The sequence below is a fragment of the Callorhinchus milii genome, unplaced genomic scaffold, assembly GCF_018977255.1.
Source record: "Callorhinchus milii isolate IMCB2004 unplaced genomic scaffold, IMCB_Cmil_1.0 Scaffold6, whole genome shotgun sequence".
NCBI classification, from domain to species: Eukaryota; Metazoa; Chordata; class Chondrichthyes; order Chimaeriformes; family Callorhinchidae; genus Callorhinchus; species Callorhinchus milii.
Genome location: NW_024704747.1, coordinates 212,603 through 334,498, shown reverse-complemented (window position 1 = coordinate 334,498; position 121,896 = coordinate 212,603). Strand labels below are relative to the sequence as shown.

At 56.3% G+C, this 121,896-nt stretch overlaps 9 protein-coding genes across 19 annotated transcripts; 5 read left to right on the top strand and 4 right to left on the bottom strand.

The window, feature by feature from the left end:
* Positions 1–1,229: 1,229 nt before the first annotated feature.
* Positions 1,230–6,063, top strand: LOC103189801 (carboxy-terminal domain RNA polymerase II polypeptide A small phosphatase 1; the record flags this gene model as incomplete). Its single annotated transcript, XM_042336172.1, has 7 exons — positions 1,230–1,311; positions 3,014–3,105; positions 3,447–3,545; positions 4,088–4,144; positions 4,732–4,824; positions 4,930–5,115; positions 5,348–6,063. Coding segments are annotated over 7 exons (735 nt in total), but the record flags the coding sequence as incomplete, so codon positions are not given.
* Positions 6,064–7,360: 1,297 nt separating this feature from the next.
* LOC103173679 (villin-1-like) lies at positions 7,361–21,512 on the top strand. 2 transcript variants are annotated; one of them, XR_006085210.1, is made up of 21 exons: positions 7,361–7,474; positions 8,970–9,050; positions 9,829–9,903; positions 10,345–10,541; positions 10,994–11,102; positions 11,288–11,398; positions 11,809–12,011; positions 12,573–12,651; positions 13,186–13,284; positions 13,548–13,701; positions 15,347–15,447; positions 15,760–15,897; positions 16,095–16,253; positions 16,699–16,878; positions 18,017–18,162; positions 18,554–18,698; positions 19,000–19,188; positions 19,550–19,618; positions 20,024–20,158; positions 20,790–21,058; positions 21,099–21,512. XR_006085210.1 is itself a non-coding variant. In XM_042336355.1 (20 exons), the coding sequence occupies exons 2-20, from the start codon at positions 8,979–8,981 to the stop codon at positions 20,859–20,861; spliced, it is 2,433 nt and encodes an 810-aa protein (XP_042192289.1). In that variant the 5' UTR covers positions 7,361–7,474; positions 8,970–8,978; the 3' UTR covers positions 20,862–21,512. The 2 variants fall into 2 exon arrangements, 1 of the variants encoding a protein (XP_042192289.1); XM_042336355.1 differs by having other exon boundaries at positions 20,790–21,512.
* Positions 21,513–24,030: 2,518 nt separating this feature from the next.
* znf142 (zinc finger protein 142) lies at positions 24,031–31,644 on the top strand. The gene is made up of 6 exons (XM_007910310.2): positions 24,031–24,625; positions 25,176–25,988; positions 26,261–26,438; positions 26,772–30,201; positions 30,504–30,609; positions 30,898–31,644. The coding sequence occupies exons 1-6, from the start codon at positions 24,151–24,153 to the stop codon at positions 31,395–31,397; spliced, it is 5,502 nt and encodes a 1,833-aa protein (XP_007908501.2). The 5' UTR covers positions 24,031–24,150; the 3' UTR covers positions 31,398–31,644.
* An 848-nt stretch (positions 31,645–32,492) lies between these two features.
* Positions 32,493–50,859, bottom strand: obsl1a (obscurin like cytoskeletal adaptor 1a). 4 transcript variants are annotated; one of them, XM_042336494.1, is made up of 26 exons: positions 50,782–50,859; positions 49,580–50,629; positions 48,744–49,019; positions 47,383–47,643; positions 46,706–47,011; positions 45,768–46,034; positions 45,054–45,326; positions 44,204–44,473; positions 43,765–44,034; positions 43,362–43,631; positions 42,927–43,196; positions 42,335–42,604; positions 41,899–42,168; positions 41,528–41,803; positions 41,095–41,370; positions 40,421–40,687; positions 39,443–39,715; positions 38,637–38,903; positions 38,251–38,517; positions 37,682–37,794; positions 37,403–37,556; positions 36,917–37,078; positions 36,673–36,777; positions 35,767–36,033; positions 34,124–34,393; positions 32,493–33,101 (listed from the first exon to the last, which is right to left on the bottom strand). In XM_042336494.1, exons 2-26 carry the CDS (start codon positions 50,613–50,615, stop codon positions 33,094–33,096), a joined length of 6,744 nt encoding a protein of 2,247 aa, XP_042192428.1. In that variant the 5' UTR covers positions 50,616–50,629; positions 50,782–50,859; the 3' UTR covers positions 32,493–33,093. The 4 variants fall into 4 exon arrangements, with proteins under 4 accessions (XP_042192428.1, XP_042192429.1, XP_042192430.1 ...); XM_042336495.1 differs by lacking the exon at positions 42,335–42,604 and having other exon boundaries at positions 49,580–50,859; XM_042336496.1 differs by lacking the exon at positions 43,362–43,631 and having other exon boundaries at positions 49,580–50,859.
* A 3,108-nt stretch (positions 50,860–53,967) lies between these two features.
* Positions 53,968–56,115, top strand: inha (inhibin subunit alpha). Its single transcript, XM_042336171.1, has 3 exons — positions 53,968–54,256; positions 55,033–55,160; positions 55,259–56,115. The coding sequence occupies exons 1-3, from the start codon at positions 53,968–53,970 to the stop codon at positions 55,844–55,846; spliced, it is 1,005 nt and encodes a 334-aa protein (XP_042192105.1). The 3' UTR covers positions 55,847–56,115.
* An 864-nt stretch (positions 56,116–56,979) lies between these two features.
* On the bottom strand, positions 56,980–62,598 carry LOC103189796 (gap junction gamma-1 protein-like). 2 transcript variants are annotated; one of them, XM_042336552.1, is made up of 4 exons: positions 62,471–62,598; positions 59,278–59,321; positions 57,890–59,011; positions 56,980–57,663 (listed from the first exon to the last, which is right to left on the bottom strand). In XM_042336552.1, exons 3-4 carry the CDS (start codon positions 59,001–59,003, stop codon positions 57,650–57,652), a joined length of 1,128 nt encoding a protein of 375 aa, XP_042192486.1. In that variant the 5' UTR covers positions 59,004–59,011; positions 59,278–59,321; positions 62,471–62,598; the 3' UTR covers positions 56,980–57,649. The 2 variants fall into 2 exon arrangements, with proteins under 2 accessions (XP_042192486.1, XP_042192487.1); XM_042336553.1 differs by having other exon boundaries at positions 62,531–62,598.
* Positions 62,599–63,524: 926 nt separating this feature from the next.
* Positions 63,525–88,999, bottom strand: LOC103189797 (serine/threonine kinase 11 interacting protein). Of its 6 annotated transcripts, XR_006085212.1 has the most exons (27): positions 86,647–86,779; positions 85,118–85,184; positions 82,546–82,748; positions 82,193–82,267; positions 81,951–82,046; positions 81,494–81,601; positions 81,216–81,287; positions 80,876–81,005; positions 80,192–80,295; positions 79,757–79,846; positions 79,241–79,282; positions 78,844–78,987; positions 78,265–78,346; positions 77,424–77,801; positions 76,896–77,077; positions 75,974–76,084; positions 75,719–75,884; positions 73,794–73,951; positions 72,814–73,189; positions 72,435–72,550; positions 71,840–71,937; positions 71,375–71,562; positions 70,898–70,982; positions 70,397–70,482; positions 68,043–68,257; positions 67,572–67,872; positions 63,525–63,585 (listed from the first exon to the last, which is right to left on the bottom strand). XR_006085212.1 is itself a non-coding variant. In XM_042336398.1 (26 exons), exons 2-26 carry the CDS (start codon positions 85,179–85,181, stop codon positions 67,720–67,722), a joined length of 3,522 nt encoding a protein of 1,173 aa, XP_042192332.1. In that variant the 5' UTR covers positions 85,182–85,184; positions 88,878–88,999; the 3' UTR covers positions 67,496–67,719. The 6 variants fall into 6 exon arrangements, 5 of the variants coding, with proteins under 5 accessions (XP_042192332.1, XP_042192331.1, XP_042192333.1 ...); XM_042336398.1 differs by lacking the exons at positions 63,525–63,585; positions 86,647–86,779 and adding an exon at positions 88,878–88,999 and having other exon boundaries at positions 67,496–67,872; XM_042336397.1 differs by lacking the exons at positions 63,525–63,585; positions 86,647–86,779 and adding an exon at positions 87,300–87,522 and having other exon boundaries at positions 67,496–67,872.
* slc4a3 (solute carrier family 4 member 3) lies at positions 88,946–107,923 on the top strand. Its single transcript, XM_042336170.1, has 22 exons — positions 88,946–89,092; positions 92,397–92,520; positions 92,861–93,126; positions 93,567–93,679; positions 93,974–94,215; positions 96,843–96,979; positions 97,364–97,544; positions 97,656–97,791; positions 98,156–98,339; positions 99,053–99,161; positions 99,298–99,482; positions 99,869–100,085; positions 100,975–101,181; positions 101,916–102,064; positions 102,300–102,494; positions 102,756–102,965; positions 103,473–103,562; positions 104,187–104,353; positions 104,562–104,815; positions 105,477–105,646; positions 105,881–106,054; positions 106,533–107,923. The coding sequence occupies exons 1-22, from the start codon at positions 88,946–88,948 to the stop codon at positions 106,608–106,610; spliced, it is 3,735 nt and encodes a 1,244-aa protein (XP_042192104.1). The 3' UTR covers positions 106,611–107,923.
* Positions 107,924–111,184: 3,261 nt separating this feature from the next.
* Positions 111,185–121,141, bottom strand: LOC103189795 (ciliogenesis associated TTC17 interacting protein). The gene is made up of 11 exons (XM_042336569.1): positions 121,107–121,141; positions 118,496–118,940; positions 117,977–118,162; positions 117,053–117,108; positions 116,641–116,727; positions 116,263–116,430; positions 115,923–116,047; positions 115,279–115,355; positions 114,750–114,838; positions 114,354–114,560; positions 111,185–111,577 (listed from the first exon to the last, which is right to left on the bottom strand). The coding sequence occupies exons 2-11, from the start codon at positions 118,920–118,922 to the stop codon at positions 111,539–111,541; spliced, it is 1,461 nt and encodes a 486-aa protein (XP_042192503.1). The 5' UTR covers positions 118,923–118,940; positions 121,107–121,141; the 3' UTR covers positions 111,185–111,538.
* Positions 121,142–121,896: the final 755 nt, after the last annotated feature.

Genomic DNA, 121,896 nt, shown 5'->3' with positions numbered 1-121,896 from the left:
GGATGCATCCCAGAGTGTTGCACAGAACCCCCTTAAACACAGTGATGCACCCAATCCTCCATGACAGACAGTGACACATGACAACACACACCATTTACTCAATCCTGCGTGAACCATCACACCTGTGGGAGTGATGCCAGGACATTAATCAGCTCTATTTAGGAGTTAGACATCCTGCACCCCCGCATCTTCTCCGCAGCCCCCACCAGACCGTGTCACACCTTTCACTTCTCTGCTGCCACCCCCCAAAACCGTGACCCACCTTCCAGGTCCAGGACAGCCAGCACAGCCGAGCTGCGGGCTTCCCCCAGTCGGTTGCGGGCGATGCAGGTATAGACTCCGGCATCAGCAGGCTTGCAATCCCGGATCCACAGCGCTCCGTACTCTTCACACTCCTGCCCCACCGGCCACTTGTTCTTGAACCAGCTGAGGGCTGGCGTGGGGCTGCCAGTCACCGCCACCTTCAGCCTGATGTCACAGCCTGTGCCAATGGCTGCGTTCTTCATCTTCCTCAGGAAGGTTGGTGGCTGGAAGAGTTCTGCCATCGCCTGCCCCCTGGGCCTCTCCGGAGGGGGTTTGGGCATTGCCAGGCTGCCAGGCCCTCTGCCCACCTCCTCACTGCCCTTCCTGAGGGTCACTCGTGCCTCTGCTCTGTGCATGGCGCCCGGATCTCCACACTCAGCCCTCAGGGAACAGGACTAAACAAGCAGCTGATCAAAGTTTGGAGAAGGTTTGAAACTTTGATCTGGCGGCGGGGAGGGCAGAGGAGGAGAGATAACATAAACCTCAATAATCCGCTAAGGGAACAGACTGGAAAAGCGTAAAAGGATTCGAAACGCAAAAGCCAACGTTTTGCAGCAGAGGACAGGAGTGAGTGACTGGGGCCAGGAATAGCGGTGACAGAGCTGAGGACAGATTCCCGGGGAGGGATTACACAGCGGCTCAGCTCTCCAGCCTGCGGGGGCTGACGGCAACTCTCCACCGCCGGTTTCTTTTCTTATTATTCAGCGTTTCTGTAACTTATTGGATTTGTTCCCCATATGCTGTTTGCGGCGGCTGGAGGCTGAGCCATTGCTGTCCCCGTGTCGCTCCGTCCCTGTCCCTGTCCCAGCCTCCAATCCACCAGAGCTCAGCCCCCAACCCACAGAGCCCCGCCCCCAACCCACGGAGCCCAACCCGCTATAGACTGGGCTTGACCCTGGGGTTGGCAACTTTTATGTGTGCTTTGATACTGGGGCCGATCGTGGAGCTGGGGCTATGGCTCTGGGGCTATTGGCTACGGAGCTACACTTGGTTGCTGGGACTATGGGGGTAAGAGGTTGACTCTGGGGCTGGACTGGCAGCTTCATCTGTGTCCTGGTACTGAGGTTGGGGCTATTGGCTACCGGACCAGTTTTGGTGCTGGGGCTGACGTTGGGGCTATAGGGTTGAGGTTGGCTAATGTTGGTACCTTTACCTGCGCTCTGGTGCTGAGGTTGGGACTGTGGGGCTGATGTTGGGGCTAAGGTTGGTGTTGAGGGTCAGGCTGCCTGGCGTTGGCAGCTTTCTCTGTGCTCTGGTGCTGAGGTTGGGACGGGGCTGATGAGGTTTACTCTGGGGCAGTGTTAGCAGCTTTATCTGCTGCTGTTTGTGAGAGCGTCACAATGGATGAAGCTGAGCCGCTCCCTCACCATCGCGGCTCTTCAGCTTCAGCAGCGCATGAACTGAGCGCAAGTGCAGGTCGCCACCGGCTCAGAGCTGCCCCGGGCCCGACCCACAGCGCAGCGGGAGGGAGGGAGGGAGGGAGGGAGGGAGGGAGGGAGAGGCCCGGCCCGGAGCCCTCCCGGAGCTGGGGGGGGGGGCGTGGGCTGAGCGCTTCCCGGGGCCGGACCTTGAGCAAGAGTCGAGTCCATGCGGTGAGCTAACCGCGCCCCAGCCGCTCAGCCCGGGACAGCGACCGCCTCATGGACATCTCGTCCATCTCCACCCAGGTCACTAAAGAGGGGGAGGCGTTGCGCCTGGAGCAAGGTAACTAGTGTAACTAGGCATGGGATCACAGGATATCCAATGTAACCAGTAATAGAACCACAGAAAACGTGTATAACTCGCAATGAAACAACGCGGTAACTAGTTGAACTAATAAGATATCCACAGGATAACTGGTGCAACTAGTAATGGAACCACTGGAAAACAGTGTAACTAGAAATGGGAACACATGTAATTTGTAACTAGTAATGGAACCACAGGTAAAAGTATAACCAGTAATAATGTAACTAATAACCTTAAAACCACAGAAGTTTACACACAGAAGCCCAATTGGCCAAACCACCGATTCCCCGGATCATCTCAGTACATCTCCTCTGCGCCCCCCTATAGCCTTCAGGTTTTTCCTAAAGTGGGGTGACCAATACTGGACATGATATACCAGCTGTGGTCTAACTAGTGATTTATATAGGTTTAGCATTGCCTCTTTGCTTTTATATTCTTTACCCGTATTTATAGTCCAGGATCCCATTAGTTTTTTTGACAGCTTTGTTCACCCGCCTTCCCACCATTAAGGATTTATGTACATTAATTACCGGGTCCCTTTGCTTTTCCACTCGCACATTTGTCTGCATTAAATTTAATTTGCCATCTCTCCGCCCAATCAGCTCATGTATCCCTAAAGTTGCTTACAATCATCATTTTGTTAGCTACACTTGCTTCATTTGCATTGTTAGCTGCACTCCCTTTTATGTCATCTGCTAACTTATAAATGGTGCCCTTAATACCAGAATCCAGATCATTTATATAGAGAAAAGCAGTAGTTGACCACAACTTACTCCATCCCGAAAGTGCAACTGGGACCAATGCAAATATAACCGGAACAACAGGGGAAAGTGTGTGAAACGTCTTCTGTGCAGGAAGTGGGCTCCAGGACTTGGGAGGAATCTCCTGGTCTGAGGCTCAATCAGTGCAGCAACTGTGCCAAACGGCACTCTTGGCAATAGCTGCGACCACAGATCACTCTCAGCCCTCTCTCTCTCTTCATCAGGTGCTCAGTTCCAGTACAGCCCAAACCTGCCGCGTCGTGGAATCCTTTATAATCTACTCTGTTGTTTCTACTGTAAAGATGCTGATAAGTTGGTTAGTATCAATGCTACGCTTCCATTGGGCCAGGCAGGGTCCAGCGGACCTGGGGGACGGGGTTGTCTGTGTGTCTCTGTGTTTATCAGTAATTTCCACGTGAACTCTGGACCTGACTTTCTGTCTCCGGTGATTTCCTACAGTACCGCCCTCTGTCAGCAGGTGGCGGAGCTGCACTGTGTGGAGCACCTTTCACGTCTCAAAGCACTTCACAGGATACACTGTAAAGGGTCTGGTTCCTGCTGTTTGCCCCCGGGGGGGGGGGGGCGCTCAATTCAGGTGTTTACTGGGGGTGAGGAGCTGATTCCTGTGTACCTGATGCAGGTTTTCCCTCTCTGCAGCCAGTCAGAAAGCTACTCCCAAACAAGAAGTTTCAAGATCGTGAAAAGAAATGTCTGGTGATAGATTTAGATGAGACTTTAGTACATAGTTCATTTATGGTAAGCATTTGCAAGTCAGCAACAGAGAAAAGCTCCCTCTGCACTGTCCGTCCACACTCCCGGGTCAGGGTTAGAGACACAGTAAAGCTCCTCTGCACTGTCCGTCCACACTCCCGGGTCAGGGTTAGAGACACAATAAAGCTCCTCTGCACTGTCCGTCCACACTCCCAGGTCAGGGTTAGAGACACAATAAAGCTCCTCTGCACTGTCCGTCCACACTCCCAGGTCAGGGTTAGAGACACAGTAAAGCTCCTCTACACTGTGTGTCCACACTCCCAGGTCAGGGTTAGAGACACAATAAAGCTCCTCTACACTGTGTGTCCACACTCCCAGGTCAGGGTTAGAGACACAGTAAAGCTCCTCTACACTGTGTGTCCACACTCCCAGGTCAGGGTTAGAGACACAGTAAAGCTCCTCTACACTGTGTGTCCACACTCCCAGGTCAGGGTTAGAGACACAGTAACGCTCCCTCTACACTGTGCGTCCACACTCCCAGGTCAGGGTTAGAGTTTGTTGACTGCTTTGTTCTTTCTGTCCTGCAGCCTTTGAGCAATGCAGATTTCATTGTTCCCATAAAGATCAACAACACTATACACTTGGTAAGAGACGATCAATCTCAGCTCCACAGCCGCAGCCTCCCTTTCCCTCCAGCACATACAAATATGCCTGATGTCCTGCAGCCGTAGCCCTGTAGTGGAGCTTGTTCCATTGTGCCCCCAGTCCCAGCAAGGGTACAGTTTCTGAGCGAGTGCTGGTGTGAGTCTGAGCCCAGTGTCCTAACAACTAGGACCACCCTACCTATTAGGGCTTTGGCTTGCACAGTTAACAAGAGCTAAGTAGGATAATGATGACTCCCTGCCCGCAGTGACTGGTCTGTCCTTCCAGATCCTGCCTATGAGTCAGGCTGGGTTGTCATCAACAGTCCTGCGGACCCATCTTACTCAGAAACCAGACACAGAGGACTGGCTCGATTCCAACATTCCGTTGCCAAACATGTCACCTTGGAGCCAATTGAACCCAGAGGAGATCTCGCTGCCCCCCTCCTCCTCCCCCACCCCCACCGAGGATAGTCCCAATGAACCCAGCCTCCTCACTCCCCTTTACTTAATCTCAATGGACAGAACCCTTTCCGTGCACTGGTGTGTTACAGGTGATGAGTGTGTCACAGCACTGTCATGTGTTACAGGTGTATGTGCTGAAGCGGCCGCACGTGGATGAGTTCTTAAAACGAGTGGGGCAGCTGTTTGAGTGTATCCTGTTCACTGCTAGCCTCGCCAAGGTACGTTCCCATACACCCCACCCCTGACACTCACCTACACTTCCACATTCCCACCTTAGCCTCATCGCTCACCCTCAGACTAACCTGTTTGCCATTGCTCTGCAGTACGGTGACCCTGTGGTGGATGTGCTGGACAAATGGAACACTTTCCGCAGCCGGCTGTTCCGGGAGGCCTGTGTGTATCACCAGGGCAGCTACGTAAAGGACCTGAGCCTGCTGGGCCGCAATCTAAACCGTGTCATCATTATCGACAATTCCCCATTGTCCTATATCTTCCACCCGAACAACGCTGTACGTTACTGCGCTTCGCCACGTGTAACCGCACGTCACAAATGTAAACACGTCCCTGCGCTTTACCACATTTAACCACACGTCACTACATACAACTGTCGTGTCCCGACCTCACCAACCTCCAACTCTCCATTGGGTGGGGAGGGCCACAGTGGGAGCAGCACGGTGGGGGGGGATTGTTCATATATGGGTGTGGACATCTCTGCTGCTCTTATACTTTCTCCTTCTCCAGATTCCCGTCACTTCCTGGTTTGATGACATGTATGACACTGAGCTCCTGGACATTCTCCCTTTGCTCGAGAAACTCGCCGTCACTGACGACATTTACCAAGTCCTGCAACAACACCAGGACAGCTAGTGCCTCACCGGGGCCCTGCCCTTGCCACCGCTGGCCCTTGCTAGGACACAGCATGATGTTTATAAATTATCTACAGTTGTTGCCGTGCCAGGCTGCAGTGACACTTTGCTATGTGTGATTGTGGGGGGACGGGGTGGTGGTTGAGGAGGTGTGGATGCATCTCACTGTGTTGCTGAACTGCGGCTGCAGTTACCAATATCATACAGAAAGACACTCCACGTCGCCTTTTCTTCTGAAGCTAGTGATTCACACATACACACGCTCACATGCTCAGTCGCACTCACTCATACACTTTCTCATGCTTTCTCCCACACGCTTGCTCACTTCCTCACACTCGCTAACTCAGGAGCAGGGTTGGATAAGGAGGTGGCAGGTTGAAGGGTGAGATCTGCTGGGAGCCACTGAGGACTGAGATGATGGGCGGGTGGGGTTTGGTGTGGGGGAGGATGTGAACAGCAGTTTAGGATGTTTAAAGTGTAAAAATGGTCCATGAGGCCCATGTCTCTTGTCACCACGGTAACTGCTGTATTGTCAAACTGCCCTCCCTGACACGTTTCCCCCCCACACACTGCCCCGCAGGGGGCACTCTCCCCCACACACATGTACACATACTTCCTCCCCCCCCACACACACAGAACTTTCTCTGTCACAAGAGAATGTGAGGGGAATTAAGGGGGTCATGAGGGGGCAAAGGACAGGAAAAAGGGACTTAAAGGATTGCTCTAGATGGAGTGGCACAGACATGATGGGCTAAATGGCCGCCTTCTGTGCCATAAATTTCTGTTTCTTTCTGCCTCTCTCCTTTGTCTATCCTCCACCCAGCTCTTCTCTCAGCCGTTCCAAGGTCTATTTTCTTATTCTACTGTAATCACTTCCTCGGGTAAAGTGCGAGTGTTGAGTTGTATGTTTTGGACTGGAGCCAGGAACTAATTGAAGCAAGTTTTAAAAAAAACTTCTACTCAGCGCATTGCGAGGGCATCAAATGACTTCCTGATTCCAAGCTCGACAGAGTCTGATCAATATCAGAGAGAGAAAATAAGGGAAGATGGATGGATAGAGAATGAGCAGAAGGAGAGAGAAAATCGGGGGGGCGGGGGGTAGGGGGAATGGATGGAAAGTGAAGCTTCTGCTTTATGAACTGTGCAGGACAATAAAAACTGGGTTTATTTTAATGAAAGATTTGATGGTTTAACATTTTGGGGAAATTCAGGTGAAGCCCGGCTCAGTTGGTAGCACTTTAACGTCGGAGATGCTGTCCTGATGAGACATTACACCTCACTCCCAGCCAGAGCCCTGTTCAGGCAGATGTCAGGGAAAGAGACTCTCACTTGGTCTCCTGCTGATATTACCCCGATAAAATCACTCACTCCTTCATGGCTGTTTGTGGACGTTGCTGTGCGCAAACTGGTGGCTGCGTCACCCCCAAAACAGTCACTAGACCAGCACTGGTAGAGCCCGAGCTGCTGCTTCTGAGCCTCTGCAAGTCTGCAAAGGCGTTTCTTGTTCAAAGGTTCTGCTGTTTCATTGTGATGAGACACTGCTCACCCTTCCACCCTGACCCTCACTCCTCAAACCCCCCACACATACACCCTGACCCTCACTTCTCACCCTTCCCCACCACACACACCCTGACCCTCACACATCGCCCAGGCCCCAGGATTCATGTGCCATAGGAGACGTGTCAGATAGAAAGATGGGATTACACATGGTTACATGGTGTGAGTGTGTTTGGGAGGGGGCGATGTTGGTGGGTGCTTGGAGTTGGTGAGGAAGGAAGATGCAATATGATGGTGGGGGAGGGGGTGACGTGCCAGATGACTCTGGGTGCGCTGCCAGCTGATTAGCCGTGCTGGTAATTTGTGAATCTTTACACAAAGTCCAAGGGCGAAGTTCACGTATTTGCAGCGTCAGGAATCAACTCGATCTCTCGCAGGGAGTTGCAGAGCGAGCGAGGGAAGAGAGCTCCCGGGAGCACATCAGACTAACACAGCGAGCGTGACGGTGAGTGTGAGACTGACACACTGAGAGTGACAGTGAGTGCGAGACTGACACACTGAGCGTGACGGTGAGTGTGAGACTGACACACTGAGCGTGACGGTGAGTGCGAGACTGACACACTGAGCGTGACGGTGAGTGTGAGACTGACACACTGAGCGTGACGATGAGTGAGAGACTGACACACTAAGCGTGACGGTGAGTGTGAGACTGACACACTGAGCGTGACGGTGAGTGAGACTGACAAACTGAGCGTGACGGTGAGTGTGAGACTGACACACTAAGCGTGACGGTGAGTGTGAGACTGACACACTGAGCGTGACGGTGAGTGTGAGACTGACAAACTGAGCGTGACAGTGAGTGTGAGACTGACACACTGAGCGTGAGTGTGAGACTGACACACTGAGTGTGACAGTGAGTGTGAGGCTGACACAGAGCGTGATAGTTAGTGAGGCTGACACAAGAGTGTTACAGTGGGTGTGAAACTGACACACTGAGTGTGACGGTGAGTGTGAAGCTGACACACTGAGCGTGACAGTGAGTGTGAGGCTGACACACTGAGCGTGACAGTGAGTGTGAGGCTGACACACTGAGCGTAACGGTGAGTGAGAGACTGACACACTAAGCGTAATGGTGAGTGAGAGACTGACACACTAAGCGTGACAGTGAGTGTAAGGCTGACAAGATTACATTTGTATAGCATGTCAGTGAGTGTGGGACTGACACACCGAGTGTGACAGTGAGTGTGATGGTGCGTGTGAGACTGACACAGCGAGTGCGATACTGAGCGTCTTAATGTGACAGTAAGACAGTGTGACAGTGATTGTGAGACTGACACACTGAGTGTGATGGTGAGACACAGAAATCTAATCAAATGGAGAAATTTATAATAATCCCTGCATTTGATATAGTGCTTTTCACGTCTTCGAGACGTCTCAAAGCGCTTCACAGAATATACTGTAAAGTGAATTGACCATATATTTGTGGGCGAAATTTTTGATGTGTCAAATTTTCAGTTTATTGACAGTGAAGTGTTTCAAATTTAATTGTATTCATGTCCCTGGGGCTGTACATGTGTGTGTCTGGGGCTGTGTGTGTGTACCTTTGTGTGTCTGTGCGTGTAGGTGTTCCTGGGATGCTGTGTGTGTGTGTGTCTGGGCTTGTGTTACAGTGTGTGTGTGTTTCTGGGGCTGTGTGTGGTATGTAGTGTGTGGTGTCGGTGTTTAAGTTTGGGTGTGGCTCCAGCCTGTGTTTAACCTTTGCACTCATTGAGCTCAAAAAACACACCTTGGGCTTCGCTGCACTTAGCCTCTTCTACTGCCCTGTCCAACCCTCTCTCTCTCATTCTCTCCCCTTCCCTCTTCCCCCACCCACCCACACAATATGGATCTGCGTTTCTTACACTGTGTGTGGTGGGGCCAGAGGTCAAGGGGCTCTCTCTCACACCTTCCCACAATCTGTCTCTCATGCACACTTTTTCTCTCGCACTCTCTCCTGGCAGGTGACGAGGATGCCCTGCCTGAGTCCAGTAATTGCCAGGAGCCTGCAATCATCAGCCGGTGTCCGGATATGGAGAATCGAGGCAAGGAGGCGGGAGGGGTCACCACCACCCCGGGGGGGGGGGGGGGGGGGGAGGGAGATGCTCTCATTTAAAACCTCAGCCCTTTATATAAACTGTAATTATATAAACTATATATATATGAAATTATATATATATGAAATTATATAAACTGGGGAATATTTGTCCTGCATAGAATGATAGAATCATTCAGCACAGAGAGAGGCCATTTGGCCTATCTTGACGGCTCTATGAAAAGCTACCGACCCATCTCACTCCGCCGCTCTTGCCCCAAATGCTTCCTTTTCAAGTATTTACCAACGCCCTTCTGAAAGTTATTGTTGAATATGCTTCCACCAGCCTTTCAGCCAATGCCGCTGTCTACCCAGGGTAGCAGACAGGGCGGGGGAGTGGGGATGTTGTCAGCCTGGGGCGCACACAGAAGCCCCTCTGCGCTGCCTCTCATTCCCCTGCCCCGAGCTGAGCCCCAGCTCGAACCACACCTCCCCATCCGGGGGGGGGGGTGGAGGGGCAGTGTTCTTCACCGTAACAGTCACTACACTACAGTGATGGGTGGAATTTAACCACGACTAGCCACAAAAACAAATTACATTTGTCTTGCGCCTTTCCCATTGGGAGGACGTCCCACTGACCGGACGGGGGAATGTACTGCCCAGTCTTGGGGACTGCACTGAGTTACGGGAGGGGTGGGATTGTGGGGTCCTGTGCAGGATGTCCGCCCCCCGATCCCGGAGGTGACACTCGTTTACATTAGGATTTATCGATCTATTTTTCTCCCCAGAAAATGGAGATGGAACCGGTGCCCCAAGCGTCGTACGGCAACTTCTACGAAGGCGACTGCTACATCGTCTTAGCGGTGAGTGGGTGTCTGACACGTAGCAAAGTGTACCCCTGTGATCAGCCAATGTCTGTCACACACGGAGAACACATGTGAAGGTCTGGAGAGCCACTGAGCACCAGGTATTGCTCATCAGGGCTACCGGTGTCCTGACTGCAGGGCTCCAGGGCACCACCGCCTGCATCGCGGAGCCACTCCAACACACACACACACACACACACACACGCACAGCCCCGGGGACAGCGCCGGTCCCGCCCGCGAGGCCGCGGCCTCTCACCTGAGCGCGAAACCACCTTTCCCGCCTTTTGCCTCCGCCATCCCAGCAGCCCCCGCGCCGAGCATGCGCGTCCGGAGCCCCCGCGCGAGCGTCGCCAACTGTCACCGTCACCGGTGAGGGCGCCGCCCCCCCCCCCCGGGCTGTGTGTGTGACTAACCCTCTCCCCTCTCCCTCACGCACAGACACGGAAGATTGCGCGCTCCCTGTGCCATGACGTGTATTTCTGGTTGGGGAGGCAGTCCTCGCAGGACGAGCAGGGCGCCGCCGCCATCTACACCACACAGATAGATGACGCACTGCAGGGCGCCGCCGTGCAGCACCGCGAGGTCCAGAGGCACGAGTCCGAGAGCTTCCGCAGCCTCTTCAAGAAAGGCCTGATGTGAGAGTGTGTGGCTGTGGGGGAGGGGCTGTGGGGTTGGGATAATAATAATAATAATAATCCTCGCATTTGATATAGCGCTTTTCACGGCGGGAGGACGTCCCAAAGCGCTTCACAGAACACACTGTAAAGTGAATGGATGGTGCTATGGGGGAGGGGCTGTGGGGTTGAGGTGGTGCTATGGGGGAGGGGCTGTGGGGTTGGGGTGGTGCTATGGGGGAGGGGCTGTGGGGTTGGGATGGTGCTATGGGGGAGCGATTGAGGTGGTGCTATGGGGGAGCGGTTGAGGTGGTGCTATGGGGGAGCGGTTGAGGTGGTGCTATGGGGGAGGGGCTGTGGGGTTGGGGTGGTGCTATGGGGGAGGGGCTGTGGGGTTGGGGTGGTGCTGTGGGGGAGGGGCTGTGGGGTTGAGGTGGGGTGGGCACTGCAGTGACCCATCCCTGTTGTCACAGTTACAAGCGTGGGGGCGTGGCCTCTGGTCTCAAACATGTGGAAACCAACACGTATGATGTGCAGCGACTGCTACACGTGAAGGGAAGGAAACATGTTTACGCTGGAGAGGTGAGTGGGGGGGGTACTGACCTCCGCGGTGGGTGGTGGTAGCGCAGGCGTCTGTGTGGTGATGGCCCGAGGAGTGTCTGTGGCGTGTGTTGGTGGGTGGGCCATGTGTGTGGCGCATGCGTATGGCGTGTGTGGGGCGGTGGCGTGGTTCTTGTGGCCAGACATGTGTAACATTTGTGTCACAGGTGGAAATGGCCTGGACGAGCTTCAATAAAGGAGACGTCTTCCTGCTGGATCTTGGCAAACTGATCGTCCAATGGAACGGCCCCCTCAGCAACCGCATGGAGCGGCTCAAGGTGGGGGAGGGGCCAGGGGGTGGGCTGCGCTGATATGGGGCGGGACTAGTGGGGTCCATGGGGTTGGGCGAGGGCCAGTGTGGGGGCGGAGGACAGGGGCTGGTGTGGGTGGCAGGATGCTGGCTCTGTATGAGGGAGGGTTTTTTGTGAGGTGGGGGAACGGTGCGGGGGTAGAGGTCTGTGGGGGAGGGGTCGGTGTGTGGGGGAGGATCTTGTGTGGGGTGGTTCCTGTGTGAGGGTGGGGGTTGGGCATGGGTGGGGGGCCAGTGCAGAGTCGGGGCTGGTGTGGGGGTTGGCCAGTGTGAGGGAGGGGTCTGTGTGAGGGCGGGGCCAGTGGGGTAGAGGTCTGTACATGGGGAGGGGCTGGGGGGGTTCTGTGCGAGTGCTGAGGGACAGTGCTGTGGTTGCAGGGGATGCAGTTGGCGAAGGATATCCGTGACCGTGAGCGCGGTGGGCGGACTCAGATCGCCATTGTGGAGGGAGACAACGAAACGGCGTCACCACAGCTGATGAGGCTGATGTATCAGCTCCTTGGTGAACGGCGTGAGATCAAACTGCCGATCCCCGACGAGTTGGTGGATTGTAACCAGAGAACCGCCGTCAAGCTTTACCAGTGAGCATCGTCGGCGGGAGGGGAAGGAGGGCAGAGTGGGAATCAATCACTCAATCTTGGGCACGTCATCGCTTGTGGTCCCATGTTGGGGAGCAATCACTGAGGGAGGGAGATCCGGGGGGGTGGTGGCCGTGGACGGCAAGAGTGGCAGGGCAGCGCGCTATCACCTTGGGGACTCTTAAACTCACAATCCAAGCTGATGCTCCAACGCAGTGATGGGGGAGTGCGCGATGTTGGAGATGCCCCTTTAAATGGGACGTTAACCAACCTCTTGTCTGTGCCCTGTTCAGGAGAGCATTAAATATCACACAGCGCAGTTAGAGAGAAAAGCAGGAGTTTCTCTCTCCTGGTGTCCTGGCCACAATCCCCAGATTAATGGTTCGTTCATCTCACCACTGAGTGCAGTAGCATTGCTGTGTGAAAGCTGGCTGCTGTCTCCTACAAAACACATAGTCTCTACAGTGGACAGCGAGGTGCTATATCAGATTGAGTGACCACCCTAGTGACTGCCTGATGACTGGCTGTGTGTGCGCTGCTCCTCTAACATGTTGCTGTCTGCAGTGTCTCCGACGCAGATGGTAACCTGATGGTGCATGAAGTGGCCGCTCGACCTCTGACCCAGAATCTTCTGAACAGCAATGTAAGATCTCGGCCATTCCCTGACCCCACTGTCCCCGCTGCACTCCCGCCCTTGGACCCGTGCCCCACTCGCACCCCCCTTGCATCCTCACGCACTACCCCACTCCCTGTCCCCCGTGACCTGGTGGCAGGGTGGGAGGGGGCGGTTTGAGGAGTCCTGTAGCTCAGTGGTTAGAGCACTCGCTTTGCAAGTGAGAGACCTGAGTTCAATTCCAGGCAGGGCGAAACCTTGGGCAAGTTTCCTTACTCCACACGCCTAATAATAATCCCTCCAAAAAACCCAAAACAATAATAAATTGGTCATTTTCAATCTACGACTGTTTGTGGGACATTGCTGTGCGCAATTGGCTGCCGCGTTCGCCCACAAATATACAGTCAATTCACTTTACAGTATATTCTGTGAAGCGCTTTGGGACGTCCTCCCGACGTGAAAAGCGCTATATCAAATGCAAGGATTATTATTATTATTATTATTATTTGATGTGCTGCCGGAGGAATCGCTGCAGATATTAACATAATTAACTCTTTGTGACAGGATTGTTACATTCTGGACCAGGGAGGCATTAAAATCTTCGTGTGGAAAGGGAAGCTGGCGTCTAAGGAGGAACGGCAGCTGGCAATCACCAGGGCGCTGGTATGTGTGGGTGTGATCAATTACCAGAGCGCTGGGCAGTGAGGCTGCGGGCAATGTGGGCAGTGAGGCTGCGGGCAATGTGGGCAGTGAGGCTGCGGGCAGTGTGGGCAATGAGGCTGCGGGTAGTGTGGGCAGTGAGGCTGCGGGCAGTGTGGGCAATGAGGCTGCGGGTAGTGTGGGCAATGAGGCTGTGGGCAGAGCTGGTCAGTGCGGATTAGGTGTCTCAGAGGCACTATCCTTGTCACCTGTTTGTCTTGTTTCAGGGCTTCATTCGGGCCAAGGGATATCCGCTGTCCACCAACGTAGAGACGCAGAATGAGGGCGCGGAATCCGCTATCTTTAAACAGCTGTTCCAGAAGTGGATGGTCAAATACCAGACGGTCGGATTGGGCAAAACCCACACCGTGGGCAAAATAGGTTTGTACCGGAACCTGAGGCTGAGGGAGCAGGGGGAGAGGAGCAGGAGGGGTGGATAATATATAATAATTCTTGCATTTGATATAGCGCTTTTCACGTCTTCTAGGCGTCTCCCCTCTCTTCCTGAACCGTCTCCTGTTGACGTAAGTCCCCATGGTATACCAGCCACCTTCGCTCTCTTAAAGCACAGATGTGTGACACTGAATGCACTTGGCTTAAATCAAACTTAATGGTCCATCGGCAGATCTGGCTGGACCTTATCAAATCTTACCGCTTCACCCTCGCCTCCACTAAATCGTCGTTCTACTCCAAGACAATCTTGGAGGCCAAGAACAACCCCAGGCTGCTCCATCACAAACTGGCTCCTCCGTCCACCCTCTCATGCCTCGCCAATCCTCACCTCAAATGCCAACTGCGAGGCGATGCTGGATGTCCTCGAATTCAAAGTCAAGGGGATCCGCTCAGCTGCTTCTGCCACTTCCGTCTACTAGACCCTTCGCATCTCCCCCTCCCACCTCGGCCCCTACCCATCCCTCCTACCATACCTTCGAACCTGTCTCACTCTCTCAAAGCATGAAACCTACCACCTGCTCCCTCAACCCCATCCCTACCCCTCTCCTTACCTCCCAGCTCCATCTGCCTGCCCCTCTACTCACAGACAGCATAAACCTCTCCCTGTTCTATGGTACTGTTCCCACCGCAGTAAAATCAGTCGTCATCACTCCTATCCTTAAAAAACCCTCCCTGGACCCATCTCTACTCCCAAAATACTGCCCCATCTCCAACCTCGCTTTCCTCTCCAAGGTCTTGGAACGTGTTGTTGCTTCCCAGGTTCACTCCTTCCTCTCCCGCCACTCCCTTCACGAACCCCTCCAATCGGGTTTCCGTGCCGCCCACAGCACAGAAACAGCCCTGGTCAAAGTGACAAATGACATTCCTGATCCTGACCCCCAGCTCGGGACCAAAACTGGGACCAAAAATTGTCTCCTCTTTCTCTCTCTCTCTCTTTCTCTTATCTCTTTCTCTACTCTTCCCGCCGCTCTCTCTCCCCGCTCGCTCCCTCTCTCTCTCCCCGCTCGCTCTCTCTTTCTCTCTCCCCGCTCGCTCGCTCTCTCTCTCCCCGCTCCCTCTCTCTCTCCCACTCCTCTCTCCCCGACGCTCTCTCTCGCTCTTCCTGTAGGAATACCTGTGTGATTCTGTCTGTCCAGCGATTTGGGATGTCCACGTGAAAGATGCTATACAAATGTAATTTTGTTGTTGTTCTTGTCTCAAAGCGCTTCACAGAATATACGGTAAAGTGAATTGACTATATATTTGTGGGCAAAACGCGGCAGCCAATTGCGCACAGCAGCGTCCCACAAACAGTTGTGGACTGAAGTGACCAAATTATTATTTTTTAAAAAAAAAGTTATTTCTTGAGGGATTATTATCAGGTGTGTGGAGTAAAGAAACTTGCCCACCCAAGGTTTTGCCCTGCTAGGAATCCAATCCTGATCCCTCGCTTGCGAGGCAAGTGCTCTAATCACTGAGCTACAGGACTCCACAGGATTGATGTGAGGGATTATTTTGGGGGAGGGGGGAATGTTATGGTGGGGAAGGGGACTTAGTGGTATAACCTCATCCTCTCCTCACTTTTGTATTGAAGCTAAAGTGGAACAGGTGAAATTTGACGCTATGGAGATGCACGCCCGGCCCGAACTGGCCGCTCGGCACCAGATGGTGGATGATGGATCGGGCGATATAGAGGTCAGAGCGCCTCATATCCCCCCCCCCCCGGCTCAGAGCCTCCCCCAACTCTCGCTGACCACCACCCCACCCCCCCACCCCACCCCACCCCCCCACCCCACCCCACTCGAAGCCTCTCCCCTCCCTTGCTGAACTTCCCCACACTCCCCGGGGTATAGTTCCCTGCGGTGTTCTCCGCTCTGCCCCTGAACTGGTGCTGCTGCTGGTGTTTGATAGCCCACGACTGATGGCTATCATTGCCAAGCACCGCTCTTGGCTCACGGTTGTGCCAGAGGCAGTGACTCCTGGTTTAAGCATGAGCTTGTGTTGCAGGTTTGGCGTATCGAGGACCTGGAGTTAGTGCCGGTGGAGCGACGCTGGCATGGCCACTTCTACGGTGGTGACTGTTACCTGATCCTGTACACGTACCGGCCGCACAGCAGGAACCATTACATCCTCTACATCTGGCAGGTCAGTGCTCGCCGGGCACCCAACCGGATACCCAGCGCTGGGCACCTAACCATGATCGTCAGCCACGGCCAGCATTGTGGGGGGGAGAGGGGGGGGGTTATGGGGCCGCGCTAGCTAGGGCAGGTGGCTCTGGCTAGGACTCTGTAGCTCTGGGGGGATGTGAGATGACTCAGTGATGACGGTGGATATGTTGGCAGGGCCGGCACGCCAGCCAGGACGAGATCACAGCCTCAGCGCTCCTGGCAGTAGGTTTGGACCAGCAGTACGGAGGTGAGCCTGTGCAGGTGCGAGTGACCATGGGCAAGGAGCCCCAGCACCTCATGTCCATCTTCAAAAACAAATTCATCGTTTATGAGGTGAGGCTGGGAGCAGGGCTGTGTGGGGTAGGGGGGGTAGCACTCTGTGTGTGGGTGGGAGTGCTGTGTGGGGGCGGCGGGGCTGTGGATGGGGTGAGGGCTGTGTGTGGGTGGGGGCTGTGTGTGGGCGCGGGGCTGTGTGGGGGTGGTGTAGCTGTGTGTGTGGGTGGGGCTGTGGGGGGGGTCTGTGTGTGTGGGTGGGGCTGTGGGTGGGGCAGGGCTGTGTGGGGGGCTGGGGCTGTGTGTGGGGGCCAAGTGGAGTGGGGCTGTGGGAGGGTACTATGGGGGTAGGGCTGTGTGGGGGCTGGGGCTGTGTGTGGGTGGGGGTGTGTGTAGGGCAGGGCTGTGTGAGGGGGCGGGGTGGAGTGGGGCTGTGTGGGGGGCGCTGTGTGAGGGGAGCTGTATGGGGGGGGTGACCTCACAGTGACGGACGCTGTGTTCACAGGGAGGAACGTCGCGGAGTTGCCGTGTGGAGCCCGAGCCCGGGGTCAGGCTTTTCCAGATTCACGGCCGCAATGAATATAGCACCAAGGCCTTCGAGGTGCCGGCTCGCGCCTCCTCCCTCAACTCTAATGACGTCTTTGTTCTCAATTCCGACCTGTGCTGCTACCTGTGGTATGGAAAGGTAAGGTGTCAGTGATTCGGGGCTGTGGACACGTGTGTGAGACAGGGCTGACGTGTGTGTGTGTGTGACAGGGCTGATGTGTGTGGGTGAGTGACAGGGCTGATGTGTGTGTGTGTGTGACAGGGCTGATGTGTGTGTGTGTGTGACAGGGCTGACGTGTGTGTGTGACAGGGCTGATGTGTGTGTGTGACAGGGCTGATGTGTGTGTGTGTGTGACAGGGCTGATGTGTGTGTGTGACAGGGCTGATGTGTGTGTGTGTGTGACAGGGCTGATGTGTGTGGGTGTGTGACAGGGCTGATGTGTGTGTGTGTGTGACAGAGCTGATGTGTGTGTGTGTGTGACAGGGCTGACGTGTGTGGGTGAGTGACAGGGCTGACGTGTGTGTGTGTGTGACAGGGCTGATGTGTGTGTGTGACAGGGCTGATGTGTGTGTGTGTGTGACAGGGCTGATGTGTGTGTGTGTGTGACAGGGCTGATGTGTGTGTGTGTGTGACAGGGCTGACGTGTGTGTGTGTGTGACAGGGCTGACGTGTGTGGGTGAGTGACAGGGCTGACGTGTGTGTGTGTGTGACAGGGCTGATGTGTGTGTGTGTGTGACAGGGCTGACGTGTGTGGGTGAGTGACAGGGCTGACGTGTGTGTGTGTGTGACAGGGCTGACGTGTGTTGGGTGAGTGACAGGGCTGACGTGTGTGTGTGTGTGACAGGGCTGATGTGTGTGTGTGACAGGGCTGATGTGTGTGTGTGTGTGACAGGGCTGATGTGTGTGTGTTGTGACAGGGCTGATGGTGTGTTGTGACAGGGCTGACGTGTGTGTGTGTGTGACAGAGCTGATGTGTGTGTGTGTGTGACAGGGCTGACTGTGTGTGGGTGAGTGACAGGGCTGACGTGTGTGGGTGAGTGACAGGGCTGATGTGTGTGTGTGTGTGACAGGGCTGATGTGTGTGTGTGTGACAGGGCTGATGTGTGTGTGTGTGTGACAGGGCTGATGTGTGTGTGTGTGTGACAGGGCTGATGTGTGTGTGTGTGTGACAGGGCTGATGTGTGTGTGTGTGTGACAGGGCTGATGTGTGTGTGTGTGTGACAGGGCTGACGTGTGTGTGTGTGTGACAGGGCTGATGTGTGTGTGTGTGTGACAGGGCTGCAGTGGTGACGAGAGGGAAATGGCCAAGATCCTGGCTGACATCATCGCCAAGCGGGAAAAACCCACGGTGTATGAGGGGAAGGAGCCGGCCAACTTTTGGGCTGTGCTGGGAGGGAAAGCTCCGTACTGTAACGACAAGAGGTAGGTTCTCCCCACGGCCCCTCTTGGGGAGAGGTGAGGCTGCACCGTAACCCGAGTCGCTCATGTGTCAAGTGTTCAGGCCTCCTGTTAGACAGCGAATGATCCGTTACTGTGAAGTGCTCTGAGACGCCATCCGGCGTGGAGGGCGCTATATAAATCCAAGTTGTTGTTGTTGTTGAATGGCGTCTGAGGCTTAAAATCACCACCCATGATGCCCAGCAGCAGTGCCCGGGTCTTGTGAGGGCAGGGCTGGGGTTGGGTGAGTGTGAGGTGAGGGTGGGGGTTGGGTGAAGGTGGCGGTTGGGTGAGGGTGGGAGTGGTTAGGTGAGGGCAGTGCTGGAGTGGGTGAGGGTGAGGGTGGTGCCCATGGTGACCAGACTCCCGTGTGCAGGTTTCATGAGGAACACCAGATGGTTAGCCCTCGCCTGTTTGAATGCTCCAATCAGACCGGCCGCTTCATCGCCACGGAAATCATGGACTTCGACCAGGAAGATCTGGACGAGGACGATGTCATGTTACTGGACACTTGGGACCAGGTAACACACTGCCCACCCCACGCTCACACCTCTGCCCCTCCCCCACACTCACACTCACTTCCCCCGCCCCAACACACAAACTCACTCCCCCTCCCCCACACGCACACCCACTCCCCCTGACACCACACTCACACCCACTTCCCCCAGAGTAACCTCACTCTGGTGACTGAGCCAGACTGACCAGCCAGAGCCCGTACCCGATACCCAGGCTTGGGTTTGAGGCTGGCCGAGCCACCACCACCCACGGTTGGCTGGTTGCCGGCCTCGCCAGCACCGCTGACCTCCTCTCTGTTTGGCTCAGGTTTTCCTGTGGTTCGGCAAAGGAGCCAATGAGACGGAGAAGAAGAACGCTTTGGTTACCGCTCAGGAGTACCTGCACTCTCACCCCAGCAAGAGAGACACGGACACCCCCATCATCATCGTCAAGCAGAGCTTCGAGCCCCCAACATTCACCGGCTGGTTCATGGCCTGGGACCATCACAAGTGGGCTGTAAGTTCATCTTCTCCACCACCATCCACTCTGACCCTAACCCTGTCCTGGGAGTGTGGACGCACAGTGTAGAGGAGCTTTACTGTGTCTCTAACCCTGACCTGGGAGTGTGGACACACAGTGTAGAGGGAGCTTTACTGTATCTCTAACCGTGACCTGGGAGTGTGGACGCACAGTGTAGAGGAGCTTTACTGTGTCTCTAACCGTGACCTGGGAGTGTGGACGCACAGTGTAGAGGAGCTTTACTGTGTCTCTAACCCTGACCTGGGAGTGTGGACACACAGTGTAGAGGAGCTTTACTGTGTCTCTAATCTGCGCTGTGGCTGACCCTAATTGATGTTTGTAAATGTTTTGTTCCCAGGGCAGGAAATCATACGATGAGCTGAAGTTTGCGCTGGGAGACCCGACCGGGCTGAACGATTTGATGAATGTAAGCCCAGTGCTGGCTCCGCTTCCAGTGCTATCTCTCTGGTCACTGTTTTCTGACCCTCGTGTAGCATCTCAGCAGCGCTTCCCAGGGATTAGGGTATGTGTGTGTGTCTGTGTAGTGTAGCAGCCGCGCCCAGTCTCCAACCGAGTGCCCACACCCCCCCACCCTCAACATTGTGCTGGAGCGTCAGCCTGGACTGTGAGTTCCCCCCTACAATGAGGTGCAAGCGCGCTGTCCCAGCCACACTTGCCATCCGCGGCCCCTCCCCACCCCCCCCCCACCACCAGGGATGTCTGCTGTGTCTCCAGCGGTTCCCCGACCCCCCCAGGGTACATTGTGCTGGCGACACGCGAGAGCCGAAACTTTTCCAGGACCCGGTTATTGATCCACCTGTTTCTAAACCAGGATATGCGGAAACTCCATCTGTCGTGCAGCAAAATGCCCACGTTTCAGGCCCCGACAAGCAACTTCTCGGCCCACCTGCTCGTCAACATAGAGCCTGAAAACCTTCCTGAAGGCATCGATCCCACAAGGAAAGAGGTGAGCGAACGCAAGGCCACACAGCACCTTCCCTCACCTGAGAGAAACAGTCACACTGACTGCGTCCCTGACCACACTGACTGCGTCCCTGACCGCACTGACGATAACAACAACAAATTACATTTACACAGCACCGTTCACATCAGGAGGATGTCCTGAGGTGCTAGAGGGAGAGTTTACATCCGAGCTGGGGCTTGGATTCAAGAAGAGAGTGGGGGTGGGAGTATGACCAAAGCCACGGTCAAAGAGGAAAGTCTTGAGATGGGTGTAAAAGCAGGCAAGGGAGGGTGTGTGGCGGGGGCCGGGGGTGGAGGTTTGAAGGTTGGGAGGAATGTATGGAGTAACTGTTTTGGTATCTTTGCGCATTGTTAATGTCTCCTCTTTCTCTCTCTCTCCCTCTTTCTCCTCTCTCTTTCTCTACTCTTCCCGCCGCTCTCTCTCCCCGCTCTCTCTCTCTCTCTCTCTCCCCGCTCGCTGCTCTCTCTCTCTCTCTCTCTCTCTCTCCCCGCTCGCGCTCTCTCTCTCCCCGCTCGCATCTCTCTCTCCCCACTCGCTCGCTCTCTTTCTCCCCGCTCTCTCTCTCTCTCTCCCACTCCTCTCTCCCCGACGCTCTCTCTCGCTCTCCCTGTAGGAATACCTGTGTGATTCTGACTTTCGAGGCTGTCATGGGGATATCACGAGTGAGCTTCAACGCCATGCCTGAGTGGAAACAGAGAAACCTGAAAAAATCTAAGGGAATGTTCTAACCCCCCTCCCCTCCAACCTACCGAGCCTGAACCCCTTTAATCGCGCTGCTTCAGGGGAAACCGCAAACCCCGCTAATCACACCTCACTTCCCACAGCCGGCAGCTCACTTTCTGATCATTTATCCACAAAACCACAACTATAACTGATAAAAGTGTGTAAATCACTAACACGGGTGTGTAAATCACTAACACAGGTGTAAATCACTAACACGGGTGTGTAAATCACTAACACGGGTGTGTAAATCACTAACACGGGTGTGTAAATCACTAACACGGGTGTGTAAATCACTAACACGGGTGTGTAAATCACTAACACGGGCGTGTAAATCACTAACACGGGCGTGTAAATCTCTCAACACGGGTGTAAATCTCTAACGGGTGTGTAAATCTCTAATACGGGTGTGTAAATCTCTAATAAAAGAATAAAGTGGGGTCTGAGGGTTAGGGGAGGGTCTGGCATTTCTGCCCCCAAAACAATTCAGGATCAGCTTCTTGATGTGAACGGTTAATTGACGTGAATGGTTAACATTGAGTTATGATTATGCAGTGATGTGCTGATGTGCTATTTGCAGGTATTTATGAATGTGAACAATAAAAAGCTGACAGATTGTCTCTGGGTTTCTGTGGGAACAACTGAGTGTTGGGTAACAATCCTCTCACCAGAGATGAACTTTGTTCTTTAATGTAAACGATGTCTCCGTCTAAAGCTCTTATCAGCTATGATTAATACGGAAAGAACCTGCATTTTACATCGCCTCATTTACAACACAGTTCAATGTTGCGGGAGGATCAGATCAGATGGGCCGAAGGTCCTTCTTCGGTAGAGGTGATCTTGTGAAATGAAATACTAACGTTAACCCCCCCCACTCGCGGGCACAGCTACGAGCGCTTGACACACAGTGATTGTCACAGCCCGGCTGCCCGGCTCACAGTGAAAGGTGATAATGTACCTGAAGATACGTCTCAGGGCGGTTTGATGCCATCAACGATTGTGAGTTTCCAGTGGAAATTAATTAATTAAAATTACGACTAATAATAATCGTTGCATTTGATATTTTAATAATAGCTGATACACATCGGAGAAGTCTCAAAGCGCTTCACAGAATATATTGCAAAGTGTAGTGACTGTATTTTGGGGGCAAAATGTGACAGCCAATTGTGCACAGTGGGGGGGCTGTGGGGGGGGGGAGGGGCTGTGGTGGGGGGCTCTAGTGGGGGGCGGGGCTGTGTGGGGGGGAGGAGCTGTGGTGGGGGGCGGGGCTGTGTGGGGGGGAGGGGCTGTGGTGGTGGGGGGCTCTGGTGGGGGCTGTGGGGGGAAGGGCTGTGGTGGGGCGGGGCGCTGTGGGGGGGCGGGGCTGTGTGGGGGAGTGGCTGTGGTGGTGGGGGGCTCTGGTGGGGGAGGGGCTGTGGTGGGGGCGGGGCTGTGTGGGGGGCGGGGCTGTGTGGGGGGCGGGGCTGTGTGTGTGGGGGCGGGGCTGTGTGTGTGTGGGCGGGGCTGTGTGTGGGGCGGGGCTGTGTGTGGGGGGCGGGGCTGTGTGTGGGGGGCGGGGCTGTGGGCGGGGCTGTGTGTGGGGGCGGGGCTGTGTGTGGGGGGCGGGGCTGTGTGTGGGGCGGGGCTGTGGGCGGGGCTGTGTGTGTGGGGGCGGGGCTGTGGGCGGGGCTGTGTGTGGGGGCGGGCTGTGGGCGGGGCTGTGTGTGTGTGGGGGGTGGGGCTGTGTGTGGGGGCGGGGCTGTGTGTGGGGCGGGGCTGTGTGTGGGGCGGGGCTGTGGCGGGCTGTGGCGGGGCTGTGGGGGCCGAGGCCGCGCTGATGGCGGAGTTGAGGCCGAGGCTGAGGGAGCGGCTGACAGGCCCCGAGCCTGACCCCGGCCCCGCGCCAACACCAACCCCGCCCGCAGGTAACCCCCGCCCGGCCCCACCCCCCCACACACAGCCACACAGCCCCACACCCCCACACAGCCCCACAGCCCCCACACACAGCCCCACAGCCCCCATACAGCCCCCACACACAGCCCCCCACAGCCCCCCCCACAGCCCCCCCACACACAGCCCCCCCCACACACAGCCCCCCCCACACACAGCCCCACAGCCCCCCCACACAGCCCCCATACACAGCCCCCCCCCCACAGCCCCCCCACACACAGCCCCACCCCCACTATACACAGCCCCACACCCCCTACACACAGCCCCACACCCCCTATACACAGCCCCACACCCCCTATACACAGCCCCACACCCCCACAGCCCCACACCCCCACAGCCCCCCCACACACAGCCCCCCCACACACAGCCCCCCCACACACAGCCCCCCCACACACAGCCCCCCACACACAGCCCCCCCCACAGCCCCCCCACACACCAGCCCCCCCCCACACAGCCCCCCCACACACAGCCCCCCCCCACACACAGCCCCCCCCACAGCCCCCATACACAGTCCCCCCCACACACAGCCCCCCACACACAGCCCCACACGCCCACAGCCCCCCATACACAGCCCCCCCCACACAGCCCCACACCCACACAGCCCCCCCACACACAGCCCCCCATACACAGCCCCCCATACACAGCCCCCATACACAGCCCCCCCATACACAGCCCTCCCATACACAGCCCCAATACACAGCCCCCACAGCCCCATACCCCCCCACACGCAGCCCCCCCCCACACAGCCACCCCACACACAGCCCCACACCCCCACACAGCCCCCCCCCACACACACCCCCCACAGCCCCCCCCATACACAGCCCCCCACACAGCCCCCCCACACACAGCCCCACACCCCCCCACACGCAGCCCCCCCCCCACACAGCACCCCCCCACAGCCCACACACAGCCCCCCCCCACCAAGCCCCACACACAGCCCCCCACACAGCCCCCCACAGCCCCACACACATCCCCACACACATCCCCCCCACACACATCCCCCCAGACCCCCCCCCCTCCCCACAGTGCCGTGTGAAGCACTGACTGTCTGCGTTGTTGTTGTAGATGTTGGGGATCGTGCGGCTGTTTCTGGTCACACAGACCGTTTGCCGACGGACGGCGACCGGGAATGTAGCCGGCGATCAGGGAGCGAGGAGCTCGTCACCGACCCCCGCAGCGCGCGCCCGGACCCCGAGAGCGGGGCTGGAGGCCACAGACTCGCCGTCCGGTCACCGGGGGCAGGGGCTGAGCTCCGGGAGGAGGGCTCCACCGGCCGCCCGGGAGAACACAGCCCTGAGCATCGCGGGGAGCCACTGCGACACGTGATGAGCGAGCACCAGGCCGGGGCCGTGGGCTGCCCGCACCCCCCCTGCCGCCTCCTCTTCCCCAGCCAACAGGACATGGAGCTCCATCGCCGCACGCACTTCCCCTTCCACTGCGACCGCTGCCACTTCATCTGCTCCAGCAGCAAAGTCTTATCCCAGCACCGCGCCCGGGCTGGCCTGCGCTCGCACAGCTTCAGCTGCACCGCCTGTCCCTTTAAGACATGCGGACAGGATGACCTGAGGCAGCACTGCAGCGAGGCCCACCCCCCGGAGGGGCAGCATCCCAGCCAGAGCCAGAGCGAAACCCCACCAGGGCAGCCCGGCACACGCACTGCCCCCGATGAGCAGGAGGCGGTGTCTGATGAGCCGGGGAGACAGAAGGTCATCACGACGGCAGTGGAGAGCGTGCGTGAGTGCGTCACCGAGCACCAGCCCAGTGCCAGAAGCAAACCCTCCCGGCAGCGGCACTTCAGAGGTGTGTAATTGTGGGCATCGGGGCTGTGAGTGGTGACCCGGGTACAGTCTGGGGGGTGCAGTGTGTACCTCACCGGTGCGATAGCCGGAGTGCAGCAGGTTCAGTGGGTGCCTTGCTGCTCCCTATCTCTGCCACCTGTTAAAACTTCACCACCTTGTCCGTTCCCTTCGCTCAGCAGGCACAGGCCTGCTCCACGCTCCCTGCTCTGGTGTTCGGGCCTTTAGCCTCTATGCCCCCCCACCCTCTGGGACTCCATTCTGCAGCCCCTCCGCCTCGCTCCTTCCCTTGTGTGGACCAATTTATTATTGTTTTGGTTTTGGAGGGATTATTATTAGGCTCTATGTGGAGTAAGGAAACTTGCCCAAGGTTTCGCCCTCTGCCTGGAATTGAACTCAGGTCTCTCACTTGCAAAGCGAGTGCTCTAACCACTGAGCTACAGGACTCCACATGATGATGGTGTTGGTGGTGGTGGTGTTGTTGGTGATGGTGTTGTTGGTGATGGTGGTGTTGGTAGTGGTGGTGTTATGACGGGGTATTTCTCTTGTCGCAGTTGACGTTCAGGAGGGGATGGAACATCTTTACAAGACGCACATCTGCCCCGAGTGTAAACGCTGCTTTAAGAAGCGAACCCACCTGGTGGAGCACTTACACCTGCATTTCCCGGACCCCAGCCTGCAGTGTCCGCACTGCACACGCTTCTTCACCAGCAAGGGCAAGCTGAAGGTCCACCTGCTGCGGGAGCTGGGGGAGAAAGCTCACAGCTGCCCACTGTGCGAGTACCGCGCGGTGGAGAGGAACTCTCTGAGCCGGCACATGGCCAGCATGCACGAGAACACCACCAACTTCTACTCTGATGTGTACTCGTGCCCGGTGTGCGAGCAGCACTTCACGGTCAGTAACCTGCTGAAGGAGCACATGAAGGTTCACCGGGAACGGCCCAAGCGTCTCGTCTGCTTCCAGCAAAGCTGTCCGTTCACCAGCGAGGACCGCGGCGAGCTCCAGCGGCACGTGCGGGCGGCTCACGGGGTGCAGGCGGTGGAGTGCCGGTACCGGGCCTGCGCCGCACTCTTCGGCTCTGCGGCCGAGATGGAGACTCACCGCCGCACGCACTACGCCTTCCACTGCGACCAGTGCGACTTTGTCTGCTCCAACAAGCACGCCTTCCGCCGGCACCGCCGCCGAGGCCATCCCGGCAGCGAGGAGCTGCACTGCGCCTTCTGCCCCTTCCTCACCTTCAACCCCGTGGAGTTCACCGACCACGTGGGCAAGATGCACGCCAACGAGAAGATCCACAAGTGCAGCGAGTGCAGCTTCGCCACCGCACACAAGCGGGTCCTCAACCGGCACTTCCTGCTCCACACAGGTCAGCCACACGCCACAGCACATGTACTACAGCCACACCCCACAGCACCTGTACTAGAGCCACACCCCACAACGCCTGTACTACAGCCACACCCCACAACGCCTGTACTACAGTCACCACCGCACAGCACCTGTACTGTGTGGTGGTGACTGTAGTACAGGCGCTGTAAGGTGGTGACTGTAGTACAGGCGCTGTGTGGTGGTGACTGTATCACCAGCGCTGGGCGGTGTGATTTGTTGACTGTTGCTTGTCTCATTTGGTCTGTGCTCCAGGTGAGAAGCCCCACAAGTGTGAGGTGTGTGACTTCACGTGCAGGGATGTGGGCTACCTGTCCAAGCACATGCTCACCCACTCCGACACCAAGAACTACATGTGCACAGAGTGTGGCTACATCACCAAGTGGAAACATTACCTGACCGTCCACATGCGCAAGCATACCGGAGACCTGCGGTAAGCCTGGCCACCCAGCCCCCACCAGCGGCATACACCGGCTCCCGCCAGCCCCTGCCACCGGTACACACACCAGCCCCCACCAGCACACAACACCAGCAGACACACCACCACACACCAGCCCCCGCCAGCACACACACACCACCAGCGGCACACACCGGTCAGTAGGTGATCCCACTGGGAGTTGGGGGGAGGTAGAGGGGTGTTTGGTGAGTTGAGGGAGCAACTTGGGTAATAGGATAAAGGTCACTAAGGAAGGTGGGGTGAGACTGCGGGAATTTCTCTCTGTCAGTATCACTGTAATTAGTGCCGATCTCTCTCTCTGTGCCTTAGGTATCACTGTAACCAATGCTCCTATCGCTGTCACCGAGCTGACCAGCTGAGCAGCCACAAGCTGCGACACCAGGGCAAGTCTCTGATCTGCGAGGTTTGTGGCTTTGCCTGTAAGCGTAAGTACGAGCTGCAGAAGCACATGCAGGTGAAGCACTGCCAGGATTACCAGGTGCCAGTTTACCAGTGTCAGTACTGCAGCTACCAGACGCCCTACAAACAGGCGCTGCTCAACCATGAGAACTGCAAGCACACTCAGCACCGTGCCTTCCGCTGCGCGCTGTGTGCCTACAGCACCTTCAGCAACACGAGCCTCTTCTTCCACAAGCGCAAAGTGCACGGCTACGTTCCCGGTGACAAGGCCTGGCTGGACAACTACGCCCGTCAGGAGCTTGCCATGAACTCCTCCGACCTGCTGCTGGGCTACAGCCCAACGGGGCACTCCACCGGCCGGGCGCAGCTTGGCACAGACTGCTGGCCGAAGAGCGGTCTGCCAATGCCGGGGGAGATAGAGGGGCCCAAACACCGGGCGATCGGTGCCGTGCTGTACGGGAGCGTAGGTGGGGTGGGCAGTGCTGTGCCGAGTCAGGACATGGTATTTTCCATGGCTCAGGGTCATCTGGATGTCGGCAGCCGGGAGCCGTCGGGAGCAGAGGGGCACCACGAGGTGGCTGAGCTGCCAGAAACACCGTCAGGAAGCTCACCACTGCAAGAGGTCTTTGACAGCCAGCTGGACTTGGCCAGCCCAGCCTCAGACGGGATGGAAGGGCTAGTGAGTACTCGGCTCCCGGCACTCGGCACCTGGGAGGCGTGTGAGGCTGAGGCCGGCACCATGTACACACATTTCATACCCGGCCCGTGCACTGGGGACGCCAGCCAAGAGCGAAACCTGACGGAGAATTTCGATGGTGGGAACGGGGAGCACGGCACGGAGACCCCCAGAGACTCTGGGCATCACATCCAGGTCTTCATTACCGAGGATCAGAGTAACTTCGGGTTCTCAGGCCAGGCCACTGGGCCCCAGCTCGGAGCTCACACAGTCCCTGGCGGGGAGACCTGGCTCAGTGTGGGCACCGAGGGCACAGGTGGGCAACATAGCCTGCCTGAGGGTCAAGAGGTCACAGAGGTCACGGGCCTGGCACAGTTGGAGGTCACGGAGGTCACAGGGCTGGCACAGTTGGAGGTCACGGAGGTCACAGGGCTGGCACAGGCCGAGGTCACAGAGGTCACGGGCCTGGCACAGTTGGAGATCACGGAGTTGGCACAGTCGGAGATCATGGAGGTCGCAGAGGTGTCCCGGGTGGAGGTCACAGAGGTCATGGAGTTGGTACAGACGGAGGTGACAGAGCTCATGGGGTTGGCACAGGCGGAGGTGACAGAGTTGGCACAGTCGGAGGTCACAGAGGTCACCGAGCTGGCAGGGTCGGAGGTCACAGAGGTGTCGGTGTTGGCACAGGAATGTGAGATCAAAGCCCTGAGGAAGCAGGACAGACAGCGAGCACAGGCGCTGGTGCTCGAGGGCCGTGTGCAGATGCTGGTGATCCAGACCGACACTCAGGTCTTCAAATGTGAGAACTGTTCCTACGTGACGAGGAAGGAGAAGGCGATGATCTTCCACAGTAAGTCAGGCTGTCAGGGCCGGCGAGGAGCCCTCGTGTGCTCGGGCTGTGGGGCCAACTTCAAACAGCAGCGAGGTCTCAGCACTCACCAGCGGAAAAAGTGTCCCCTCGTCATCAAGAGTCGCAAGCTGTACGTCAGGCAAGCGGCCGCTTCACAGCCCAGCGTGAGACCTGAACCGGAGCTCACACCGCAGCCTGAGCCGGGCACCCACTCCCCCCACCATCTGCGCGGCAAGAAGGCCTGGAGAGACCAGCCGGGTGAGCGAGCGACCACAGAGAGCAAAGAACAAAGCCCGGCCGTTCAGAGGGAGTGTGAGGGTCTCGCTGGAGAGACCGCCCGCTGTGTCACCCCGGAAGGGACACAAGCCGAGGAGCCGGCTGGAGGCAGGGAGCCAGGGAGTGAGCCCCAGCGCGGCTGCCAGGTCGGGTACAGCCGGGAGGAGGGCAGGTTCCGCTGTGACGGGTGTGAGTTTGTGTGCGACAGTGAAGCAGACATGCAGAGGCATGAGGAAGCCTGCGGTCGGCCTGCTCCACGCGTCCAATGTCGCTCTTGCCAACTGCTCTTCAGGTCACAGCGAGCGCTGAGGAATCACCAGGCCATCGCACACCCCGAGGAACAGGACGGCTCAGAGGAGACCAGCCCCGAGGAGGGGTCTGGCAGTGATGAGGAGGGGAGTGAGGGGGAGGGGAAGGTCAGCGAGGCCGAGGGTGTTGTGAAACGCCGACGCCTGTCATGCCCGTCCTGCCCGTTCAGCTGCTCCCAGGCGCGGGCGCTGGCCACGCACCGGAGGAAGGGCTGTCTGAGGGCGGACGAGCTGCAGTGCGGCCTCTGCTCCTTCGTCTGCAAGTCTCCGTCGGCGCTGAGACACCACGGCCGGCTGCACCGCGGCAAAGGCAGCCGGCGCCCGGCACTGCGCTGCCAGCTCTGCCTCTTCACCTGCAAGCTGACCCGCTGCCTCCAGCAGCACGTGGCCATCAAACACCAGGGCCTCAAACCGTATAAGTGCCGTTACTGCGGCTTCAGCACCGCCCGCCGGTACCGGCTGGACGCCCACGAGTCCCTGCACACCGGCCGCGGCCGCCTGGGATGCGACTCATGCCAGCAGACCTTCGGCACCGGCTCCAAACTGCGGATCCACAAGCTGCGGGTACACGAGAAGCGACCCACCCACTTCTGCCCGCTCTGCGACTACAGCGCCTACAACCAGAACGACATCCGCCGGCACAATGCCTCCTGCCACTCGGGGGAGCTCAGCTTGCCGTGCAGGCACTGCGAGGCCAGCTTCAGCTCCGAGGGCGCCCTCAAACAGCACTGCCTGCGGCAGCACCAGGAGCCGGCCCGGCACTGCTGCTCCTCCTGCCCCTTCGTGTGCCGCAGCGAGGCCACCCTCAAGAGCCACGAGCAGAAGCAGCACCCGCAGCTGCAGTGCGGCACCTGCAAAGCTGGGTTCGGCAGCCGGAAGGCGCTGGAGAGCCACCGGCACGTGCACTACAGCCACCGATGTGAGCACTGCCCCTTCGCCACCCGCGACCGGCAGCAGCTGATCCAGCACCTGCTGGACAGCCATGAGGGGGGGCCGGCAGCCGAGCGGCCCCTCCGCTGCCCCTCCTGCGACTTCAGCTGCCGCCATCAGCTGGTGTACGAACAGCACGTAAGGGGCCATGGTGGCACCCGGCTCTACAAGTGCACGGACTGCGATTACACCACCCGCAACCGGCAGAAAATCACCTGGCACAGCCGCATCCACACCGGGGAGAAGCCGTATAAGTGCCGTGTGTGCAGCTATGCCTGTGCCGACCCCTCCCGTCTGAAGGTGAGCTCCCACTGACAGGGTCCTCCCTCCCACTCCCCCTCCCCCTCCCTGCCGCCTCCTTCTCCTCCGCCGCCCCCTCCTCCTTCTCCCCCGGCCCTCAGGTCAAGCGTAGGGTCCCAGCCTCAGAGGGTGAGGGCCCGAGATAAGGGTTAGAGGTCAAGACTCAGGGTTTGTCGGGACCCGAGATTGGGGGGGGGGAAGGGTCAGGGCTCGGGGTCAGGTTTTGGAGGGTCAGGTTCGGTGGGGAGGGGGGGGTGGGGTCAAGTTCTGGACTCTGACAATGACTGTTGCTGCTCTCTCAGTACCACATGCGGATACACCAGGACGAGCGCAAGTACCTGTGCCCTGAGTGTGGCTACAAGTGTAAGTGGATCAACCAGCTCAAATACCACATGACCAAGCACACAGGTAAGTGCCCGGAGCCTGCTCCCTTCCCCACGTAACTGGGTAAGTGCCTGTGGTCAGTGCTGGTAATAATAATAATCCTTATATTTGACATAGCGCCTTATCATGTCATTGAGACGTATCGAATCGCTTCAGATATACAGTAAAGTGAATTGTGTATTTTGTGGACGAAACGTGGCAACCAATTGCGCAAAACAGTGTTCCACAAACAGTCATTGGATTGACCAGGGGCGTCACCAGGGGTTAGTGCTTGTGGTCAGTGTTGGTAACCGGATGATGTTGCTGTTGCAGGAGCCAAGCCGTACCGGTGTGACGAGTGCGAGTACTGCACTAACCGCGCGGACGCTCTGCGCACTCACAAGGAGACGCGGCACAGGGAGGCTCGAGGCTATATCTGTGAGCAGTGCGGCAAAGGCTTCAAAACACGCTTCCTGCTTAAGACCCACTTGAAGAAACACAGCGAGGAGAAGCCGTATGTATGCGGTGTGTGTTACCGTGGCTTCCGCTGGCAGGCCGGCCTCCGACACCACCACCTCACACACACCAACCAACACCCCTTCTACTGCCATTATTGCCCCTACACGGCCAAGCAGAAGTTCCAGGTAGTCAAACACATCCAGAGACACCACCCGCTGAAGGCAGCCGAGGACCCCAGCCAGGGTGTGGGCAAGGTGCAGGTCACCCACCCCATGGCCCTCAGCCTCACCCAGGCACAGGGCTCGGGGCTCGGGGAGTCTAGGGTCATGGAGAGCAGGAAGGAGCCAGAGCTCAGCACTGCCACCGGCTCCTAGAGCAGAGGCTAGAGACAGCGAGAGGCCTTCACTGCATGAGATCAAGGACTCAGGCCCAGGACGGGGAAGAGGTCTTCTGTAACATGTATATGCTGAAACACCGTGTGACGAGGTATGTGCTGCAACACGTCACTTGATTGATGAGAAATTTTAATATATTCTGCATCATTTCAATGTGCTAATCAAATGTATATCTTGAAGCTGTCTGTACAAAGATGATTTTTTAAAAATATTATAGATGCTGTAACATGTAAGAATTATTTATTTGATACAGATTATTTCTCTCTCTACACTGTGCGTCTGTCCACACTCGCAGGTCAGGGTTAGAGACACAGTAAAGCTCCCTCTACACTGTGTGTCCACACTCCCAGATCAGGGTTAGAAACAGTAAAGATCCCTCTACACTGTGCGTCCGTCCACACTCCCAGGTCAGGGTTAGACACAGACTAGAAACATTTGTCTGGTCAATCAATGTTGTGTTTTACACAATCGTTCTCATAAATTGCCAACCACCTGCTGTCTCCCCACTTGCTGTCTCCAGGCCAATATGATTGATGAACCATGTAAAGAGCAGCCAGTCCCAGCCCAACACAGAGCACTGTGACTCAGGTGAGCATGTTCCTTACTGAGCCAGGTGAGGTGTAACGGTGTCAATTTGAGCCAACAAATCAGAAACCAGCAATATCAGTGTTTATTCATTACGTTTTACTCTGAAAGTTGTTACTGTCTGGAATTCACTGCCTGAAAGGGTGGTGGAAGCAAATTTGATAACAGATTTCAAAAGAGAATTCTATAGGTACTTAAAAATGAAAAAATATGAGGACTACGGCATAAAAACGGGGGAGTGGGACTGAATGGTTGCTCTTTGAAAGAGCCGGTAAGGTACGATGGGCCGAATGGCCTCCGTCTGTGCTGTAAGATTCTATGATTATTGTTGCGGATAAAGACACCATAAAGAAGATTGGAAGGTTCCGGTATCGCCCTGCGGTTGGCACCAGTCAGTGGTAGGCATGAAGGAGCAGGTCAGCTCCCTCTACCCTGACCTCACCACCGTCGAGGTTTGAACTCAGAGCAGAGACTGCAGGACCTGGGGGTCTTGTCTGAGGGTCAGAGCAAAGTGATGGGAGACTTGATAGAGGCCGTTAACATGATGAGGGGCTTTGATTGAATCCATGGCCAGAAATTACTCGCACTGTCCAGTGAATCTATAACGGTTTAGGGTAACAAAGCGGGAGAATGGAGGAATTGATTAGGGATGTTAGGATGTGGGACGATGGGTGAGGTTGTCGATGCAAGAACCATATTTGCTTTCAAGAGGCAATATGATAGATATCTGAAGAGAAACAATTCGCGAGCATGAGCAGAAAAGGCAGGTCAGTGGGACGCAATGGATTGCTGTTACAGACACGATGGGCCAATGGGTTTCTTCCATCTATAAATCTCTGGTTCAACAGTGGGTGAAGAAATGGGAACAACACTATGTGCTTATGTAGCACCAACACATAGGATAACATCACCAAGGGTTCACAGATATTCATCACAGAGACTGAAATCAGTGACAGGGGAAGGTGGGGGTTGTTGGGGTAGGAGGTGTCTTTTAAGGGGACAGGTGTCGGTGGGGGTTCTTGAGGGGGGGAGGGGGGGCAGGTGCCTCTGGTCTCGCCTATTCCTGAGAGCACCCGAGCCACATTGCTGGTTAATCATCTGCAAAAAAACAATAAAATATGGTCAAAGAAAAGCAACCCCACCACCAACAAAATTATATTTATAGAGCGCCTTCGACGTTGGGAGGATGTCCCAGAAAGACAGAGAGAGAGATGGAAAAACAGACACACAGAGAGAGAGAGGGAGAAAGAGACAGAGGGAAACAGATAGACACAGAATGAGATAGAGACTGAGGGAGGGAAACACACACAGAATCAGAGAAACAGTCAGGTACAGAGAGGCTTCTATAATGTGATTCCGTTTTGTGTAGTGACTATGTGGCAAGCTGCGGCAGCCATGTTCTGCACGTACTGGCTGTGAGCTCAGAGCTGAACCCACAACCTGCTGAGCCGGGCACTGGCAGGAGAGTGGCAGTGCCTAACCAGTGATGGATAGCAATGAGCAGGTAACTCGTGGCTGAAGATCCATACAATACAATTTACACAATACAATGAACAGAGCAGCTGTGGCTGCGGCAGCCACAGAGCAGGTCCCTCACATGTCAACTGCCCAGACAGTGTCACAGAAGAGGCTGGTGATGATTTGAGACCAAACACAATGTTCTGACACATAGAGTGGTTAGGGTAAGGAATGTCCCCCCGGGAGCGCGGGTTGTGGTGGAATCCATATTAGCTTTCAAAAGAAAACTCGATATTTAAAACGGAGTGAAAACCGGAGTAATCGACAGGCAGGTAAATGGGACTGAAAAGAGCCACAAAAACAACTTGCATTTACATAGAGCCTTTCACGTGGGGTATCGGATGGGGGGGGTCGCATGGCTACAGAATTCTATGGTTCTCATTTCGATCTATTTCCATTTGACTGTAATAAACTGTTCGTGCCACCTTGCTGCCCACTCTGTCCAGTTTGGAAGGTTCCTGGGCACAGTGATAAGCCGGCCGAGACTCACTCTATCCCCACTCGTCATCAGGCAGGACTGGGCGACACTCGGATGGTTGCCAGACTTCCCACGAGTTGCGCAGACACAGTGCCTGAGTGCGAGTTCAAGCAGTCGGACTGACCTTTCACAAGGAGCTGTGCTCTGCTCCGTGCCTTCCCCGCCAGGAACTTCACGGCTCCGCTCATTCTTGCCGTGACGTCCTGCAGCACCAACCGCTGAACGATGCCCTTGTTCTCGAGCCGGACCCTCGGTCCCGGCTGCAAGATCTCCCCATTCACACTCCACTGCGGCGCCCGGACCACCGGCATCGAGAGCTCACACTGGAAACAGGCCTCCTCCCCCACCCGCACCACCACATCCATCAGCTCAGCCACCACCAATAGGGCCTGCTCTGTAATCAGCCACACACCACTTTACACACCCCCGCCTCACACACACACCCCCACCTCACACACACACACCGCCTCACATACACCACGTCTTACATTCCACAGCACCCTTTGGTGACATTCCCGGTACACTGTGCGTCCACACTCCCAGGTCAGGGTTAGAGACACAGTAACGCTCCTCTACACTGTGCGTCCACACTCCCAGGTCAGGGTTAGAGACACAGTAACGCTCCTCTACACTGTGCGTCCACACTCCCGGGTCAGGGTTAGACACACAGCAGTAAAGAATGTGCACCCAGTGTAATCTGTGAACTCTGCTTTTGTGGAGCCAAGCAAGGAAGCAAGGAGTACAATTTCCAAGTTTGCAGATGATATTAAACTAGGAAAAGTAGTAAACAGTGAGGAGGACAGTAACAGACTGCAAGAGGACATAGACAGACTGGTAACATGGGCAGACACGTGGCAGATGAAGTTTAATGCGGAGTGATGCATTTTGTGAGGAAGAATGAGGAGAGGCAACATAAGCTGATGGTACAATGTTAAAGGGGGTGAAGGGACAGAGAGAGCTGTGGGTTCATATAAGTAAATGTTTGAAGATGGCGGACAGGCAGATACAGCTGTTAAAAAAGCATCCGGAATACTGGGCTTTATAAATAGGGGCATAGAATACACAAGTCAGGAAGTTATGATGAACCTTTATATAAAACACTGGTGAGGCCTCAGCGAGAGACTGCTCAGTTCTGGGCCCCACACTTTAGGAAGGATGTCAAGGCATTGGAGAGAGTGCAAAGGAGATTGACCAGAATGGTACTAGTAGTGAGGGACTTCAGTTATCAGGAGAGGCGAGAGAAGCGAGGGTTATTCTGCTTGGAGCAGAGAAGGTTAAGAGGGGACTTGATAGAAATTTTCAAAATTATGAGGGGATTCGATAGGGTGAACAGGAGAAACTATTCCCACCGGCGGGTGGGTCGGTAACCCGAGGACACTGATTTAAACTAGTCTGGAATGTATTGCCTGAAAGGGTGGAAGTCGATTGAATAACAGCTTTTAAGGGAGAAGTAGATAATTATTTGGGGAGGACAAGTTTACAACTATGGGGAACGAGCGGGGGAGTGGGGTTGATCAGGGCTATGGGGAGAGCACAAGGGAGTGGGGTTGATCAGGGCTATGGGGAGAGCACAAGGGAGTGGGGTTGATCAGGGCTATGGGGAGAGAGCGGGGGGAGTGGGGTTGATTTGGAAGCTCTTTTCTGGCACAGACACGATGGGCCGAATGGCCTCCTTCTGTGCTATATAATTCTATATCAGCTCTACCCTTTTGCCCCTCTCACCCTCTCATTCCCCCACTCCCCCACCTGCACATCCCCGCTCCATACCTTCAACCAGGAGCTTGGCTGATGATTGGTCATCGTAGGCGTCACACATGTAGGTGCCCTCATCCTCCAATGTCACCGAGTGGATGATGAGCTGCCGGTAAGCACCCTCGGCACAGATCTGGTGCCTGTCGCTGGGCTGCAGCTCGGTATCTCCCCGGTACCAGCGCACCTGAGCCCGGGGCGTGGACACCTTACACTCCAGGATCACCCGATGCTTCTCCAGCCCTGTCTTGTCTCGCAAAGGCTTCACGATCCTCACTGGCAGCGCTGGGCAGAGAGGCCGAGCCGAGTGTTACCGGGGGAGGGAGGGAAGCCCATCACTCACAGGCTCGTCAGGGCTTGAAATTTATTAAAAATGGCTTCAAAACCGTCACACGATTTACTGTGCAGTGTAGTGACTGTGTGCATGTGGGCAGGGGGGGCACTGAACTGTATAGTGACTGTGTTTTGGGGGCGAACACGGCACAGGGCAACTGGTCCCACCAAATAGCCGTGATGTGTGTGACCGATTTTAACTGAGGGATTGTCGGCCAGGACACCGGGAGAAAGAAACTCCCTTCTGTTTTCCCAACAGTGCCACAAGATCTTTAACGTCCGGCCGAACGGGGCACAGACGGGAGTGAGGTTTAACGCCTCGACTGAAGGACAGTAGCTCTCTCCCCCCAGTACTGCACTGGAGCGTCAGCTTAGACTGTGTGCGGCTTAAACCCACAATCTTCTGACTCAGAGACCAATTAAGCTGGGGAGAGCAGCAGCGACGTGGGGAGAGAGAGAGCTGGGACAAAGGAGAATGGTCTGGGTGCCTCTGGGAGATGAGGCTGGTGATGTAGGTCAGTCAGGGGAGGGGAGCGTGTGGTTAGTGAGGAGCCTCTGGGGCCGAGATTCAGTGATATGTGAGCGACGTACCGTCCACGTCGAGGTGAGTCACCGACTCGGCCTGTTTGGAGACAAATCTGATCTCACCCGCATCCTCCAACCGCACGCTGTACAACAGCAGGAAATGTTTGGTCCCTGTGAAAGCAGAGAGATTGTGAGATACAGTCAGGGACACAGGCCTCAACCACTCACACAGGCCTGGCTCATCCTGGCCTCACACACTCACAGCACGGATACAACAGGCTGAACGTGCGGCAAACTCCAGATATCTCACCCTCCTGCCTGATCTTGATGGTGTCGCTGGGCTTCAGTCGGTGTCCGTTCTGGAACCACTCGCCGCTCCCCCCCTCCTGGGACAGCTCACACACAAACAGCGCGTTGTCCTTCTCTCGCACCTGCACTGGCTCCAGCCTCTTCACAATCCTCATCTCCCGCTCTGCACACAGAGGAGCACCCACAGCGGGTTGGGGGTGGGGGTTGGGGGGTTGAGACAGTGAGAGAAAGTGGGGGGTGGGGGGAGAGAGAGAACATCAGAGGAGCATATTCCACGCGAGAGATGGGTGGGGTGGAGGTGAGATGGAGAGGTAGCTGAGGCTGAGGGGGTGAGGTGGAGGCGACGAGGGAGGGGAATGTGGTGTGGAGGACCTGAAGGCCTGGTCACTGTGGAGGGAGGGCAGGGGAGATGCACTCACTACGCAGTGTCTGCCACCAACTCCTCGGGTAACGTTAGGCACCAGGAAACGCTGAGCTGGAGACGTACCGTAAACGGCCAACTGAGCCACGCTGCTGCCGTGGCCGGTGGCGCAGGTGTAGCTGCCACTGTCCTGGACTCGGCACTGACTGAGCTGCAGAATCCGCTTCCTCCCCACACAGTAAATGCGAGTGTTGGCGTTCAGCTTCACCACATCACCGTCCTAAACACAGGCAAGAGCTGGTCACCACGGAGTGGCAACTGCACCAAGAGCAATACAGGAGCACAGGTGTGGGGGAGTACTGATGTGCGGGGAGTTTGGGTGCCGGAGTCAGTGCTGGAGCCTACCTTGGACCAGGTAACCTGAGCGTTCGGCTGGGACAGTTCACACTCAAAGGCGGCGCTTGCTCTCTCAGGGACGCTCTGATCCTCCAGCGGCTTCAGGAAGGTGACGGGCGGCTCTGAGAGCAAGAATGCAGTCGGGAGAGAGAATCATCAGCGTGTGGAAAAATCAACTCAAACCCCTCACGGCTTCCCGGCACTGCCAGGGCACTGCTGATGGCAGCGCAGCCAAGTCGGGTTCATTAACAGGACTTGGAGGGACAGACCTGTCACGGGATAGGGAATCCTTCCACTCAGCTCCTGTTAACCCTGCAAACCAAAGCCTTAACGGGTAGGCTGGTCCTAGCTGGACAAGCAGCAGGAAAGCTTATCAGACAGTGATCTTAATGGCAAGCTAATGGTTTTAGTTGTTTAGAACTCCAGCAATTACTCACACTCTGGGCTCCCTCCAAGCATTGGCTCTTGCCAACCTGCGCCTAATACTCTCCGGAATTAGGTAAACAGGATGTGGCACTTCTCTGGGTGTGGGGGAGGGAGTGGGGTGAACGGGTGTGGGGGTACGAGTGCTGGAGTACCTGTGACGGTGAGCCGGGCTGAGCAGCGCACAGAGTCTGTCTGGAAGGCGATGGTTCCGGTGTCCTGCATCTCCAGTGAGCAGAGAGTCAGGCTGTGGACGTGGCCGCTGGCGGTGACCCGGCGAGAGCTGCTCGGCTTGACCCTGATCCCGTCCTTCAGCCAAACCCCAGGCACCGCCGGGTGCGAGAGCTCCAGCTCAAAGGTGGCTGCGTCCTTCTCGTGCACCAACACGTCCACCAGCGGCTTCCGGACGGTGATCCTGCGCGCTGCAGCCAAACACCAACCATGTCACCATCACCGTCTCTCACACCATGCAGGCCCCACACTCCCCCCTCCCAACACTGCCCTCCCTCTCCCCTGCCTCGCCAGGAGCTCACACACTCACACTCAATCGTCAGCCGCGCCTGCGTCCTGTCGTGCAGGGTCTCGCACTGGTACGTCCCACGGTCCGAGAAGCAGCAGCTGTGGATGGTGAGCCGACGTGTGGTGCCGTCCTGATGAAGGCTGTACTTGTTCCCGGGCTGCACGAGGACACCCTGCTTCAGCCACCGCACCTCGGCGCACTCGGTGCTCACCCCCACCTCTAGCGTCACCTCCTGCATCTCCTCCACCGACCGGCTCTCCAGCTTCCGAGTGAACACAATCTGTGTCTCTGTGACAAAGACAGCGAATCCAGCTGTAGCTGAAGCTGTCCAACCGAGTGTGAGCGAGCAAGTGAGAGGGGGAGTGAGGGTGGGTGTGAGTGAGTGAGGGAGGGTGTGAGTGAGTGTGGAGGGAGGGTGTGAGTGAGTCAGTGAGTGAGGGAGGGAGGATGTGAGTGAGTGAGTCAGTGAGGGAAGGAGGGAGCGAGGGTGTGAGTGAGGGAGTGAAGGAGGGAGAGTGAGAGTGAGTCAGTGAGTGAGGGAGGGAGAGTGTGAGTGAGACAGTGAGTGAGGGAGGGAGGATGTGAGTGAGGGAGGGAGAGTATGAGTGAGTCAGTGAGTGAGGGAGAGTGTGAGTGAGTGAGTCAGTGAGTGAGGGAGGGAGAGTGTGAGTGAGGGCAAGGTGTGTATATGTACATATCCATGAGCGTGGCATGGATGTGTGGCTGCACAAGTGAATAAGGGAGGATGTTGGGGGGCTATTGGGGGGATGTTGCGGGAGGGGGTCTCAGATGGACTCTCTCGGGGGGGCAATTGGGGTGTCCATTACCTTGCACCTGGAGGGTGGCAGAGGACATGAGCCCCTCGCTCTCTGCGGTGACGGTGATGGCTTTGCCAGGCTGGCAGCTGTGCATCACAAGTGTGTGGCACAGGCCGCTCTGTGACACCTCGTACCGGCTGCCGTCCCCTGACACCTCCGAGCCGTCCAGTCGCCAGGTCAGCCTCGCATCCTCCGGGGACAACAGGCATTTAAAGCGAGCGTCCTCGCCCTCCAGCACCGTCACACAGCAGAGCTCTGCCAGGAACTCAACCACACGCCGCTCTGAGAGGGAGAGAGAGAGTGTGAGAGAGTGAGAGTGAGAGAGTGTGAGTGAGGGAGAGTGTGAGAGTGAGTGTGAGAGAGAGTGTGAGAGTGAGAGAGTGAGAGAGTGAGAGAGTGAGTGAGAGTGAGTGTGAGAATGAGAGAGTTCGGAGAGAGAGAGTGTGAGAGTGAGAGAGTGTAAGAGTGATTGTGAGAGAGAGCAACAGAGAAGAGTGTTAGAGGGAGTGAGAAAATGTGAGAGGGAGAGAGTTTGAGAGAATGAGAGGAAGAGAGTGCGAGTGTGTGACACTGTTATGAATACAGATGTAGTGTAGAGAACAACTTTGATGTAAACCTGTCTCTGCGACAAAGCGTCAGCGAATCCGGCTGTAGCTACAGCTGTCCAACCGAGTGTGAGCTCACAAGTGAGCGAGGGAGGGTGTGAGTGTGTCAGGGAGGGAGGATGTGAGTGAGTCAGTGAGTGAGGGAGGGAGAGTGTGAGTGAGCGCAGACACGATGGGGAGTGAGAGAGAATGAGAGAGCAGGGAATGGGGTTACAGTAGAGAGCTCCAGTGGGGGAGTGAGCCCCAGCACAGACACCATGGGGAGAGAGAGAGCAGGGAATGGGGTTAGAATGGGGGAGTGAGCCCCAGAACAGACACGATGGGGAGGGAGCAGAGAATGGGGTTACAGGAGAGAGCTCTGGGGGGTGGGGGGAGTACTGACCTGTCACGGACACTTGGGCTCTGGTTATGTCGTCCTTGGATTCGCAGCAGTACTCGCCCTGGTCGGCCGGGGTGGGGGCTGTCAGAGTCAGCGAGCGTTCCCGTCCCTCCGCCCGGATCACATGCGTGTGGCTTGGCTCCACCTCCTTGCCGTCCTTCAGCCACTGGATATCGGCCTGCGCTGTGCAGAGCTCGCAGCGGAGAATCAGTGTCCCCCCGCTCCTCACAGCGACGTCCTCCAGGCCCAGTGTGAACACGTGGGGCAGCTCTGGGCAGACATGAACACCTGTCAGCATGACCAGCCGGGTGTCTGACACACATGAAAACCCGTCACCGTGACCAGCCGGGTGTTTGACACACATGGAAACCCGTCACCGTGACCAGCCGGGTGTCTGACACACACGGAAACCTGTCACCGAGACCAGCCGGGTGTCTGACACATGGAAACCCATCACTGTGACCAGTCGGGTGTCTGACACATGGAAACCCATCATCATTCAAAGAGTTTCCAAACCACACTGAGAGCTCCACATATCTATGTCACCTACACACAGAAAACTGTCGTCCTGAACAACGAACTCTGTATTAAATGTAAAATGATTTCCAGCTGATGCCCTTCCACCCCCCCCACCCGAATGCCCCTTTACCCCAGTCCTTTCCCACTCCCTGCCCTACCTTCCACTGTCAGGTTGAACATCATGACGTCGTCAGCCGAGTGACAGGCGTACAGTCCGGAATCTTCTCTCACGCAGTTGTTGACCACTAGGCTGTGGACTCTGGCTTCGGTCCTGAGCTGGTATTTCTCACCGGCACAAACCTCCTCCCGGTGTCGGTACCAGGTAACCACAGCGGCATCCCGGGAAACGATCCCGCACAGCACGGCGTTCCCTCCCCGCAGCACCCACACCTCCTCCTCCTCAGGTTCCTTGTTTGTGAACAGCACCGGCGGTTCTGAGAGAATGTCCAGAATAGGAGCGGTCAGTGTCCGGAGCTAAAGAGGTCAGTGTGTCGGACAAGAGCAGTTGGTTTCTGCAGCCGGAACGGTCAGTGTCCAGAGTGGGAGCACGGCCGGCAGATCGGGATGCTCGGTGGGAACGCTGGGACGTACCTGTCACGGTCACTCGGAAGGTCAGCTGACCTGTGCCGGCGTCACACACGTACTGGCCGGAATCCATCGGTTCCGAGTCGTGGATGATCAGCTCCCGGCTCAGACCCTGACTCTCGATTGTGATTTTCGAGTCGGGGAGAAGCTCTGTCCCATCCTTGTACCATCGCACGGCCACGTCGGGCTGCGACACTATGCACGTCACCACAATCACCTCCGACGCTGCGAAGCACTGATCCTCCGCGATTTCCGGGCTCCGGACGATGGACACTGGGGGCTCTGTAACACACCACCGGGTCAGCGTATGACCCGCATTCACACACAACACACGCGCTACAACCTGCGTGAAACACGTGCGAGGGGCAGATACTGACCAGAAATCTGCACCTCGAACGCTGTCTCATCGTCGCCCGCTTGACAGACGTATGTGCCGCTGTCCTCCAGGGTGGTGCTGTGGATGGCCAGCCTCCTGTGCACGCCCTCGGCCTCCAATCTCACCCTCTCGTCCAGTTCCACCTCGACCTCACCCTTGTACCAAGTCACCTCGGCGTTGGCCCGAGACAGCTCACAGCTCAACACCACGTCCGTGCCCACCACACACTGCCGTGGCCCCTCCGCCACCCTGACGATTCTCACCGGCGGCTCTGGGAGAAGACACAGGATTCATTGCCAAGGAGCGCAGACACTGAGCATCTGACCGCAGATACCAATGCCAAACACGTGACTACACGTGACCACAGATATCCATGTAACTGCAGATACAAACAAATGAGTGACCGCTGATACTGCAGTTATGGGGCTGATACTGACCAGACACCTGCACCTCGAACGCTGTCTCATCGTCGCCCGCGTGGCACACGTATGTGCCGCTGTCCTCCAGGGTGGCACTGTGGATGGCCAGCCTCCTGTGGACACCCTCGGCCTCCACTCTCATCCTCTCGCCGGGCTCCACCTTGACCTCACCCTTGTACCAAGTCACTTCAGCATTGGCCCGAGACAGCTCACAGCTCAGCACCACGTCCGTGCCCACCACACACTGCCGCGCCCACTCCGCCACCCTGACGATTCTCACCGGTGGCTCTGGGAGAAAAAAGGCACCGATTCATTGCCGAGACGTACAGATACTAAGCATGACACTTCAGAAACCGAACACGTGTCCACAGATACCAAGCATGTGACCGCAGATACCAAGCATGTGACCGCAGATACCGAGCATGTGACCGTAGATACCGAGCATGTGACCGCAGATACCGAGCATGTGACCGCAGATACCGAGCATGTGACCGCAGATACCAAGCATGTGACCGCAGATACTGAGCATGTGACTGCAGATACCGAGCATGTGACTGCAGATACCGAGCATGTGACAGCAGATACCGAGCATGTGACAGCAGATACTGACCAGACACCTGCACCTCGAACGCTGTCTCGTCATCATCCACGTGGCACACGTATGTGCCGCTGTCCTCCAGGGTGGTGCTGTGGATGGTCAGCCTCCTGTGGACACCCTCGGCCTCCAATCTCACCCTCTCGTCCAGTTCCACCTCGACCTCACCCTTGTACCAAGTCACTTCGGCTTTGGCCCGAGACAGCTCACAGCTCAGCACCACGTCCGTGCCCACCACACACTGCCGTGGCCCCTCCGCCACCCTGACGATTCTCACCGGCGGCTCTGGGAGAAGACACAGGATTCATTGCCAAGGAGCGCAGACACTGAGCATCTGACCGCAGATACCAATGCCAAACACGTGACTACACGTGACCACAGATATCCATGTAACTGCAGATACAAACAAATGAGCACCGCTGATACTGCAGTTATGGGGCTGATACTGACCAGACACCTGCACCTCGAACGCTGTCTCATCGTCGTCCGCTTGACACACGTATGTGTCGCTGTCCTCCAGGGTGGCACTGTGGATGGCCAGCCTCCTGTGCACGCCCTCGGCCTCCACTCTCATCCTCTCGCCGGGCTCCACCTTGACCTCACTCTTGTACCAAGTCACTTCAGCGTTGGCCCGAGACAGCTCACAGCTCAGCACCACGTCCGTGCCCACCACACACTGCCGCGCCCACTCCGCCACCCTGACGATTCTCACCGGCGGCTCTGGGAGAAAAAAGGCACCGATTCATTGCCGAGACGTACAGATACTAAGCATGACACTTCAGAAACAGAACACGTGACCGCAGATACTGAGCACGTGACCGCAGGTACCGAGCATGTGACTGCAGATACTGACCAGACACCTGCACCTCGAACGCTGTCTCGTCTTCACCCACGTGGCACACGTATGTGCCGCTGTCTTCCAGGGTGGCGCTGTGGATGGCCAGCCTCCTGTGCACGCCCTTGGCCTCCACTCTCATCCTCTCGCCGGGCTCCACCTTGACCTCACCCTTGTACCAAGTCACTTCAGCGTTGGCCCGAGACAGCTCACAGCTCAGCACCACATCCGTGCCCACCACACACTGCCATGGCCCCTCCGCCACCCTGACGATTCTCACCGGCGGCTCTGGGAGAAGAGACACAGGATTCATTGCCAAGGAGCGCAGACACTGAGCATCTGACCGCAGATACCAATGCCAAACACGTGACTACACGTGACCACAGATACCGATGTAACTGCAGATACCAAACACGTCAGTGACCGCAGATACTGCAGTTATGGGGCTGATACTGACCAGACACCTGCACCTCGAATGCTGTCTCATCGTCGCCCACTTGACACACGTATGTTCCGCTGTCTTCCAGGGTGGCACTGTGGATGGCCAGCCTCCTGTGCACACTCTCGGCCTCCACTCTCATCCTCTCGCCGATCTCCACCTCGACCTCACCCTTGTACCAAGTCACTTCAGCGTTGGCCCGAGACAGCTCACAGCTCAGCACCACGTCCGTGCCCACCACACACTGCCGCGCCCACTCCGCCACCCTGACGATTCTCACTGGCGGCTCTGGGAGAAAAGACACAGGAATCATTACTGAGGAGCGCAGATGCTCAGCATCTTACCGCAGATGCAGAGTGCGTGCGGGGCAGACGGTAACATTACATGAAGCTTGAAATGTGGGAGAAGAAGCTGCAGGGTTGGACCCTGAGTCTCACGACTGACTGATCCTCTGTACATCACATGTTCTCACTGCTTTTACCTGACACACATATGTCGAAGGACACAGAGCCATTCTTGACTTGGCAGATGTCCTCACCCATGTCGCTGACATACAAGCTGAGATTGACCAGGTGTCTGCTCAGCTACCCCCACCACACCCCCCACCCCTTCAGTCGCGACCCGCTCGCTGTCACTGGACACCTGGTACCTCGCACCATCCGCTCACCGGCCACACCTGCAGCAGCCGGACACCAACTGTCTCTGCGGCACTTCTGTGAGAGACAATAACAGAGTAACACAGACGGGCAGCGGCAGCACCAAGACAGATGCTTGCAAGCCTGTTCAGGCCGGGGTTTAAACTCCACACGAGCCCTGGCAAGGTTCGAGCTGTGTCTGAGTGTGTCGGGGGGATTCCGAGCATTCTCACCTCGCACACAGATGTCGTAAAAGATGGAGTCGTTGCCAGCATCACACACGTACTCTCCAGAATGTTCCGTGCTGGCGCAGTGGATGACTAGCCTGCGGTGCACCCCGTCCGCTTCGGTGCTGATTTCCTCCGTCGCTCCCACCTCCAGGCCATCCCTGTACCAAGTGACCGCAGCCGCGGAGCTGGACAGCTGACACACCAGCGCCACCCGCTCCCCCACGGTGAACTCCCCACGTGTGTCGTCCATCGTGTTCACAATCCTCACCGCAGGCTCTATCAGTATAGAACACACAACCATGACGTGGCAACATATGTGCACGAGTGCATGTGTGTATACACAAGAGTACGTGTGTGTGCATACTCGCGCACAATTACAAGTACATATACACACACAGTACATATACACACGTACATATATACACAAGGTAAACACATGCGAGTATATACATGCAGGTTACACCCAGCCCCGGTTGGAGTCTCCGCTGTTACCCGACACCCAGACGGTGAAGCTCTGGCAGTGGTCGTGACTCTCACATTCGTACTGACTGCTGTGTCCCAGACAGTAAGGCCGCATACACAGCCAAGGCTCTGGACACTGACCCTATCGCTCTCAGTCAGTTCCTGCCCATCCTTGTACCGTTGCACCTCTCTCCTGCCCCTCCCACTGTCCATCCGTCCGTCCGTCTGTCTCCCCAATCCAGGTGGGGGTCTTACCTGTAACATATAGGATGGCGGAATCCCGCACTCCGTGGGCGAGGAAGGTGACCTCGGTGTGAGAATCCTGGATGCTGGGGGCTGGGATCAGGATGGAGTGCCTGGTGCGGGCATGTACCAGTCGGAACCTCTCACTTTGCAGCGCTGGCTCCCCCCCCACATACCAGGTGCCAAGCACTGAGGCCGACAGCTCTATGCTGAACTCGGCATCTTCCATCTCCTTCACAGTCACGTCCCTCAACGGGGAGCGGATCCTTGCCGCTGGCACTGCAAACATCGTGTAATCGTCAGTGGGGCTACCAGAGCCCCCACAGGCTCAGCACCTCCCCACCTCCCCGTCCTGTCCCATCTCCTGTCCTGTCAATATCGCGTGTTCCTGTATCGCTGTGTTGTGGTGTCAGTGTATTGCTGTGTTGTGGTGTCAGTGTATCGCTGTGTTGTGGTGTCAGTGTATCACAGTGTTGTGGTGTCAGTGTATCGCTGTGTTGTGGTATCAGTGTATCGCTGTGTTGTGGTATCAGTGTATCGCTGTGTTGTGGTGTCAGTGTATTGCTGTGTTGTGGTGTCAGTGTATTGCTGTGTTGTGGTGTCAGTGTATCACAGTGTTGTGGTGTCAGTGTATCGCTGTGTTGTGGTGTCAGTGTATCACAGTGTTGTGGTGTCAGTGTATCGCTGTGTTGTGGTGTCAGTGTATTGCTGTGTTGTGGTGTCAGTGTATTGCTGTGTTGTGGTGTCAGTGTATCACAGTGTTGTGGTGTCAGTGTATCGCTGTGTTGTGGTGTCAGTGTATCACAGTGTTGTGGTGTCAGTGTATCGCTGTGTTGTGGTGTCAGTGTATCACAGTGTTGTGGTGTTAGTGTATCGCTGTGTTGTGGTGTCAGTGACAGTGAACCCCGGGTGTCTGTAGCCACACAGCTGTGGTGCTCGCCTGGTCTTACCCAGGTGGATGGAGCCAGGGAAGAGGAGTTGGCTGCTCTGCCCATACTTGTTGGTGGTGCAGACACGGAAGCTGTAGTCGGCCTCAGCGGGGACGCTGTCGCCCAGGATCTCCACCGCGGTGCTGCTGGTGGTCGTCAGACACTGCACCCACTCCTCCGTGCCCACCTCCTGGCGCTCGATGATGTAACCCTCCACCGCACTCCCAGCACCGTCAGCCGGCGGCTCCCACATCAGCGAGGCAGCGTTCAGACGCTCACGACTCATCCGGGCACCGATCGGGCAGCTCGGAACGTTCCGTCTCGCCGCTTGGAAAGAACCAAGGAAAACCGTGAGCCAAAACCATTAAGCAGCTAATAGCAGCCCCTGCGTGTGTGTTATACAGAATAGCAGCCCCCCCCCACCCCGTGTGGTATACAGAATAGCAGCCCCCCACCACCAACCCCGTGTGTTATACAGAATAGCAGCCCCCCCTCACCCCGTGTGTTATACAGAATAGCAGCCCCCCCCCCCACCAACCCGTGTGTGTTATAGACGTGTATCATACCATGTGACACTGTGTGTATTACACAGTATTATACAGTGTGACTGGGTGTATTATACAGGGTGTGTTAGTTTGACAGTGTGTGTCAAACAGCGTCACAGTCTGGGTGTTGTATAAAGTTAAACACTCACGTACATTTCACTCGAAGCTCTGTTGATGTTTTTGAATCGTTCACCACGAAAGTGATGATGCCAGAGTCCTCCAGGGCGACAGACACCAGGACAAGGATGTGTGTTTTGCCGAATGATTTGATGATTGTGGTAGGAGACTCGCTGAGAGCCTCACCTTCCCAGTACCAGTGGCCGTCCAGCCCCGTCTCCCCCAGCTCGACACACAGTGCGGCATGCTCCCCCACCAACACAGTCACACGCCGTGGCAACCGCCTCACAATCACCCCTGCAGAGAGAAAATGTATGTGACAGAGTGTGACAGAGTGACACCGAGAGTGTGTGACAGGGAGAGTGTGTGAGATAGTGTGCGACAGGGAGAGTGTGTGAGATAGTGTGTGACAGGGAGAGTGTGTGAGATAGTGTGTGGCAGGGAGAGTGTGTGAGAATAGGAGAGAGATAGGGTTGCCAGCGCTGGTTGCACATATTCCGAGAAGTTGCATCACACGGACATGATGTGGTTGAGGACTGAGATACTGCAAAACAAACACAACAGAGTTCCGCAAAAATCATCCACTTTGAAAAATGGTTCTGTTTCCTTTGAAAGTGTAAAACACTGTGATTGCTGGTGATCCGGGGTGATCTTTGGTCACTAGAGTACAGTGAGACTGCGAGGGTTAGATAATGTTAGTCCAACATCAACAAGCCAGTAAGATGGCAGAGAGAGGGGTGAGTGTATGTTGCCTTGACATTGCAAACCCTGGCGGGAGTGTTGAGGCTCTGGGTGGGGATGCAACAAACGAGAAGCTGAGAACAGGAGAAATCAGATTTCCTGTTCGATATTCACTTTGAGAATTCCCTGTGACTGTTCTCGCTCGTAGCAGTGTTTGGGAGATTCCTCTTTAATTCCTCAGACTCCAGGACAGTGCAGGAGAGAGGTCAATGCTTGAGAGAAACAGGAGTGAGCCATTCAGCCCCTCGAGCCTGTTACGCCATTCTATAAGATCAGTGCAACAGAAAGAGAGTGTGAGAGTTACAGTGTGTGAGAGAGAGTATGGGAAAGAGAGAGGTTGTGTAGCTGTTGTGGGATGTGTGTGTGTAGCTGAGTCTGTGTTGCTGTGTGATTTCTGGGGTTACAGAGCGGCTGAATCAGACTGAGCCACATCCCACCCAGCGCCTCCTTTACAATTTAACACCGCATTTTCCAGTCTGTTCCGTGGCCCAATCTGGCCCCAGGGATCGGATTCCAACGACTGACAGCCTCTGAGCGATGGTTAGCAGCGGCTTCAGAATACAGCAGGTCTCTTCAGAGACTGCTCACTCATTCCCTCTCTCTCACCCTTGGGCTCTGTCTGTCTCTCAGTTCCTCTCTCAGTCTCGCCCGCTTACCTCTCACCGCCACCTCGGCCACACTGCGGCTGCCGTCTCTGGTCTCGCACAGATAGACGCCGTCATCGTCGGCGGTGATGTTGGTGATGGTGAGACGGTGGACGGTGCCGTCACACTCCATCACGTACTTGTTGCTGGGGAGCAGTCGCCGGTCCTCCAGGAACCACTCCAAGGCTCCAGCCTGGACCATGCCCGGAACCTCACACTCCAGCACGGCAACCGCCCTCTCCAGCACCGTCACATCCACCAGCTGCCGTGGGAACCTGCTCACCGGCTCTGCACAAGAGACAAGAGACATCAAACCGTCCTGGCACAGCAACAGGGCACACACCGGCCCAGCACAGAAGTATAGGAGCCCCTCTCTGGGTGCTGTTGTCCCACAGGATTATTATTATTATTAATGCTGAGTCCCAGCAGCTCCCATAAGCTTCGCTCAGCCCCAAGTGTCCCCGAAACAGGAGAGAAACCTTCAAAGGCGTCAGGCAGAGAGCAGCGACCGTCACTGCTTATCAGCAGATACTCACTATCAGCACCAAGGCCATTTAAAACCCCTTCACCCATCGTGTCTGTGCTGGGGTTCGCACCCCCAATGGAGCTCTTTACTCTAACCCCATCTCTGCTCTCTCTCTTTCTCTCTCCCCATGGTGTCTGTGCTGGGGCTCGCTCCCCCACTGGAGCTCTCTACTCTAACCCCATTCCCTGATCTCTCCCCGTTGTGCTCGCTCCCCCTGGTCTGTGCCTGTATATGATGATGAGCCCAGGCTGTGTTGCCACCAGCATCCTGTCTTTTTACTTGACGCAGTCTATTATTGTGCTGTGCCGAGCGGGAGGCTCACCATTGACAGTGAGGAGCACAGCGCTGAGGGTGTGCCCAGCAGCATTGGAGGCAGTGCAGGCGTAGAGGCCACTGTCCCGCTGGCGGCAGTAAAGAACCTTGAGGACACAGTAGCCTCGCCGATCCTCACACAGGAGGTGCCGGCGGCCAGGAACGATCACCACGTTGTCCTTCCTCCACACAACCTCTGGCTTCGGTTTGCCCGACACATAGCAGCGGAACTTGGCGTGTTTGCCCTCGGTGACCGAAAAGACCTTCACTTTGGTCGGCCGTGTCCCGTCTCCATCCTGTGGCGCTGGAAGCACGGCCAGCTCCGAGCCATGCAGCGCTCGGTGACGGCTCCTGTGCTTCCGCTCGCGGGGAGCGTCTCCTCCTGGCGGGTGGGGATGGGACTGAGGCTGGGCAACGGGACCCTCCTCGTTGCCAGGGTCCACCAGGAGCACTGCGGCGCCCATGGCCTCGCCGAACTCACTCTGTGCCTTGCACACGTACACACCGGCGTCCGGTGTCCGGACTGACAAGATCTTCAAGAAGTACCAGCCGCCATCGGCACGTCCGGCGTGGAAATGGCTGCTCTCAAAAATATCACTCAGCCCGCGGCCATCCTTCTCCCAGGTCACCAGCGGCTCGGGCCGACCGGACAGGTGGCAGCTGAAGAGCACACTGTCTCCCCGGACCACCCTGCTGGACGCTGGTTTGACCAGGAACGCCGGCGGGTCAGCCCCGTTGCTGGGCTCGGTTGCCTCCACGCGGAGTGTGGCTGCAGCGTACGTCTCGCCAACGGTGTTCTTGGCTTTGCAGATGTACTGACCGCTGTCCTCCAGGCCCACGCGGGCGATGATCAGGTTGTACACAGTGCCGTCCTCCAGCAGCCGGTACCGGCCCATCGCCAGCAGCCGCTCCTTGTCTCTCTCCCAGTACACCTCGGGACGGGGGTCGCCCCCGATCTGGCACTTCAGCACCGCGTCAGCCCCCGACGGCACGCTCAGCATCCGCGGGTACGCCAGGAACCTCGGAGCCCCACCAAACACATCCATCGTCCGGCCTGGAGCTGTACAACACAGGACAGGCTGTCAGTCAGTCAGTCAGACTCTCTCCTCACTGTGATAGTGTTCTGGCCTGGTCACCACAAAGCCTCCCAGCCCCACTCGTCGCCCCTATACCCCACGTCTCCCGCTCACTGTCTGGCCGAGGTTCTCTTACCGTCTCTTGAGCCTCACTCCGTCACCTCCTGTGACTGTCCTGGAGCTGAGAGGCCCAGCTGTCACTCCCGAAATATCCCTCAGCAGGTCCCGGGGGGAGGGGCAGCGGGCTGATAGGACAGCAGCCGGACAGCCATGCACTTGAGCCTAAAAATAAATAGTTACCAAGGGACAAGGCAGGCTCCTCACCCTCCTCACAGGAAGCCACCCTTCCAAAGCTCCTCAGTCATCCTCCTCAGGCCCTCAGTCACTGGCACTGGACCTCAGTCACTCTCACCTGGTGTCAGGCACTGGCGTTGCCATGGTCTGGGAAAAGATGATAATAATAATAATAATCCTTGCATTTGCTATAGCGCTTTTCACGTCGGGAGGACGTCCCAAAGCGCTTCACAGAACACACTGTAAAGTGGATTGACTGTATATTTGTGGGCAAACGCGGCAGCCAATTGCGCACAGCAATGTCCCACAAACAGTCGTAGATTGAAAATGACCAATTTATTATTGTTTTTGTTTTGGAGGGAATATTATTAGGCTCTGTGTGGAGTAAGGAAACTTGCCCAAGGTTTCGCCCTCTGCCTGGAATTGAACTCAAGTCTCTCGCTTGCAAAGCGAGTGCTCTAACCACTGAGCTACAGGACTCCAGACACATGGGGAGAAAAGGGAATGTACCCTCTCCCCTGCCCCTCCCCCGCACTGCGCTGGAGCGTCAGCCTGGAATGTGAGTTCAAATCCCCCGACACCTCCTGCTGCTGGGGTGAGAGTGGGCAGCTGTGGGTAGGTCCAATGAGGGTCAGACAGGGTGAGAGTTGCGGTGGGCACCACACTGCGTGCTGGGTGAAGGTCGTGCTCTCTCTCTCTCACAGACACAACACGGGATTCCTCAGATATCAGCCATTCCCAGACACCCAGAGCAGTCCCAGTGGGGGAGGTGCAGAGCCACTGCCCGATAACCAGTCAGGGTCTCGCACATTCACATACTGCTCGCTCGCTCAGAGTGTGGAGCATCCTGGCACAGATTGGTACAGCGTGGTATACCCTGGCACAGCGTGGAAATTTCACAGACAATTGTATCACACGGTACGTGTCTCACAATCACTGTCTGTCCTTCTCTCACATCTTTCTCTCTTACGCTCTTTATCAGTCTTTCATACACATCTGACTGTCTTTATCAAACACTTCTCTCTTTTCCACTCTCACAGGTGTGTGTGTGATGCTCACCGTCTCTCACAGGTATGTGATCCTCACTCACAGGTGTGTATGTGATGCTCTCTCACAGGTGTGTGTGTGATGCTCACAGGTGTGTGTGTGATGCTCTCTCACAGGTGTGTGTGTGTGATGCTCACCCTCTGCCTTCTCGTTCTCCTGGATTTGTGGAGTCCTGTAGCTCAGTGGTTAGAGCACTCGCTTTGCAAGCGAGAGACCTGAGTTCAATCCCAGGCAGAGACATCAGGGTCTGGATAAGTGTAAACTTCCTGCAGCTGAATATGGAGAAGATGGAAGGTGTACTCCTTGGCTCCCGTCAATGTCTTCACTCCTGTGGATCTGAACTCCTGAATCTCCCTGGGTTCTCCCTCAGACTCACCGAACCAGTGCGCAATGTTAGTGCTCAGTTCAACCCCCAGTTGTCATTCTTCCCCCACATCTGGTCCCTGATCAGAACAGCATTCCTCCACCTCCGCCACATTGCCCGCCTCCGACCGTACCTTACCCCAAATGCAGCCGGGCAGGACAGGGCCGAGACGGTCACGCCCTGGCGGTCAGCAGCTCACACCATCGGCCGTGGGCTGTTCCCGGGACAAACTGCCTTGTGTTGCTCTGTGGTGGCCGTCACTCGTTCAGGCCTCCAGCCAGTCCAGATCGGACTGCACGGTGACTCAGTGGCACTCCAAACATCTCCTCCCAGGGAGCACGAAGCCACTCCACCAGCTCCCTCACCAGCTCCACACACTCCGTGTGTAACCCCCACACACTCTCTGTCCGGGTCACCTGCACATGGGAGGGCAGGGGTTGGGGTGGGGGAGGGTCGAGGGCCGAGAACAAGAAGGTTGAGCAGATAAACATACCTGAGCTGCGAAGAATCCCAGTGGGCGACCATTCACCTCCCAGTTCATACATACCCCCCGCCCTACTACCCGCCCACCCCACCCCATACACTGCCCCCCCCACTACTCCGTTCCCGCCCTACCTGTGGGTACAAACCTCGTGATAGACCCGATCCACTGCTTGTCCCTCACACCCTCCGCTCCACCATTGGAGGTCGCACTCTCAGCCATTACGCCCCACAACTGTGGAACACTCTCTCTCTGCTTTTTCACGTCCTGTCTGAAAACCTTATTTTTCGACTGTGCTTACGGTCACCTCTCCCCCCCCCACCCTTCGCGAGCCCCCACTGTTAAGCGCTCTGACACACACACAAACACAGATGTGGGTGCGTGTTTGATTCTCTCACACAGACGTGGGTGTGTATTTAATACTCTCTCTAACACAGATGTGGGTGCGTGTTTAATACTCTCTCTAACACACAGATGTGGGTGTGTGTTTAATACTCCCCTAACCCTATAACACACAGATGTGGGTACGTGTTTGACACTGTCTCGCTCTCTCTCACAGGTGTGGATGCGTGTTTAATACTCTCTAACACACAGGTGTGGGTGAGTGTTTAATACTCTCTCTAACACACATGTGCAGGTGCGTGTTTATAATAATAATAATCCTTGCATTTGATATAGCGCTTTTCATGTCGGGAGGACGTCCCAAAGTGCTTCACAGAACACACTGTAAAGTGAATTGACTGTATATTTGTGGGCGAACGCGGCAGCCAATTGCACACAGCAATGTCCCACAAACAGTCGTAGATTGAAAATGACCAATTTATTATTGTATTGTTTTGGAGGGATTATTATTAGGCTCTGTGTGGAGTAAGGAAACTTGCCCAAGGTTTCGCCCTCTGCCTGGAATTGATCTTAGGTCTCTCACTTGCAAAGCGAGTGCTCTAACCACTGAGCTACAGGACTCCTCTAATACTCTTTCTAACACACAGGTGTGGGTGCGTGTTTGATACCCTCTAACACACAGGTGTGGGTGCGTGTTTGATACCCTCTAACACACAGGTGTGGATGCGTGTTTGATACTCTCTAACACACAGGTGTGGATGCGTGTTTAGTACTCTCTCTCTCACAGGTGTGGGATGCTGATGTTGGCTGTGCTGGGGGTGTGGGTGCTGCCGGGGTTGGTGACAGGCTGCTCGCAGCACAGTCTCAGTGAGGATGCCATCCTGGCACAGGCTCAGGAGGAGATGCTGGAGCGGCTGGGCCTGGACGCACCCCCCAACACCCCCCAGACCCCTCCCCTGGGCACCCTCCACCACAGCAACCCCTTCACCAACCCGCGCCTGGCTCGCCGCCTCACCCGCTGGCTCGCACACCAGACCAGCAAAGACGCTGACAAGTCTGAGGTCATCTTATTCCCCATTTCTGGTGAGTGGCACTGGAGAGTGACAACAGCAACAAATTACACGTAGGCATGGCCTGTCACAGGGAGGCTGGGGTTGGGGTCAGAGAGGAATGGGGGGGAAGGGGCCGAGGTCAAAGAGGAAGGTCTTGGGATGGGTTTTGGGAGGGGGTGAGGTGGAGGGGCTCCAGGATGAAGTTCCAGAGTACCCGACTGCCAATAGAGGTTGGGGAGGAGCAATGCCATGGGGAGGACTTTAACAGTGAGGACTGGGATGTTAAAGTGGATTCTCTGGGGGATGGGGCGCCGGTCAATCCGGGAGAGGGTGGGGCGCCGGTCAGTCCGGGAGAGGGTGGGGCGCCGGTCAGTCCGAGAGAGGGTGGGGCGCCGGTCAGTCCGGGAGAGGGTGGGGCGCCGGTCAGTCCGAGAGAGGGTGGGGCGCCGGTCAATCCGGGAGAGGGTGGGGCGCCGGTCAGTCCGAGAGAGGGTGGGGCGCCGGTCAATCCGGGAGAGGGTGGGGCGCCGGTCAGTCCGGGAGAGGGTGGGGCGCCGGTCAGTCCGGGAGAGGGTGGGGCGCCGGTCAGTCCGGGAGAGGGTGGGGCGCCGGTCAGTCCGGGGCACCGGTGTGCAGAGCTGGAGGGTGTGACCTGGACAGACTCACTCCGGCCGTTGTGAGTGACCTCAGAGCTGCCCTTTACTCCCGGTCACGGGGCAGTGGCCGAGTCGGTGGGACAGTGTCAGAGAAGCGGCGCCGATTCCTCGGCAGATGGCGATGTGACTGACGGTTTGTGTTCCGTTACAGAGATCCCGTGTGATGTGCGCGTCGGCGGCTTTGGCGGTGACCACACGTTCCTGTTCCAACCCTCAGCGCACTCCCAGCGCCGCCTCGTCACCGCGGCACAGCTCTGGTTCTACAGCGGGGCAGCGGGGGTCGGGGCGGGGGGCGAGGCGGGGGGGGCGGGGGTCGGGGCGGGGGCGAGGCGGGGGGGGCCGAGGCGGAGGGCGAGGGGGGGGCGGGGGTGGCCGAGGCGGGGGCGGGCGCGGGGCTGTTCGTGCTGACCGAGAAGGACCGGTTTGTGAGCGCGGCGGAGAGCAGCCGCACACACGGCCGGTGGCTGGTGTTCACCATCGCCGCGCACCGGCTGCCGTTCCTCTCCCACAAGCTGCTGATGCTGCAGGTCCGGTGCCCGCGGTGCCCGTGCGGCCCCCCCCACGGCCACCTGCCCTTCATCCTGTCCAACACCCGGGCGGTGGGTCCCGCCCGCTCCCGGCGCGCCTCCGCGCCCTGGTCCCCGGCCTCTGTCCGCCTCCTGCAGAGACCGCCCTCCCCGGAGATGGTCCACGACGACTGCCATCGCTCGGCCGTCAACATCAGCTTCGCGGCGCTCGGTTGGGGTAACTGGATCGTGCAGCCGAGCGTCTTCACCTTCTACTACTGTAACGGCACCTGCGCCAACTCCAACCACCTGGCGGCCAGTCCGGCCCTGCGGGAGTGCTGCAGCGCGGTGCCCGGGACCATGCGGCCGCTCCGGGTCCGCACCACCTCCGACGGCGGCTTCACCTTCAAATACGAGACCATCCCCAACATCATCACTGATGAGTGCGCGTGTATCTGACCCCAAACCCGGGGGTGCGGGTGTTGGGGCTCTCCCCCTTCCCCGAGAGACCGGGAGGGAGGGAGGGATTGCCGAGGGACAGAGTAACGAACGGGAATGGTTTCAGACAGTTTCTGTCGGTTTTGTCGCTATTCCCGTTGCTGTCAGTATCAAGTCATTAAACTCTGGGGTCGCTGCTCCCGGTGTCGACGCTGCTTTTATGGTCAAACCTGTAACTGGAAGCTCTCGGCCTCCGCGCTCACCACCGATGGTTCAGCAAAGTCTCCTCCACCGGGACTTCCTGGAGCCGGTAGTGAACCTGGCAGCAGTCACTGCTGCTCCGCCCCACCCCCACCCGCTCCACCGGGGGTCCGCGCAAACTCCCGGGAGGAAAATCGGAAAACAACCAATCGCATTTATAGCGCCTTCCAAGTCGGGTGGACATCCCAAAGTGCTGGAGGTTGAAGGGTCTGGACCCGAGCCGGGGGTTGGAGGATGGCCAAAGGGAAGGTCTTAAGATGGGCCTTGAAGGAGGCAAGAGAGGGGGTGACCGGGGAGATTCCGGGATGGAAAGTGAGGGCGGAGAGGCTGAAGGAGAATCGCATTTGATGCTCTTTGAACTCCGCAACAATACGAACCTGTCCTCTCTCATTCACCTCCCGACCTAATCAATCCTTCTCCCCGGTCATGCAAACTCCTCTCCCCCACCACCCACCCTCACTGAAATCTGGATCTCTCCAGGTGACACCTTCCCCCTCACTGAGGCCATACCATCCCACAACACATTCCATCACACCCCACGATCTAACCGCCATGGCGGGTGGTGTGGCTCTCATTCCCAGGTCTTTACTGGGTCTGTTCCCTTACTCCCCCGCGCTCTCCTCACAGCCTTGCAAATCTGTCCTCCCTAGAAGTAGGAACCCAGTTGTTAGTCGATTGGAGGATCGCTTTTCCAAGGGTAATAACCCCTTCAAAAAAAATTGGTCTCTCAATCCACGACTGTTTTGGGACACAGTTGTGCACAATTGGCTGCTGCGTTACGTCTATAAAATACAACAGTCACTAAAACATATTCTGTGAAGCGTTTTGAGACATCTCGAAGACGTGATAAGGCACTGTATCAAATAATTGACTGTGACTGAGGTTTTTGTGAGTTTGTGAATCTTTATATTTTTCTAAAAAAAAGTACAAAATTCAGTTAGACCAAGTACAAAGGTTAAAAATGTGCTGGTTCACCCCCCCCTCTCCCTCCACCCCCACAGGGAGCGAGCGAGGGGGAGGCCATGGTTCTGTAAACAACAAGGCCGGGAACTGTAAACAGGCCCCCCCCCACACCCCAGATGTCAGAATCAGAGGACAGCAGCCTCTGGTCTGAAATGTCAGGACTCACATTCCTCCCCCCCCCCCCCACAGCGTCACTCACTTTTCCTCAGTTCCTCATCCACACCACCGATTCCCCGAAAATAGATATAGAAAAATAGGCTGATCAGCAAGTGATCTGGAATGTTCTACGCTCGTAAATGAGACCTAAACGCTACAACAACGAAGAAGACGCATCTATAAATTCAACAAAAGTACAAACCTTGAGAGAAGGCGGGGTGGGCACGGGTGGGGGTGTGGGGAGGGAACCCCCCAACCACCAGCCACCAAACAGCACCAAAGACCCAGTACTAAACCCGGCTCCTCCACTCAGCACCTATTAAAAACTAGAACCCACCCCCCACCCTTTGAAACTGCCCCCCACCACCCACCCCGGAATCGTCACATCAGCTGCTGCAATCTTCCAGTCATTGTGTGGTACCGAGTTCAGGCTCCACTTCGCCCTCATCCCTTCACCCCTGTGGACAAAGCGGACAGTCAGCCCCACTCAGATACCCCTCCCCCCCCCCCCCCCCCACCGTACTGTTCATCCCGGCCACACCCTACCCCCTGCCCTCCTACCCCCTGCCCTCCTACCCCACACATCCCATTTGCCCAGTACCCATCACTGCTCCTCCACTGTCCACCCACACCCCCTGCCGTGTCCTGCCTCAGGCCCCCCCGCCGCCGAGTCCCAGCCCGTACCTGCGCACGCAGCCGGCGCCCCCTCTTTCTCCTGAGCCGAGTTCAGTCGGTTCTGCTCGGCGGCTGTGCTGTTGGACTCGGGGCTGCCGCTGCGGGAGTGGCTGCCCGGCTCTGCGGCCGGATGGTTCCGGAAGGCCATGTCCAGCTGCTGCTGGACGAGGTGCAGGTGGTGGCGCAGATGTTGGAGGTCGTCGGAGGGTTGGCCGCCGAATGCGGGGGCCCCATTGGCCAGTCGGTGCCGGTACTGCTCCTTGGCGAGGAGGGAGTGGTAGCCGGGGGGCGCGTGGGAGTGCGCGGGGGCCGAGGCAGGTGGGCCGCGGCGTCTCCGGCCACGCAGCCCGTCCCGGACGCCCCCCACCCCCAGGTGCAGCAGCTCCAGGAGGTTGAGGAGCAAACACAAGCTGCTCACCACGTACATGACCAGCAGGAAGATGGTCTTCTCGGTGGGCCGCGACACGAAGCAATCCACGGTGTGTGGACAAGGTTTGGTGCTGCACACGAAGCCGGGGATCACCTCGAAGCCGTACAGCAGGTACTGGCCGAACAGGAAGCCCACCTCGAAGCCGGTGCGGGCGATGAGGGACGCCACGTAAACCTTCATCAGCCCGTCCTGCTTGATCCTCTGCCGCCCGTCGTGCTGCTTCCTCTCCGGCATCGGCTGCCTCCCCTTCCCGGCCGGTGGCTCCGGCTCCATCTCCTCACAGATCATGGGGTCCTCCTCGTCGTCCCCATCGGCCTCCTCGTAATCTCGCGCGGGGCCACGGTGCACGATGGGGGGGGGGCGCCGGCGCGGGGGGGGCACGGCCTCTGTGCGGGCGATCTTGTGAACGGCGAAGCCCAGGTACAGGATGGACGGCACCGAGATCATAATGATCTGAAAGACCCAGAACCTGACGTGGGAGAGCGGAGCGAAGGCATCATAGCACACGTTCTCGCAGCCCGGCTGCTGCGTGTTGCACACGAACTTGCTCTGCTCGTCGTGGTAGATGGACTCACCGCCCACCGCCGTCAGCACGATCCGGAACACGATCAGCACCGTCAGCCAGATCTTCCCCACGAAGGTCGAGTGGTTGTGGATCTCCTCCAGCAGCCGGGTCAGGAAGCTCCAGCTCATGGTGCTCACTGGGTGGGGGGGTGAGGGGAGCGCAGGTGTTACTGGAGAACTGCTTAACACCCAATCATGCGCCCCCCCCCACACACACACACAAACACTCTCAGCCCCAAAACACCTCACCCTTCAGGTCCACCAAATCCTGAGTGTGTGGGTGAGGGAGTTGTTACTGGAGCACTGCTTAACCCCCACCCACCCAACACCCCACATCAGACCAACCCCTGAGAACAGAGTGTGCGTGCAAGAGAGCGAGAGAGGAGACCGGCCTGAACCTCACCTGCTCATGTGATTCGGTCACTGCAAAATCTTCAGAATTAACTCCTTATACAAATCAGACAAAGAGATTAGAGATTCTGGAAAAAAAACAGTGCAGCTGCAGGGGATCAGGTGATGGGGGTCCCGGGGTGCATCAGACTGGCACACGGCGCTGAGGGTCAGGCCGGGAGATCGCTGCTGTGTAATGTTTTAGCCCCTCCCAAACAAAATCACTGCAACAAGAAAAAACATTCAAAATCCACATGCCTGTCCGGACACGCACACACACCAGCTGCCATCTCAGGACTGACTGCAACCCCACCTCCCAGCTTTGCTCACACACAAGGCTGTGGGCTTAGCCCCAGGCTGAGGGGGTGGGTGGGGGGGACTCACAGTCCAAGCTGATGTTTTAGCACAGTGCTGGGGGGGGGGCAGAGAGAGCACCACATTGTCAGGGACACCTTCAAAACTGAGGTCCCGCTTTTGCCCTGTTCCGGTGGAGGCTGAAGATCCCGGGACAACACTCAAAAAGGAGGTTTCTCTCTCCCAGCCCAGTGTCCTGGTGAACAATCCCCACATAAAACTCCTCATTCACTTCATGGCTGTTTGCGGGACATTGCTGTGCACAGATTGCTGTGCGTGCCGGGCTGGGGGTGGGCAGCAGTGCGGTGATCAGGAAGCGGGAATGAGCTGGTGAGGTGCTGGAGACGTAGAGCCGAGCTGGGATTGTGGGAGACTCGGCTCTGAGGTAGCAGGAATGGCTGGGAAGTTTCACTTGCCTCTCAGGCCGCTGCTCAGTCCCTGTGAGTCACAAACCGGGGATTACTTTACACACTGAGCGATTGTTCCCAGAGCCCCTCCCTTCCTCCCGACCGCCTATCCAATACAACTCCAACCTACCACACGTTGCACGGACAGTGTAGAGAGAGCTTTACTGCGTCTCTAACCCTGACTTGGGAGTGTGGACACACAGTGTAGAGGGAGCGTTACTGTGTCTCTAACCCTGACCTGGGAGTGTGGACACACAGTGTAGAGAGAGCTTTACTGCGTCTCTAACCCTGACTTGGGAGTGTGGACACACAGTGTAGAGGGAGCGTTACTGTGTCTCTAACCCTGACTTGGGAGTGTGGACGGACAGTGTAGAGGGAGCTTTACTGTGTCTCTAACCCTGACCTGGGAGTGTGGACGGACAGTGTAGAGGGAGCTTTACTGTGTCTCTAACCCTGACCTGGGAGTGTGGACGGACAGTGTAGAGGGAGCTTTACTGTGTCTCTAACCCTGACCTGGGAGTGTGGACGGACAGTGTAGAGGGAGCTTTACTGTGTCTCTAACGTGCTGTCACTGACAGGGGAACTAGCTCTGCCAGTGCCTCGAGCTCGGATGTTTCAACAAACCATTAATTCTAATATTCCAGAGGATCACGAATCAACCCCGAGGCAGAAAGTTTAGGCTGTGCTGGTGCTCGTTCCCCCACTGGAGCTCTCTAATATAATCCCATCCCTTGAAAATTAGGGAAATGATTTTATTGGCTTCCCAGGAGCTCAAACAGTCTGGGGGAGCATGAAGGTCCCAGGTGCTGGAGACAAAAGTGGGAATGTAATGTGGTGAGGAGCTTCAGCCAGAAACACATAATGATCCTCGCATTTGATACAATGCCTTATCACGTCTTCGAGTCATCTCAAAGCGCTTCACAGAATACACTGTAAAGTGTAGTGACTATTTTGTGGGTGAAACGCGGCAGCCAATTGTGTATAGCAGTGTCCCACAAACAGTCGTGGATTGAATGACCACAATTTTTTTTAAAAAAGAGATTATTATCCCTGGAATGTGACCTGCCAATCAGCTAACAACCGGGTTCCTACTTATTGCTAAGTAAACAGACGTGTGGAGCAAGGAAACTTGCCTACGGTTTCGCTAGATACACACACAGTCCAAGAGAGAGACAGACAGGAGACATTGGAGTGCGGGGAGGAAACGAGAGACCCGAGACTCTCTCTAGTAAATACACGTCTTGAAAAATTACTGAGAAAAACAAGTTACATTGCAGGAAGACGGGAGGTGAGGAGACACATACAGGGTCCACTCTCACACCAGAGTCAGCAAAAGCTGCAAAGTTTCATCACCAAAAGCTCCAGCCCTGACCAGCATTTCTCTTCGACCGTGCCTTCACGTCCCCTCTCGACTCTCTACCCCCTCCTCCCTCCCTCCCTCCCTCCCCTCACCCTGACCATTTCCCCCCTGCTCGGGTCCAGCACCTTGGGACATCCTCCCAACGTGAAAGGCACTCTATATATGCAATGTTGTTGTTGTAACTGTCCCTTACCCACTCCATACATCCAGCTGTAACTGACCAGCACACACACCCTCCCCACACGCACTCTCGCACCCCCCCCCCCCGCACAAGCACACACTCCCCCCGCACACACGTGCACTCCCCCCTCCCCCACGCGCACACTCCCCACCCCACACATAGGCGCGCACTCCTCCCCCACACACAGGTATGCACTCCTCCCCCCCCCCCCACACACACACACGCACACTCCCCCCCCCCCCACACACAGGCGCACTCACCCCCCCCACACACACTCCTCCCCACACACACACACACACACACACACACACGCACACTCCCCCCCCCCCCATACACACAGGCGCACTCACCCCCCCCCCCCCCACACACTACTCCTCCACACACACACACACACACACACACACGCGCACTCCTCCCCCCCTCCACACCCGCTCTCCCCCACACACACTCCTCCCCACACACACACACGCGCACTCCTCCCCCCCCCCACACCCGCTCTCCCCCACACGCACACTCTCCCCCACACACACAGTAACTGACCAGCACACACTTACTTACACACTGTAACTGCCCCCTCACTCACACACACACACACACACACGAACAGTAACTGCCCCCTCACTCACACACACAGGTTGAAGCTGACCCACTCACACACACTGTAACGGACCAGTACACACTCTCATACACACACTCTCTCTCACACTCACACACATTCTCTCTCACACACACACTCACACATTCTCACACACACACACATTCTCACTCACACACACATTCTCACACACATTCTCTCTCACACACTCACACATTCTCACTCACACACACACATTCTCTCTCACACACACACTCTCACACACACATTCTCTCACACTCTCTCTCTCACACACACGTTGTGTGGTACCTGAGGACACACTCCGGTACTGTTCGCTCCGCTTTTCGCAAACAAAGAAAATCTCCAAACCTGAAGAGCCACGTGATGTAGGAATCCTCCCAAACCTCTCCCCCAGCCCAGCCCCCTCCCTCATACACCCTCCCAGCCCAGCCCCCTCCCTCATACACCCTCCCAGCCCAGCCCCCTCCCTCATACACCCTCCCAGCCCAGCCCCCTCCCTCATACACCCTCCCAGCCCAGCCCCCTCCCTCATACACCCTCCCAGCCCAGCCCCCTCCCTCATACACCCTCCCAGCCCAGCCCCCTCCCTCATACACCCTCCCAGCCCAGCCCCCTCCCTCATACACCCTCCCAGCCCAGCCCCTCCCTCATACACCCTCCCAGCCCAGCCCCCTCCCTCATACACCCTCCCAGCCCAGCCCCCTCCCTCATACACCCTCCCAGCCCAGCCCCCTCCCTCATACACCCTCCCAGCCCAGCCCCTCCCTCATACACCCTCCCAGCCCAGCCCCCTCCCTCATACACCCTCCCAGCCCAGCCCCTCCCTCATACACCCTCCCAGCCCAGCCCCCTCCCTCATACACCCTCCCAGCCCCCTCCCTCATACACCCTCCCAGCCCAGCCCCCTCCCTCATACACCCTCCCAGCCCCCTCCCTCATGCACCCTCCCAGCCCAGCGTCCCACAAACAGTCGTGGATTGAATGACCACAGATTATTTTTAATTTTTTTTCAAATGGTTTATCAACCCTGAAAAAGCGATCCACCAATCAACTAACAACCGGATTCCTAACTGCTGGTAAACTGTGTGTGGAGTAAGGAAAATTGCCTAAGGTTTCACTATTCTAGAAATCAAACCCAGGACTCTTATGCTCCACGACTCCACTTATTTGAACAACAGTTCGATCCTGTGATTGGAGTGGGACGGATTCAGGAGGGATGAGATGGGTTGAAGAGCCTTCTTTGGAATCCTGTAGCTCAGTGGTTAGGGCACTCGTTATATCAAATGGAAGGATTATTATTATTATTCATCAGAACTGATCTTGTAATGTGAAATGTGTGAGAGATCTCTGATGTCTTCCCCTCACAGCCATTCCATTGAAATGTACAATAGCTGTTTACCTCCCTGCAATCAATCAAGGAGAGAAAGAGATGTGAGGTTGGAATGAAGCATAAATCAGATAACAGTCAATGGTCCCAGTCACACAGACAATCATTATAAACAGCTCACAACAGGTAATGGTCCCATTCACACCTCCCACCACACAGCCCAAGGCTCTAGTTCACAGATCACACAATACACACCTCAATCCCTGGTTCTGTTCCTGAGAAACTCTGCCCCCAACCCTGGCCCCAAACCTCCTGGCTCCGGCCACAGCTCCTTGGCTCCAGCCCCAACCCCTCACCTCAGCCAATTTGCTCACAGCAGCAACCCACAAACAGCCATGGAGTGAGTGACCAATTTTATTAAGGGGATAGTTGGCCAGGACACCAGGAGAGTGAAAAACTCCCTTCTCTTTTCGAATAGCTCCCCGGGATCTTTAACCTAACACCTGAACAGGCAAATGAGATCTTGGTTTTGATGTCTCATCTGAAGAACGGTACCTCCAATAATGCAACGCTCCTCCTCCCCCACCCCCCAGGACTGCATTGGACCATCAGCTTAGTTATTCCAAGTCCCGAAGTGGGGGCTTGAACTCACAGCCTTCTGACTCGGAGGCGAGTGTTACCATTAAGCCAGGCTGAGAGTGTGAGAACAACTATCTCTCTCTTTCTATGAACTCTGATACAATCTGTGATGTTGATGTGATCAGTGAAGAGCAATCATTCCGGGTAATAAAACACAAACTTCCAGATAACAACAGGCATTTGCTACAACAACAACTTGGATTTATATAGCGCCCTCCACGCCGGACAGTGGATATACTGCCCATTGGAAACAGGTGCCAATCTCTGCTCTCTAGCCATGCCACCATCTTGCAACACTTTTTTTTGCTGGGTGTCTGCCCCGACCGGAAACCCATCACCATCCAACCAAACTGAGATTTCTATGCATCCCACCTACACATGGAAATTCCAGAGATATTTGTTGGAATGGAATGTGCACTCTCTCTCCCTGGAGGAACTAATTCTGGGGAGTATTAGACACAGGCAAGAGTCAAGGCTTGGGGACACCAGTGTGCATTGGGGTAAATGCTGGAGTCTAACCTGCTAAAACAGCAGCAACAACCCACCAATGGTGGGCCGAGTGGGGTGGGGGACGTGGAGCAGGCCGGAGCCGGCTGAGTGGATGGAACAGGCGGGTTAGTAGTGGGTTACGAGATCACAGAGATAGGGTGGGGCGAGGCCATGGAGGGCTTTGTAGGTAAGGACCAGTATCTTGAACTGGATCCTCAGAAGGATAGGGAGCCAATGGAGTCGGGCGAGAATGGGGGAGATGGGGTCACAGAGTTTGGTGCGGGAGAGAACACGGGCTGCAGAGTTAGTTCTGGATTATCTTCAGCTGTGGAGGGAGGATTTGTGAAGGCCGACAAGCAGGGAGTTTGCACAGTCGAGCCTGAAGGGGATGAAGGCATGAACAAGAGTTTCAGCGGCCTGAGGGGTGAGGCAGTGGCGGAGTCGGGCGATGTTACGGAGGTGAGGGAAAGCAGAGCGGGTCATGGCTTGAATGTGGGGGAGAAGACAGTTGAGGGTTGAACAAGACACCCAGGTTCCTGACTGGCTTGGGGAGCTGTAGTGAGCAACCATGGAGGTTGATGCTCCCAGAGCCTGAGGTGCAGAGGCGCTGGCGCGAGCCAATCAGGAGGGCCTCAGTCTTGTTCACATTCAACTGTCAGAAGTTTGCCCTCATCCAGGACTTGATGTCCGACAGACAGTCTGTCAGGACAGCAGTGGTCCTGGAGTTGAGGGTGGAGGCAGATAGAGTTGGGTATCATCCACATACATGTGGAAGTTGACCCCACGTCTGCGGATGATGTCTCCAATGAGAATGTAGATATTGAAGAGAGGGCCAAGGACAGAGTCCTGGGGGGCGCCAGACATGACAGTGCGGGGGCTGGAGGAGAAACCATTGGAGACAACAAAGTAGAGACGGTGAGAGAGATAGGCAAGGGCAGTTCCGCAAAGATTAAGAGGAGAGGTGGTGTATGAGGATGGAGTGGTCGCATAGCTTACCATTGAGGGAACTGTCTGGCAAGCTTACCCACTGCTTGTACAGTTAGGACCACCCTACCTGTTAGGGATTTGGCTGCAGGGTTAACAGGAGCTGAGTGGGAGGATTCCCTGCCCCCAGTGACTGGTCTGCCCTTCCAAGTCCTGCCTTGGCTCTTGCCAACCTGTATGTAGTGGAGTCTTGCAGCTCAGTGGTAAGAGCACTCACCTCGCAAGCGACAGACGTGGGTTCTATTCCCGGCAGGGAGAAATGTTGGGCACGTTTCCTTACTGCATACGCCTCTGTTTACCTAGCACTAACTAGGAACCCGGTTGTTAGTCGATTGGTGGATTGCTTTTCCGGGGATAAGAATCTCTCAAAAACTAAATAAGTTTGGTCACACAATCCACGACTGTGCGCAATTGGCTGCCGTGTTTCACCCACAAATATACAGTCAATTCAGTTTATAGGTGTCTCGTAGACATGAAAAGTGCTATATCAAATGCAAGGATTATTATTATTATTATTGTATAGGTAGCAGAAATGGAACTTCAGTCTGGTTTAGCCTCCTGGTGTTGGGTTTCCGTGTGTTTCAGGCACCCGGCTGATCATGGTGATGGGTTACTATGTGTGTTGGACACCCGGCTGTGCGAGTAGTGTGAGCCTAGTGACACTGCTAACCAGGTAGTGTCATGCCTCCCCTCCCCCCACACCCCGCCTGTGCTGGGTGTTGCAGTGCCGAGTGGATGAGATGGGTGTTGCCGTGCCGAGCCGAGCGTGATGGGTGCTGAATCTGCAGCTGTTAGTCAGGGCGGATCCTCCTGCCGCACGTGTCACGACAAGCTACAGCTCCCGTCTCGCCGGCCTATGGGAACCTGCCCACTGAGGGCACTGCCCGCTCCCGCCTGGCAGCCAGACTGTGTTCCTGAGAGCCAGCTGGGGACGCCCTGGCCTCGGTGCCAGCCAGGCAGAACCACATCCACCACAACACCCAGCTTCTTTCACTGTACTGACACCAGCCCCTCACTATGCCAACCCTGTGTGAGGGGCAACAACACAGCACCCTCCATGCAGGGCAGCATCTGTGGGAACTACACAGTGTGAGGGTAGGATACCGACCGGGGCTGTAATATTGCACTCGATGCTCTCAGCATTTTAAACAAAGATTTATTTTGCCATTTATCAAAAATACAGAATATTCACTCCACAAATCGAGACATTAAAATAAATACAGACCATTCAGCCCCGACACAGTCACCGCACTGACCACTGACTGAGCCCGACACAATTGGCCGGCTGACTTGCGCTGGGCTGACTGACTAGTGACAATCACTCTCTGTCAAGCACGTGGCCGAGTATCAGAGCCTCACACACTCTGGACAAACACAAATGGACATCAGCGACATGGACTGGACATAGAAACGTGTGCCGTATGGGAAGGGTAATGTGTGAAGGAGTGAGTGAGGGTGTGAGTGAGGGGGGGGGGGGGAATGTGAGGGTGTGAGTGAGTGTGAGTGGGTGGGGGATGTGGGACAATAATAGAAATTGGTTAAATCTATGTACAGTTGGACAGACTTTACGAGGCTGCCCACCATCCCCCCCCTCCACATTCAGTGTCGGTGATACCAGTGCAGTCTGAGCCCCTCCCTAGGCCTGACTGAGCCCAGGGGGAGGGGAATCCGGGGGTCACAGCGCTCTCTTCAATGCTCAAACTTTAAAGACATGAACTTTATAACTCGCCCCATGTCCCGGCACACGCAAAGCACACGCCCTGTGCCATGACACATGACATTCAACAAGTACGCACCCCAGCACATGCCAAGCACACACCCCAGCACATGCCAAGCACACACCCCAGCACATGCCAAGCACACGCCCCAGCACATGCCAAGCACACTTCCCACCCTCTGAACAGGAAACCCACAATTGTTCTGTTACAGTAAACGGCCAAAAACATTCACCATCAGTAGCCGCTCCTCCCCCCCGAGCCTTGCCGGGCAGGACAGGGCCGAGACGGTCACGTCCTGGCGGTCAGCGGCTCACACCATCGGCCGTGGGCTGTTCCCGGGACAAACTGCCTTATGTTGCTCTGTGGTGGCCGTCACTCGCTCAGGCCTCCGGCCAGTCCAGATCGGACTGCACAGTGACTCTCAGTGGCACTCCAAACATCTCCTCCCAGGGAGCGCGAAGCCACTCCACCAGCTCCCTCACCAGCTCCACACACTCCGTGTGTAACCCCCACACACTCTCCGTCCGGGTCACCTGCACATGGGAGGGCAGGGGTTGGGGTGGGGGAGGGTTGAGAACGAGAAGGTTGAGCAGATAAACATAGCTGAGCTGCGAAGAATCCCAGTGGGCGACCATTCACCTCCCAGTTCATACATACCCCCCACCCCCACTACTCCGTTCTCACCCTGCCTGTGGGTACAAACCTCGTGATAGACCCGGAGCAGTAGGTGTTGGGGTGATGACTGGTACAGGCAGATGGAGCTGATGTTACAGATGGGCTGGGTGTCTATCAGGGGGAGCTGTGGGGATCCCGGACTGCCCCCCTCCCCCGTCTCTGACGGCCGCCACTCGTGGTTCTCCTCCAGCAGGTGCAGCGTGGTCGGTGTGGCCACAACACTGACCGGGACTGACTGGCCATCTGTAATACAGATAGGGAGGGTCAGAGAGAGGGATCAGGGAGAGGGTTGGGGGGGGCAGAGTGAGTAACAGGGCGAGTGTGATTGTGGATGACACACAAATCTACTTTGCCTCCATCAGCACCAACTCCAGGTCCCCAATGTTCTATCAGTTTGTCTGGCAGACATCAGGGTCTGGATGAGTGTAAACTTCCTGCAGCTGAATGTGGAGAAGATGGAAGCCGTACTCCTTGGCTCCCGTCAATGTCTTCACTCCTGCGGATCTGAACTCCTGAATCTCCCTGGGTTCTCCCTCAGACTCACCGAACCAGTGCGCATTGTTAGTGTTCAGTTCGACCCCCAGTTGTCATTCTTCCCCCACATCTGGTCCCTATTCAGAACAGCCTTCCTCCACCTCCGCCACATTGCCCGCCTCCGACCGTACCTTACCCCAATTGCAGCCGAAACCCTCGTGCATGCGTTTGTCACCTCCCGCCTGGAATAGTCAAACACACTCCTCGCCGGTCTCCCCAGCTCCACCATTCAAAAAATCCAACTCATTGAGATTTCACTAGTTCTGGCCCAGGCTCCACTGGCTCCCCATCACCTAACGCATCGACTTCAAGATCCTCTCACTTCCATATTCAAATCTATTCACTCCCTGGTATCTCCCTCCCTCTCCGATCTCCTCACTCCCCGATCCACTACCCAGTGCCTCCATTCAACTGGCACAGAACCCTGCCCGTCCCTCACACCCTCCGCTCCACCATTGGAGACTCACTTTCAGCCACTACGCCCCCAAACTCTGGAATGCTCTCCCTCAAGTGAAAAAGCCTTCATCTTCGACCGTGCTTATGGCCACCTCCCGCCTCCCCGGCTTGGAGTCAGGCTCCGCCACTGAGACACTACCCTGCGTGGAGGGTGCTATATAAGTGCAAGTTGTGGTTGTTGTTGAGTGAGTGAGTGAGGCTGAGAGCAGGGACTGTGAGGACCAGAGACACTGTTGTGTCCGGTGGGGGTGAGGGCGGGGGGGAGGGGACAGAGAGACAGCTCAGATGCAAACAGTAATCAAAAAGGTGAATGGAATATTGGCTTTTATCTCAAAGGGCCTGGAATACAAAGTGGAAGAAATGCTGCTTCAGCTGCATAGAGGTTAGTCAGACCCCATCTGGAGACTGTGTTCAGTTTTGGGCACCAAACCTCAGGAAAGATATATTGGCCCTGGAGGGGGTGCAGCGCAGGTTCACCAGAATGTTACCAGGCCAAAAAGGGTTAAGTTACGAGGAAAGGCTGCGTAAATTTGGATTGTGTTCCCTTGAGTTTAGACGGTTGAGGGGGGATTTGATTGATGTACTTAAGATGATAAAGGGATTCGATAGAGTGGATACAGAGAAGCTATTTCCTCTGGTGGGGAATCCAAAACAAGGGGGCACAGTCTGAAAATCGAATCAGGCCATTTAAGAATGAAATCAGGAAGCAATTTTTCACTCAAAGGGGGGTAGAAATCTGGAAATTTTCTCTCCAAAAGGCAGTGGATGCTGGATCCATCCACACCTTTGAGAGTGAGGTTGTTGGTGGGTCCTATGTTCCTATGTGTGTATGAGAGTGAGTGAGCGTGTGTGTGTGTGAGCGTGTGCAAATGTGTATGTGAGTGTATGCATGTGTGAGATGGAGGGGTGTTCCGCCCCAGGGGCTGACTGTAAGAGAGCTCCCACCAGGCTGGAAGCTGAGGGACAAAAGGCCACTTATAGCCAGATGGTCAGATCAAAGTACAGGAAGAGACAACAGACAGTGCACTGGGGGGGGGCGGGGGGCGGGGGGGCGGGGGGCGGGGGGGCGGGGAGGGGGACAACACCAGGTTGGAGGCAGCGGTCAGGAGGATGGGGGAGCGGGAGGGGGGAGGGTCAGGAGGTTGGGGGATGGGGGATGGGGGAGGGTCAGGAAGATGGGGGAGGGGATAGTGAGTCACTTGGTGGTATTTGGTATAATAGAGTAGGAAGCTACCAGCAATTCACACAGCGTAGAGTCATCAAACACAGCACAGCCTGGCGGAGGGGAGGCTCAGAGGTGGGGGAGGGGAGAGCGACCACTGGGTGGGGGGGGGGGGAGCACCGATCACCGAGAGGGTGCTGGGGGGCAATGACGGGGCTGCGGGCTGTTACCTTGCTGCAGGAAGGCCAGCACGTACAGGTAGTTTGGTCGCTTCCCCTCCAACGCCTCTGTGGTGGAGCGTTCGCACACCAGCGGCCTGGGACAGAGAGAGAGAGAGAGAAAGCAGAGCCAGTCAGTGTTCGCTCAGCTCAGCAATACGATCAGCTGGAGCGAGTGGGTATATGTCAGTGATCAGCCACTCAACACAGAGCGGGGACGGAGGCTGAGATCAGTGACAGCACAGAGCGGGGAACAACAATAACTTGCTTGTATGCAGCGCCCTTCACAATGGGCAGAGTATCAGGGCTTAATAATGATGGCAGTTTAACCCTGAGCTGGGGAGAGGGGAGGTGACCACAGCTACATTACAACCGGAAAGGCTTCACATGCAATGTCAAAATAGATGAAAGGGGGCAGGTGTTGCCGGGGGGAGGTGGGTAGTGGGGGGTGGGAGTCACCGATCTCAAGCCTCAGCTCCTCTGGGAGGGGAATTTTTGGCTTGTGGGCCTTACCAGAGCTGGTGTCGAGGGTCCATGCGTGTGAAAGAGATGGACCTGAGTTTGCTGACGGTCCCCGGAGTCAGTTCCCTCACCACATCTGCAGGAGCACAAACTAACATCTCACCTGAAGGATAGAGTCACCAACAATACAGACCCCCCCCACCCCACCCCCACACCCCAGCGATGCGCTGGAGCCTGAGATTAGTGACAACACAGAGTCTGGACTGTGAGCTCAAAGTACCCCAACGTAGGGCTCGAACCCTCAATAACCTGACCCGGTGACATTACGCAGAGGCCATTAAACTCCCCCCCCACCCACCTCCGACTGTACTCCCAGACCAACCACCCCCACCCCCCCACTCCCCCAGAACAACTGACCACGCTCCTCCTCCCCCTGGACAGAATGCACCCCCAGACCAACCGACCGCTTCCCCCACAACAACCGCTCCCCTCCCTCTCCCTCCCGTCCATGCCCCCCTGGCCGCTGACCTGTGAAGAACTGGATGAAGCTCCGACACTTGGCCGGGTTGCGGATCAGGAGCGTGTAGGCGGCCGCCACCCCCCCAACACCCTCAAACTGCAGCCCAATACTCTGTGTGCGTAACCCAACCTGCACACACACCAGCTCCAGCAACGCATGGGATTCCCGTCTCCGCAGCCAGGCATTCGGCTGCCCCCTGATCACACAGAGAGAGAGTCACACACACACACACATACAGAGTCACTCACACACACGTACAGAGAGAGTCATACATACACATACGTACACACCAGCAACCCAAAGTCTCCTCAGGCACTCGGCTGCCCCGTGATCACATGGAGAGTCACACACACATAGTCACGCACACACACATAGTCACACACATACACACAGTCACACACAGAGGGGAAAGAGAGAATCTCTCACACTCACAGGGGGGGGTGGGGGAGTCACTCTCGCACACATGCACAGACCTGATGGGCCCAGTGACCTCCAGGATGTAGATGTTGATGTTGGAGACGACGAGGAGGGAGGAGAACTCCCCCGGGCAGCCTGCCTTCACAGCCCCGGCCTGTAATAACCACCATCACCATCACACACACACTGTTACACCATCACACACAGTTTTACACACACACACCGTTACATATACAGTTTTACACACACTGTTACACACACACACACTATAATAATAATAATCCTTGCATTTAATATAGCGCTTTTCACGTCGGGAGGACGTCCCAAAGCGCTTCACAGAACACACTGTAAAGTGAATTGACTGTATATTTGTGGGCGAACGCGGCAGCCAATTGCGCACAGCAATGTCCCACAAACAGTCGTAGATTGAAAATGACCAATTTATTATTGTTTTTGGTTTTGGAGGGATTATTATTAGGCTCTGTGTGGAGTAAGGAAACTTGCCCAAGGTTTGGCCCTGACCTGCCGGGGATTGATCTCAGGTATCTCACTTGCAAAGCGAGTGCTCTAACCACTGAGCTACAGACAGTGCTTTACACACACACCCCCCCCCCCGTTACACACACAGCGCTGACCTGTAATGGTTCTCACCTTAATGAAGCACTGATAGTCTTCTTTATCTTCATTGAAAACCTCCACATCGAAGAACAGCTTCAGTCTGTGGTCAATGGTCTGAAAATCCTCAACATTCAGATTGAATTCACCTCCTGGTGGGGGGGATGGGGGGGGGTGGGAGGGTTTGGGGGGTGGGAAGGTTGGGGTTGAGGGGGGTGGGGGGTGTGAGAGAGGACAGAACAGATATAAACAAACACCTGGCACATCTCAAAGTGCTTCACACTGCAATCCGAGCTGGTGTGGGGGGGGTGCAAGGTTACCACAAGGGGAGGAAGGCAATGGTTGGGGGGGGGGGGTCAGGGGTCCAGGCGAGAGGAGGTGGGGAAGGCAAGAGGGGTGCATGAGGCGAGCTTACCTCGGGCGTGGCCAGTTGGGTTCTCCCCGTACTCGGACAGGGGGGAGCCGGGGGTGGGGGTGAGGGAGTTGCTGTAGCGATAGCTCCAGGTCAGGCTGCCGCTGGTGGAGTTGAGGCTGCCCTTGTGAGAGAGGCCGGGGCAAGAGTGGGAGACGGAGGGAGAGCGCTCCGGTGTCTCCCCCTCCGCTGAGGACATGTCCATCTCCCGGTCGCTGCCCTCGCCCCCGCTCGGCTCCCCCTCCAGATAGAAGCTGCCACTTTTGGCCGTCACAAAGGACGAGGAGTTGTCGGGGTCGGGGGTCAGGGAATGCGACCCCCCCTCCTCCAGTGTTGCTGCTGCCACTCCGGCCACCGAGGCCCCCGGGTCCACGTCACTCTGTAAACACCACACGTTACACCCACAGGCACCACAGCCCCGCCCACAACACACCTCCCCCACAGCCCCGCCCACAACACACCTCCCCCACAGCCCCGCCCACAACACACCTCCCCACAGCCCCGCCCACAACACACCTCCCCCACAGCCCCGCCCACAACACACCTCCCCCACAGCCCCGCCCACAACACACCTCCCCCACAGCCCCGCCCACAACACACCTCCCCCACAGCCCCGCCCACAACACGCCTCCCCCACAGCCCCGCCCACAACACACCTCCCCCACAGCCCCGCCCACAACACACCTTCCCCATGGCCCCGCCCACAGCACACCTTCCCCACGGCCCGCCCACAACACACCTTCCCCACGGCCCCGCCCACAACACACCTTCCCCACAGCCCCGCCCACAACACACCGCCCACCCCAAACAGGCCGTGCCCACAACAACCCACTCTCCCCAGACAGTCCCAGCTCACAACAATGACCCGCCCGCCCTCTCCCCCCAGGACCCCAGCATATCCCTGCCAGGACCCTGCCCTTTCTCCACTGGACCCACCCTCTCCCCACAGGGCCCCATTCACGCGACCCCACCCCCGCTCTCACCTTGCTGCTCCTGGGGGTGTCACTGTCCAGGAAGGGGGGTTGCTGGTCGGGGGGTAGGGGGGTGCTGGTGCGTCTCTCCCCCACTGGGCTCCGGGCCGGCAGCACAACCACGTGGTCACTCCCACACCTGGGGCAGGCGGCCCCGCCCTGCGGCACCGCTGTGAGAGAGATCTTCATAGAGTCAAGTCACCGGGAACCGCCACTTGGCAACAGTCAGAGTGACAAACAAACCCATTCAATCCTGGCAACGTTTAGCGACTGCACCAGAGGCCACACGGCGATCCCCAAACAGCCACACGGGGAATAAGCAAATGTATGTGGGGGATTGTTGCCCACCACAAAGCCGACAGGGCTTGGGTTTAAGGATGGCAATCATGACCAACAATAACCACAAGTTGGGAGGGGCGGGTTGGGGAGAAATGTGCCAGCCTGGCTCAGGTGGCAACACTCTCACCTCCGAGCGCCACATCTGGACATTGGAACTCAGTCTAAGCTGATGCTCCAGCGTAGTGCTGGGGGTGCCCGGCGTTGTCGGAGGTGCCATCCTTGTGGAGCCGAGGTCCCGAATGCCTGGCGAGGAGGGCATTAGGGGTCTCGAAATGCACTTCAAAAAGAGCTCTTCACCTCATGGCTGCTTGTGGGGCATTCCTGCTGTGCTTCCCTACAAATAGTCACTACATTAGCCCCCAGTGAATCAGGTGAAGCGCTTTGAGCCCCTCCTGATGAGACGGGAGCTGTGTTCACGCGAAGATAACGTCACCGGAAAATTGGCAGAAAGCTGAAGGTCTCGGCTTGAGAATGAAACATCACCCTCTAGTGGCGACGTGGGGGGGCTGCAGGCACTCAGCCCAAACCCCACCCGGGACAGACGCAAACTCTCTGTCCTCAAACCTCATGGATTTAGGATTGGAAGAAATTTAACTCAATTCAGAATCCCCCTCCATTCCCTGTCTCTCCTGTCAAAAAAAAACATTAGGCGACACCCACCCCCCCTCCCACCCCCATGTTTTTTTGATTATTTGTGGGACTTGCTGCGTGCAATTGGCTGCTGTGTTTCTCCCACAAAATACAGTCACTACACTTTACAGTATAATGATAATGATCCTTGCATTTGATATAGCATTTGATGTATTTCGTGGAGTCCTGTGGCTCAGTGGTTAGAGCACTCGCTTTGCAAGTGAGAGACCTGAGTTCATTTCCAGGCAGAGGGCGAAACCTTGGGCAAGTTTCCTTACTCCACACAGAGCCTAATAATATTCCCTCCAAAACCAAAAACAATAATAAAAGTGGTCATTTTCAATCTACGACTGTTTGTGGGACATTGCTGTGCGCAATTGGCTGCCGCGTTCGCCCACAAATATACAGTCAATTCACTTTACAGTGTGTTCTGTGAAGCGCTTTGGGACGTCCTCCCGACGTGAAAAGCGCTATATCAAATGCAAGGATTATTATTATTATTATTATTATTATTATAGCACCTTATCACATTGTCGAGATGAAAGCCCATCACAGAATATACAAATGAATTAACTGTATACGTTTGGGGCGAAATGCGGCAACCAACTGCGCACAGCAGTGTCCTCACAAACAGTCGGGGATTGAGTGACTAATTTGCTTTTTTTTTAAAAAAATTATTATCCCCAGAAAAGTGATCCACCAATCAACTAACAGCCGGGTTCCTACTTACTGCTGGTAAACAGAGGCGTATGGATTAAGGAAACTTGCCCAACATTTCGCCCTGCCCGGGAATGTATGTAACCCAGGTGTCTCGCTCGCGAGGCGAGTGCTCTAACCACTGAGCTACAGGACTCTACATTCTGTGGAGTATATTCTGTGAAGCACTTTTGAGATGACTCAACAACATGATACGGTGCTGGATGAAATGCAAGGCTTATGATTATTATTATTAAAACACAGTAACTTACCGGCCAGGAAGCTAATGTGGTCGCCACTGCCGGGCTGGGTGGAGGGCTGGGGCTCTGCCAGGGGCTGGAACTCGTGCCGACACTTGAGGCATTGCTGCTGGGGCGGCTCCACCTGCTCCACACGCAGATTCCTGGCCAGTGCCGCGCTCAGCAGCTCCAGCAACTGCTGTAAGAGACAGCGCGAGAGACATGTCAACGGAGGGATGGTGGGGGGGTGCCACGCCAGGGGGAGTCACGCCGGGGGGAGAGGGATACCTGTGCAGCCTCCTCGGGACTCTTGTCCATGATGACATATTTCCTCCTGCGTTTGTCTTTGCGGATGTAGCTGAAGTGACAATCCACAGCGGGGAGCTGCCCATCACCACTCTGAGACACAGAGAGAGAGAGGGAGAGTCAAGGTTACACAACCCACAGGACACTAAGCAGCCCAGCACCACCACCAGACCCCATCCCACCTCTCTGTGTCTGACACACACAGAAACCTATTACCTGCTTAAGAGTCTTCAAATCCAACTGAGAACTCTATGCATTCCACCCATGGAAATCCCAGAGGTAGATTATTGGAAATGGAAAGCGCTCTCTCTCCCCTGCTGGAGGGATACAGCCTGCTTACCTAATTCTGGAGAGTATTAGGTGCAGGTTGGCAAGAGCCAAGGCTTGGGGTGAGCCCAGAGTGTGAATTGGGGTAACCGCTGGAGTCTAACCACTACCACCAACACATTACATTTACACAGTGCCTTTCACGTCGGGAGGATGTCCCAAGACGCTGTGTAAATGTAATGTGTTACTATTAATGTAAATCAGTCAGGGATTTGGACCTGGGATGGGGATTGGGATCAGGAGGGGTGGAGGGCAAGGAGGGTAGAGGTAGGAGGTTGACTAAAGGTACGGTCAAGGGGGAGGGTCTTGAGACGGGACTCGAAGGAGCCGAGGGAGGGGCGAGGCAAAGAGACTGTGGGATAGGGTTAGAGAGGCTGAAGGTCCAACTGCTGAACTTGCCATTGTCTCTGGTTAGTGCATGTTGCCAGGTACCTGGCAGGGCTGGGGCGGGGCTGGGATACCTGGCAGGGCTGGGGCGGGGCTGGGATACCTGGCAGGGCTGGGGCGGGGCTGGGATACCTGGCAGGGCTGGGGCGGGGCTGGGATACCTGGCAGGGCTGGGGCGGGGCTGGGATACCTGGCAGAGCTGGTGTGAAGCTCTGACCGCGGTCAGGCTGCTGAGCTCCAGCCTCTCCAGCACGTCCGCTGTCATCAGCTCCACCTCCAGCAGCTCCTCTTCAGTCACCCTGAGAAACAGCCACGGCCCCTCACTCTCCCCCTCCTCCAGCGCCCGGCTCACGATAAAGGGCTGGCACACATCTGCGAGAGAGAGAGAGAGAGAGAGAGAGTGCAAGGGTTAGCATCACTCCACACACCCCCTCACCAGCCAAGCTCTCCCCCGATACACATACCCTCCTCCAATAAAGGGCTGGCACATGTCGTGAGAGAGAGCAGAGGTCAGCTTCACTGAGCAACCCCACGCCCACCACTAGCCTCACTCCACACACCCCCACTCTCCCCCCTCCCACACCACTCTCGTCCGCAATACCCTTCCTTGCTTGCCAGCCTCATTCAGCACCATCCCTGCCACACACACACACAGCCCTCTGGTACCCCCCACATACACACCAGCCTCACCCCTTGCCCCTCACTCTGTGGCTGGTACCTCTGATGGTCTCCTCCTCCTGTGCCTGCTGGTTGTCGCTGGGCAAGTGGTCGTGGCTGGTCGAGGGCGAGGCTGAGGTGGGCAGGTAACTGGTGCTGGTGTCTGCCTCCTCCCTTGGCTCCATCACTGTGTCTGTGGGGGAGGTGAGTGTGTCCTCCCCAAGCCCCCCTTCGCTCTCGCAGCCCACTTCCAAGCTGGCGCTGCCCAGAAAGATGCTGGTGGAGCTCTCACCCCCTTCCTCGCGGGCGGACCCGCCTGTCAACTCTGATCCCTCCTCGGGGGCCTTCAGGTGGTGCTGGTACCTCAGCCAGTCGTCCCCCACCTGCCCACGCAGCGCATCCAGACGCTCAATCTCCTCCTGGTGTGGGAGCACGAGGCCTGTGGACAGCACAGTCAGTACGTCTCGTACCCCAACACCCCCCCACAGCACAGTCAGTACCCCTCGTACCCCAACACCCCCCCAGACAACCCTTGCTGCAATACCCAACACACACACATGCGCACACACTCGCACTCACACGCTCACCCACACACACAAAAACGCACTCACACGCCCACTCACGCACGCTCACCCGCACTCACATACGCGCATACGTTCATACACACACGCACGTGCACATTCAACACACGCGTGCGCTCAAACGCACCTGCATTCACACACACCCACGCGCACTCACACGCGCACTCACACACACACATTCACACACTTACACACACGCACACTCATGCTCACGTACGCAAACACACGGCTAGCGCACATGCTCACATACACACACTGACATACACACACAAGCACTCACACGCGCGCACATGCACTCACATGGACGCAGTAAACACTCACTTGAGGAGATAGGCTGATGTCTCAGTTCCACCTCACTGTCACTCGGGTCAGAGATGCTTGCACTCCGCACTTTGATCTTACTCTGTGTGCGTGTGTGTGTGTGTGTGTGTGTGTGTGCGCGCGTGTGAGTCCACGTATGTAAGTAATTGTGATATGTGCAAGTGTGTCCATGTGTGTATATGTGCAAGCATGCAAATAAGGGTGTTCATGTGTACAAAGGTGCGTATGCGTGAGCATGCGAGGAAGTGTGTGTAAGTGTGAGAGTGCAAGGAAGTGTGTGTACGTGTGAGCGTGCGAGGAAGTGTGTGTAAGTGTGAGAGTGCGAGGAAGTGTGAGCAGAGAGAAACAAAGACAATTCAGCTGGACGGGAGACAAACAATGGATCCCAATGTCTCCTCACAGCTGAAGCTTCACACTGTACAGACATGGACTAGAACACAGAGCATCAGCACAGAGAGGAACAGAGACGAGCATCGAGGCCAGTACCAGAGGGTCCATCCTACCATCCACCCCAGCCCCCGGCCCCCCTCACCCGAGCCCCACCAGCCCCGGCCCCCAACCCCCGACACAATCAGGTACCTTTTTGCGGCTGAGCTTCCCGCTGCTGATGTCCGGAGACCAACGTCCATCCGAAGGTGGAGCTTCCAGAACATTCTTGAGTGAGGAGCCACAGGAGGAGTGATGGAGGGTCTGTCCAATCAGCTGGCCCGACCTGGGCAGATACTGACATACGCCAATCAAACACAGGTCAGCAGGCGGCCCGTCACCCCCACACACAGCCTCCCCCCACCCACGCACGCTCCCCCCCACTCCCTCCCCCCACGCCCCCTCCCCCTCCCCACGCCCCCTCCCCCTCCCAACGCCCCCTCCCCCCCCTACGCCCCCTCCCCCCCTACGCCCCACACCCCCTCCCCCCCACGCCCACACACACCCCCTCCCCCCCTCAACCCTCCCTCCCCCACACACCCCCACTCACCGTTAGCTCCACTAGGGTCAGGGGCTCAGTGTCCAACACCAGCTGTCAAGAGACAGGGAGACAGTGAAGCACCCACACAAAGGGAGAGACACCCACACACAGTGAGAGACACCCACACACAGGGAGAGACAGTAAGACACCCACACACAGTGCAACACTGTTGGAGGTGCTGACCTGCAGTTCAGACATAAGGCCAAAGGTCCAGTCTGCCTGTTTAGGTGGACATTAAAGATCTTGTGGTGTTATTCGAAAAGAGAAGGGCGTTTCTCTTTCTGATATCCTGGCCGCCAATCCCCCAGATAAAATCAGTTGCTCATTTGACAGCTGTTTGTGCTCAAGTTGGCTGCTGCGATCACCCACAAAACAGTCACAGTAAATCCTGCGAAGCGCTTGAGTAAAAGGCTCTGTATTAAGCGTAAAGATTATTTTCCTCAATTATGCAAAATCTTAAATTTAAAGATGAAAGTCTCACACCATGTTCCCTCCCCGCCCCCTGCCCCCGCCCTGGATACTCACCCGCATGAAGGCAGCTTTGGGGGAGAGGTGGTGGACGGTGCTGGGCCTGTGGTCTCGCTGGTAAAACACCGGGTTCCCAGCAAGATACAGCTGCAAGAGATCAGAGGTCAGCAATGAGCGACAGAGGCAGAAGGTGTGTATAGTATTGTCAGCCTGGACACTGCAGTGACAGGGCGAGGAGCGAGGCTGGGAGGAGCGGGGTGGGGGGGAGCGCGAGGGGGAGGAGAGCTCTGTGCATGTGAATGCCTGGTCGCTGCCCTCGGTGTCAGATTTGCTGGAAGTTTCCTCGCTAACACTCTGCAGTGAGACACTGAGTGCCAGGCCTGCCCACTGGAGGCTGCTGAGGCTGCCAGCAGCGAGTACCGCAGCTCACAGCCCACCACAGTCACCTCCCCCNAGCCCGCACACACACTAACCGTGACCTGGCACACTCACCTCCTTCAGCCTGTGTAGCTGGGAGAGTGGGGCCAGCTGAGCGTGCTCTGAGATCAGGTTATAGGCCAGGTCCAGGTGCTGCAGGTGACCCAAGTGCTCCACACCTAGAATGTAAGAATCCTTAGTTGATATAGCGCCTTACCACATCGTCAAGACATCTCAAAGCGCTTCTCAGAATATACTGTAAAGTGTGGTGACTGTATATTTTGTGGGCGAAAGGCAGCAGCCAATTGCGCACAGCAGCGTCCCACACACAGCCGTGGGCTGAGTGGCGAAGTTTATTTTTGAAAGGATAATTACCCCCTGGAAAGTGATCAACCAATCAACTAACAACCTAGTTCCTACTTACTGCTTGGTAAACTGAGGTGTGTGGAGTAAGAAAACTTGCCTAAGGTTTCATCCCACCTGGGAATCGAACCTGAGTTCTCTCGCTTACAAGGCGAGTGCTCTAACCACTACCCTACAGGACTCCACTAGATGACACACATAGTGTCAAGCTGGGCACCATAAGGGCAGTTTGGTGAGGATTGTGAAAGACTATAAGGCCACAGACTGGCCAGAGGGTGGGCAGATAGGTGGTAGATGCAGTTTAGGGCTGAAGTACTGCAGCTCAGGGGAAGGGAATAGCTAACTGTGGAGCAGAGGAAGCTTGGCCGGCCGTGCCCAGGCAAGCAGGTCACTCACCGTTGATGTTGTCCAACTGGTTGTTGCGCAGCAGCAGGGTGACGAGCTGAACCCGGGCCGAGGAACTGAAGCCCGGAACTTTCTGAAGCAAATTATAGCTCAGATTCACGTACTCTAGCTCAGACAGTGGCTGGGGAGGGAGAGAGAGAGACAAAGCAGTCAGTGAGGATGAGCTCTCAGTCCCACAATCTCAAGTCTCTTTTCGTGGTCTTCACGTCTCAATGACCCCCCCCAAGATTCACAGGGCACAAGAGTGTTGGCCCCCCCCCCGGGACATGACACGTGTGACAGACCTCCTCACTCCCCACCTTCCCGGCTCCCCCTCAAACTCCAGCCTCACCTTCAGATGCTCCTCACAGTCCTGCAAGTGATTGTGGCTTAGGTCCAGGGTCCTCAATACACTGAGCAATGCCTGGAGATCAGAGAGGGGCAGAGTGACAGCACAGTGAGCACCAGCCACAACGGCCCCTGCCTCCCCTCACCAGCCCCCGCACAGAAACCCACCCCCGGCTCCCAAACCCGTACCGAGATAATCAAACTGAGATGACAAGCAGGATACCTCTTGTACCCCTAGCCCCCCACCCACCACCCCTCAGGCAACCCTGTTTCCCCACTCACCAGAGAGCTGTCGAGGCCAGCGATGTGGTTGTGGCTGAAGTTGAGGGTGTGGAGGTCGAGCCAGGGCAGCGCGGAGCTCAGGTCCCCCCCGCACACTGAGATAATCTCCTGCTTCAGGGAGAGGCCACAGCCTCAGCTCGGAGCAGAGTAACACCCTCCCCCCCCACCAACTGGCAGAGACTGCACTCCCACACATACACAAGCACAGTGTGACTGTACACACACAACCTCCCACCCCCAGTGTGAGCCCATGCACCAGTTTACTTGTGCACACACACAGAGACATACACACAGACACTAGCAGAGGCACACATACACAGGGAAACACATACACACAGATGTAAACACCCACACACAGCGAAACACACACGCACACACAAACACGCACACAGACGCAAACATTCAGGGAGGCACACACACACACAGACACATGCACGCACACACACGCCGGGCTCACCTCGATGGTGTTGATGCAGTTGGTGCAGACGAGGATCTCGAGCTGTGTGTAAACCCCTCGCAGCCCCTCCAGACAGTGCGGGGGGATCCTCTTCAGCTAGACACAAAGATAGAGGGGGTGTGGAGGGTAAGGTACCACCTTATACTGTAGCACTCACACCCTCCTGCATCCACCCTCCTCCTAGCAACACCCTCATGCCCTCCCACCCACCCACCCCTGCACACACACACACACACACTGACCTGTAAGTACTTTAGGGATTTGAAGGCGAAGATGTGGACAGGTGTCTGCAGTGTGGGGCCGGGTGGATGGACCAACTGAGAGAGACAGGACACAAGGGGGTGAGACCCCAGCCTCACTTGCTTCCTCCACTCACTGTACACTGTGTGTTACACTCCCCGGTGAGAATAACACACAGTATTCTGCACACACCGCCTCCCCGGCCCTCACTGACCACGTTCCTCCACCCCGCGACATGCGCCCCTTCCCCCACAGCCCCCCTCCCCACCCCAGCCCCTCCTTTTACTGCCCGGCCCCCCTTCCCCGGCCAGCGAGACGTTGTCGGGGTGGGGGGGAGGGAAGAGCAGAGACAGACCTTGAGGGAGACGGTTTTCTGGAGGATGTCGAACAGGAACTGGAGCTGGAGCACAGCGGCGGTGTCCGCGGGGTGTGAAGCCAGAGCCACGAAGCCGCGCTGGTCCTGACGGGCCAACAGGTGGCGCTCAAACAACTGCTGGAGCAACTGCAGCCCCAGCGTCAGCAGCGAGAGTGTGCTGACACCCCCCAGGACCCCGTCACCTGTACACACACACACAGCGTTACACAGCCCCCCGTCACCTGTACACACACACACAGCGTTACACACCCCCCCAGCACCCCGTCACCTGTACACACACAGCGTTACACACCCCCCAGCACCCCGTCACCTGTACACACACAGCGTTACACAGCCCCCAGCACCCCGTCACCTGTACACACACAGCGTTACACAGCCCCCCCAGCACCCCGTCACCTGCACACACACACACAGCGTTACACACCCCCCAGCACCCCGTCACCTGTACACACACAGCGTTACACAGCCCCCAGCACCCCGTCACCTGTACACACACAGCGTTACACACCCCCCCAGCACCCCGTCACCTGCACACACACACACAGCGTTACACAGCCCCCGTCACCCCGTCACCTGCACACACACAGCGTTACACACCCCCCGTCACCTGTACACACACAGCGTTACACAGCCCCCCGTCACCTGCACACACACAGCGTTACACACCCCCCAGCACCTGTACACACACAGCGTTACACACCCCCCGTCACCTGTACACACACAGCGTTACACAGCCCCCCGTCACCTGCACACACACACACAGCGTTACACACCCCCCCGTCACCTGTACACACACAGCGTTACACACCCCCCAGCACCCCGTCACCTGCACACACACAGCGTTACACAGCCCCCCGTCACCTGCACACACACAGCGTTACACACCCCCCGTCACCTGTACACACACAGCGTTACACAGCCCCCCGTCACCTGCACACACACACAGCGTTACACACCCCCAGCACCCCGTCACCTGCACACACACAGCGTTACACAGCCCCCCGTCACCTGCACACACACAGCGTTACACAGCCCCCCGTCACCTGTACACACACACAGCGTTACACACCCCCCAGCACCCCGTCACCTGCACACACACAGCGTTACACACCCCCCCGTCACCTGTACCCACACAGCGTTACACAGCCCCCCCAGCACCCCGACACACAGCGTTACACACACCCCCCAGCACCCCGTCACCTGCACACACACAGCGTTACACAGCCCCCCCAGCACCCCGTCACCTGCACACACACAGCGTTACACACCCCCCAGCACCCCGTCACCTGTACACACACACACAGCGTTACACACCCCCCAGCACCCCGTCACCTGTACACACACAGCGTTACACAGCCCCCGTCACCTGTACACACACAGCGTTACACCCCCCCCCCCCGTCACCTGTACACACACACACAGCGTTACACACCCCCCAGCACCCCGTCACCTGCACACACACAGCGTTACACACCCCCCAGCACCCCGTCACCTGCACACACACAGCGTTACACACCCCCCGTCACCTGCACACACACAGCGTTACACCCCCCCCAGCACCCCGTCACCTGTACACACACAGCGTTACACACCCCCCCGTCACCTGTACACACACAGCGTTACACACCCCCCAGCACCCCGACACACAGCGTTACACAGCCCCCCCAGCACCCCGTCACCTGCACACACAGCGTTACACACCCCCCCGTCACCTGTACACACACAGCATTACACAGCACCCCGTCACCTGTACACACACAGCGTTACACAGCCCCCCCAGCACCCCATCACCTGTACACAAACACACAGCGTTACACACCCCCCAGCACCCCGTCACCTGTACACACACAGCGTTACACAGCCCCCCGTCACCTGTACACACACAGCGTTACACAGCCCCCCAGCACCCCGACACACAGCGTCACACAGCCCCCCCAGCACCCCGTCACCTGTACACACACACACAGCGTTACACACCCCCCCATCACCTGTACACACACAGCGTTACACACACCCCCAGCACCTGTACACACAGTGTTACACACACAGCCCCCCGTCACCTGTACACACACACACAGCCCCCCGTCACCTGTACACACACACGGAGGCAGAGGTGTAATTGAAGTGGACCCTCAATAATGCGTTCCAGGACTTTGACCAGTAAGGGCAGGTTGGAGATGGGACGGTAGTGTGAGAGATTAGAGGGGTCGAGGGCGGGGTCTTTGAGGAGTGGGATGATACCAATGGTTTTCAGGGGGAGTGGAACAGAGCCTGAGAGACCGAGTCGGCCAGCAGGGAGGAGAGGAGGGGGAGTTAAGTGACCAGCAGCTGGGTGGGGAGGGGGTTGAGGAAGCAGGTGGTGAACTTCATCTGGGTGATTGTGGTTGAGAGGGAAGGAGAAATGTGTATGTCTGTAACGCACAGCGTTACTATAATGAAGAGGGCTGACACCTGGACTGTGTGTGAGCGCAGAGGCCCCAGAGACCACTTGGGGGAGGTGGTGGGGATTAATGTCCACTGCTGGTGACATGGCGAGCACTCAGTCTCTCACCTTGATCCCGCAGTAATCTGGCCAAACTCCTCACAAATGCTTCCTCCCCACCGCGGGACGCCATCTTCTGTAATACAAGAGACAGACAACGTCACCAACACGTAACCCCTCCCCCCCATCAACAGTCACCCACCATGACCCCGCACTGCCAGCCATACCCCCTCACAGTCCTCCCCTGACGGTCAGTCACCCCCCATCACTGCACTGCCAGCCATACCACCCCCGCACTGCCAGCCATAGCTCCCACCACCCACATAGTCAACCCCATCGCTGCACTGCCAGTTTCGGCATGGTGGGGAGCAGCCGAGATGCCAGCCCAGCCTGCAGGAGAACAGCAGTCCTTCAGTGCAGGAGGCCACCGCGACCAGTGTTGCTCTTTGCTCCTATAATGAAGTCGTCGATCCCCATCGCCTGCTCTTGCCCCGTCCCCTCTCACCGTTTCCTACACACAACGCTCCTCTTGTTCCCTTTAAACGGCCACAAAGTACACAGTCACAACACTTTACAGTGAATCCTGTGAAGTGCTTTGAGGCATCTGGAAGACGTGACAAGGGGGTTATCAAAGGCAAAGATTATTATTATATGGCCGCAATCGATTCAGCAACAACAGTCTGACAAACAGCCACCGACCGACCCCACCCTCACCACAGCCACACACTGCTCTCCCACCCCCTCAGCAGCCACACACTGCCCCCTCCATCAGCACAGCCACACATTGCCCCCCACCCACTCAGCACAACCTCACACCACCCCCCTTCGCAGAGCCACACTTACTGCCCCAAGCTGCCGGCTGCCGGCGGGCACTGCCCCGAGGAGCAGGCCCTGGGAGGGGTACCTTTCCCCACTCCGGGTCTCCTCCAACCACGCCACGGTCAGGGGCTGCTCACATAACAGTCCGCAGTACTTCCTCAGGCGTTCCATCAGCCCAGAGGAAGCGCGTGGTGCATCTGTGCTCTGCTCTGGTGTCTCTGTGCTGTGTGGGGACCAGGTGCTGCGCTGACACTCAGAGCGCAGCTCCTGTTCTCAGTCACACCTTATCAGCTGTTAACAGCAGCATTGTGTGTGGTGGGCATCGTATGATTGTAATATAATCAGCTCTATCTATAATAGTGACACACAGGCACGACCTTCACCCCTTCTCATTGAGCGGGGGGAGGGGGGAGAAACACACACCTAATGTCCTCCACAGCCCTGACCATCACCCACTCACACCCCAGCCACAGCCCTGACCATCACCCACTCACACCCCAGCCACAGCCCTGACCATCACCCACTCACACCCCAGCCACAGCCCTGACCATCACCCACTCACACCCCAGCCACAGCCCTGACCATCACCCACTCACACCCCAGCCACAGCCCTGACCATCACCCACTCACACCCCAGCCACAGCCCTGACCATAACAATAATCCTTGAATCCAGTCAGGTCCTGGATTACCGAGGCCATCACAGAAGGCTCGATTCTGACCTTCCGCTGCCAAGCACATCACCTCGGAGCCAGTTCTGCCCCAAGGAGACCGTGCTTACCTTTCCCCCACCCCTCCCCAGAAGAATACAATGTACACTACAGGTACACATCCAATCACCGAGGGTCAGAGACACAGCCATTACTGTGCAGACCTGCCTCAGCACTGGACCGCCTTCCACTAAAGAATCAGAGCCCCCCCCCCCCACATGCTGCTTGTGTAAAGGTCTCGCACTTCCCCTTTCCCCGGCAGCAATGGCGCAGGTTGGAAATGAGAGAGAAACACTCAGCTTCCTCTCATGTCAGCCTATTCTTCCACCTTCCCCCCCCCCCCATTAACCCCCAACACAAGCTGCGACGTCGCAGAAACAGGAGACTGTATAAAACAGCAAAAGAGCGTTCAGTTCTGAGCTGCTCTCTGGGAGTGGGACATTTGTCAGATACAGTGGTTTGCTTTGTGAGAGTGACAGGGAGGCAGACAGACAGAGACAACAGCTGTATCTCCCCCCCCCCCCCACCCCCCCCCCCATCTTACCTAATGTTTCTGAACTGTACCGAGCGCCCCAGCACACAGAGCAAACCTCCGGTGCCCGCGAGGTCAGGTTGCACACAAGAACCAGCAAACCTGCAGTATGAGCCGTTAGTGACACTGTAATAAGCCGCTGCACAGGGAGTCCGGTGGGGAACAGGCGAACCTCTCAGCCGGACCACACACCTGAACCGTGGCTCTCGGTGCAACACCGAGACTCGGGGCTCAATCACAGGTCTATGTTGAGTTAAACCGCTCTCAGTCAGGGCAGAAAATACGCCTGTAATTGGCCTCCACTCCTCAGGGCTTCAGTGCCTTCCTTCAGGCAGAAACTTCCACTTTTACACACCTTGTGTCAAACCAGCGCTCTCTCCCTCTCTCCCCCAGCGCTCTCTCTCTCCCCCAGCGCTCCCTCTCTCCCCCAGCGCTCTCTCCTCTCCCCCAGCGCTCTCTCCCTCTCTCCCCCAGCGCTCTCTCCCTCTCTCCCCCAGCGCTCTCTCCCTCTCCCCCCAGCGCTCTCTCCCTCTCCCCCCAGCGCTCTCTCCCTCTCCCCCCAGCGCTCTCTCCCTCTCTCCCCCAGCGCTCTCTCCCTCTCTCCCCAGCGCTCTCTCCCTCTCTCCCCCAGCGCTCTCTCCCTCTCTCCCCCAGCGCTCTCTCCCTCTCTCCCCCAGCGCTCTCTCCCTCTCTCCCCCAGCGCTCTCTCCCTCTCTCCCCCAGCGCTCTCTCCCTCTCTCCCCCAGCGCTCTCTCTCTCCCCCAGCGCTCTCTCCCTCTCTCCCCCAGCGCTCTCTCCCTCTCTCCCCCAGCGCTCTCTCCCTCTCCCCCCAGCGCTCTCTCTCCCCCAGCGCTCTCTCTCTCCCCCAGCGCTCTCTCTCTCTCTCCCCCAGCGCTCTCTCTCTCTCTCCCCCAGCGCTCTCTCTCTCTCTCCCCCAGCGCTCTCTCTCTCCCCCAGCGCTCTCTCTCTCCCCCAGCGCTCTCTCTCTCTCTCCCCAGTGCGCTCCCTCTCTCTCCCCCAGCGCTCTCTCTCTCCCCAGCGCTCTCTCTCTCCCCAGCGCTCTCTCTCTTCCCCAGCGCTCTCTCCCCCAGCGCTCTCTCTCTCTCCCCAGTGCTCTCTCTCCCTCTCTCCCCCAGCGCTCTCTCCCTCTCCCCCAGCGCTCTCTCTCTTCCCCAGCGCTCCCTCTCCCTCTCTCTCTCCCCCAGCGCTCCCTCTCTCTCCTCCAGCGCTCCCTCTCTCTCCCCCAGCGCTCCCTCTCTCTCCCCCAGCGCTCCCTCTCTCCCCCAGCGCTCCCTCTCTCCCCCAGCGCTCCCTCTCTCCCCCCAGCGCTCTCTCTCTCCCAGTGCGCTCTCTCCCCCCACAGCGCTCTCTCTCTCCCTCCTCTCAGCGCTCTCTCCCCCCGAGCGCTGCGCTGGACTGTCAGCTCAGAGACCCCACGGTGAGGGTGTGTGGGGGGGGGAGGGGGGCTTGAACCCACAAATCCTGCCCCGAGGGCAGAGCTGGAGCAGGAGCAGGGCGGGGGGGGGGGGGGCTGTCAGGGGAGGGGAGGGGGGGGAGGGGAGGGTCGGGGGGGGGGGGGGGGGGGCTCTGGTCGTTGTTGCCCCCACACAACAATGGCGCCGCCGCTCCCCCACACTGCACCGCACGGGAAAGCGCCCCCAGCGGCACCGGAGCCCCAACTCCACAGCCCCCCCTCACTCCTCCCCTCCCTCACTCCCTCCCCCTTCGCTCACTCCCTCACTCCCTCTCCCCCCCCTCACTCCCACTCACCCACTCAGGGTTGGGATCGCTGTCCCCGAGTCACGGCCTCTTCCCGGCTCCAAAGGTATATACCTCACATGATCCACCCGGAGCCGCACACAGCGGCCTCCAGTCACAGCGCCTCCAGCGGCCTCCAGTCACAGCGCCTCCAGCGGCCTCCAGTCACAGCGCCTCCAGCGGCCAAGACTGTCACCCCAGCCTGGACCACACTGCCTGGACCACTGGTACTAACCCATCTCTAACCGAGTTACCAGATTGACCGACAGTCACCAGACTAACTCACTGACTTACCTAATTCATGCACTGACTCTCACTGAGTTACCATAACATCAACAACAACCACCACATCACAGCCCTTGCCCGTCGGGAGGGGCGTCCCAAGGCGCTGGACAGAGTACAGCGTAGGAGAAAAGGAACAGGAGGAGGTTACGCAGCCCCTCGAGCCTGTTCCGCCGTTCTATAAGATCGCGGATGATCGGGACCTGAACCCCAATTTCCCGCCTTTTACCCCATATCTCACAGCGCTTCACCGGATACACTGGTAAAGTGGCGATTGTGGCGTCCAGTTTGCACACAGCAAAGAGCCACAACCAGCGGTGAAGCCATGGACCGATGTTATCCGCGGGGACCGTCCACCCCAACACACAGACACAGACTCAGTTTAACATCTCAACCAAAGGACTGCACCTCCGACCCCAAAGTGCAGCTCTCCCCGGCCCCGCGACGGAGTGTCGGGTCTGACCACCGGTGCTGGGGTTGGAACCCACAAGGTTCTGATCCTGAGATGAGAGTGTGAGCCGGTGAGCCGCAGACCGGCACCATCACTGGGGGTTGTGTGTCGGGGACTGGTGCCTCACTCCGCGTGTGGCCGTCATGCGTGTGTAACCTGACAGAGCCCCCTGAGAGAAGGGGGAGGTCAGTCATTGTTCCCCACTCCTCACAGTGCCCAGAGCTCCTCACTGGGGGGGGGGGGGGGGGTGGGGCCAGGAGTTTGTCTGCCCCCTATGATCGAATCTTTGGCTGCTTCCCCTGACTTTTCAGTGAGGGTGTCTGGACAGTGTCTGGGGGGTGGGGGGGGGGAGGGTTCTGAGCCCTGGGCTTAGATGACAGAGGTGTTGTGGAGCGCATCGCGATTGGGCTGTGTATATGGGTCAGTTTGACAGCAGATGATGGCTTCACAATCAGAGCAGTGACACATACACAGTGCAGACCCCCACCCCCAGCCCTGCCAGCGTGGTCTAACCTCCCCCCCCCCCCACCCCCTGTGTGGGGGCTCCCAGGCTGTGGGGGTAGTCCCCGGACTGTGTGATGCTCTGAGCTCTCAGCCCCGGTGTGACTGACTGTCTGAGTGACGGGGAGTGCGGGGACCGCTTTCCAGCGCCTCTGCGCCGGTTTCCTCGGAATGAATTCCCGAGCGCCGACTGTCAGCCACGTGATGGGATGTGGCATTCCCGCATCATGGCGCTGAATACCCGCTCCTGACTCCCAGCCCCGCGCCCGCATCCCGCCCGCCCCCGAGCATCGACCCCAGACCCCAGCGCCGGCCCCGCGGCTCAGCACAGGTAAGGCGCTGGCGGCGGCCCATCCTGGGCGGGGAGGGGGGGGGGGGGGGAGGGGTGGGGGGGATGGAGGGGGAGACAGAGAGGGGGGGGATGGAGGGGGAGACAGACAGAGAGGGGGGGATGGAGGGGGAGACAACAGAGGGGAGGGATGGAGGGGGAGACAGAGAGGGGAGGTGGGGGGGGAGACAGAGAGGGGGGGTGGAGGGGGACACAGAGGGGGAGGTGGAGGGGGAGACAGAGAGGGGGAGGATGGAGGGGGAGACAGAGAGGGAGGGGGGGGGGATGGAGGGGGACACAGAGGGGGAGGCGATCCTCCCAGAAACACGGCCCAAACCCAACACAGAGAAGCGACCGCCACCACATCACCTGAGCCGCTGTGCTCGCGGGGGGTGATGTTGGGGTTGTTCCGGAGGATATGGGAGGGGGGGGGGGGAGTTTCTGGGCGGAGGTTGGGGGGGGGGAGTTTCTGGGCGGAGGTTGGGGGGTGAGGTGGGGAAGGGGGAAGTTGGGGGGTGAGGTGGGGTGGGGAGGGGGGAGGTTGGGGGTGAGGGGGGATGAAAGGGGGACGGGGGAGGTTGGGGAATGAGGGGGGGAGGTTGGGGGATGAGGGGGGGAAGTTGGGGGATGAGGGGGGGAGGTTGGGGGATGAGGGGGGGAGGTTGGGGGGAGGTTGGGGTGTGAGGTGGGGAGGTTGGGGGTGAGGGGGGGGGAGGTTGGGGGGGAGGGGGGAGGTTGGGGTGTGAGGTGGGGAGGTTGGGGGATGAGGTGGGGCGGGGGGGGAGGTTGGGGGATGAGGGGGGTGGTTGGGGGGGGAGGTTGGGGGGTGAGGGGGGTGTTTGGGGGGGGAGGGGGGAGGTTGGGGGGGAGGGGGAGGTTGGGGTGTGAGGTTCTCGCTGGGGTTGTTTTCCTCGAGGTCCACATCTCTGCCAATTTGATGTCAGCGATCAAAATGACCCCCAGTGCCACCCCACTCCCCCCCCCCCCCCCCGCCATCCACATCACTCGCCCCACATCCCGTAATCCCCCACCTCAAAGAGAGAGAACCCCCCCCTCCCCCACACTCCTCCCCCAATTAGTCCCTCAGGCTATGTCTGTCACATACTGTGATGATGAGTTTGTTGCTCATCATAGTAACACTGGGATCAGCCTCACTGTCCCCTCTGTCTCTAACACTGGGATCAGCCTCACTGTCTCCTCTGTCTCTAACACTGGGATCAGCCTCCATCCTCTACACTGTGCGTCCGTCCACACTCCCAGGTCAGGGTTAGAGACACAGCAAAGCTCCTCTATACCTGTGCGTCCACACTCCCAGGGATGGAGATATAAATAAAGCTCCCCCTCTCTCTCTCACTGTCTCTCTCTCTTTCTTTCTCTGACACTCTCTCTCTGAAGGTGATGTCACGACTAAGGTTCTGTGTGAACACCACGGTGAGGGAGAAGGGCTGAACGTGCTCAGCGTTGGGTCCTGGCAGAGGGAATGATGGCGACCTGTGCAAACACGGAACCTCAAGATGTTTCTGTGTGTTTACATCTGGTGAGTACCCATTGCGCCCCCGACCCCCCCCCGCCCACCCCACACTCCTCCGCACAGAGCGGGGACGGTGGCTGAGATCAGTGACTCAGCACACAGCAAGGTTGGAGCTGACATTAATCTGCTGTGTGTGTATGTGTGTGACTCAGGAACCACAGGCTGTGTTGTTCGGCTCAGGTTAATTTTCTTTACCCTCACCAGAGCTCTCTGTCACACTCACCCACAGCCATCATATTGTCACCTTTCTTACTCTGCTCACCCTGGCCAGCCCACCCCGCTCACCATCCCCCCCCCGCATTTACACGCCCTCCCACCCGCTCGCACCCCCGCCCCGCTCGCACACACGCTTGCTCACACACACGCTTGCTCACACCCATGCTCGCTGGCTGTTCACACACACACACTGTTGCCCATTAACATGTTGGCTGTTGGCAGGGGGCGGAGGGCACGGAGGGGGAGGAGCTGGACAAAGCGCTGGCGATTGAGCGGCTTGGAGACCTGGTCACTGAGCAGCCAGCGAGAGAACCTCACAGGACCTACAACGAGAAGGACTTTGAGTGTAAGTGTCCCAGCAATGCCATCACCGCAATCTGACACACAGAGACCCATCACCAACACATACCGTGATCAGCCAGATGTCTAACACACATTAAAACCCAACACCATGATTAAGAGTATCCAAATCAAGGGGAGAATTCCATGCATCCCACCTGCACCTGGAAAACCCAGAGATCGAGTGTTGGAATGTAATTTGCGCACTCTCTCTCCCTGGAGGTCCACATCCTTTTACTTGTCCAGCTAGGACCACCCTCCCCGTTAGGACTTTGGGTGGCAGGGTTACCAGGAGCTTGTAGGGTTATGATGCTGTCTCACTCACTGTTTGGCTGTTGTGTTTGCAGTTCACCGTCACTCCTCCCACCACATCCACCACCCGCTCTCCACACGCCTCCCCCCCTCCGTCCGCGTTAAGAGGAAGCTCCCGCGGCCCGAGAAGAACAAGAGAAGGAAGAGGAAGAAAAAGAAGACCTCGGTGCCTCCCTCCGAGGTGACCCCCACCATTCAGGAGGAGGATGAGGAGGATGAAGGGGAGGAAGAGGAAGGCTCAGAGATCGAGACCCAAAACAAGGAGACATCAACTGACCAAGAATTCACCAGCCCCCCCCAGGTGAGAAGTTGCAGCATGGCAGAGTAAGTGGGGGGATGGTGGGTGGGCAGCAGAAGGTCATGAGGCTGAGATACATGAGAGAGAGAAGAGAGCAGGGGATGGGGTTAGAGTAGAGAGCTCCAGTGGGTGAGTGAGCCCCAGCACAGACACGATGGGGGGAGAGAGAGAGAGAGAGCAGGGAATAGGGTTAGAGTAGAGAGCTCCAATGGGGAAACGAGCCCCAGCACAGACACGATGGGGAGAGAGAGAGAGAGAGAGCGAGAGGAGGGAATGGGGTTAGAGTAGAGAGCTCCAGTGGGGGAGCGAGCCCCAGCACAGACACGGTGGGGAGAGAGAGAGAGAGAGGAGGGAATGGGGTTAGAGTAGAGAGCTCCAGTGGGGGAGCGAGCCCCAGCACAAATACGATGATGAACTGATCCCTGGTTTCTGTGTGTTCCCAGTTCCTGGCTGGCTATGGAGAGCTGTTTCCGGAGTGCGGGCTGGACGGGAGCTTCACTCTGCTGCCAACATCACGTTCCTTGGAGAGGGAGGGCCCCGATATATCAGCCAGTCAGTGCGTGTCTGCCACTGGGCTGGGGTGGGGTGGGCACGCGGTTGGAGGCGCGGAGAGTTGGGAAGTGACGAGGTGGGGATCCGGGAGGAATGTTGATCGTGGTGGGGGAGAGATTGGGGTGCGTGAGCGGCTGTTGGTGACTCTCTGTGGCTGCAGTTACAGGACTGTGTGTGTGGAGGAGGTGGAGAGCCAGTTGGGTGCTTGGGTGATGGGGAAAGGGGAGTACATGGGAGGGGGTGACGGGGAGGAGGTGTCGGTATCTCTCACTCTCTCTCTCTCTCTCTCTGGCCACAGGGGCAGTGCTGTGTGTTTAGAGGATGTGGAGAGCCAGTGTATGCTGGGCTGGGGTGTGCGGGGAGCTCAGTGCCGGGGGCCGGGTGCCAGGGGGCCGGGGGGCCGAGGGACCAGCTATAACCTGCGGGATCGCACGTGTATCGGCAGCATGACAGCCCTGGAGGCCACGGCCTATCAGCACGTCCCCACCGACGAGGCCGAGGCACAGCTGCTGGCCGGAGCCGACTTGGACTACATGAAAAGTAAGTGTGTCACACACTCACCAGGTGTGTCACACTCTCACGCTCACACTAACTGATTGTGTTGCATGCTCAAAGCTTGGTGTGTCACACACATACGATTGGTTGTCAGAGGCCCCCATGCAATCAGAGGTTGTTATAATAATAAACCTGGCGTTTTATACAGCGCCTGATCACGTCATCGAGACGTTTCAAAGCGTTTCGCAGAATACACTGTAAAGTGTAGTAACTGTGTGCTTTGTGGGCAAAATGTTGTCCTGAAGGACGTCAGCTGAGTTTGTGGGTGCGTGGGGATGTCAGTGTGTGTGTGTGTGTGGGGAGGGGGGGGGGCTGGGGAGGAATGTCAAAGTGTGTGTTGTGTGTGGGGGATGTGGGGATTTCAGTGGGTGTGGGAGGGGGGGGCATAGAGGCCAGAAACCATACGAGGTGGGGGTGCGGTGGGAGGGGGGGGGCGATGAAAGGGTTAAGTGTCCCAGCTTCGGCTGTCACAGCCCCTGACTGGATGGAGGCAGGATATGGATTGGAGCCGCCCGCGTCATGGAAAGTGCTGGGGGGAGCCCAGGGCCGTGTGCGCCCTGTCACAGCGCCCCCCCTCCCCCCACCACCCACCGCCCCCACCCGCCCTGATCAGGCTGTGGTTCTCACTCGTTCCCTTGCCACCTCTGGACTGCCATCTCGCAGGCTGGGTGTGAGCCGGGTCTGGCTTGAGAATGGGTGTGAGCAGGTAGTCAGGGGTGGTGTGAGCAGGTAGTCAGGGCTGGTGTGAGCAGGTAGTCAGGGCTGGTGTGAACGGGAGTCAGGCGGGTGGTGGGGGGAGCCGGGCCAGCCACACCATGATGGTGATCAAGGAGAGTGATGAGAACCTGGGGGAGGGGGGCGTGGGCTGCCCCTCTCTTGATTGCGAGGACTTTGAGGAGTTTGTCTTGGATTTTGAAGAATACGATCTGTGGGAATCCATCAACAGCCACTTACTGCACAACGGGGAGCCCGGCCGTGAGTAACACTGTCCTCAACACTCTCATCTCCCTCCACACTATCCGCCACACTCTACTCCACACTCCTAGCTCCCTCTACACACTCGTGGAGTCCTGTAGCTCAGTGGTTAGAGCATGTGCTTCACAAGCGAGAGGTCCTGGGCTTGATCCTGGCAGAGCGAAATGTTGGGCAAGTTTCCATATTCCACATGTTCTGTTTACATAGCAATAAATAAGAACCCTGTTATCAGTCGATTGGTGGATCGCTTTTTCGGGGGTAATAATCCCTTCCCAAAAAAAAATTTGGTCCCTCAATCCACGGCTGTTTGTGGGGCACTGCTGTGTGCAATTGGCTGCTGCGTTTCGCCCACAAAATATACTGTCAATTCACTTTACAGTATATTCTCTAAAGCACTTTGAGACGTCTTGAAGACGTGATAAGGCGCTGTATCAAATGCAAGGATTATTATTATATGATTATCTTCACTCAGTTTACCCCATTCAGTACTGACCTCTGAACTCCGATAACCAGCCCCCTGATCACTGAGGCCCCCCTCCCTCTGTGTGTCTCTCACATTGCCCTGTTGTGATTACAGTGTGTACATGGACATATGGCCTGGGGTGGGGCTGTGCGGGGGAGGCTGCCCTCGCTGCTGGTCAGTGACTGACCGGGCTCGGTTGCTGTGGATGCTGAGAGCAGCTGACATTGATTTGTTCGCGTTGCTACGGGAACAGTAATTGTTCTTTTGGTGACACAAGTGATCGATCGTAACCCAAATTCACTGAAACCTCAACCAGCCCAGCAGCTCGCTCCCCGCTCCCCTCCCCAGCCTTGTCCTCCCCAGGCCTCTCCTCGTCCTGCCCTGATCTCCCCAACCCTGCCCTCTCTCAATCCAGCTCTGCCCTTTCCCAACCCAACCCAGCCCCCTTCCAACCCAGCCCCCTTCCAACCCAGCCCCCTTCCAACCCAGCCCCCTTCCAACCCAGCCCCCTTCCAACCCAGCCCCTTCCAACCCAGCCCCCTTCCAACCCAGCCCCCTTCCAACCCAGCCCACCACGCCCCAACCCAGTCTTCCCCCAACTCAACCCAGCCCTCCCCCAGCCAAGCCCTCCCCAGCCCTGCCCAGCCCAACCCTCTCCAGCCCTCCCCCTGCCCAGCCCAGCTTCCCTCCCCAACCCCTGCCCTCCCTAGAACAGGTGCCAGAGAGGCCACAGCTTTGGGGGTCGGTGGCGGTGCCAATGGGGGGGGGCAGTGGTGGCAGGGGAGGGAGCAATGTTCAGACAGCCCCGCCAGCAATGCAGTGTTCCCCCCTCCCCCCACAGTGTGTACTGGAGGCCGAGTCTGGGTGTGAGCTCCTTGTTGCTGATGTTGTGTTGAGCTGTGGTGGGTTGGCGCTCAGGGCAAGGAGAGTGAGTGGGAAGTGATGCAGGTAGTGGAAAAGAGGCAGCGGGAATGTTTCCCAGTTACTGGATGAGGTGGACGTGGGCAAGGCTGGGGTTCAGCCACTGGACACCTTGTATGGTTGGTCTGGATTGACTCCAGAGGCTGAGAACCACTAACCTGAGCCGGGACAGGTCTCAGTCCTAGGGCTGTCGGGCAGCTGTGGGATTGGCTCTCTCTCAGGGAGCTGTGTGATTGGCTCTCTTGCCCTGCAGGTCACCGATTTGAGGACAACCCTGGGGTGCGGAGACACCTGGTGAAGAAGACATCAAGGTGCCAGGCAGCCAGGACCAGCACCAAGGCCCCCGCCCCCCCCAACGTCAAGAAGAAACTGGATCGTAAACCACACGAGGTACCAAGCTCGCAGCTCCTGATAGAGGAACATGACATAGAAAGGGCTCTGGGACGCTACACCGTGTGAGGGGCACTATATAAATGCAAATTGTTGTTGTTGATAGGAATAGGAGTTTGCCATGCAGCCCCTCGAGCCTGTTCCACCATTCTATTAGATCATGGCTGGTCTGTACCTCAAACTCCAATTAATTAAACTCACCCACTTCTCCCAGTGCTGTGACCTCACACCGACTTCGCTCTGTGCCGAGTGGCTGATCTCAGTCGGGGCAGCAGATGGCCTCCGTGTCCCTGGGCTATGGAGAGGACACTGACCGGGTGATCAGGGTGTAGAACTCCCTGTGGTATCTGTCTCTGTGTTGCTAAGCTCAGCTTTGGTCCCCAGGTGTTTGTGGAGTTGAACGAACTGACCTCCGATGGGAAGAAGGAAATGCAATGGCGGGAGACTGCTCGCTGGATCAAATTCGAGGAGGATGTGGAGACGGAAACGGACAAATGGGGAAAACCACACGTGGCCTCGCTCTCATTCCGCAGCCTTCTGGAGCTCAGGAAGACCATTGCTCATGGTGAGCTGGGCCTGGGGCTGGTGGAGCTCTGTCTGTGTCTGTACCAATCTCCTTGTTGGTGCTATACTATGGTGGAGCCTCTCTCACTGTCACCCTCTCCCGCCGTGGCAGGTGCTGTGTTGCTGGACCTGGAGCAGAAGACGTTGCCGGGTATCGCTCACCTCGTGGTGGAGACCATGATCACCTCGGATCAGATCAAAGCCGAAGACAGAGCCAATGTGCTGAGAGCCTTACTGCTTAAACACAGGTACCCAGGCAGGGGGAGGGGCTCAAACACAGGTACCCAGGCAGGGGGAGGGGCTCAAACACAGGTACCCGGGCAGTGGGAGGGGCTCAAACACAGGTACCCAGGCAGGGGGAGGGGTCAAACAGAGGTACCCAGGCAGGGGGAGGAGCTCAAACACTGGTACCCGGGCAGGGGGAGGAGCTCAAACACTGGTACCCGGGCAGGGGGAGGAGCTCAAACACTGGTACCCGGGCAGGGGGAGGAGCTGGCTGTGAATGGGGGCTTGCAGGAAGGGGGAGCGGGAGGAGATGCCTGGCGGGGAGGAGCTGTGGGGACAGTGGGAAGAGCTGCGGTGTGTGAGCTGAGGTTTGTGTCCGCCCTGCAGTCACCCCAATGATGAGAAGGAGGGAACCTTCTTTCCGCGGAACCACTCCACCTCCAGCATGACCTCCCTGTCAGCCAATCACCACCACCCACAGCGGCACCGGCACGAGGCCTGTGTCACCGTGCCGCTCATGGGGGAGGAGCCCATCGAGCTACAGGACAAGGCATCTGAGTTAGACAAAGAGGTGAGTCAGGCTGTAGGAGAAGAACCTTCCTCAGGGATAGCTCCAGACAGGCTCTCAGCGAGCAGTCGCTCTCAGCGAGCAGTCACACTCGGCCTTCTGGCTAAGATCAAGTGTAGTTTCTGTTCACATCAGTTACTCCTGGAGCTAAAGCAAAGCTGGAGTTTATCTCCTGTTGAGTTTGACTTGTGTTGTTACCATAACCCAAATCTTACCCATGGGGCGTGTTGAGCTCTTGGCTTCAGCTGTGCTGTCTGCCCTCTGCTGGTTGAGGTTGGGATTGCAACACTTCCCACCTAAGGAGTGAGATCTGCCCTCAAACACACACTGAGATCTGCCCTCACACAGAGGAAGGGGAGACACTGGAATCACTTGAGCCTCTGGTCAATAGTCTCAGACCGGGCTTGCCCTGCCAGAGAGGCCCTCCCGTCACCTGCACCTGCTCGGGGAAGGGGGGGGGGGTTCGTGAATACAGCATTCAGGTTCACATTACCTTTGACAATTTGGGGTCCAGAGAGTTTCAGGAGAGGAGCTTGTCTGAGGAGACAATCCTCGTTCCCAAAGTGGGACATCTCGATCTAATGGGGGTGAGTATTACCCCAGTGTGGTGTGTGGGTGGAGTGGGGGCTGAGTGTGTGTGGGAGGAGCTGTGTGGGTATGAATTGGGGTGGGGGGTGGACTCCCCCAGCATCACTGATTCACAAACTTTATTTCAGAAAAGTATAACTAGCCACACGGCTGAGGGGCATAAAAAGAGCCACCGGGCAGACCTCAAGCTACTGGAGAAGATTCCGGAAAACGCAGAGGCCACCGTGGTTTTAGTGGGTACGTTTTGGTGGAACTGATATTGAGTGTGAGTGACAACCGGCCGCTTGTGATCCCACCCACTGAGGCTTTCACCCTCTGTGGCCTTAGCCCAGTCCTGCTCCATGTGTCTCTTCACTGACTTTCTCCCTTCCAGGCAGTGTGGAGTTCCTGGAGCAGCCTGCCATGGCCTTCGTTCGACTCAGTGAGGGCGTCTTCCTGGAGTCTGTGCTGGAGGTTCCTGTGCCAGTCCGGTTCATCTTTGTTTTGCTGGGACCCATCCAATCCAACCTGGACTACCACGAGATCGGGCGCTCTATCTCAACCCTGATGTCAGATAAAGTAAGTCTGTCCCTGCCTGGAGATGCCCTCCCGTCACCCCTATCTGCGTCACACCTTATTGCAATGCAGTATTGACTTTCGCTCATTGACCTTTGTTGACCTCTGTTGACCTGCGGTGACAATTATTAACCCTTGTGAGGGTCCTTTGACGCCCGTTCACTTGATTAACTCACATTGACCCACAAAGATTTGTGTTGACTTGAGCTGGGTCTTGTTGACTCATAGTGATTCACACAGAGACCCGTTTAGGCTGGGAGTACTTGAGCTCAGAGTTACATCAGGGCTACGGTGAGGGTCGAGCAGGCTACGGTGAGGGTCGAGCAGGCTATGGTGAGGGTCGAGCAGGCTACGGTGAGGCACTAATAACATGGCTTCCTGGGTTACAGCATTTCCATGAAGCTGCCTACATGGCTGATGCCCGTCAGGATCTCCTCAATGCCATCAATGAGTTCCTGGACTGCAGCATTGTGATCCCACCATCCGAAGTGGAAGGCAAGGACCTGCTCAAGTCCGTGGCCTCGTTCCAGAAGGAGATGCTGAGGAAGAGGAAGGAGCGGGACCAGAGGAAGTCAGTGAAGGAGGGCAGCTTGTCCCTGCTCAAAGGTACTGAATGATGCTCAGACATCTCAACACTGGGCATTATTTTTCCATGTTACACACTATATTCCCCCTTTACAACTTGACACAGAGGTTTGCCCTGAGCTTTGTGTTAATAGGATGTGTGACCGAGCCCATGTTGGGCACAAGAGCTCACAGTCAGGATGACACTCCACCTCAGTATTCCCACCCTTTTCGCCCCCACACCTCTCAAATCCAACCTTCTGCTCAGGTGCAAACCCTCAACTGTGTAGCACCTCAGGACACCCTTCTGACGTGAAAGGCATTAGGTAACTACAATTTGTTGAGCCCAAAGTGTAGTGACTGTATATTTTGTGGGCGAATCGCAGTAGCCAATTGCACACAGCAGTGTCCCACGAACAGTCGTGAATTGAATGACCAGATTTTTTTTGAGGGATTATTACACCTGAAAAGTGATCCACCAATCGACTAACAAGCAGGTATTATTGAAGAGGATGGGACCAAGGACAGAGCCCTGAGGAACACCGCACGAGACAGTGCGGGGGCTGGAGGAGAAACCGTTTGTGGAGATGAAGTGGAGGCAGTGTGAGAGGTATGATCTGAACCGTCAAGGGCAGAGCCGTGAATGTTGAGGTGAGAGGAGAGGAGAGGCGGGGGATAATGATCAACAGTGTCGAAGGCAGCAGAGAGATCAAAGAGGACGAAGAGGCTGAGGGAGCTCTGGTCACAGATGGACAAAATGCCATTTGTCACTTTGACCAGGGTTTACTGCTAGATAAACAGAGTAAGGAAACTTGCCTAAGGTTTCGACCTGCCCGGGAATCAAACCCGGGTCCTCTTGCTTGCAAGACGACTGCTCTAATCACTACTCTGTGGAAAACCTTAGACATTCCATTTCTCACCTCTTCCCCAGATCCCGGTGAGGAGAAGGAGGAGATGGAGGATGATCCCCTGGAGAGGACAGGAATGCCGTTTGGGGGAGTTTACAGGGATATCAAGCGACGATATCCCAAGTACCTGAATGACATTCGAGATGCTCTCCACACCCAGTGTCTGGCTGCTGTCATTTTTATCTACTTTGCTGCTCTGTCGCCTGCCATCACCTTCGGAGGGTTGTTAGGTACGGCTCCTGTTGTACTGAACCTTCTGTCTGTGTCATTGTGACCTGTGGATGATGGAGGAGAGCAGGTTAGTCTCTCTCAGGGCTCCATCATTCACTGAGCAGAAATAATAAACACAAAGGAAAGAGCAGAGACCGGGAGCAGAGTGATCCCGGACTGTCTATAGACTTCCCATCTCTTCCCTTCACAACTTCAGAACTCTGCAGCTAATGTCTTCTCTTGCACCAGGCTCCGTGAGCCAATCAACCCCATTCTCGCCCGGCTCCACTGGCTCCCCATCCCCCAGAGAATCGGGTTTAAAATCGTTGTCCTCACTTTTAAAGCCCTCGCACCTCTGTGACCTGCTAACACCACACCTACCTGTCCAATCCCTCCGCTCAGCGGGCACTGGCCTGCTCCACTGACAGCAGTCGGGTCTTCAGCCTCTCTGCCCCCACCTTCTGGAACTCCAACCCAGAGCCTCTCTGCTGACTCAAACCTTTGCCTCCTTCAAGGTCTGTCTCAAGATTCTCCTCTTTGACCGCACCTTCGGTCACCTTCCTACCCCCACCCTCCCTGCCCTCCATCCCTCCTGATCCCAACCCTCAGCTCAGGTCCAAATCCTTGATTATCCAGCGGCTTGGGATGTCCTCCTGATGTACAAGGCGCTGTGTAAGTGTAGTGTTGTTGTGAGGGTGGGTTACTGACTGACCTCTGATCTCCCTGCTGACCCATGTCCATGCTTTGTTTACAGGGGAGAAGACGGAGGGGCTGATTGGCGTGTCCGAGTTAATCATCTCTACCTCGGTGCTTGGGATCATCTTCTGCCTGTTGGGAGCTCAGCCGCTCCTGGTGATCGGTTTCTCAGGTCCCCTGCTCGTGTTCGAGGAGGCGTTTTACAAGGTACAAGTCCTGCCACACAGTGAGAGAGACACAGTGAGCGAGCTCCTGGTGTGATTAGGACAGTAACTAAGATTGGGGTGAAGATGGGGCTGGGCAGGGGCCAGATACGGGGGCCAGGCGGGGATGGGGTGAGGTTGGGGGTGGGGAGTGGGGGGCGCAGGTGATGTTGGGGAGTCGGGGACAGTAGGACAGAGTCTCGATGGTGTGAGTACAGCTTAGTCCCTCTTGCCCACAGTTCTGCCAGGCGCAGCGGATGGAGTACCTGACAGGCCGGGTGTGGATCGGGCTGTGGCTGATGGTGATTGTGGTAATCACCGTGGCCTTTGAGGGCAGTTTCCTTGTGCGTTACATCACCCCCTTCACCCAGGAGATCTTCGCCTTCCTCATCTCCATCATCTTCATCTACGAGACCTTCTATAAGCTCTACAAGGTGAGAGCCTCCCTCTCTCCCTCCCTTTCTCCTCCCCTCCCTCCATCTCCCCTCCCCCTCCCCTCCCTCCACCTCCTCGCCCCTCCATCTCCCCTCCCCCTCCCTCCATCTCCCCTCCCCCTCCCTAACCTCTTGCAGCGGCGGAGGTGGGGTGGACTGACTGGGGTTCGGGGCACTGGGCGTTGACCTGGGTTGGGGAGGGCTCTCCTAAGACGGTGAGTGGGGGCTGACTTGGCTGCTCTCTCTCTCTCTCCCCCCCAGGTGTTTGCTGAACACCCTCTGCTGAAGACCTATCCCGCCGTCACCCCGGGTCACAGCATGAACCACTCTGAGCCGGTGAGCAGCCCGGAGACCCCCGGGGTGGGCATGCAGCCCAACACGGCCCTGCTCTCCCTCCTCATGATGTGCGGGACTTTCTTTGTGGCTTTTTTCATGAGGAAACTGCGTAACAGTCGCTTCCTGGGGGGCAAGGTGAGTGTCCACAAGCCCGTGTCTTCAGCCTCACACCGCCCCCCCCCCCCAAACTCTCCTCACTGAGACAGGTTTCAAGGTAGAAGAAGTTGTGGGAGGGCGCCAGGGGCAAAGGTGGGGCCAGGATTGGGGAGGTGGGGTCAAGGTGGGGAGTCAACACCAGTTGGCAGGGTGGGCGGGGACAATTAGCAGGGTGGGTCAAGGAGGCGCGGCCTGACAGGGCGGCACTAGGGGGTGTAGTCAGTTGGTGGGAGGCGGGGCCTAGCAGGGTGTGGCTGATAGTGATGTAATGTGATGGACACCCCCCCAGGAGGCCGGAACTGAGCTGTCAATAACCATTAATGATCAGAAACGATCAATACTGGGGAATGGAGGGAGCGCTGCTCATTCCCCCGCACATGGCTCCTCTCTCCCCTCTCCCCCCCCCCCAATAACGCACACACAGAGTTCCCACTCCCCACTGCGGTCAGGGAGGGTGTAGTGACTGAGATTGCTGTGTCTCTCCAGGCCCGGAGGATAATCGGAGACTTTGGAATTCCCATCGCCATCCTCGTCATGGTGCTGTTGGACTACGCCATCACCGACACCTACACACAGGTACTGCCTCCCACCAACACACCCTCCCACTGTCAGTCACAATGTTCCTCTGTAGTTACTCCTCTTCCCAAGCTCTCAACCCTTACGCTCTGCAGAAATCCTTCCTCCCTCTGTCCGTCTCTCACTCACTCACCTCCATCTTCCTACACGCTTAATTATTGAGCGCGGTAACCCATCACCATGCTTAACACAATCTGAAACAGACTTGAGAGTTCCTTGTGTCCCACTGACACAAGTCCCCTGTGTCTGGAATACAATATACTCTCCCCAGAGGGCTGCTTCCTACTTATCTGATTCTGGGGAGTATCAGATACAGGCTGGCAATAATATAATAATAATCCTTGCATTTGATGCAGAGCCTTATCACGTCGTCGACACATCTCAAAGCGCTTCACAGGATAATCCTTCACAGAATATACTGTAAAGTGAATTGACTGTATATTTTGTGGGCGAAATCATTTGAGAACCCTCGAGTATGAGTTGGGGTAACTGCTGGAGTCTAATCAGCTAAAACTACATAGCTTGCCATTGAGAGCTATGTGTGGCAAACTTTCCTGCTGCTTGTCTAGCTAGGACCACCCTACTCGTTCGGTAACTTTTAACCTCTGCCTTTTCACCCCTCAGAAACTAAATGTTCCTAACGGTTTCTCGGTCACATCTCCTGACAAGCGGGATTGGTTTATCCACCCCCTGGGGACAGACCACAGCTTCCCCATGTGGATGATGTTTGCCTCCGCCATTCCTGCCCTCCTCGTCTTCATCCTCATCTTCATGGAGACCAACATCACCACGTGAGTCACCACAGCCTGGCCTTACCCCCTGATCCCCCCTTGCCCACAGCACCGCCAGGGTCAAGGGCTGCCCACTAGGGTGGGGGGGGGGGGGGTGAGTGGGGGGGAAGAGCTGAGGGTGGGGGAAGATGATTGAAAGGGCAATGTTGATGGGGGCAGTCTCACACCCCACACTGACTGTGGTCATTCGCTCACTCTCTGTCTTCAGGCTGATCGTCAGTAAGAAGGAGAGGAAGCTGGAGAGAGGGTCTGGGTTCCACCTGGACCTGTTGCTGATCGGGGTGATGGGGGGTCTGTGTGCCCTGTTCGGGCTGCCCTGGCTGACAGCAGCCACCGTGCGCTCAGTCACACATGTCAACGCACTGACCGTAATGAGCAAAGCCGTGGCTCCGGGGGAGAAACCCAGGATCGAGGACGTCAAGGAGCAGCGCATCACTGGCATCCTGGTCGCTGGCCTCGTGGGTGGGTCATTCCCCCACCGTAACCACTGCCCCCCCCCCCCCGGAATTCCCTCCTCCCTCTCTTCCCTTCCCCTGTCACTCCTCATCCCCCTCTATCAACCCCTCCTTCCACCCACCTCCCCATCCCTCTCACTCCAACTCCGTCACCCCCTTACTCTCCCTCGCTCTCACTCCCCCCTCTTCCTCATCACCCCCATTATCTCTACCCCACTGCCACCATCACCCCTTCCCTACCCCCATCAACCTCCCCCTCTCTCACTCCATTCCCTCAAATTTACTGTGTTTCTAACCCTGACCTGGGCATGTGGAGGACAGTGTAGAGGGAGCCGGGAGTGTGGAGGACAGTGTAGAGGGAGCCGGGAGTGTGGAGGACAGTGTAGAGGGAGCCGGGAGTGTGGAGGACAGTGTAGAGGGAGCCGGGAGTGTGGAGGACAGTGTAGAGGGAGCCGGGAGTGTGGAGGACAGTGTAGAGGGAGCCGGGAGTGTGGAGGACAGTGTAGAGGGAGCCGGGAGTGTGGAGGACAGTGTAGAGGGAGCCGGGAGTGTGGAGGACAGTGTAGAGGGAGCCGGGAGTGTGGAGGACAGTGTAGAGGGAGCCGGGAATGTGGAGGACAGTATACAGGGAGTGTTGCTGTGTACCTGACACTGGGCTGTGTTTACAGGTCTGTCCATTGTGATGGGGGAGATACTGCGGCTGATCCCCCTGTCCGTGCTGTTTGGTATATTCCTGTATATGGGTGTCACATCTCTAACCGGCATCCAGCTGTACGAGCGCACGTTACTGATGTTCACCCCGACCAAACACCACCCTGACCACACCTTCGTCACCAAGGTCAGTGCCAGTGGCCACGATAACACAGGTACCTTCCCCTCGGTGCCCCCCTCCTGGGTGACTTCGCTCGCTTGTCACCTCTCCCCCTCGGCCCCCTTATCACCCCTTTCTCCTCGATGCCCCTCCCCCCAGGCGCTCTGCCACCTCGGCTCTCCGCTCTGTCCCCTTGCTGCCCCCCCTTGCCTGGCCCTCGTTGCCCCTCCCCCCTCTCAACCTGTCCTGTTTCTGGCTCAGGTGAAGACCTGGAGGATGAATCTGTTCACTGGGATCCAGTTGGCGTGTATCGTGGTGCTGTGGGTAGTGAAGTCCACTGTGGCCTCACTCGCCTTCCCCTTCATCCTCATCCTCACTGTTCCGCTCCGCCACTTCCTGCTGACACGCATATTCCAGGACCGGGAGCTGAAGGCGGTGAGTTGGGGGTGGGGGTGGACATGAGGTCTGTGACATGTTTGGCAACGGAACGTGGGAATCGAGCCCCCACCTTCTGTGACGTTCTCTAGTCCCGGTTCCTGAGCCAGGAGGGGCTGCAGTATCTCAGGGCACTCACTGCTGATGGCAGCACAGCCCGGCCCGGCTCATCAGCAGGACCTGGAAGGGCTGACTGGTCACTGGGGGCCGGGAATCCTCCCCCTCAGCCCCTGGTAACCCTACAGCCAAAGCCCTAATGGGGAGGGTGGTCCTCGCTGGACAAGCAGTGGGAAAGCTTGCCAGACAGCGATATCAATGGAAAGCTGTGTGGTTTTAGCTGGTTAGATTCCAGCATTTACCCTCCCCCCCCCATCCCAACATTCCCAGAGTGTGGGTGGGGGAGGGGGAACATTTTAAGCTGTGCACAGATATGTGGTTCCGTTCCATCCGGTTAAAGTTCCCCTCTTCCTCTCCTCAGCTGGACTCGGACGATTTGGGGCCCAACTTTGATGAAGATGGACATGATGAGTACAATGAGATGCACATGCCAGTCTAACCCAGGGCAGGGGTCGCAGGAGCAATCCCTTCCCCCCATCCCACCCACACTGAGACCCTCCCCCCCACATCTGTGACAGAGAACCCCCACATCTGGCTATGTCTACCCCACAACTGTGAACTGTCTGATTGCGTGGCTAAACCCCCTCCCCCGCACATCTCCTCCCCCACACATCTCCTCTCCCTCTCTCCGCTGCATGTTAGCCTGTAACTGAGATCCCCCCCACCGCACACGTTTGCGACTGACCTGCCCTCAACAAGACAGCTCTGGGGAGTGAGACTGCCTCACAGCGGGGGGGAGGGGGAGAGAGGAGTGAGATCCCCCACACACAGAATCAGAGTCACTGCCACTCGCTGGGGAGGGGTCAGTGAGATTGTGGGGGGCTGACTGAGGAGCTGACGATGCTGGTGTTTCAGTGTTGCAGGATAGGTGGGGCTGTGTCAGTCTGTCAGTGAGGATGTTAGTGTTCACTCTGGCCTTGGGGCTAAACCAGGGTGTGACTGGGGTAGGCTCCGACAACAACAACTTGTATTTATGGAGCATCTTCATGCTGGCAGTGTCTGAGTGTTTGCCTTCACTGGGGTTGGGGATCAATAAACTTCACTCCCTCACTCCTCCCTCCCTCCCCCCCTTCCTCCCACCCATCTGGACACCGAGTGTAGTGAATATCACGTTGGAGCCACCCCAAGCCATTGATCTGATGGAGGATGGATGTGAATTACAGAAGTCACACCCAGCGATAAAGTACCATAAGGGAGCTCACTGGCACACAGACTCAATCCAGTGACACACACACACACACAGGATGGTGTTGGCTGGCAGGAGGGAGGCAAAGTTTGATCTACAAAAGGAACGTCCCTGATTGGCAGAACGACAAGTGACGTCCCCCAGGGAGTGGACCCCAGCTTTTCACCCTGTAAATGAACGAGCTCCTAACAGAGAGTGCGGGGCCATGTGAAGAGCATAACAGAAGCTTGTGAGAGGAACAGAGACTCATTAAATGTTGAACTTGGAGAAGGTGAGAGTATTGAGGAGAAACGAATGGTGGGTGGGAGGAAATCGATTCTAAAGGGTGAATGGGGAAGTGCGCGGGGGTTGGGGGGGAAACAAGGGATTTAGCGTCTGGGTTCAGAAAATGTCAGAAAATAATTTGCTGGTACAATCTGTCAGGTGATTGGGATTGGTTTGGTCTGTGCAGGGATTTGATGGGGGTGGGAGAGTTTATCTGACGTCCAGTCTGTTCCATGTTTACAAAGGCCACATGTTGGCTTGGATTATAATAATACGTACATTTGATACAGCGCCTTATCACGTCGTTGAGACGTCTCAAAGCACTTCACATAATATACCGTAAAGTGAATTGACTGAATTTTGTGGGCGAAACACGACAGCCAATTACGCACAGCGGTGTCACAAACAGTCGTAGATTGAGTGACCCAATTATTCTTTATTTGGGAGGGATTATTATCCCCGGAAAATGATCTGCTAATTGCCTAACAAGCGGATTCCTACCTGGATTGGTACCTGCCAGTGTGGGGTGAGGTTTCCTCTCACAGGGTCTCAATGGCCCTGACACAGGTGATAGTGTGCGGCTGCCATCTGTATTGTCGTGTTGCCGACTGCAATGTATATTGTTGTGTGATGATGGTGCTGTGTGTGTGCGGTGGAGGTGGGGGGGGGGGAAGTCTCGGCCCCTGCCAGGTTGAGGACAGAGAGGTGCTTATTTAATCTCTAGGTTTCCCTCAATGGGAGAGGGAGTAACCATTGACCTGAGTATGTCAAAGGCTGGGATATGGAACACAAGCTGGTCATGGACCTGACTCCCTGCCCCTGTCCCCCCAACCCCAAATAAACTTCAATCACCTCACAGTTGAATCACCTGACCATTGCCCACTTCCCCACAACCCCCAGGATTTGAACAATTGCCTTAAATTCCCTGCCAGCTGTTCCCTGCACAACAACTTAACAATTTTATATAGGTATCGCCTTCACAAGGGGCAGTGTTACAATGTGCTGGGGGGGGGGCAGCACCAGTTTTGCTCGTTGCTGTTTCTCTGGTGAGATTTTCTTGACATCATCGAAACATTTTATAAAAACAAAGAATTTATGGAGAAACCTCGTTATTTAATGTTTTGACGTGGGACAGAAAGTTCCGAAAAACTCCACTTGAAGCCAATGGTTGGCTGTTTGTACTTTGCTCAGAGGCAGCTGTCGCTGTCGCTGTGTGTGTGTGTGTGAGTGTAAGATAGGAAGAGTTTTATATTTATGATTAATCAGAGGATGGCTATTAGTTTTGTGAATATCTCCGACTTGGTGAAATGGTTCTGTTAATGTAATTAAGAGTGAGATGGTTGGTGGAGATGGTCTGATTTGCTGTAAATAATTGTGAGGCTTTTCTCGTGCAAATTTTATGGTTCTTTCCGTCCGTTTGGAAGCGAGTGTCGGCACTTACACGCCTCAGTGCCACAAGTGCCATTTTCTGGCTTTTACCGACAAGACATGTTCCTTTGCCAAACACCGAGGTCACCAGCGCCAGGAGCTGAGTAATAAATCTGTGTTACCATCATGTCTCCGTGTCTCATTGATGAGGGAAGTGGGGTGGAGCAAGGAATGGGGGAAATACATGCACAATGGCTACCCCTCTCTCCCAAGGTCAGAGGAATATGGAAGGAAAAGCAGAGGAAAGCAAACCTGGTCTGTCGCTGACCTGGGAGTGTGGACACACAGTGTAGAGGAGCTTTACTGTGTCTCTAACCCTGACCTGGGAGTGTGGACACACAGTGTAGAGGAGCTTTACTGTGTCTCTAACCCTGACCTGGGAGTGTGGACACACAGTGTAGAGGAGCTTTACTGTGTCTCTAACCCTGACCTGGGAGTGTGGACACACAGTGTAGAGGGCGTTACTGTGTCTCTAACCCTGACCTGGGAGTGTGGACACACAGTGTAGAGGAGCTTTACTGTGTCTCTAACCCTGACCTGGGAGTGTGGACACACAGTGTAGAGGAGCTTTACTGTGTCTCTAACCCTGACCTGGGAGTGTGGACACACAGTGTAGAGGGCGTTACTGTGTCTCTAACCCTGACCTGGGAGTGTGGACACACAGTGTAGAGGAGCTTTACTGTGTCTCTAACCCTGACCTGGGAGTGTGGACACACAGTGTAGAGGGCGTTACTGTGTCTCTAACCCTGACCTGGGAGTGTGGACACACAGTGTAGAGGAGCTTTACTGTGTCTCTAACCCTGACCTGGGAGTGTGGACACACAGTGTAGAGGAGCGTTACTGTGTCTCTAACCCTGACCTGGGAGTGTGGACACACAGTGTAGAGGAGCTTTACTGTGTCTCTAACCCTGACCTGGGAGTGTGGACACACAGTGTAGAGGAGCTTTACTGTGTCTCTAACCCTGACCTGGGAGTGTGGACACACAGTGTAGAGGAGCTTTACTGTGTCTCTAACCCTGACCTGGGAGTGTGGACACACAGTGTAGAGGAGCTTTACTGTGTCTCTAACCCTGACCTGGGAGTGTGGACACACAGTGTAGAGGAGCGTTACTGTGTCTCTAACCCTGACCTGGGAGTGTGGACACACAGTGTAGAGGAGCTTTACTGTGTCTCTAACCCTGACCTGGGAGTGTGGACACACAGTGTAGAGGAGCTTTACTGTGTCTCTAACCCTGACCTGGGAGTGTGGACACACAGTGTAGAGGAGCTTTACTGTGTCTCTAACCCTGACCTGGGAGTGTGGACACACAGTGTAGAGGAGCTTTACTGTGTCTCTAACCCTGACCTGGGAGTGTGGACACACAGTGTAGAGGAGCTTTACTGTGTCTCTAACCCTGACCTGGGAGTGTGGACACACAGTGTAGAGGAGCTTTACTGTGTCTCTAACCCTGACCTGGGAGTGTGGACGCACAGTGTAGAGGAGCTTTACTGTGTCTCTAACCCTGACCTGGGAGTGTGGACACACAGTGTAGAGGAGCGTTACTGTGTCTCTAACCCTGACCTGGGAGTGTGGACACACAGTGTAGAGGAGCTTTACTGTGTCTCTAACCCTGACCTGGGAGTGTGGACACACAGTGTAGAGGAGCTTTACTGTGTCTCTAACCCTGACCTGGGAGTGTGGACACACAGTGTAGAGGAGCTTTACTGTGTCTCTAACCCTGACCTGGGAGTGTGGACACACAGTGTAGAGGAGCGTTACTGTGTCTCTAACCCTGACCTGGGAGTGTGGACACACAGTGTAGAGGGAGCGTTACTGTGTCTCTAACCCTGACCTGGGAGTGTGGACGCACAGTGTAGAGGAGCTTTACTGTGTCTCTAACCCTGACCTGGGAGTGTGGACACACAGTGTAGAGGAGCGTTACTGTGTCTCTAACCCTGACCTGGGAGTGTGGACACACAGTGTAGAGGGAGCTTTACTGTGTCTCTAACCCTGACCTGGGAGTGTGGGCGCACAGTGTAGAGGGTGTTACTGTGTCTCTAACCCTGACCTGGGAGTGTGGACACACAGTGTAGAGGGAGCTTTACTCTGTTTGTCACACTGTGTGGGGTGTACTGCACTGAGTAAAATGATCACGTTCATTTTATTTCAACTTTAATGATAGTAAATGAAAACCCCTTTGGGCTATTGTAAATTTTGTACATTTAACATTTGAACACAGGCTCCCGAGCAGAGACAAGGAGTGAGTAACTGGGTGGGGTAAGAGATTAGTAAGGTGCTGGGAGCAGAGTGATGGGAAGAAGGAGATTAGTAAGGGACAAGGGGCTTCAGGTGGAAAAGCAAAGGAGATTCATTGATCTTGGGGACTCAGAGCCAGTAAGACAGAGTTATTGGTGTCTGGATGTTAATGGAGAGGGAGCGGCAGTCAATACCTTTGGACCATCTTCAGCCATTTCTTGAGATCTCTGTACCTGATGTCGTGTGCTGAACCTCAGGACTGGGGCAGCAAGAGTTCATTCGAGATCACTATTTATTGTTAGTTAATTAATAATCATACAATTTGTAATGTCTCATATCATTGTTCAATGTCTCAAAGAGCCTCATAGCTGCCAATCTGTACATAGCAACGCCCTACAGAGCCAGCAAGCCCCCAGTTTATCTGTGGGGTGGGTGACTAGGACACAGGGAGAATCTCCCTTCTCTTGAAAATCAATGGGATCTTTTAGGTACAGACAGGATCTCAGTTTCATGTCCATCTGAAGGATGGCATCTTTAACTGCAGCATTCTCTCAGAACTGCATTCGTGTCAGCTGACACAGAGCTCAAAGGCCCTTGGAGAAGTAGGGCTTGAACCCACAACCTCCTGACTCGGAAGTGAGAGTGAGTGAATGACTGAGCCAGGCTGACACCAACACAAGGTGCAGGTTATTTGTGCTCTGATGGCCTCTCCTTTGGGATCTGATTCTGCCCTCCACCATTAACCTCTTCCTGAAGTGTGAGGTGGCTCTTTCTAATTTCTTCATTACCTGAATTAACCATCTCCTGGTCTAGTATCATCCCACACCCTCTGGTCGGACTCTTCCCACATTCTCTATCTTACATTCCCAGCTAAATCTTGAGCTCATTGTTTGGAGTGGACCAAGTGACACTAGTTTTTTGGGATTGAGTGACACCAATTGCCATATCTTATATAAAGGCTGTGGAGATCATGATGTATGTGACCTCCCATCGTCTGACAGACGGGAAGCTCTGGATTGTCACTGGGCTGACCTTACACACAGTGACATCTCCACCCAAACTGGCTAAGCCAGGACCTGCTCCAGCCCATCGCTGAGGAAGTAACTGATGGTAATATTATCAGCAACACAAGGTAGAAACAAAAGCAACTTGCATGATACAGCGGGCTTCCCTAAATTATTGTGTGCATGTGAGGGTCGGGATTCCTAGTGGTGGCTGGTCAGAGAGACAGAGACAGGCTCTCAGACAAGGAGGAGTGGGGGGCAGCGGAGTGTCACAGGCTGAGGCAGGAGATGAGAGGACAAAGCTACGAGCAGTAGTTAAGAGGGCTCCACATGTTGGAGAAGAGAAGATTGATGGTGATATGAGTGAGGTGCTATCCATATTGAGAGGGAATAATGGTGAGAAACTCCATCCACTGGTCGGCAATTCGAAGGGTGGGGGGGGAGAAGCTTGAGATCAAGACTAACTCGAGAGGATTGGTCCTTCTCGAGGTGGGTGGGTAAGTAGTGTCTCCTCAGGGCTAAACTGGCTACAAGATGAGCTTAGCAACAGAATGTTGGAATCAAACCAAGTCTCTGACGGTCTCTAGTCCGGTTCCTGAGCCAAAGTATTCCAGGGCACTCACTGCTGATGACAGCACAGCCCAGCCTGACTCATCAGCAGGATTTGGACGGGCTGACCAGTCACTGGGGGCAGGCAATCCTCCTACTCAGCTCCTGTTAGCCTTGCAGCCAAAGCTCTAACAGATAGGGTGGTTCTACAACAACAAGGTTGCATTTATTGAGCGCATTTCACATCGGGAGGACGTCCCAAGGCGCTGGACAGTTGGGTCAGGACCCGAGCATTGGGGGGAAATGGTCAGGGTGAGAGGAGGGAAGGGAGGGAGCGAGGAGGGGGGAAATGGTCAGGGGGAGGGGAGGGAAGGGAGAGAGCGAGGGGGTAGAGAGTCGAGAGGGGAGCTGAAGGCACGGTCAAAGAGAAAGGTCTTGAGACTGGCCTCGAAGGAGGAAAGGGAGGAAGCGGCGAAGGCACTGGGGATGGAGTTCCAGAGCCTCGGGGCTGAGGCTGAAGGCCACCGATGGTAGGGCGGTTGGGGCGGGGGAAGGGGAGCAGACCGGTGCCAGAGGAACAGAGGGTACGGGCAGGTAAGTTGGGAGATAGTAGGTCGGTGAGGTAGGAGGGAGCAAGGCCGTGAATGGCCTTGTAGGTGAGGATGAGGATCTTGACCTGGTTCTAGCTGGACAAGCAGCAGGAAAGCTTGCCAGAGAATGTTCTCAATGGCAAGCTATGTGGCTTTAGTTGGTTAGACTTAAGCAGTTACCCCAACATACCCTCTGGGATCCCCAAGCTTTGGCTCTCACCAACCTGGATATTGTGGTCGGATTACGTCAAATGGGTTGAAGGGCATTCTTCATCAAACTAATATGGTGACCTGGTCAGGGGGTGAGAGTGCCTGGGAGAGATTACTGATGTATTTCAGAGAGAATTGGATACGCACATGGAGAGGCAGTGAGGTTAGAGAGTAGTGGAGTTCAGCCTAGATTGTGTTTTGTTGGAGGAAACACTCACATGGAAAAAAATCTGCCGAATGCCTCTGACCGTGTGTGTCATCCATTTCTAGGTTCAGAGGAAGGGGTGAGAGGCAGAGCTGGGGTGGCGATAGGGGAAGATGTTGTGGAGCTATTCAGTGAGTGCTCTGTGTCTGCAATTAGACACTGCAGTTAGTGTGAAAACTGCTCTCCTGATCCCCCTGATCTCCCCCAGGCCTCAGCCTGTGCCAGCCAGGCCCTGTCGTCCCTGGGCAGGACGGGGGAGTGCTGGGGGACCTGGGCAGGGCGGGGCACTGCTGGGTGGAGGGGAACTGGGCAGGGCAGTGCTGGGGGGGGGGGCATGGGCAAGGTGTTGGTGTGATGGGAGGTGGGGACTGTCCTCCAGACATTAACAGCGCTGCATACATGCAGTTTGTTGTTGTTTGTCTTTGTGCAGGGAGCTGACCATCATTGAGCCAGAAAGGTTCTCAGGATTGAATGTTTTATTATTTACCCGAACTAACTTTAAAAGGATATCTTTTTCCTGAAGGGACTGGACTTCTGGGAGCTGAGGTAGACGTTCTCCTCGACGCCCTTGGAGGAGAAAGACGTGAAGTACTCGGCCGCAAAGGTCACCACGTCCTCGGGCTTCCTGAGGAGCAGGAACTGCAGGAAGTCAGCAATCAGGGCCCTCAGCTCTGGGTGGTGCCTGATATAGGAGCTGTGGTCAGCCTTCAACTCCTCCTGTAATGTACAGCACACAGAAGGCTTCCCAGTACATCCCCAGCCCAGGACTTGACAACCCCTCAGCCCTCACTCCCCCAGCCTCCCCACTCACCACCCCCAGCTCCCACTCACCCCTGCCCTCACTCCCCAAGGCCCCCCACTCCCCATCCCTCACCCTCACTCCTAGCCCCGCTGCCCCCTGGTTACCGTTTTGTCGAGGAACCGGGAATACAGCTGCATGTCCTCCTCCAGATTGAGTGGCTTCTTTTTAAAGGTGGGTTTCAGCTCCTGCTCCTCTGTACAGTGAGGGAAACACCATCAGCAGCCACTGCTCACTAATACCATACACTCACTCTGTGTTCATACACATTCACACCTACTCAGCTCGAACACGTCTGCTCAGGGCACAAACATACACACGCACGCCCAGTGAGCATACACATGTGCTCAGTGATACTCTCAGCCCCCTCATGGGGACGGTATGATCACCAACCCAGGTGCAATCCAGAGCCACTGAACGGCAGGGAGGGGTATTTGGGAGGGATCAGAGAATGATGGCTGTAACGTGGTGAGGTGGAAGTGACGAGGGTCAGGCAGTGAGACTGAGAGAGATAAGAGTGTGAGAGTAAGCGAGAGTGATGATGAGAGCATGCGCGAGAGAGAGAGAGAGAGTGACAGAGATGCGGGAGTGCGTGGGGGCTGGGTCACAGAGGGACACAGACAGCAAAAGCTGTACCTTTCCTGACTGTAGTGATGTTCTGCAGCAGCAGCATGACCACAGGGGAGCCCACCTGAATACGGCTCGCCAGGTGCCTGTAACACACAGGGCAAGTCTGTCAGCAGGTAGCCTGAGACCTTACACTGAGCCACACATCACATTCCCATTGACACTCGGTCCCCAATACAACCCTTCAGCCTATCCCCATCTCATCCCTCCATAAGTCCTCTCTGCCGGACTATCTACATGGCCTGGTTCTTAAATGCGTTTAGTGTCCTGGCATCAGCCCCTCCCCGCACCCCCCACTTCCTTTGAAAAACTTGCAGTGTCTGGCAAGCTTTCCCACCCTGTTAACCCAATAAGGTTTGCAGGGTTAACAGGAGCTGAGGAGGAGGATTCCTGGTGACTGGTTGGCCCTTCCTGGTCCTGCTGATGAGCCGGGCCAGGCTGTGCTGTCATCAGCAGTGAGTGACCTGGGATACTGCGGCCCCTCCTGGCTCAGGAACTGGACTAGAGACCGTCACAGAGTGGGGGGTGAGAGAGAGACCGTCACAGAGGGGGGGCTTGATTCCGACATTCCATTACCAAACATGACCCCACTTACCCCTCCTCCCACCCCGAGGATAGCGCTGAAGCAATCCTATGAACCAGCACTCACTCACCCGTCTACCAGGAAGTAGGATTGCCAGCACAAGGGAAGATCATCTTCCGAGTGAATTGTCCGCTGAATCCCAAAGACCTCCACCCTGTCACTCCCAATCCTCATCATTTTGGTGCCTAGGTTAGTCTGTCAGCGAGAGAGGTCAGGGAGAGAGGTCAGGGAGACGGGAGAGGTCAGCGAGAGAGGTAAGCGAGAGAGGTCAGTGAGAACAGAGAGGTCAGCGAGTGAGGTCAGCGAGTGAGGTTAGTGAGACGAGAGAGGTCAGTGAGAACAGAGAGGTCAGCGAGTGAGACAGAATCCCACCATCTCCCGCCTGTGTGGTGCAGTCCAGTGGCACTCACATAGGTGCAGGTACTGAGCTGGAGCTCAGTGTCGAGGGCCAGGAAGCGCATGTTGTCGGGGATGATGCCGTACTTGTTTAGCAGCCGGAGCAGCAGCAGGTTAGCAGCCTCCGAGATTAGCCCCTCCATGTCCTCCCACTTATACACCCGCTGTGTGTTCTTCACCTCCTGTCAGCACACAGCATAACACAATATAACATCGCTGGCTTTGATTCACTGCTGATAGCGAGGCGCCCACAAAATACAGTCAACTCACTTTACAGTATAATCTGTGAAGCGCTTGAGACATCTCGATGAGGTGATAAGGCGCTGCATCAAATACAAGGATTAGTAGTAGTAGTATATGACCGAAGTGCTGTGTATATCCTCAGTGCTTACCTCCCCTTCAGTTACAGTTCTCTGCACCACAAACATGCTGCCTTGCTTTTCGAAGATGATCTTCTTATCCAGAGGGAAATCCTTTACCTGGAGAAGGGAGGGGAGACACAAGCCTGGGTTTCTGCTCCTGATCATTAGCCAGAGGTCCCAGCCAAGGCCACTCCCAGAGCCCCCCAACCCTAAGTGTAAGGTGCAGTGTGTGAGAGGAGACTGGGGAATGTTGGCCTGTGTATGGATGAGGAGACGGCACAGGGCAAGGGCAGATGTCCTCCACGTGTCAACGCCCTGCGATCCTGTGTGAAGGCGCTGGGTAAATGTGAGTTGTCCAGGGAGCAGAGAAAAGCTGCCGGCAGAGGTTGGCAAGTCAGACAATATTAGTGTACAATAAAGGTGTCCGGTAAGGTGTAACTACCTTAATATACTCGTGGTTCTGCTGCCTCAGGGTTTCAAGTTGCCTGGTGACATAACCTGTAAAACAAAGTGTGTGACTTGTCACTCGGTGCTGTATAGTGAGGGGGCCGGTGATGGGCAACCACAGAGAGCGAGCAGGCAGGGAGCAGGCAGGTTGGTTAAAAACAAAAACAGAAGTCGCTGGGAACACTCAGCAGGTCAGGCAGCATCTACGGAGAGAGGAAAGTGAGTCAACGTTTCAGGTCCACGACCCTTAGTCAGAACAGGGGCATGAAAAGGGTCGTTCTGATGAAGGGTCGTAGACCCGAAACATTGACTCACTTTTCTTTCTCCATAGATGCTGCCTGACCTGCTGAGTGTTCCCAGTGACTTCTGTTTTTATTTTTAGATTTCCAGTGTCTGCAGTATTTTGTGTTTTGGTAAAGTTTTAGAAGGTCACAGAGGAAGGGACGAGAAAGATTGTGAAGGGCTTTAAATGTGGCCTGTTCCATGTCCCCCAGCCTGCCTGCCACACCACTAACCACTGCACCACAGGACGGCACAGAGTGCGCTAGGTGCGTGCCTGTAGCATAGTGGTTAGCGCACTTGCTCGCAAACGAGAGGACCTGGGTTCAATTCTAGGGCAGGATGAAACTTTAGGCAAGTTTCCTTACTCCACACACACGCCTCTGTTTACCAGCAGTAAGTAGGAACCTGGTTGTTATCCGGGAGTAGTAATCCCTTTTTTAAAAAAAATTTGGTCACTCAATCCACGACTGTTTGTGGGACACTGCTGTGCACAATTGGCTGCTGCGTTTCGCCCACAAAATATACAATCAATTCACTTTACAGTATATTCTGTGAAGCGCTTTGAGACTTCCCAAAGGTGTATTAATATGCCATATCAAATGCAAGGATTATTATTATTGTTATACCGCAGTCTCACCTGTGATGGAGGTGCCACAAGGAACCCCATCAATGGTTCCATGGCTGCTAGCCTGGATGTAGAAACCACGTTCTCCTCTGAACAGGGCTTGCTTCAGGGTGACTTTAAACTCACCCACCTCCTTCCCCGCGTCCGTGACAGTCACCAGGGAATCCGGGAACAGCAGTAAGTTGAAATTATCGATCTCTGCAACCAAAACAGGTTAACACATCATAAAGGGCCTCTCCGTCTCCGGCACTATCAACACACAGCAACAGTACAGTAGGGCAGGCCAGGCAGAGCACTGTCCTGACAGCTCTACCTCGCTGCACAGAACCAAGCTAAGTGTAGGGGATAATTTACCCTTTCCATGGGGTGGGGGGTACATATAGAATCCTGGGGTAGGAGGGAGTTACAGGCTGGAATCTAATCCATGTTTCAGGGGAGTATTTATAGAATAACAGCCCCCTCCCCTCTTGGGGTCTGATCACTGTGTACAGGCCTCACTCAGTCAGATGGTTGTGGGTTGAAGCCACTCACTGATGGAGGCCAGGAAGTTGATGGCTCCTGGACTGGCCTTTGGCAAAGGCTTGGCTGGCTCTTCTGGAGGGACCCAGGTCTCTATGAACTTCTCCTGCTCTGAGAACTTCTCCTGCTCTGAGAACTTCTCCTGCTCTGAGAACTTCTCCTGCTCTGAGAACTTTTCCTCCTCTGAGACCTTCACCAAGTCTGACTGCTCGGCCACTGCTGCGTTTTCCACCATCGCCAGGAGCTTTGCTATCTCCAACTTGTCTGATACTTCTGGCTCCTCCTCCTGGTCTGATTGTTCCATCTGTTCCTCTGGTTCTGACTGCTCCGTCTGTTCCTCCGGTTGTATCACCTCCGCTTGTTCCTCCTCTGCCTGTACTTCCTGTTCTGGCTGCTCTGCCTGTTCATCCATTTCTTGATCATTCTCTGTCGATGCCATTGCAAGCTGCTATCTTTCCTACAACACAGGACCAAAGAATTGTGTCTGATCAACAACAAGAAATTGCATTTATACAATGTCCTTCACCTGAGAAAACATCTCAAGAGTGCTTCACAATGCCAGTAACGAGTATCTTGATCATGGTGCCATGTGGAGCATCGAACGCAATATTACAACAATTTATACATAGCGCCCCTCACGCAGGGTAGCATCCCAGAGTGCTTGATCGTGGCGGGGCTGGGGGAAGGTGACCGTAGGCACGGTCAAAGAGGAAGGTCTATGCTGAAGAGTATCTAGACCAGGCTGTGAGTTCCACATAATAACAATCCCTTGCATTTGATACGGCATCTTACCACGCTTTCCAGACGTCTCAAAGCGCTTGACAGATGATACTGTAAAGTGAATTGGCTGTACATTTTGCGCGGGTGCCGCCTACGCATGGATATCTCGCTGCGTCATGACATTGCGGACGTTTTGCTGATGAAATACAGTCACTGCACTTCACAGCGTGTGTTCTGTGAAGCGCTTCGAGACGTCTCGGAAGGACCTGATGATAAGGCGCCGTATCAAACGTAGAGATTATCATTATGATTGTTACTGATGGTCACCTTCCCCATCCCTTCCCCCCCCCCCCCCCGGCTCGGCGTCAAGGGCGCGATATAAAGGTAAGTTGTTGTTGTTATAAATTGGGATAAAGCTGCTTTTTTTTACACACGGAATAAGATTTTGACACAGTACTGCATAAGAGATTAATAAAAAAATTAGAGGTCCCCGGTATTAAGGGGACAATGTCAGTTTGGATTAGGAACTGGCTGAGTGACAGAAAGCAGAGGGTGGTGGTTAATGGGTGTTTCTCGCAATGGAAGGAGGTGTACAGCGGTGTCCCCCAGGGATCGGTATTGGGACCACTGCTCTTTCTAATATATATTAATGATCTGGACTTGGGCACAGGGAGCACTATTTCCAAGTTTGCAGGTGATACAAAGTTAGGTCGGGTAGTAAATAGTGAAGAAAATTGTGACGGACTGCAGGCAGACATACACAGAATGGTGGAATGGGCTGACATGTGGCAGATGGATTTCAATGTGGATAAGTGTGAGGTGATACACTTAGGGAGGAAAAATGATAGGAGGCAATATAGACTTGGAGCTCAATCTTAAGGGGGGGGTGAACGTACAGAGAGATCTGGGCGTTCAAGTAAGTGAATCATTAAAGGTAGTGGGGCAGGTACAAAGGGCAGTAAAAAGGGCATTTGGTGTACTGAGCTTTATTAGTAGGGTATAGAGTATAAGAGTAGGGGTTATGGTTAATCTGTACAAACACTGGTTAGGCCTCAGCTGGAGTACTGCGTCCAGTTCTGGGCACCTTACCTCAGGAAGGACATTAAGGCACTGGAAAGGGTACAGAGGAGATTCACGAGAATGATACCAGGAATGGGGAACCTTAGCTATGAGGACAGTGGAGAAGTTAGGACTTTTCCCATTAGAGCAGAGAAGGTTACGTGGGGACCTGATAGAGGTCTTCAAGATCATGAAAGGTTTCGACAGGCGATAGGGAAAAGCTGTTTCCGCTGGTAGGTGTGTCTGTGACTCGTGGTCACAGTCTGAAGATATCACCAAAAGAAGCAGAGGGGAGGTTAGAAGAAATGTTTTCACTCAGCGAGTTGTTGGAATTTGGAATGATCCGCCCGAAAGGGCAGTGAAGTCCGATTCCATAACAGCTTTTAAGAGAGAACTGGACAGGTATCGGGGAAGACGGTTTGTGGGGTTATGGGGGGAAAGCTGGTGATTGGGGTCAGTGAGAGTGACGCTCTGTCAAAGAGCCGCACAGACTCGATGGGCCGAATGGCCTCCTGTGCCGGAACATTGTATGGATCTAAGATTGACAACGTTTAAACCAATCAGCGAGAGCGAGGGCGGGCACGACGGGCGATTGGCAATCCGCTCGACCAATGGGCGGAGAGCGGGGGGCGGGGCCTGGCTGGCGATGGGCCGCCATGGCCGTCACCATGGCTACCCCGCGGGGCAGCATGGCGGCCGGGCCCTGGCGAGGGGAAGGCGGTTCCCCGCGGCGCCCTCAGGGGAAGGTGAGGAGGAGGCCGTGTGTGTGTCTGTGTGTGGGGGTGTGTGTGGGTGTGTGTGTGTGTCTGTGTGTGGGTGTGTGTGTGACGGGTTGGCTGCTCACCGCCCGCCCGTCCGCCGCCGCCTCGCGCTCCCGCCGCTCCAACCGCCGCCGCTCGAGCCACAGGACCCCCCCCCCCCCGGGCGCCATGGCAACGCCAAACAGCTCCATTGGCGACCTCACACCGCCTGCGTTACCATAGCAACAAGCACAACACCAGACCCCCCCCCACCCCCACCCCGGGGCTCTTTACTCTGATCCCGTTCATTCCCCTAATTTTTTTCACACACCCCTATACTATTTTTACCTCTCAACGATTCACTCGGCGAAGGCTTGACCTGCAAATCGCAGGGAAACATTCCACGCGGCGACGTGTCAGTGTGACCCCCCCCCCCCCCCCCGAGCCCCCGACTGTCCGGCGCCCGGGGACATCCTTCCCACGTCCAGGGCGGTGCCGTGTAACCGAACCGCGCGGTTATAAAACAACAAGATTACATTTGTGAGGCGCCTTTCACGTCGGGAGGACGTCCCGAGGCGCTGTAATAATAATAATAATAATCCTTGCATTTGATATAGCGCCTTTCACGTCGGAAGGACGTCTCGAGGCGCTGTAGCTTTCTGACACCTCGTCCTGAAAGCACTTATAACAGAGGTTCACTTGGTACTGACTTATCCATCAATCGAAAATCTTCTTTAACTCGATTAAAACCGTCCCTAATTTAGATGCTTTCTCTGCTTTCAGCAAAACCGATTCTCTCCTCGGGAAGCTTTTGTTCTCTTGGCGCCAAAAGCCCATTAACTTATCTTCCAAAGTCCCTGAACCGAATTGTGAGTGGAAAAACCCTAACTCTGT

Bases quoted from the DNA above. Each gene is read 5' to 3' on its own strand.
- LOC103173679 (XM_042336355.1), top strand. From the start codon at position 8,979: ATGCCCTGCCTGAGTCCAGTAATTGCCAGGAGCCTGCAATCATCAGCC. The intron at 9,051-9,828 runs GCAAGGAGGCGG...TTTTCTCCCCAG, and splicing joins TCCGGATATGGAGAATCGAG to AAAATGGAGATGGAACCGGT. The intron at 12,012-12,572 runs GTGAGCATCGTC...TGCTGTCTGCAG, and splicing joins ACCGCCGTCAAGCTTTACCA to TGTCTCCGACGCAGATGGTA.
- slc4a3 (XM_042336170.1), top strand. From the start codon at position 88,946: ATGATCCACCCGGAGCCGCACACAGCGGCCTCCAGTCACAGCGCCTCC. The intron at 94,216-96,842 runs GTAAGTGTGTCA...CTTGCCCTGCAG, and splicing joins CGACTTGGACTACATGAAAA to GTCACCGATTTGAGGACAAC. The intron at 98,340-99,052 runs GTGAGTCAGGCT...ACTTTATTTCAG, and splicing joins CATCTGAGTTAGACAAAGAG to AAAAGTATAACTAGCCACAC.
- LOC103189797 (XM_042336395.1), bottom strand. From the start codon at position 86,727: ATGGCTGTGTCTCTGACCCTCGGTGATTGGATGTGTACCTGTAGTGTA. The intron at 81,288-81,493 runs GTGAGTGGGGAA...TCTGATCTCCAG, and splicing joins CTGGCCTCGACAGCTCTCTG to GCATTGCTCAGTGTATTGAG. The intron at 77,078-77,423 runs GTACCAGCCACA...TCTCTCTCGCAG, and splicing joins GGAGGAGGAGACCATCAGAG to ATGTGTGCCAGCCCTTTATC.
- obsl1a (XM_042336494.1), bottom strand. From the start codon at position 50,615: ATGGATGTGTTTGGTGGGGCTCCGAGGTTCCTGGCGTACCCGCGGATG. The intron at 42,169-42,334 runs GTCAGTATCAGC...GTCTTCTCCCAG, and splicing joins GTTCGAGGTGCAGGTGTCTG to AGCCGCCGGTGAGAATCGTC. The intron at 40,688-41,094 runs GTAGGGCAGGGA...ATGTCTGCCCAG, and splicing joins GTTCAACCTGACAGTGGAAG to AGCTGCCCCACGTGTTCACA.
- LOC103189796 (XM_042336552.1), bottom strand. From the start codon at position 59,003: ATGAGCTGGAGCTTCCTGACCCGGCTGCTGGAGGAGATCCACAACCAC.
- inha (XM_042336171.1), top strand. From the start codon at position 53,968: ATGCTGATGTTGGCTGTGCTGGGGGTGTGGGTGCTGCCGGGGTTGGTG. The intron at 54,257-55,032 runs GTGAGTGGCACT...GTTCCGTTACAG, and splicing joins CATCTTATTCCCCATTTCTG to AGATCCCGTGTGATGTGCGC. The intron at 55,161-55,258 runs GTCGGGGCGGGG...GGGGTGGCCGAG, and splicing joins TCTACAGCGGGGCAGCGGGG to GCGGGGGCGGGCGCGGGGCT.
- LOC103189795 (XM_042336569.1), bottom strand. From the start codon at position 118,922: ATGGCATCGACAGAGAATGATCAAGAAATGGATGAACAGGCAGAGCAG. The intron at 115,356-115,922 runs GTGAGTGAGTGC...TGTGTGTTACAG, and splicing joins TCCTACTTCCTGGTAGACGG to GCACCTGGCGAGCCGTATTC. The intron at 111,578-114,353 runs ATATCCTTTTAA...AACTAACAATAA, and splicing joins CCAGTCCCTTCAGGAAAAAG to ATAGTGATCTCGAATGAACT.
- znf142 (XM_007910310.2), top strand. From the start codon at position 24,151: ATGAGCGAGCACCAGGCCGGGGCCGTGGGCTGCCCGCACCCCCCCTGC. The intron at 25,989-26,260 runs GTCAGCCACACG...TCTGTGCTCCAG, and splicing joins GCACTTCCTGCTCCACACAG to GTGAGAAGCCCCACAAGTGT. The intron at 30,610-30,897 runs GTAAGTGCCCGG...TTGCTGTTGCAG, and splicing joins CCACATGACCAAGCACACAG to GAGCCAAGCCGTACCGGTGT.